This window comes from Sparus aurata, chromosome 20 (genome assembly GCF_900880675.1).
Source record: "Sparus aurata chromosome 20, fSpaAur1.1, whole genome shotgun sequence".
NCBI classification, from domain to species: Eukaryota; Metazoa; Chordata; class Actinopteri; order Spariformes; family Sparidae; genus Sparus; species Sparus aurata.
Genome location: NC_044206.1, coordinates 7,846,375 through 7,967,892, shown reverse-complemented (window position 1 = coordinate 7,967,892; position 121,518 = coordinate 7,846,375). Strand labels below are relative to the sequence as shown.

Sequence of the window (121,518 nt, the reverse complement as noted above, 5' to 3'; positions counted from 1 at the left end):
ATACAATCAGATGCATTTAGTTTTTTATGGCTCTATTTGCAGTTTTTTTCAGAGGAAATTCAAATGGAAACATTTTTCTACAGGCAAACACAAAAGCTAAAAAAATAATTTCCCTCAAAGAAAAATCAAACATCTTGTAGTAGCAAGACAAAACAAAAAAAAATGAAATTGCAATAAAAAATTTAAATTAGGTAAAGCTCAGTTTGCTGTTCTGCGATGCTTTCTGGTCTGAGCCAGAAACTTGGTGTCTCATCTTGGATACAAGTTCATCAATGTTTGGGTTCAGGTTCTGAGCTGAGGAAATCCTCAGGATTGAGTGAAGGTGTTCTATGGAAGGTGTTCTATTGTGATTCATTATTAAAGGTTTATTCCACCCAAATGCCACAACAATTCTGATTCATGATATCATGCCAATATCATCAAACTATCTAACTATAATATTGAAGGTTTATTCCACCCAAATGCCAAAATAATTGTGTTTTATTATTAAAGGTTAATTACCACCAAATGCCAAAACTATTCTGATTGATATTATCCCATAATCATGAAAATATGCAGATTCAGACCCACAGTTCTGGGACTGCAGTTCTAGGCCCCTTATGTTTAAGTCTTTAAAAGTCATTAGATATTATCATGCGGGCCAATGATAATTCATTAACAGGCCGGTTGTGGCCGCGAGCATTGAGTTTGACACATGTGAACCAAATACTTGATTGCAGCTGATCATGTGGACGCCAGGACATCATAGCTGCACCCTGAGTAGGGTTCAGTGGCCCTAGCTGTAAGAGTTTCTCTTCTGAAGGTGGGATATTCACCCTTTGATGAGGTCTTTACCTTTTGATGAACCATGCCGGTTTGTGATGTCCCCAGTCTGGATGCTCTCTGTCTCTAATGTAAAAGTTGACCAGAATCTGGCCCCAGAATTTAGCCTTCTTAAGTTCCCGCATGAACGGGAGCCTTTTCTGTGCTTTTTAAACCAAGGTGGTGATTACAGATAATACTGCCACACAGAATAATTATGCCATGGTATTGTTACAGAGACACAAGTACAAGATTTTACTTTTTTTGACACAGTCTAAGTCGGTTTTTATCTGCGACCTTGAGAACCACGGTTGCATGATATGAAACATCGCCTGATGCCAATCTATAATAGAGATAGAGTTAACCTAATAACCCAATACTATCATATGACATCAAGTGGAATTTTGTCATGATGAGATGATCTGAGGCTTAGTCGGAGAAAGGTTGCCGGCATTGGATTTTTTTTAACGAGTTATGCAATTTTTTATAATTTCAACTTACAAATTTGAAGTTTGAAAAGGTGACGGAGACCCAGCTGTTCTCATTGGAATTACCATCACTTTTGACACTGGATGTTACAGTAGCTGAAGTCATGCTTAGGGTTCCGGCCTTCCGGTAGGAGTGATAGTAACACAAAGGGGCCACTAGATGGCGCTGCTCTCCAGGTAAATTCACGCTGCCTGGGCTGCCTTCAGGTTTACTGTCAGATTCATCACTTCAGCAGCTTTTTCCTTGAACGTTGACCAACTACACCGCAGTGTGCAGTGTTCATGTTTGGTATTGTGGTGATTTTGTATCGACAGTCAGCCCTTCCGTCGGTGAACATCAATATTTGTATAACCTTCCTATTGTGCCATAGGAACCCAAAAACACAGCAACAGATTGATCAGTGTGGAGGTACTCTCAGCTCGCCACAGCTATAAACCATTTATCTCTGCAGTGTTTTTTTGCCAAACAATATGTCTGCAAAATGAATTGTAACACACTTTGAAAGATATATTCATCACGTGTAGAATCAAAGGCAAAACACGGTTATTGATCGATTGCAAAGACTGATTTTTTTACATTTATTCTGTTAAAAAAGAGCTATCAAAGAACACATACGCATTTAGTACGTGCAGTGCATCTGAAACATGAGTTATTCCAGGTTTTGTTGCTCAGTTCCAGTCATGCTCCTGCAAAATCACTATTGCTGGGTCTAAAACGCAGAACTGACCACGTGAGCGTCAGCCCAGTAGACCATCTGTCTTTACTGATATGAAAAATGAACCTGGTGATTTATTTCTGTTTGTGTGACACAATGGATCCGTCTCTCTGAGAAATGAGCTGTCACACTGTCTTGTTAGGGGAAATAAAAGGAGAGGTGAGTGCGCTGTGTGTACCGCGTTTATATGCTGCAGCAGTCTCCTACATGTAGTTGATTCACAAATGATTTAACGTTGATGTCGCTCAAGCAAACATGCTCGATAAAGTACGTTTCAGGTTCTGTACTAGCTTGCCTAAAGGTCATATGTTGTAGAATGTGAGACCTCCGTGTATTTTTTTATCATAATTAAGGTGTAGGTGCTATTTAAATCAAGGTAAAGTTTCAAAAAGTTTTATCCTAAATTCATATAGCCTGTGTTCAGAAACTTTCTTTAAAGTTGCCAGGATCACCCCAATCAGGACTTCTGTAAGGTTGTGATGTCACAGCTACACAGAAATCGCCCTTCAGCAAAAGACCATAATGAAAGGTTGCAAATTGTGTAAATCAAATGACAAACAAAACAAATTGCTATCATTTCACCGCTTCCTAATATCAGCTAATATGTCATCAAAGTCGTTATTTTACCGTGAAACATGGTCTGACGTCCCCCTGGATTCACTATCCAGCATATTTTCAGTTGCCGATCAATTGGGAAGCGGTGAAATGATAGTCTCAGGCAAAGAGTAGACCACGAGAGGGTGTGGGTGTTATGGTTTGCCTCGTCTAGGCATAAAAAGTGCATGCATGTTTGAGGGAGTACCAGCTGGGGATGCTAATGAGGAGAGCATAAAATGAACATAGCAGAAAGAGACAGAAAGTCCACACTGGGAGAAGGCCGAGCGGGGTTTGAGTACCATCAAAGGCGAGTAGTTAATAGTGGCTGTTGTGAGTAAGCAGCTATTTAAGTTAAACCATATCGTTTTCCCCTAAACCTGAGCAGGAAGTTTTGATGGCTTCATTTTGAAAGTGTAAGCAGGCATTTGGAGTCCCTGAATGGGCAAGGACAAAGGTGGCGGTGACGCGGCGGGCCAGCGGGTGTCATACATGGCTTGGCGTGGTGAAGGGTCGAAGAGACAGGCATTAAAACGGAGCGTCCAGACGCAGGGTGAATAGAGGTGCTGCAGCAACGGACGGCAGGAGCACAAAAACGTGCGCACGGAACATTTGAGCATGTAAAACGTTTCTAGTAGGGATCCAAAATAAGAGCGTGAACCTTAAAACGAGTGCAACGTTGGACATCTGATTCGCTGATAATTATCCAAACTGTTTACTCGTCTGACTATTTCTCAGTGTCAAATCACTCAAAGGGTAAATAAACAGCTCAACAGCTCATCCAGTCGGTGTGGCTGTATGTAGAAACTCTATTATAAACATCAGTGCTGGATGAGTGTGTGTGTGTGTTCCTCCTGTGTTTTTTCGCAGCTCATTGGTTTTGACGATGCGCCACTCGCCCAGCATGGGCGTTTTTAATAGACTCCTCATCAAACGTATCTGCATCCTGTTTGTTGTGTTCCCCCGCCTTCGGACCGCTAATAAATTTCCCGTAGGAATCGCTTTCGCAGCTTTTCCTTGCAGTTTTATGCGACTTTGATGGTTAGCTTACAGCTTGCCCGCCGGATCAGCCGGGCGATCCGTCTTTTTTGTGCTCGGCTTGCGTAACAGACAGCAGGGACGTGTGTCTGTCTCATCTTTTCAGCTCCGGTTTGGCATTTTCCCTGTTGTCCTCTGATATAATATGATAGTGGGGGTGGCAGCAATGCTTAAAGACTGGTTGTGACCCAAAGGGGTGTGGGTTGTCCGTTTGATTCCCTGCTGGGAGAGTTTGGGCAGTCGAAGTGAGCGGATCGCCTCACAGGCACGTTGGCTGCTGGTTGCACTGGGCAGCTCGCAGGTGTGAAAGTTAACAAAAAGTTGATTCTTGCAGGAGATGCTCGGCAAATCCTGTCTCAGAGAAAACAGGCTGCTGTCGGGCGAAGAAAGTACACTAGACACCTCAGCATGTGAATCACCGGCACAGTGGACAGATCATCTTTTGTTCGTGGTTATGTAAAATGCTTTATGGAGTATGTATCGTCACAGCATCACACAACCTAGAATTACAGATATCGTCCTGAGCTACAGCTGAGGAGAGACACTTTCTTCAAAACACACAATTGCTTTACAGGCAGTAATAATCGTATGAGTTTAAATCATCTAAAGGAAAAAAATGACTTTTTTGTGAAATAAGAAAATGAAAGAGCATTAAAGGAAGTGACAACGTTTTCATTAATTTCAGACCATGACATTCATACCCCCGGTAGGTCAACACAGAATGATTAGTTTGAACCTGCCTTTACTCAGATGGCTAAAAAGATTCATCAGTCCGCCAAAACATCATACCCTCGTGTTGTCCGGGGGTTAAATTAAATCTTTTGCCGTCAATGTATGTTTTTCATTCATCAAATTGTCTGAAAATAATGTTCCAAATTCCAAAACGAAGGGAAGAATTTGTGGTAATGGGTTGAACTGAAGAAAGCTGCATGGCAATAACTGACAGGTGAAGCAAATAACAAGGACCATCTCATCCCTGCCGGGAAATTTGAGGTCCTGGTACTCATGTGGATGTTCTTTGACACACATCAACACTACTGCTGTACAGTGCACTGATGACACTGACCCGCCAGCACGACAGCGCTCCCCCACGTACCTCAAAAACTGCTCAGGATTGGACCCAGGGACGCAACAAAGAGCTCAATGTGTGGACCTGGCCTCCAAACTCCCCACAGCTCAATCTCACTGGGTGTTCATCAGTGTTGCCAGATATCGCGAGAGAAACAAGCAAGCGGGCCTATGAAAACAAGCCCAAAACAAGCAACTTATCCGTTCGTGGTAAAAAAAAAAAAAAAAAGAGAGATTATTACACTTTGCACACACACAAATATCACCCTGAATCCAGAAATATCATCGTATGTATGATTGTTTTTATATGTTATGACCCTTTTTTGTTTTAGTTCCAGGACTTCAAATCAATATGACATGCAATACAGTAGGAAGAGGAACACTTTAACAACAAGCCCAAAAACCCGCAACCCGCGACTACCAATATTCATAAGCAACTTTACAGAAAAACAAGCCCAAAGTTGCTTATAATAAGCGGACTTGGCAACTGTGTTATTCATGGGCGTGTTGGAACAATACAAATCCATGGAAGCCCCTTCTTGCAACCCAAAGAACCCAAATCAAGCAAAACATTAACAAGTTGTTGTGACTGAATGATGTCAGCAGTCTTTACTTGATCCCATTTGCCAGAAAAAAAAAGTTTGGCAATGTACATTTCTGCAAAATCAGAGATAAGTTGGAACTTTTTATCATTGTGACAAAACTGTACTACAGCTCTGGTTAGATTCAGGCAAGTAAAACATTTTGAAAAAAAAACTTAGTAAGGGATAGGAAAAGATAATGGTCTGACATATTATAAAAAAAAAACATCCTGTGGTTGTGCACTTATAATAGGATGTTCTCCTCAGAAAACAAACCCTATATATTTGGACTGTAAAAGTAACTGAGGCAGCGACCTCTAGTGGCTGCAGTAATTACTACAGTAAAGGAGGAAGTCAGGCACAGTAAGATGAAGCACACTACTTTCACCTAGTAGACTGCTTTTGTGTCCAGTGTGAAGGGAAAGTCAACACTGAGTTAACTTACTAGCATAGTTGAGTTATATTACGTACATTACGTAGCTGAAGTGACGCACGTAATGTAGGTACGTTCATGACTGAAGTGACACAAGAGACCGTAATGTCTTCTTAGACCTAACCAAGTACTGTTTTTGCCTCAACCCAACCAAACCTCAAGTGTTCAGCTGTCTCTGGTACGTTGCGATGGTCGTGTTGTTTTGGTAACTGTGATGTGGTTTTGGCAGACACTGGCAGTCGACCGGTTCGGTGGCTTTGGTGTGAGGATGAGTCGGCTTATGCATTTTGAAATGCTGTCTCGAAAAAATCGCCTCCCTCCAAGCTAGCAAGCGAAGAAATGTACCATATCTGTAGTTTGCAGCGACTTAAAATGCTAACCTTATTTTAGTAATCCTGCTTCACTTCCTCTCACCCTGTTATTGCCGAGTTGTTGGTTTTCTTAAGGTTTATTTTCTACAGAAGCAGATGGAAACCTGCTATACACTTAAAAACTGACATTTTTGCCAACACTTAAACACTTTCCCGCAGTCTTCTTGGAGTACAGCCGTGCTTAAATCCACAATTCATTTCACTACAGACCCACACTGATCACACGTGTGTGCGGATGTTTTCTCCAGGCTTCTGTCACATAGTAGAGCAACTCTGTCGCCCTGAATGCATTATCTAAATCCTGCACCTGCTGGCCACACTGAGAACACACACCAGCAGTCCCACAGTCCGACATCTTCCACACTTAATGGCTGCTGCTTTCGTGCACCTCACCCAGAATATCACTGGGCTCTCCACTGAGGCTACCTTCCCTTTGAAAGTGTCCGTGGAGAAAACGGTATTACAAGCTGCCACAGGGACCCAATCTCTGACTTGGTGCCAACACCAAGCTGCACCTTTAAAAGAAAAATACACCCTAAAACAGGATTTGCATCTCATTTCTGCTACAATGCACAGCTCGGATTTTACATCACAGACAAACAGCAGTGATGTGATCAAAGGGCAGATCTGCTGCTGATTCCAACGTGAAAGCCCTGAACCCCAAAAAACAAAAAAACCATCTGGTTTGGATTGAGCATTCAAACTGTTTTAAAGCTCGATCTGTACCAACTCATCTTTTCAGTCATCATCAGAAAATGTATACCTCAATGACTGCTCTAATTCTAACCTCAGAGAGACTGCACTTGTAGGTATAAACTGATGTCTTAAGATATGCATATGATTTCCGTTTTAGGGTGGATTTTCTCCGAACACGCACAGAAACAACCGTGCCTCCACGCGCTCCCAGCGCCACAACACGAGAGAGGGAGGAGAGAGAGAGAGAGAGCTGTTTACATTGTGAACCAGACCTCAGATTAACAGTCACTCAGCTGCTCCGCCGGGACGACAGCTGTCTCGCTTTACAGTTTTTTTTTCATCCATCGAACCGTTTCCAATTCGCGCTTTACGCACAGTCATGGTTTTGACGCGCAGGTGAACTTCTCTCGCCTCGACCGCAACTCCACGCGGAAAAGTATCGGAAGAAAAAGTCACTCTCGTCAGTGTCACACTCTCCCACACTCGCTCAGTCAGTTTTCTTTTTTTCTTTTTTTTATTCCAACTGCTCCGAGGTGAACAGGTCATCGGAGCCATGTCCAGGAAGAAGGCAGTGAAGGGCAAGGGTGGCTCCAAGAGCCCCAAGGCGTCGCCGAGCAGCGGGAGGACGGGGAAAGGTCTGGCCGCCGCCGCCGCTCCGTCCTCCGGACTCGTCTATCCCAGCAGACCGTCCCTCAGCAACAGCGGGGAGTTTTATGACATCGCCTTCAAGGTGAGCTCAGAGTTCAGACACAGCGAGTTTTTTCTTCAGTCAAGCCATCAATTAGTAGACGAGCGCAGGTGTGAGGTTCGGAGCAGCAAAAAACAAACAAACAAACAAACAAAAAAACATCTTTATATTGTAACCTGAGCGGTATCCCGGTGATGTTGCCTGTGTATTTCATATGTTATTTCTAAGTTGATGTTCTACTTGTCCTGTGTGCGAGATTTGAGGAGAATACCAGTGTGTAAATGTGCGTCGAGCAGGATGACTCGCGCTGGAAAAAAACACCTGTCAAAGAAAACGAAGGTGTCCTGGGTTGGGTTTTTGGAGGCACTTGGCAATTTCTGCCAAGAAAAGAAAAGAAAAATGTCATAAAAGTTACGCATTACGCCTTTATTTAGAATCGTATGTCACGGGTTCAGAGACCTGTCTGATTCGTGAAATTGTGACTGGTCACAGCTTTGACTCAGTAAGTCAGATTTCTATGTCAGGATCTGATAATATTGATTAAGAAAGCTAAAATTGCATTAAGTATGGGTTAGGGTTAAACAAAAAGTCACAGTCCCCAAATACATAATGCAGACTGTTGTGCACGTGTTGGTGAATCTGACCCTCCGCTGTGTAAACGATCATGCTTAATCTTACAACTCGTATCCAATTATCCAATACACTAGGGTCTAACCTCCTGTGTCTCTAATGTGGTCCCTGCAAGTGCGAAGGTTTAGGAACTCCAGTACACTGGCCAGCAGAAACATTAAGTGGTGTGTGCCACGGCTACAGCCCGGCGCAATAATGCGAAAAGAGAGGGCGAGAAGGGGTTTTTCTATTATGTATGAGGTCAATTACCAGCAGCGCAGGAGGAGGCTTTTTTGTTTAGCACCAGCGGACATAATGACAAAATATCCGGCTGCTAACACAAACAGCCTCGAACGCGCCGGCCCAAGAAACAGATGTAAAGTTGATAATAATGATACTAATAAACTTACACTGCCTTTCAAAAAAAGGCTGATACAAAGTTCATTACAAAGCCGAACAAGAGACATCAAGACACATGAGAGGGTAGAGCTTGCGGTAATAAAGCAGATAAAATCACTGAAAGGCGATTTTTTTAAACAAATGGGTTTTCAAAAGTGATTTAAAGGACAACACCAAGCTTTATCTCCCTAATTTCGGCAGCGGAGTTTTTGGATGAGCCGGAGGCGGGAGAGGGAATTACAACAATCTAATCGACTGGTTATGAATGCAACAGTTTTCCGGATGTTTATTAGGAAGCAATGTTCTGATCCTGGCAGTGTCTCTGAACTACTGAATTTGGACGATTGTGAGGGATTAATTCAAAATAACACAGAGATGTCTGCAGTGTGGAGTCACTGGCCGACAAGCACCACATGACATGACTTTTTATTTATCACCCTTCATTTTCAGCATTGTGCTGACTTATGATTAATTTGATTTAAAAAAAAAAATGAAAATAAATTGTCAGATGCATTAAAGACAATCGTCAGAGGCAGCCCCGCTGGCTGTAAAGCAAGTGTAAGAAAGGGTGAAATGGAGATGATAACGACTAATGATGATCTGTGCTGAGCATATGCAAATTTAAATTGTCATCCTGTGGGTGGCAGCTGGTGCTAATTTTTTTTGCGCCCATGTTAACAGCTGTTTCTCCGACCGGCCTGCCAACATCACTGCTCTTTGGCTTTGTGTAGCGAGCGGAGTTGTAACAGTTAAGTGTCAGGACTATCACCTCTGCTCACCGCCAAGCGAATGCAGTGAACGTTCATATGAGAGTATAACGCGGCGAAAAGAACATAAAAGCGTTGCATTAGAACAGCAGTAATAGATAGTCACGCAAACATAAAATGGTGTCAAAGTGAGCCGTTTGTGTTATCTGATGGGGAAGAAGGGAAACAAACACACTCTTGGTCCCACCTCTCTTTGTCCCATTGGTCTGCACAATCTGCTCTCTCCCACTGGAGCGAGTGTTACGCTCTGTTTCCTCTGTAGATGGCAGTTTGGTGAGTGTGTGTGTGTGTGTGTGTGTGTGTTTCATTGCCTATAGACTCCTGTGTATTTGTAGATAAGTTTTCAGCAGTTTTTTCCTTCCCAAACTCGGCCACCTTTCAGAACACAAACACGTAAGGCCTTGACTTGTATCATCCAAGCCAATCCACCTCTCTGTCTGTGCCTCAGGTGATGCTGGTCGGGGATTCAGGTGTTGGGAAGACCTGTCTGCTGGTCCGCTTCAAAGACGGAGCTTTTCTAGCCGGCAGCTTCATCTCCACTGTTGGCATTGACTTCAGGGTAAGCACACACACACGCCCAGATACACTTTTTACAAAAGGCAAAAATGAAGGTTTTCGGATGTTTTCATTGCTGCTGCTCTCGTCAACTTCAAGTTTTTTTTATTGGCCCTCAGCTGACGCTCAAGGTAACTGAGTATTGTAAAATGTGAAATGCGTTTCTTACCCTCACTAAGCTTTTCTGCTCTCACAATGGCGCATATGCAGATCACAGTGATTTTGATGGTGGGTTTACCACTTTGTAGTTATTTTTGAACTTGTACTAAGATCTCTTTTCTAGCCGGTGAGTAGTTGGTGCTTCCACCAGCTGAAACGAGGCTTGTCGCCGGCAGATGTTACTAGCTGAAGCAAGCTAATAAGGCTAAGCTAATGTATGAATTTCTTTGAAAATGGCGTCTTTGGCTGACTTTTCAGATGACCAGTTTTAAAAACACACGTAATTTGTCCTAGGGGCGGCCGTGGGTCAGGGGTAGAGCTAGTGTCGTGTCATTGGAAGGTCGCTGGTTCAATTTCCAAAACGCTACAGGGAATGTGCTATCATAAACGTTTAGTTTTTCTCTTTGCAATGCAACCTATAACCCTACAACATGTAATTAGCTAGTAAAACAGTTCTTTGCCTCAGAGGAAATGCTTTTCACTTTCATTTTCATCTTTTTTTATTTTAGAGAAGAGAAATAAAAAAGGAATGACCCTCCAAACTCTTCAATGCAGAGTGTGGCTGACACGAAAGCCCCGCCACGTACGTAGCCGCGGCGTGCCAGACAGGCTACGACTAGTCGTCCGGTCACGTTTCCCTACACTGCCATGGCAGTTTCAGTTTCTGACATATCAGAGATGCAACTTCTTGCCTCCATACTGAGCATGGAGTGAAAGACCAGGGCGACTGGAAGATGAGAGGATAAGATGCGAGTAGTTTGCAGCTGTGACGACAAGCATTTAAAAAGTTGATGCGCTGCCTCTTTTTGCGTGTCTCAGTGCTAAATGATGATAAGACTTGGTGTTTGAACCTTGTCTAACCCCAGATCTCCTCCGTGAGACACAACACATTTGAGCTGAATTAAGCTAAATTTAAAAGGTAATTTAAAAGCGAGGATATTTATCGACGGGCTAATTCCTCCTTATCATTATTATTATTCTCTTTTTTACTGCTAATGGCTAACCCATTTTCTGCCTATTGTGCCCTGGGGTAGTCTTCAGACGAGAGCTACAATGTCAGTGAAAAACAGCCACGTTTTAAGTGTCACAGCGGCAGACTGAAAGCAGTGACCCTTTCAGTCATCCGCTGTCTTGTCGCTCCCCGAAGCGATATCTCTCTAACTGCAGAATCTGACACAGCTGTTTGGACAAACCTCCCCCGAGGAGGCGTTCTCGACCCCGGGTTTCACAGATGCTGTCGTTGACAGCGACTTACAATAGAACAAGTGTAAAAGTAGAAAAAAGGTTCAACGTGAGTACATTAAACCAGTAGCAGGAAAGAGTATGCAAGTTGAAAGCACACTGTCATCGCAGCCCAGCAGGACGTCCGAGGATGTGTGTTAATTGACATCCAGAGCACAATTAGGAAGCACCACAGCTTGTTTTGTTAACAGGAACACACTGCATAAAAATCATTCAATGTTATTAGAGGTTTGCCCTGGAATCTGAAGAGAGTTCAGACCCGTAAGCACCCTATAGGAAGAAGTAAACGTACATTAAACATGATATACCAAGCAAGCGAGCGACTTCGAAACACATGCTGCCTTCGTGCAGCAGCGAACGGCAAACAGGACAGTGTCGTAGGATACAGCAGCGCAACAGTAATTCAGACTGAAGAAAAACGGTCTCCTCAAAAGAAAATACCACAGGCGATAGAGGTAAAAATAGAAAAACATGTCTTTTATCTGCATTGGTGGGAGAGAAAAGTCTTTGCAGCGGGAAGAATTGGTCATTATCACTTCCACAGACAAGCCGAGTAGAGAACATGAACATCCCAAAAGTTTCACAGCTTCTGGATCAAAAGATTTTGATTGTTTCGCGTGACACAGTCGCGTGAAAAATCTCTGAAATGTCACTTCATTAAATTTTATTGGAAGCTATCGGTGCAATGTGCTTATTGTGTTTCTGCCCTCATTATCACTCCTACACTATGACTGTCTTCCCTCGTGGTAAAGGTTGACGGTTGAGCGCATTAGCATGATGAATAATTTATCGAATCACTGTAATCACACAGTTTCTTTGTCTTTTTCTCTTAAAAGTGATTATGATTCACATTTGCCGACTGGCCCGATGTACACCCACATCGGCACCCACATTTGTTCTCACCTCTTTGATTTAATGCCACGTCTCTAACCATGTCAACCCCAACAACCCTTACCCTAGCCCTAAAGGCTAAGTTAACCAACAATATAAAAATTTGCTCATGAACTACTCACCCTCATGCTGATATAAAGTCAGTTGAGTCTTAGTATCCCACAAAAGATTTCTGGAGCTTCACAGCAAAAAAAAGTGTAGCAGCATTCTCCTGAACAACTGAAGTAGATGGGGACTTGTTTAAATAAAGCATAAAACCGCTCAATGCTGCCTGTCTGGCATATTCTAAGTCTCCAGCAGCACAGAGATACCAAATTGACTTGAACGGTCTGCATTTAGACACCCACTTCTTCACAATAGCTGCTAAGCTGAAGTGTTAGCATTAGCGTGCACCCCCATCTGAAATGGCTGTCAGGGGTGCAAATAAAGTCTTTTCATATCATTTTGGGATCTCAGGGCTTTAAAGTGATATCCACATAAAGGGTAGGTAGATAATGAGGACATTTTATTTTTGGCTGAACTCATCCTTTAAAACATTTTTTTAGTTTGACATTTTGGGAAACACATTTTGGTTTTTCACTTTCTTGCTGAAAGTCAAATGAAAAGATTGATACCACTGTCCTGTGTGTACGCGAAGCATGAAACTAGAGCTACGGCTAACTTAGCTTAGCCTAAAAAGCTAGCCTGGCTTCGACCAAAATATGTTACAAAAGGTTAAATAATCTACCCAGCACCAACTCTGAAGGTGTTATATATTGCTTTTTTTTTTCTTTTTCTTTTTTTCTTTTTTTTTAAACCTGTATAAAATCTGAGGTGAAAAAATGTCCTCTCTGCTGGTAGTTTATCCAGGAAGTTGCTAGACAAAGCTGCACAAGGAGATATGATCTTCATTAAAGACCTTTAGAGGTGCGGGTAGACAGATTTGTTTCAGTCTTTTAGAGAAGCTAAGATAACTAAACGTCAAGCTATAGCTTCCAATTTTGCCGAAATGTATGAGATTGGTATCGGTCTTCACAATCATTTAAGTTTTGGCAAGAATGCAAAAAAGTAATGTTTCCCCAAGAAGCAGAGTGATTCCTTTAAAACCTTTAAACTGACCTTATTATACATCTTTTTTCAGAAAAAGTGAGGACGTGCTGTTCTCAGCTTAGAAAGACACACACACACACACACACACACACACACACACACACACACACACAGTGCTCACTCAGTCTTCTCTTTGATTTCCTGCTTTGTATGTATATTTTTGATGTCTAGAGATCTGTTTGTTCAAAGAGTTTTATTTTTAGCAACTTCATATATTGAGACTAAAAAAAACACTTTTTGCTGTCTTTTGAAATTAGTGTGCTTACCTACTATACAACAAAGACATTATGCGTGTAGATGTGCAAAAACAATCTGCATGCTTAACACTTGAGTGTGCACTTGTAATGATTTTGGAGAATGGTATTATTCCAAAAAATTAGCAAATTGGAGCCAGTGCTCCAACGCTGAAGTCTTGTGTAGTGGTTGTTACATGACGATGCTATTTTTAAATAGCAAAAGCCTCTTCTGTACACTTCCCTACACTTGGTGCACTTTGGTAAGTTACCTACCTTGAGCAAGCCCCTGTGTTACTGAAATGTGAAAAGATGCAACCCTGTTCCTCATGGTTCTCTCCTGCAACATGATTGGATCTTGGGAATTAAATGTTGATTTGCAGGGAACCAATAGTGTTAACATTAAATGAAATAACTGGTTCAGTGTACACTTTTTAAATAACACACATTTTAACCATTGGGCTCTGGGGAAGGTAACATGTATTATCAAGTCAAAAGGCTCAGTGGTGTCAAAGCTCAAGTACTTTATTGATTTTGCATATTCTAAAGCCGTTAAATTGACTCTAGTCAGACTGCAGTCCAAGTCCTGTGATACACGACTTGGACTGCAGTAGTACAGGAGGATTATCAGATTGTGTTGAAATGTTAGCAGTGAGCATTAGAGCTTGTTGTCTACAAGGACACATGGATGATCGCGGTGTCTGCGTTCTCACAACTTTTAATGAGAAAGTTTGTGCTAACAACCCCACCGCTAAATCCTTGTGCAGTGCGGCAGGGTGCAACGTCCTGTGTTTCTTTTGAAAGTACAAAAGTGCATGGTGTGAACAATAAAAGACCTCTTTCTCCTGAAGGATCTGCGTAACCTTATCACTGAATTTTTAAATGTGCAAGCCATTAACTACTTTTCTTTCTTGAATCCTTCTACTTTGAATAACTCTGGTTATTTGATCAGTCAGCGTATCTTATAATGTTAGAAATAACTACTGTAGCCAGATATCTTCTGGCTACACATGGATGATTTTGGTCTCACGGGTTTATGATCAGAGGGCAAATATCCCAAAAGCTCAGTGAATGTCTTTTAATTCACACTGCTTGGTGATATTTGAAGAGATGTAATTAATCTTTGGAAGTGGATTTTCGGCTGACAGAGAGGAAGAGGTCGCCTCGACTCTGTGCTTAATTGAATGGAAGACTTTTCATCCGAGTTGAAAAAAAAAAAAAAAAAAAAAAAAAAAAAAAATATATATATATATATATATATATATATATATATATATATATATATATATATATATATATATATATATATATATATATATAATTTGTGCCACTGTGTTGCTTAAGCTGTTGTGTGGAAAAAAACTGTTGATGAATTAGGATGCAAGTGTAACCTTTGTTTTCTACAGATAAAAGCCACAATATGTAAGAATTGTATTTCAAAACATCCCAAAACTTAGCAAAAATGATCAGAACGTGAAAAAAATCCTACATAAAAGACGTCTACATCTTTGCTCAAGCACCCAATCTTCATCTCTATGTTCACGGCTAACCGAGCTAATGGCAGCAACAGTCGGCAGCAGTTAGTGGCTACTCCGGTGCTGTGCCGCCTTCGGCCAATTCTTACGTGTGGCACCTTCAGTTTGTTCTTCCTTATGCTGTCGCGTTACTTAGTCTTATTTTGTACCTGTTTGTTGGCAGTGTGAAAAGCTAAAGCTGCAAAGTTCTGAAAAGAGAAAATCACATCAGTGGGGAAAAAGAACAAGCTCGTTATCTGTTCACACATAGGCCAAATTACCCAATTTCTCAGCTTTGTAGGAAATAAATGCGCTTTCATCCTGATGTGATATTTTCTTGCAGACTAAAGTGCTGCAGCCTTTGTGTCTGACTATTTTTTTTTTTTTTAAATAGCAGCAAAGGAGCGATACTGGGACAGGAGTGCTGAAAAAGATGTGCTGTAAAAATTGCACCTCTTTAGCCGAAAGTTGATGTATTTCACCCGTCAGCTCGGCGCTAAGCGTTAGAAAACCTGCTTCTTTCGCACCGTCAGGAATGTGCAGCGGTGCGACCTTTTACTCTTGAGATAATGAGGAGTAGGAGTCAGCACCTGTCGGAGGGGGAAAAAAAGTTTTTCAGGGGGGTAAAGCGTAACCTCCACTTCAGCCTGATTCTTTTGTTTTACAGCCTATTTATATTTCTACTGACGAGATGGAATGATGCATCAGAAATCAAACTTCAGACACTGCTCCACGACTCTCCATTCTTCTGTCTGTTCCAGGGAGAAATTTGTCGGCAGTGATGATGAGATTTCCGTTCCCATGTTGGTCGAATAGGAGGGTGTGTTTCTGCTTGTCATTATGACCGTCTGTGATGTGTGTGTGTGTGTGTGTGTGTGTGTGTGTGTGTGTGTGTGTGTGTGTGTGTGTGTGCTGGCGCATTTAATGTGTGCTGCCTCTCATTTCCATAGGACGTCTTTTTCTCCCTCTCTCACCACCTATCTACTCTGCTTGAAATGACGAGACGCAGCGCAGGACTGGTTGATCATTAAACAAAATCGGCTCGCACTGACGCGCACGGTTGTGTGTGTGTGTGTGTGTGTGTTTATGGATGTGTTGCTCAGAAGGAGCAACAGTCTGCCAGAGCATGACAGGAGGATAATGCTGACCACCCTCACTGCCCTTTCACAGCTAATTGCCATGTGACACGGTTCGCGTATTGGATTTATTCTTTATCCTTTACTGCTGTGTGTGTGTGTGTGTGTGTGTGTGTGTGTGTGACCATGAGCACCTAACTCTGTTAGCAAGAACATCTGGGGGAAACAGCTGGCTTGAGTAACATAACCTACATTTTCACACGGCACGTATGAAACATTTTAATAAGCCAGATCTTGAATGCAGCCGGGGTTGTTTTTCTGTTTTTTTCTTTTTGTATTGAAGGTTTTATTGTTTTTAGTTATAACATGGTCAGGACAAAAATTTGAAGTCCGGCACATTGGGATTAGCAGTATTTGAACAAGAGCCTGACCAGTACCAGGAGTAAAAAATGTCTATATCAATACGTCATCCAATAAAAAGCCACCTAGTGTCTGAAATGTCATCAGTGCACTGAAATGGTAAACTAAACTTAGGATTTAATAATTAGAAATCATCCCGAGCATCTTTTTCTGCATTTTAATCTCGTATCAGACAACATATTCTCAATATGTATGTGATAATACGCTAATATGAACATGAGTTAAATGTTCCATTAAACAACAGTAGTGTAACTGGTGAAGCTTAAGTCTGACGCTCTTGACCAAATCCCTCCTGTCGACATCAACAAAATCCACAGAGACCAGTTGGTAAACTTGAAGCATTTACTTTCAAAATGCATGAAAGTGACAAAAATCAAATTGTCACAAAAACGAATACAAATTGCATCCTATTGAGATAATTGAGAGAGCTAGAGTGTAAAAAAGAGAGTTGGAAAGAGGTCAAAAAACTATCTTGCTCCACTCCCCGCTTGTCCTGACTGCCCACCAAACTCACGCTATCCATCCAAAAAACACGCGAGAGTGTACCAAATTAAAGGTGCAGTTTGCACAAACAAAAATACATCCTGCCACTAAAAATACCAGGAATACATGTTAAAGGATTATTTTAGCTCTCAATACTAAAATTACCAAAGCATACTTATTACATATTACATGTATGAATTGTGAACGATGAAAATATTGTTATCCTTATTCCTCTTTATAAACTTAAATTACTCCATCAACATAAAACTGCATTTAGGCTCCTACATTACCGGCCCCTAATTGTTATCAATATCTTTGAAACAATTACTCAAAATGTCAACTCAAAAAAAGGAGCCTACATGCTTAGGTAATTAAACCCCATCATTTATAAAAGTCCTTCCATTCTTCACCCCATAGCAAATGAGGTCTTGGCTTCCACTTCGCTCAGTTTAATTGTCCTCTGTTTCTTGAAGAAGACATAGCTTTGTTATTGGGCGACAAAGCTCGTTGGTCTTTGTCTTCACCTTCACCTGACGTACAAACCCTCTGCTGTCAGGGAAAGTCTCTAAGATTTTTCCTAGCGGCCATGAATTTCTGGGTGACGTCTCGTCCACAATCAGCACCACATCACCGACACAGAAGTTTCTTCCAGGTGCAGACCATCTTTGACGTTCTTGTAGCTGCGTGAGGTACTCCCTGCACCAATGCTTCCAGAAGATGTCCGCAAGGTACTGGACCTGTCTCCATCTGCGGTTAGCATACTGGTCATCCTTATTAAATACCCCTGGTGGTAACTCAGGCTCAACCTTGAGCAGCAGCAAGTGGTTGGGCGTTAAAGCCTCTAAGTCGTTGAAGTCTGATGATGCCTTTGTAATGGGCCTGCTGTTTATGACAGCCTCTGCTTCACACAGTAAGGTATGTAGACCCTCTTCATCCAGAACTTGTTCCTTTACTGTGAAGTTCAGAACCTTTCTCACCGAACGGATTAGTCGCTCCCAACTTCCTCCATGGTGAGAACCTGCTGGGGGGTTGAAGCGCCAATGGATGCCCTTTTGTTGCAGATGTTTAGCGATCCTGCTGGTGTTCCATTCTTTCATTGATTTCTTTAACTCGCTGTCGGCTGAATGAAAATTAGTTCCATTATCAGAATACATCTCTTTGACTTGTCCTCTTCTGGCAAGAAATCTTCTGATTGCGTTGAGGCATGCATCCGTGTCAAGAGAAGATGCAACTTCCAAATGTACGGCTCGTACGGCTAGACATGTAAAAATGACACCATACCTCTTGATTTGTCCTCTTGCTCTTTTTACCAGGAATGGGCCGAAATAGTCAACGCCGACTCTTGTGAATGGAGGATCGTCAGGCAAGACCCTGCATTCCGGCAGATCTGCCATGAGCTGCTTACCAGTAGTTCCATGCAGTCTTTTACAGGCAACACACCTGGATAAGAACCTCCTGATGGCTCCGCTTGCTCCAGGGACCCAAAATCTTTGACGCAGTTGGGCCAACATGTGGTTCCTTCCAGCGTGGGCTGTAATCTCATGAATATTTCTCAGTACAAGCTCTGTGATGTGTGAGTCCTTTGGCAAGATGGCTGGCTGTTTGGCGTCATCCGGCATTGCGGCTCGGCTCAACCTTCCTCCTACTCTTATCACTCCGTCAAGACACACTGGATTCAATTTATAGAGTGAGCTACTTTTCTTCACCTTCTGATGCTCCATTAACATTGCCAGGTCCTCTGTGAATCTTTGTTTCTGACAGTACTTGACGATCTGTGTTTCTGCTTTCTTCAAATCTTCACAAGTCAAATCTGTGCCTCTGAAATCTTTCTTGTACTGGTCTATTCTGCTTTCTTTGTCCTGTGTGTTGGTTTCCTTTCTCTTTGCTCTCAGTTCCTTCAACAAATCTTTAAATCTCAGAAACCAGGCAACAGCACGCTTCAACTTTGTCCAAGATGAATAGTGAGTCATCAACTGGTTCACTGAATCTTTGGTTTCTTCCACCTGAATGGAGTGCACTTGAACCTCTGGGTCATCAACATCCAACATTCCAGGATCTGGATTCTTAGGCCACTGGTCCTGTGTACAGAGCAAGAACTCTGGTCCTGAGAGCCAACTTTCACATTTCAAGAAAGCCTCAACAGTTTGTCCTCTTGAGACTTGATCAGCAGGATTCACAGTGGTATTGACGTACCTCCACTGAGAGGTCTGAGAGTGCTCTAGAATAGCTGAGGTCCTATTAGCAACGAAAGTCTTGAATCTGGTGCCTTCACTGTTCAAATACTTAAGCACAGCCGTGCTATCTGTCCAGAAGATCGACTCCTGAAGTTCCAATTCAAGCTCTTTCTTGAGGAGCTTGTCCATCTTGACTGCAACTGTAGCGGCAGTCAGCTCCATTCTTGGTATGGTTGGAGATTTCAAGGGTGTAACCCTTGCCTTTGCCATCATCAGTGTGGATTGCGCTTCGCCAGTTTCACTGCGTAACAGCAAGTAGCTTGTTGTTCCATAAGCGTCTTCACTCGCGTCAGCAAAGTGATGCAACTGTGCGAAGGCTGGTGCACCAAACTGCTTGGTCTTGATGCATCTGTCAACTCCAAAATTCTCAAGCTGTAGAAGACCTGAGACCCACTTTTTCCAGCTCTTAATGACATCAACTGGCAGATCTTCATCCCAGCCGTACTTCCGCCGACATAAGTCTTGAAGAATTCTTTTGGCAGGCAATACTACTGGAGCGAGAAAGCCCAAGGGATCGAAGATTGAACTGACGAGGGAAAGCAGGCCTCTCCTGGTGTGTGGTCGCTCTTTGAGATTGATCTTGAACTTGAACTGATCCGATTCAGCACACCACTGGATTCCTAATGCTCTCTCCATCGGCAAGTTATCTTCGTCCAAATCCAGATCTTGAAAACCTTGCGCTCGTTCCTCTTCAGGGATTGAGTTGAGCAATTTCTGGCTATTGCTTGACCACTTTGTTAGTCGAAATCCACCTCTTGCCAACATGCTCCTCAAGTCAGCACAAAGGGTGATCGCTTTGTCTTCATCCACAGTAGACGCAAGACAATCGTCTACATAAAAGTTTTTCTTGACCATTTTGGCAATTTCTTGACCAAACTCATCCTCAAAGTCTGTTGCACATTTCTGCAGTGCAAAGGTCGCCACACTTGGCGATGATGTTGCACCAAAAATGTGGACCAACATTTTATGTTCGACAAGCTCATGCTCATGGTTCCCATCAGGCCACCAGAGGAATCTGAAGAGGTCTGTGTCCTCATCGCTGACTCTGACCTGGTGAAACATGGCCTCCACGTCAGCCATAACTGCCACCGTCTCTTGTCGAAACCTCATAAGGACCCCCACCAGCAAGCTTGTTAAGTCAGGTCCCTGTAGTAGCTGCTGGTTCAGCGATGTTCCTTGAAAACTTGCCCCGCAGTCAAAGACCACGCGCAGTTTTTGTTTGACTGGATGTCTGACTCCATGGTGAGGCAAATACCATGTTCGTCCTTCTGTAGGCTCACATTCCGTACTGTTGAGCTTCACAGCATAACCTTTCTTGAAAAGATTCTCCATAAATGTGACATACTCTGAGCAAAACTTAAGATCTCTAGAGAATCTTCTTCTCAAATTCAGTGCACGTTGTTCTGCGACTGACCTGTTGTTTGGCATGCGCAGTGACTTGTTCCTCACTGGAAGGCATACACTATAATGTCCATCCACAAGCCTTGAAGATTGAGACACCATGCTCATGAACTGATGATCTTCCTTGGACATTTCAATATCCTCGTCTTGTCCAGCATCGGGAAAATCCTGCTTGAACTGCAATTGCCAAAGCTCTTCTAGCTTTGCAACTGAGATTCGATTTGCAGTAACTTCTACCACTTTGCCTGATCTTGTAACTTCGCTTCCACCCCTGAGTGGTCCATTTACTGTCCAGCCTAGTAAGGTTTTCACAGCGTATGGTCCACCATTCACACTGTTGATTACTTGAAGTGGTTCCATAGCCTTGGGAACGTTTGCTCCGATAAGTAATCCAACCTCTGCTTGGATGGTGGGAAGCTTCACGTCCTTTAGGTGAGGCCAACGTTTAATATCCTCTTGACAGGGAATATTATCCTTGGTTACTGGAATGGTGTTCTGTGAATACACCTCTGAAAGATCAATAAACTGGTTGCCGTCCAGGCTACTGATTTCCAGTCCTTTTACAACACAAGTGTTGACAACAGCTTCGTTGCCCATAGTTCGCAACATGATGCTTGTGTTGTGTCCGTTCACAGTGAGTTGGTTTATTAGTGACTCTGTAGCAAAGGTAGCTGAGCTTCCTGGGTCCAGAAAGGCGTATGTTGTCACTGCCTTGGTTCCCTTTTTTGCCTTGACACGCACTGGGACAATTGAAAGCACACAATCTTCCTTACCGGCCCCAGTGACACCAACAGTTTTCATCATTTGTACTAAGGCACTTGATATGGATTGTTGCTCACAACTTTCCTTCGTTGTTTCATCTTGTGAGACTTTAAAGCTCATGTGCAGCAGTGTAGGATGTAGCCGAGAACATTCTTGACATTGTAGTTTCTCTTTGCAACTGCTACTCATGTGACCATGTTTCAAACAAGCGAAACACAGACCTTTGCTTCTCAAAAAGTCAATCTTTTCCTTGTGTAGCTTGCTCTTGAGTTTCCTGCAAACGCTGAGACAGTGTTGCTCTCCTTTACAAAAAACACAAGGCTTGCTGTGTGCGTCCACTGTTTGTGTGTTCAATGCTGCGTGTTTGTCATTTCCTGTTTTGATTATGTTGTCGGTTCTAGGTGAGACTGCTGTAGTGAAGACCTTCTTTGACTTGAGCGTCTCAACGTATTGTGGTTTTGCATTTTGTCTGAATGGCTCTCTTGTGACAGTTTCGTTGATGTTTCCATAGAGTGGGTGTAAAATATACTTCACTTGATGATTGACGAAGTTAACAAAATCCTTAAACTTGACTCTTTTCTTTGTTCTTTCTTGTAGGTCACAAGCAGATTTTCTCCAGATTTCTTTGAGCTTGTATGGAAGCTTGTTAGCTAGCGCCTTTATGTTAGCTGTGTTGTCTAAGTCTTCCATGTAGCTAATATCCGTCATGGCGTTAGAGCAGCCTGTGAGGAATAATGCGAAGGACTGAAGTGCAGCACCGTCTTCTGACTTGATTGTCTGCCAATCCAAGGCTTCCTTTATGTAGGCTTCTGCTATCTTGTAGTCGTCACCAAAAAACTCCTGTAGCATTTGTTTTGCCTTAGCATAACCTGCTGAAGGTTCCATGTGAATGCAGCTCTTAATCAAATCATGTGGTTGTCCATTTGTGTACTGCAGCAAAAACTGTAGACGATCACGATCGTCGTCAGTGCGGCTTTCAATTCCATGTTCCACAGACCTGATGAAAGTTTTATATTCCAGTGGCTCTCCTTTGAATGTTGGGATAGAGAGATCAGGAAGTAGAGATGCCTTATGATTCCTCACGAGGTACTCTGTGACGTTGGCTTGCTGAGAGATAGCTTTGCATAGACTATCCAACACTGGTCCATCGTTCATGTCCACATTTGATGCAGGTAGGATTCTTTGTGGCATCGCTGGCTGAAAACTGGGAATCATTTTGGATGCAGGTGAGGTGTGCTGTGGTGGCTGAAAGATAGTTTTCACCTCTGTGTCACCAACCTGTTCATTCACTTCAGTAATGTCCACGTTCATTTGTTCATATTCGTATTTGTGCAAAACTTCCAATTTTGCGTTCGACGCCGCAAGAGCGGTTTGCATTGCATGCATTTCCTTTCTCGCCTCAAATTCAACCTCTCTGCGTCTTTTTTCTGCATGCCACTCAACTTCTTCCCGTTCTAAGGCCAACTTCTCCTTTAAAGCAGCAGCTTTTGCCATTAAAGATGCCCGCTCCATCTCTGCCTTGACTCTGACTGAGGATGACGATGATGACATGCTTCCACTTTGTGATCCAGGTCTACTTAGACATTTAGTGGTTGATTTGGATGATGTAGACCTACTTTCTGCATGCATTCCACTTGTGTCATGCTGTTTAGCCTGCTCAGTTCTTTTCATGACCCCTTTCATCCATTCTTCACATTTCCAGAAGAAATCAGTCATTGCTTGATTTTTAGGATCAAACCAGCTTCTTTGATCCACTTCAAATTCTTCCTCTGTAGTAAGACGTCGCAAACCGGAATTTAAGTCTGAAAATTCTTGTTGCAAATGGCCGAAATCCACACGCAGTTTGTCTTTAACAATGTTCACATTTGCATCATCTTCCATTAATTGCTCAATTTGCTTTGTCATTGTAGTTAACTGAGATAGCTTGTACCTGCGTGCCTGCACTTGTCTGGCTTTGTGTTCTTCCACACCTTTCTCTGTCATCTTTATTGCTCGTTTTCCACTATCTTGTGTTTCCATAGTGAGCGAAATGTCCACTCTTTATCAGCGCTTTAATGTCCGAGGGCACATGAATGCATCGTAAACTGCGTTCACACACAGTGTTTTCTTCTTCGTCGTTCGGCCAAATGACGTCCCCGTAACGTACTGTAGACAAGAACACACACGTGGCTGTCCTCATCGGCGAGTTTAGCTAGCGATCCGTAACAAAGCACAGCGAAGCACGACTTACGTCCGTACTTTCCTCTCCCGAAGAAAGCGTGAAGTCCGTTAAGTTAACTTCTTTTATAATCCACACAGAGTCAGGCTGTTCCAGAGTCCATTAATCCGTGAGGAGCTAGTTTTTTGACTAATGTAACTGGTGAAGCTTAAGTCTGACGCTCTTGACCAAATCCCTCCTGTCCACATCCACAAAATCCACAGAGACCAGTCGGTAAACTTGAAGCATTTACTTTCAAAATGCATGAAAGTTACAAAAATCAAATTGTCACAAAAACGAATACAAATTGCATCCTATTGAGATAATTGAGAGAGCTAGAGTGTAAAAAAGAGAGTTGGAAAGAGGTCAAAAAACTATCTTGCTCCACTCCCCGCTTGTCCTGACTGCCCACCAAACTCACGCTATCCATCCATAAAACACGCGAGAGTGTACCAAATTAAAGGTGCAGTTTGCACAAACAAAAATACATCCTGCCACTAAAAATACCAGGAATACATGTTAAAGGATTATTTTAGCTCTCAATACTAAAATTACCAAAGCATACTTATTACATATTACATGTATGAATTGTGAACGATGAAAATATTGTTATCCTTATTCCTCTTTATAAACTTAAATTACTCCATCAACATAAAACTGCATTTAGGCTCCTACAAGTAGATTTGTATGAAATAAACATTTATACATTGCAAAAAATCTTGTCATACTATATACTTTTCCTTTACACTGGGTTGTATATGGGGCATTGCTGGATTGATTTATGGCACAAAACAGGAAGAAGTGTTTACTGTGTTGATGGCACAGGAGAAACATCTGCTATTGTATTTATTGTCACCATCGTCACGACCGACAGAATCAAAAACCGACTTTTGCGACGAGAAGGCAAAATACGCCCTGGGTTTACATCTGCTCGTCAAACCATCACGCATGGCGGCTGATCTAGAAACGTCACATTCCATCTAATCTGCTCGCCCAAATTGTTTGATTAGAAATTTGAGAGGGGAAGTAAGACTTTATTTTATGTTTTCCCCTGTGAGCCACAGTGAGTTCAACTCTGGAGAAAAACCTTCAATGTTTTGTTGCGCAAACCTTGAAGAAGTTGCTGTTCTTCCAGAGCAAACAGAGCTGTTTTCTGAGTGTGTGGCGAAGGCAGATGGTGGAAGGAGTGAAATGATAATAAATAGATCAGTTTCCACATGCTTATCCTCTTTGTCAAAGACCACATTTTGGAACAGGCTGCTCGGGGAATGATCAGAAACTGTCACACTTCTTCTGAACTTAATCTCACCAAAATCGATTGCTAAAAATATTGAGACAAGAAAGAGGCCCCAATTACTTTAGGTTTACAACACTTGGTTTGGTTCAGTCGTTTCTCAACAGGAAATTTCAAAGGCATTAGATACAGTTGCCTGTTGTTGTCATCATCCAAACTGGAACGGCACCATAGCTCCTTGATGAGCCTGGCTGCCGGCCACGGTGGCTTCTCAGTGAATGGTTTCAAGGCTTAAATGTCGCAGCGAATATCAAGCTTATGAGATTTACGCCTGATTTGCAAGACTGGGAAGCAACAGTGTTAAAGGGAAATGCTTTTAGAGCTGGCAACATGACTGGTGTGAGATAAAAGCCACTTAATCTGGCCGTGGTCTCGGTAATTAAATCAGTTAATTAGGTTTTTTTTCTTTTTTCAATTATATTTTTGGCACAGGCATTCTGCTTAAATAACTGTTTCCTCTTGTCCCTTCTTGTCCCATCAAGATGTGGGCAAATCAAGTGTTAACTCAAACTGTGTGCCTTCACCTGAACCTGAATGCGTGTGCATCTGCATTTCTTTGCCTTCTGTACAGGTGCTGTACTGCTCTAAAGTCTGGGGTCACTTGTGTAAAAAATGAAGGCTATTGCATGCATGAAATTGCAAGTACCTAAAGATGGAAAAGATTATGATTGGCTAGCGAACACAGACATTGCATAGAAGAAGACTGAAAAGACATGTCTTAGATGAACATTTGTGAGAAGCAGAACAAATGAAAAGATGCTGGAGGAGTGCTCGATGCCCTCTGCCCAGCATGGTGGAGGGAATGTGATGGTGTGGGTGTTAAAGTGGCAGATTTGTAGAAAGGCTATGAGTCCATTTTGCAACACCATACCCTGCGGACGGCGCATGATGTGGAGCCAACTCCTTCCCACAACAGGACGACGACCCAAAGCACAGCTCCAAATGAGTGAAGAAGCAGTCCGCTCGTATTCTGTCTATAAACCAGGTCTCAACCCTAGTGAGATGTTGTGGGAGCAGCTTGACTGTGTGGTACATAGCAAGTGCCCGTCAAACCAATTCGACCTGTTGTCGTGCACAGCTCTATGCCTGTTAGGACGCACAGCCTCACTCTTCTGATCGACAGACTATAATCAGTCAGCGGAGGACTGATGATGATTATGGTCCCTCGGTGACACTTCAGGCTCCCAGACGTCGTCCATCGATCCCGGAACGCCTTTTTTTTTTCTTGCTCTGAATATCAATCTCTCGCCGGCACAGGCAGAAGCTATCAACGGATTTCTTTATAAATTAAGTTATGCTCGACTGTCTGCTTTGTAATTTACCACCGACCACACTGTACAACATTGGTTGCCATAGCAATGACGCACAGGTACGCCAAGGGGAATTCTTTTTCTGTCCATAACATGGAAAGGCTGAAAGGTAGTTTACATTATGCATGCACACACACACACACACACACAAACAGGCTCAGACTCAGGCTCTTATTCAAACACACACAGACATTATCTCATGCACTCATCAGGACTCGGAGGAAATGCTCCTCCGTCATCGGCTCTATATTGTCGAGCTGGTTTGTTTGTTAGCGGAGGATGAATCATCGACATCTTCAGGGCCTCACCGTACCTTCATGTTGTATGTAAGCGTATGTTTGGCACTCTGCACAGTTGTTTATGACCTGATTATACCTGAATGTGCTCAACACAGCAGTCTTGACATACGGAAATGTATGAGTGTCGTCAGTTTATGTAGCGCTGTGTAGTCTGTCATCAGCGCATGGCTGGGGCTTGGACGGCACAACAATGTGGAGAATAGGCACTCTGAGATGAAGATGAGGAAGAACGCAGACTTGTCGTTATACTTACATGTAGTAGACGGAAGCCAACACTCACAACACACATTTTATATTCAATTTTGTGTACCAAGAACACATTTGGTGGAAGGATCACATTAATGGAGATTTTCAGTGGTACTGGCCTAACCATTAGGAGCAACTTTGGGTTCGGGGTCCTGCTCAAGGCATGCGTCGACTGGAAAATGTACACTGTGGAGAAATGTTAGGGTTGAACAATGTGAGGGGAGTGCCTGTCTGTGATTTTTGTTTTATTTAAGTGATTACAAATTAAACTACAGGTATTTGTGTTCAACACACACAATTGCTCATAAGTGTGGGGTTACTTAGAAATAGCCTTTTTTTTCACATAAAGATTGGTCAGGTATACAGTCCAGACACACTTCATGTGGTAAATAACTACTTCAGCTGACGATGGCTGATTTTTGTTCTTGAATATCTACGTGGGTGTATGTTTACATGTTAACTAATTCAAGTGTGTTTGACCTAAAAGACTTACACAATCATTAGAAAATCTTTGTGCAATCATTTCAGAACAGATTAAAGAAGCAAAGAAACTGACCTTTCATAGGCTTGTTGAGTGTCTTTGACGAAAACAAATTTCGAAGGACAAATTCATTATTTCAAATAAAAACCATTATTTCTAACCTTGGCAATGACTATTTTTTTCTGTTCATTCGGAAACTCATGAGATGAATGAAGTGTGACTTTTCACTGAAAACAAGATTTTTCTTTGGGTGACCACAAACTTTTGGGCAGTAGTGTAGTATTAAACAAGATATTGTAAAGGTCATTTTACAACACCTGAGTGTAGAAGTAAATTTAGTTTGATGGTGCACTAAGTACTTTTTGGGGAAGAAAATTGAAAGACGTATTGATTGAAATTGAAGCAGAGAAAGATCTTAATTGAGTGATTTATTTTTTAATGCCTGGGGAACCTAATCAAACAAGCTTTGTTCATTTCATGTCTAAATAAACTGAATAATCAAACACTAACGCGCGTAAGAAGACACACTTACACTTACACTGTGTTTATATTTGGCAGACCCTGCCACCTTTCTAGCTTCAAACAGTGTTCTGGGGACCTTGTTTTCCTCTGAGAACAGCTCGTTTATTCAGCTATGGAAACAATTAATATTTCAGAGTTTTTATCATTACCTAATTAATATTGTAAACATTGTATTTCTGAGTTTTCCTCTCCAAAAACTATGTAGCGCTCCCTTAAGTGCCTTGATGCTAGATAAGAAAAACACAAAAACTATTTTATTTAGTGGCATGTGGAGGATGAATTGAGGAGTCTCAGCCTGAGGAAAGATGCAGCGGATACTTCTGTATCTATTGCCACATGACAGCAGGATGAACAGACTGTGGCTAGGGTGGGTGTTGTCTTATTAGCATCCTTGGGGTTCTGTGCAGACATATCACCTCACCGATATCACTGATGCTCAGTAGATGGGTACCAATGATAACCCGCTTTAGAGCCTTCCCGTCCCGGGCCGTGCACAAACCATGCCAGTTTGTGACGTTTCCAGTCAGGATGCTTTCTACTGCTTCTCTGTTAAAGTTGACAAAAAATTGGCTCCAGAATTAATTTTTACCACTTCCACCGACGACCACCAGCAAAAAAACTATTAGTTTTTACGAAGGGTGTTTGTTTAGTGAAGGGTGTTCCTATGTTGGAACGGTGTTCCTTAAGGGGTTAAAGCCTTCAGGGTTGATCTTTGCTTTTCTTTCAATGAAATACACTCTCTAGTTCTTATATCACTGGTGCTATAGCAGCATTTATGCTAACGTCTTTAGAAGCGGCCATTGTTGTTTTCAAATAATGGCTGCTTCTCTCACTAGTTGTTACGGCTAAACGCCTGTAGCTGCCAGTGGTACCCTTAAAGGCGATGAACTGTTATCCTCCTAGGGTCTGTTTTCTGTATTTTTATCAATAGTAGTAAACTATTACTCAGTAATCTTGAATCTCATGTGAAAGTGGTGTTTAATTGATTTATTATAGATATAGTGGTACAGAATTACATCTGATAATGTACTGATATGTGACTGACATACCCTAAATCTGATATAGTTCTGCACCGCATCTGACATTAGCGGCTTCATAGGGTCTGAAGTTCTTTATCTATTAGATTAGCATTTTCTTTCAGATTAATCTTGCTCTTTCCCAGAACTTCACAGCCAAACGTAACTCGAAAACCATTAAGCAAACAAATGAACGTTCACAATGGATCATCAGCATCATTATCATCTGTGTCAAAAGCTTTCCGTCGGTCTGCAGCACACCGCTGCTCTCCTCCTGCGGTGTGGGCTGAAAATAAGCCATGTGCAAAAGCACTTCAGTATTCATGAATAAGCAAAATGATGAAACGCGCTCATGCTAATAAGCTGCCACGGGACAACAACACCAGGAACAGTACAAAGTCAAAGCCACATGTTCTTCACTTTTACATAAGTGATCATTCTGACTCCTTTTCCTTTCATCCCTAATCCCTCCTGCTTTAGGTTTTATTTACATTTACTTTGTCCCCTGTTTTGGAGCTTAGTAAATTATTCTTGTTATGTGATGGGACCCGGATGTTTAGGTTGTGAGGGGATCCAGTTGACCTGAAGACCTGGAGACGGATGTGCAGTTGGCAAAGGTACCCACAGAGGCGTATTGGTCAGCTTGGTTTTTACCATTTTTCCGTTACGTCACTTGACTCCTCAAGTGCTCGTTGGGTTCCCAGGAGACTGTTGTTATGGCCCGGTAACTGTGACAACCGTGCAAAGCTATGAATGTGTGGAAACCGCTTCGACCGGATTCTGCTCGTTTGGCTGGCAGATGGCTTTTCTGGCTTTTTTTGAGCTTCAGGGCTGATTGTCATCCTCAGCTGGGGGATGAGGAAGGTTCAGATGTTCCACAGCTCCGAGCCGTAACCAAAATCTGCATGTGGTGACAAATTTAAAGATGGGTTTTTAGTTGGTTTTCATTCAGGGCAGGTTGGCCCCGCATTGCTTTGCTTCACATCCTCACAGTTCAGTGCACCCAGAATTGTAAGCTTTCCAGTTCAATCGCAGTCCTCAGTTGAAGGCCATAGAACAGCTCCACTGGAGCAAGTCACGGGTGAAGTGTTTATCTGTTCGACACAAAGGATTTCACATGGAGAGCGGATTTCTTTTTATCAGAAGCAAATTACTGGCAGCACACAACATGAGGGGTTAGTTGGTGATGTCAGAGCCAGAGCAACCTTTGACAACAGAGTATTGTGTCTTGAAAAAGAGGATGTAACAACCTAAATGTATTTTATATATGTATATGTAAACGTTTCTTTTCCTTTTCTTCTTTTTTTTTAAATCACTAAATGTCAGTATGATTCAATATGACTATTTTACACCCACCATAAAAGTAAATATTCATATTTTAATTAAAATATCTGTTTATGTAAGTGACATTTCCAATTGAAATAAATGTGCTTTCTACTTTGGTTCCTAGTGAAAATTTAGATTTAGATAGAAGTGTGATTGTGATGCAATGTAAATGTATGTTTTGTGAACATTTGCTGATGTTTAAATGAACCTTTAACCCATGCTCACATTAGGATCCAACCAGTATAACATATAATACAACATACATTATAAAAAAACAATAAATAATGTTTATTCTCAACTCAAATTCTGACTGTAAAATAAGTCATTTAGCGGGGGTCGTGAGGCTTTTATTACCTTTTTACAGACGCGTCTTTAACAATGTTAGCTATTAGGAATATGTCCCCAGTGCACCACTTGTCGATGTAATTACACGGCTTGGCCACGACAAAAACTGGCTTCAAGGCCTGGCGCTCTTAGTGGGGGCTTGATCTCGACGATGAGGCCAGATGTCTTCATTGCAGCTTTAAATAGTCCTCTGCCTTCTTCTCTGTTGGTTTGGACTAAAAACCACTCCACCATCCACTGTATCGGAGTATACAACATCATGCTATTCACTGACGGGTGTCTTGAGTGAGTGAGCGCACAGCTCCAAAAATAGAAAATCAATATGTGGCGGCCAATGTTGATATTGTGGCAGACCGCCACAAATAAATGAATGTGTGGGAAACACTGCATTGTTACATATCTGTGACTCAAGTGTTTGAAGGATCACTGGAAAAAAACGTGTATTGGGTGTACATTTGCCGAGATATTGACATCGGAAGTGTTATCATTGGTCCAGCTCTAATTTTGACTCAAAGACTTATAGACGATCAGACTGAAACAAAATCATTAAAGCCAGGAAACCAAAGCAATGACTTAAACTGAGTTTGTTACTATCAGGGACCCCTTCGACATTCCATGTAGTCATTTCATTCATCGTTAATATAATAGTATTGAGTGCAGCTTTAAACTAAACTCAGGATTCATCAGTGGAGCTTTAAACTAGTGTGATGAATGTATGGTAGCTTAGAAACATTCTAAAAAAGATCAATGCCTGTATGACATGGGATGTGATTGTACTCCGCAAGTGTTCGAGACAAAACGACGCTCCAGATCAGCGCTCACATTGTTTTTCTACTCTCAGAAAAACTACAGTTCCCTGCACTGGCACTGAAATTGCCCCTCTGATGAATAAACATATGTGCCTTTATGAGAATGAATCTGTGTCCTCTTCATAGAGTTAGAAGGAGAAAAAAAAGCGCATCTGGTAGCTGCCCAATTCAATTACACACATTCACAGTCTTCTGCCGAGGAGCTGAGGCACACTGTTAAGCCGGTGAAGCAGAGGAGCACACTGCTCATTCACTCTCCCAGACCACCTCTTCTCTGCCAGTCCAGGGATCCAAACTGGCAGACTTTCATGCACCTCCCGGGTTTATATTGGTATTTGCTTTGTACAGACTTTGATCCAGTTGTTCAAATGCGTCTTTATAAATAGATTCTGAGACTGACTTTGAGAAGTGTACTGCTGCCTCTCAGGTTACTGTCGTCACCGGAAAAGAGGAGACTTAAAATTAGACATTTTTATGGAGAGGAGGTGGTGTTGGAAAAGAAAATCAAAAGATTAAAGACAACAGTGACAGTGTGCAGTGTTATCTGGCACTTGGTCCCCTCAGAGCTGACAGACCAAGTTTCTGTTTAAGGAAATAGTTTGTGTGTGCGTGTGCGTGCATGTGTGTGTGCATGTGTGTAAGAGAGAAATAGAGTGAGGGTGTGTGAATAAGTAAAATATAGATGGACAGAAAAAAGGCTGTTAGCAACTGAACTCAGCGTGATATCACCGAATGGTGTGTGAATAACACGCCATTGTCGTAAAGGTTCCATAATATGCTTATTTACATGTACAGCTTCATACTCTTATTTTGGGTGTCAAAAAACACACATCATACTTTTCACTGCTGAAGCACCTCTGTTCACCCTCTGTCTGAATGCTCCGTTTCCGTGCCTGTCTCTTTAAAAAGCCCCCTCCGAAAAAATGCACAGTCTGCTCTGATTGGGCAGCTGTCACAGGCCTGAGCAGGCATGAGCCTCCACGTTTCCGCACCAGTTCCAAATCAGCTCTGTCCATTTTGAGAGGAGCCCTGGGTGGATGGATGGGTCAAACACAGGCCTTTTAACCGGGAGACTGTTGGTGGTAACATATTTTGACATGTTTCCTCAAGTTGCGTTACACGCCTAACTTACATGCGTAAAGCAGCTGTTTGTACTTGTTTGAACCCAAACCATGCTCTTTCCAAAACCTAACCTAGTTTTCTTGCCTAAATGCAACCAAACTGCAACCGTCTCACAATGTTAACCACATTTTTTTGTTACTTTGACGACAAAGGTCACCTGACTTCATCCATAATACAGATTGCATTAATTGACATGTAAAGTAGCCACTTAAATGGCATTCTGTTTAAACGCCATCCCATGACATCAGGTTGACTCGATCGCCTCTTGAGCAGAGAGAATTTGTCTCGGTCTCTAATTCGTCTCAGTTTTGTGAAAAAGCAGAATTCTCTTCTGTTCTCTCCATCTGGCTCTGATCTTGTCCGCATTACGCAATGCGTCTCACCAGCGCACGGCTTTACGCTACAGTACTTTCAATTTGTCTCCACAAATTACATACACATACTTTACTCTTCAAGCTGTCCAGGAAAATTTAGGAAAGCGGTTGCTGAGGTTTCGAGGGACAAGTGCGGGAAATTGCATGACATTTTACTTCCATTCATAACAAGGAAAGCCAGATACTGTTTATATTAAATGATAAGGCAGGCACCTATCCTCTGAAGGCAAGCTCTGTATCGGGTGGAATTTAGGCTTATGAAATGCTACTGGAGAGTAAACAGTAACAGCGGCAACAGGTTTGTAAATGATCGAACTGTGCAGCGCCAGCTCACTGAAAATGTCACTTGAAATGGGCTGCATTTTTAAAAAACGGGTGGGGTGTATATTCTGTGGCGGGTTGAGTACTCGTGAGTCGTCCACCTCAACCAGCTCATATATTTCATCCCCCCGTAAACAAATACAAACAAGTTATTTTTGACTGTAACATCTCATTCGAACGCCACACAAATCTCATCTCTAAATGCCAACTTAAAAATCACATGCCTCTCCTTCCCTGCTGCTCAAACTCTGAACCATCCCTTCATCACATCGGGACTCAGCCACTGCAGTAGTATTCTACATGCAACTTCCAAAGCCATCAATTGACTTTACTCTGCTATGACAACATAATACTTTTGACTGGGTGCTGCAGTGCTAAAATAATAAGACAAATGCTACTTTAATATCTGGTTTGTGCAACAGAAGCTTCAGAATTGATCTGGTTGGTTTATTAAATTGAATGAGTTAACTGTGTAATTTAAAGATTTGAAGTTGAATATTCCTCACAATTACACTGAATGCGTTGAATGACATGTTTTGAAATGCAGTTGAATATGACATACTTTTTGTACAGATTTCAAGATTTTATGAAACACTGTAATACACAGAATTGCTGGCGATAGTTGTAGGTGTCGTGACCTCTGTTCCTTTTTCAATTAATTAATCAATTAGTTAATTACTCAGAACACAGCCATAGCCCACAGAAATGCATGGAGATTCATAGTAATGCAGTTACATTTCTTATTATTTCTCCTTGGAGCACATCGAGGAATCTTTTTTATAGTTATTTTTTATTTGAGTCTTTATCTGGTAACTATGTGCAAATTTTTTTGGGAACATGTGATAGTTGGAACTTGTTTTCTGTACTATGATGACACGAGTAACCCCTTTTGCATAATGACTAAATATAGTATGATACGGAATATAAAAAAATACAAGAAGTTACACCTTATGTTTGATGCCATTGGAATCAAATTCACTTAAATTCCAATAAAATGCATTCTGATCCCATTCAGATCAGGTATTTTCAGGTAAGTTTCACTTTTTTCTGTGATTTTTTGCATTTTAACACAAGATACATATGTGGAATCATAGATTTAGATTTCAGTCATGTGTGGTCACATATGTTGACAGTCTCCACAGCACAATTTGTGCTTCCAGCTCCAACAGAAAAATGTTTTGTGCGTCTCTTCTGAGCATAATATAGTTGTTGGTTAATAATGGGTAAAAAAGGAAGTTGAACCGTGCAGATTCCCAGAAGTCGTGATTTGACACGGTTTCGTATAGTTAAGTATCCAGGTTTCTATACTCGGGGATAAAAAATCTACTCTACATTTCGTCTTTGTTGAGTATCCTGCAACATGGTGGCGTATCCCCTGCGACCGTCTCTAACCACTCATTTTAATAAAAGCCTGTGTTGCATAAAAAACCCTTTTGCTTGTTAAAAGGCAAATGAAGGTGATGCAACTGGCGCTCCATTTAGAGGCACAAGTCAGATCAGCACTTTGCAACACTTGTTAGGCAACTTTCTCAGTTACTCTGCACTGTTTATTGCTGCTCTAGGCAAGAATTTTTTATTTTTTAACACAGTTACAAATCAGGCAGCGCAGAAAATCCCATTCTCCCAAAAGGTGAGCCCATCTCAAATTATAGTGTCAGCTATGCACAATGGTAGGAAGTCTTATCAGTTAACACAACGTTAAATTGGGACAGAGAAAACGAATACAGGTCATGGAGAAAAAGTTCATCATGGTACATGACACAAATAATTTAGACTCACAGTATGACTCATTTTCATGGTGGGATAGTGGATCAGGGTCCCAAAGGTCTTTCAGTGCTCCATGTGATTACTATTCACAGGAACCCCTAGCATTTCTTGGGAGAACTCTTCAAATGATGAATATTTAGATTTTACAGTGAAGTTCTTGAGGATCCACCTTGACTAACCCCAACAGCGCATTCAGCATGTTAAAATCAAGCAAGCATCTGCATGTTACAATCATGCATATTCATAGAGTCAAAGAAACAGATGTCAAGGCCTTAAAATAAAGAGAGGCAGGTATGCAGTATCATCAATCAAAAAAAAAAATCTCCTGCTCGGAAGGTTTTCTGTCAACATCCTGGGATTTTACAGCGTTTGGAGTATACACTGATTTATTAGATGCAAAATACAGCAGGGTTACAACCATAAAGTACTGTATACTGAAAAAGGGAGGAGGGAGTAGATGAAATAAAACACAAGTTTGTATTAATATTTAGATACAGCGTTAGAAGCAGTGTGTTGTGCCCTCCCCTTTTCGGAGCATAGATCAAACCCCCCTCATATTTATTCTTCATTATTAAAGTGGTGGAAAGGCAAGGTGATAGCAACTGTAGGTGAACAATTAATCCTCCTGCGAGGCATCTTCTGTTGAAAAAAACTGTCACCACCGCTCTTCCTGCTCATCCCAGCATAATGAATCAAACCTAATCCCACAAAAATGATAATCACAAATCATGGCCTTGGACAAGCTCCGCTGAAGACCTCGGCGGGGTTGTATATTTTATTGCGAGGGTGATACTGAAGTTGGCACTGATTGAATTTTCAATTTCACTCCACTATTTACACACAAATACGCACATAAACAAAAACAATATTGATGTTCAGTGAACAGTGTGTGGGTTGCACTATGAACTTGATGTGCATGTATGCAATGTTAATTAGTTTTCATCTTTTGAAGACAGCGTATATTTATTATGGTCACATCCTAAAAGTTTTTTGAGTCAACAAAAATGTATGCGAGATAAGTTTTTGTCCTATGCAGTTTGAACTTTTAGGTCTTTTAAGCATGTATTAGCATATAGCTGTAGCCATTGGAGGACATTTGCATACTATTCTTTGTTAGGATAACAACAATGTTCCTTTTAATTTATTAATAACAGTTAATAACTTGATTGAAAGTTAGCTTTACCTCCTACCTTTTTATGAAAGTTGTTGTGCTGGCCCCTGAGCATTTTGTTTTTTGAGCAGTTAATATTAGCTTACAATATGTAATAAAATGTATAAACATTAGCTTACAATACAGAATATTTACTACAGTTTAGCTTGATGTAAGTAGGGTATCTAAAACATAGGTTAACATTTCCTTTAGGGAGTATTTAGGGAAAGATTAAAAGCCTTCATAAATCCTGTATATATTCCTAACCATAGAATAGTATAAACCCAACAGAATGTTAACTTCTAGTTAGCTTTGCCTCCACATCCAAGACTGTGTCATCGTTAGCTTACAATACAGACTATTTGCCACAGTTGAGCTTGCTGTAAGTAGTGTATCAAAACATAGAATAACAATTCCGTGTTGTGTATATATATTCCATATATTCCTTATATATTCCTAACCATAGAATAGTATAAATGCAACAGAGCTTTACCTCCACATCCACAGCTAAGTCAATGTTAACTTACATTTTGAGCTATCAACATTAGATAGAACAATAATATTGTGTTATCAATCAGATAGTCAACTAGAAGTTAACTTTACCTCCACATTCAAGACTTTGTCAATGTTTGCTTACATTACATAAGCCTGATATTCAGAAGGCTATCTAATATATCTAATATGATATATAATATAAACATTTATTTAGTGATCATCAATAGAAATGTTAAAAGCCTACATTAACCTCTTAATGAACGCCCCCATTTTAAGGTTCTTTTTCCAAAATGACATACCGAAATTAAAAGCATGACAGCTCCCACATAGTTTGAGACTCAGGGATGTGCTTGGTACCATTGGAAAGGTAACACCCTCAAGTCTAGAAGTGTAAGTGTGATTCTATGACATACTGACACAGAGTTACAGAGGTTGGAACACAGGTTTTGGTTTCCGTCCAAAAACAAGGGTGTTCCTATGTTGGAACGGTGTTCCTTAAGGGGTTAATCCAGTACACAAATTTAATAGTATAAATGCAACTAAGAAATAAAGTGTTAAGCATAAGTGTTACCTTATCCTGTCATAAATGTTGCTGCTTTGGCCTGAATTTTTTTTTATATTTTGAGAAGTAAAAAATTGGATAACACAATATAATTGTTATCAAATATGTTACTGCTAACTGAGGGAACATCCATGACCATTTACTTTTCGTGATGTTAATCCTGACCAGATCTCTGTAAATTAAAAAGACTGAAATCTGAAAGAAAGGTTAGCCACACTTCCACAGCCAGGCCTATGTTATTGTTAAGTTGCCTCTTCAGAAATGTAAGTATACACTGTGTTCTTTTCGGGATCCGTCCCTGATCATGTCACAATTTTAGTTGCACTGTATCAAAATTGCTGATGTTCATTCTTTTGATTTTCACTTTTAAGCGCTTATGAATATCATACCATATGTCATAGTTTTTGTTTTCACAGGTTATTTTTATTAAGTTTCAGACACATTTCTGTCAGGAAAAGGGTTGCAGAGAAATATTTTTCCTCATAGTTTTCACTGACTAAATATCACTGCATGTATGTGTGCTCCAGCTGCACTTATTGTTCTGCTTGTCTCGTCTTGTCTTCTTGTTGATGTTATCATTAAGATTTATGAGAATAAAGACTCACCATGTGTTCCCTGCAGCTTATGTCTCAGTTTTTTTGTAAACTAAGTAAACAGCACGCTGAGTCACTGTTGTTGAAGTGTTCTGTGAAAACTGACTTTATATATAAGGCTTTACTGCAATTTCATCTTTTAATTGAATAAAAAGCTGTTGCTTAGCAGGCTAATTCATTTATTATTACCTCGTGGACCTCCATGTCAGGATATGGCATCCAGCGTTAAGATAATAAAATAAGATTTAGCAGGAAATAGCCTTTTGCAGAATGTTTGAAGAGTAGTTTACATTGATTGATTAGGATGAGAACTGTGTTGTAATGATAAGGACATGAAACCTTTTTTATGTTGCAGTCTATGTAACGCTGAGTTTGTTGTTCTACAACATTATCCTCTATCCTATGTTATGATCAAACCAGTCTCCCGCAGCAAATCATCTATTGTTTTGTCACGATGATGAAGTGACAACAGTTGTAACTTAAATGTTATGAGAACAATACTAGTGCGCCTCTCATGTGGCAAAAACAGCAAATACATTTCCACAGCTGCTGTGAATCAATGGGACTCAAGGGCTCATGAAGAAGAGGTACAGGTACAGTATTTGCTCTGAACAATGATAAATGGCGCTCAAAGCTCTGACGAGCACGATCAGCACGCTGCTTGAGAGAGTTTGCTCTGTGTTGCATTGAAATACAACACAGAGCAAACTATCTCAAGACGTCTCAGTTCTCTCCAAAGCATTGTGCCTGTGCTCTGTGGCAACATCCTATATACCCTTATGTTTGAAGACTTGAACTGTATTTTAGTGTTCAAGTAGTACAGCGCCTCAGCAAAGGTTACCTGTGTACTGTCCTCACAAAATCAAGGCACGAATATACTCACAGTCATCATCGGTGCAAAATAATTAACATGCACACATTAAAGCGTGTTTAAGGTCTTGGGGAGTACTACTGCGTATGTGAAAAAGGTTGCATTGTGGGTAATGTAGGGACCAGGTTTTGAAAAGAAGGAAGAATGTGTTGAACAAAAAGGTGCTATTTCTGGTTTTGCTGTATCGTTATTCATCATTTGTTGAGGCCAAAGGTGTTATGCTATAGCGCAATGCTAGACCTGTTGACTGCTTTTCAAAACCTAGTGCCAACATGACCCACAATGCAACTTCGCCACTGGGTTCCTCACTGGAGGCAATTTGTCAGATTTCATGCAGCTGTCACGTAGGTTTTAAAATGGGAAATGTATAACCGACAAATCAAAGTTTTTCGGGGAGTTATGTGTTAGACTATGGTAAGGTCCATTAACTTCCTAGAGTCTTGGCTGAGTGGCGAGCAACTGACACATAGCCATTCATTCCATTAAACTGTGATTTTTCGAGTTTATCTTTTAATGACAAATGGCAAACTTTTCCTTTAAATGATTCACCCTCTCTCGATCTATATGAACACAAGTTGAATGAAACCACATTAGTACACACAGACAGTAACGTCATCCTGGATCAGTATCCAAGGTCAAAATTAAAGCTTCTAAGACTCGTTTGAGTTTTTCTAAGACGATCTCAGGAGGTTCCTCGGTGAAGACTTCAAAAACCCCGATGCCTTTTCAAGACACATTTAAGTGCTATTTAAGAAAATGAATAAAATAAATCTGTTGAACTCATGGTGGATCCTGACTAATTTGAAAAGCACAGAAGTGCACTTAATTTAGGGAAAACGTGCACAAACCACAAAGTGTGAATGTTCGTGTGTGTGTTGACTTTTTAATGCTCCTCCTTTATCACAGCGTAACACAGCCTCTCACTTCAGACCCTGGAGAGGGAGGGATGAACAGCAGAGCGGTGGGGGGTTACCGCCTTGCATAGACACACACACGCAGACACACACACACACACACACACACACACACACACACACTGTAGATGCTCTCAAGTAAGCAAGACAGCAATGAACTGCATGACTGCACGAACAGAATAAAGATTTTCTGTTGCCCGAGACACCATTTCTATCTTCTGTCCTTTCATATCTTCACATCCTTCATCTCATTTTCCCTTTGTATAGCCCTCTGTGTACACACACACACACATGCAGATCTGCTCTATCTATCTTTCCCTCTCCCTTTCTTACGCTCCATCCCTTTCTTGTTTCTCTCTGAAAGTGTGAGGACAAATGCCAGCACCGCTCAGTAATCACAATAATCAAACTCTGGTTTCCAAGAAAATAAAGGCGGGGACGACGGAGTCAGGCAACAACTACCAGGACGTGAAACCAATTTACTCTCCGGCGTTTGATTATCAGGCGACACTTTCCCTCCTACACACACGAGCCGAGCAGGACTACATCTCGAAGATGCCAGCCTTTAGAAAGCTCCCTCATCTTCGTCAAACCGCGCAGCTACACAGCGACTATTCATCAAGCTGTCAGCCGCTACTTTCTTTACTTAACAATATCAAAGCCTCAACAAAATGCTTCAATATCACACAGTGCTCCTAGAAAAATTTAACCGAAAGAGCTTGCTCACTGTGTCCTTCAGCGAGATAACACTCGGGCTTAAGCAGAAGTTTTAAAGCCCAGTAGGACTTATTGGAAGAATACGACATGCCCTAATAGGATTTGCAGCCTATTGTTTGGATAATACTGTCAGGTCTGGTAGGGATTGAATGGTTTATAGGGGCATTACATGCTGCACACATAAAATAAGAAGGGCTGTTGAGTCTTATTATGCCCAAACAGAACCAGAAAGCACCCCACGGTACCTTCTAGAAAGCATCCAAATATTTTTTGGGAATGAGCCTGGCAACAACTCCCTAAGCCAAATATATGATCAAGGTTCAAGAATCATTCAATTTTTCAGTTTGTCCTTTTACAACACTAGTATAGGTTGTGCAACGAAATGTGAGTTGTTGTCCCTTTTGTGCTACACGATGGTGGAGTGTTGATGAATTGAGGAGTCTCAGCAAAGACACAGCTCCGTAGTCCGGTGGTATGGAAATGGATACTTCTGTATCTTTTGGCGAATGGCAGCATGATGAGCAAACTGTGGCTGGGGTGGGGGTCTTTAAGGATCCTTTGAGCTCTGTGTTGACATCTTACTATTCTAGTATCGCTGATGGGAGGGTTAGGGTTATATCTATCTATCTATCTATCTCTATCTCTATCTCTATATATCTCTATCTCTCTCTCTCTATATATATATATATATATATATATATAGAGAGAGAGTGTAACTTTAAAGCTGCTCAATTCTTTATATTAACAATGGAAAAATGATGTGTGACCTGTGACCTAACAATGGGACGGAGAACCCTTAAGCATATTGGTTCCAGTCTGAGCTGCAGGAATAATATCACTACGGTCAATTGTAGAGTTGAGTTGGTGACAGCAGCAGGTTGTGGCTCATGCCTTTAACATTAGTAGTAAACTATGACCAAGCCTTTTTATCTATGCTTTAAGCTGTGCATGTTGTGTTGTCACCTTAACTAGCTCTGCGCTATGTCACGTGTTTCGTTGCTCTCATTGGTTGCAGATCTATTCAACTGCGTCCAGAGGCAACACAAGTGTGCTTTATTAAAATTGGCATGGAAGGGATATCATAATATACTCTTAAGTCCTCACTCAGATTCTTTCACAGCAGCAGTGGTTGATTTTTTTTCCACTGGGAACCTGTCTAAAAGCAGAGGCTAGGGGAATGTTAATGTGTCCCCCTGCGATGTAAAAAGAAGAAAAACGGAACAGACCAAGCTCTAAGTGGACAAGTCAGACTCACTGTGGTTGGCTGCCCCCGATTCTAAATCTTTACTGAGATTTGTGACAGTGAGGAAAAGAAGAGGGAAAGAGAAGGGGGGAGAGAGAGAGAGCCTCGGCGGGTCTTTGGCTATCAAAACCTTAAGCCAGGCTTCTCAGAGATAGACAGACATATTTCATTTTAGGCATAGCTACGCTGGACTACAGAGGGAATAGTCGGCGTCTGAACGGGGTATCACATGGATTGGGATGTGAGGAGAAAGGGATAAAGAAAAGAGAAGGATCTTGGCTCAGGAGCTTGACATGTGAAAGGGAACAAAAGGTTAAAGATTTCGAGACTTGATCGATGGATGGAGCCGCACAGAAATCACAGAGGTCAGGCCAGAGCACAGCACAAGGGAACACAAATCTGAGGAGGGTGGGAGTGGCTGAGCGGGGAGGATGAAGGTTTGAAAGGGAGAGCTTGGGGTGTTGTTAGGGGGTGCTATTATGAAACGACAAATAAAAAATGTGACATACTTTACAGGAAAGAATTGGATGGAGAAAGAGGAGAGGGAGTGGGACAGAAAGGGAGTCACAGAGGGTGACAAATCTGGGATTAGCTGGTCTTCTTGCCAGACGCAGGGTGCGAGCCATTCTGTACTATACCACAGCAACGTGAGTGGAGAGGAGGGCAGAGGAGAGGAGCTCTTGTGTAGCCAGTGGAAAAATTGAGCTCCACTTACTTTAATCTACTGAGGCTCGATGTGAATTAGCCCAGATTAGTTGTGTTGTTGAAATCGGCTCATAACATATTGGGTCAGCCTTGAGCTAGTTTTCATACATCGCTAGTGCAACCTGGACAACACACAGCCGGTAGAAGTTCTCTTTAGCTAAGGCAAAAACATGCACCTAGAGCAGTTCTATGAATCCACCGCTCACTTGGCCGCCTTAGTTTCCGTTTGCAAACTATCCACCTAAAATGGTCTAGTTAGGTTCATAGTTCCTTTGCTTTTGTAGCGCCCCCCATCGTCAGTTGATAGAAGTGACTGCAGCATTTAATTCGGAGGCTACTGAAATGATTCTCTCTATGTATGTACACCAATAAACGACCGTTATTCCGGTGCCGCATGTCAGATGATGAAATCGGTTATCTTAGTGTGGTAAAGTGCTTTTGTATCTTTCAAGTAGAGTTATGTTTAGGCAATTATTGGACAGCTTTGTTGTCTTGGAACATGTTTACTTGGAAAAAAAATACCAAGGTCCGGACCTCAGTGACCTCATCGCTGGGTCCAGCCATGTCTACAGCCATGCTAGCTGCTTTGTAGGGCTATAGTAACAGTCTGCTGTAAATATTTGGTAAGCACTTTAATCCAAGCTGACTTTTAAGTGTATTCAAACTCCATAGGAACAAGAAGTAGGGCGAAAACTTTGGCAAGATACTGGTAACATGCTACATAATAAGGAGGCATAGCGTTTACCAGGGATTTGTATTGTATGCTAGGGAATCCTCGATAACAACATGGCTTAAACTTCTTACAACAGCATGTTACCACATTAAACTACAAGGTGCTAAAAGAATGAGGAACTCCTTTTACACTTGATTTGGGTTGCACTGCTATACATAATCTTCGAGTTAATGATAAACCAGACATTAAATATGCATGCGTCTGCCGTCCGAGTGTGCTATCTTATTGGCTGTGTTGGCTTTTTATCAAGAACAAATGTCCATTTCCTCTAGACTGCTAAGCTAACAAGGCGGGCTGCTCCTTCTGTTTGACGAGGTCACCCGAGGTGTGTGTGAGAGCTGATTGTTGAAGGCAAAGACACACACCCCTGTCTACATCAGTGGAGGTGAGGTGGAGCAGGTGAACATTTACAGGCTCCTTGGAATTACCATCACTGAGGACCTATCTTGGTCATCACACATCACCACACTATTTAAAAAAAAAAACAGAGAAAAGAATGTACTTCCTGTGGAAAAGAAGGTTAAATTCAGAAACATGATACTGGTCAACATTAACAAAGAAGCAGTAGAAAGCATCCTAACTGGAAACATTACAAACTGGCATGGTTAGTGCACGACCTAGGACAGGAGGCTTTACAGTGAATGATTGAAACCATTAGAACATCATTGTTACTGATTTAAAGAGCATCAGTGAGATCTGTGAAGTGAGATGTCTGCACAGAACCCCAACGATACTAAAAGACATCACCTACCCCAGCCACAGTCTGTCCACCCTGCTGCTACCTGGACAAAAGATACAGAAGTATCCGCTGCCATACCATCAGACGACAGAGCAGCTTCATTCCCTACGCTGTGAGACTGCTGACCTCATCTCTGACAACACTCGACATCCTGTTAAATAGATGTAGCAGGACTCAAGGACTCTACCATTATTTTGTTTGTTTAACAAACTACAATAAATTGACCTTGTACTTGGACCCTAGCGAACCTACACCAAGAACAGCAGGAAGATACTTTCTGGGAAAAAAAATAAAAAATCACCCACTGTACCCCCTCTGCCCAGCACAAACAGTTTCCAGATGGTTCTGTCTAGCAAAACATTAGCATTGTATTTTTTTTCCGAAATTTGGTGCGACAGTGAGGTGCAACAAAGTACCCTCATGTCACATCTATTCCCAATGAAAATCAGCATGGTATATTATGCTGTGTGGTCGGCTGAGGATTGAATTATTTTGTGTCCTTCTCATCGGTGAAGTAGCTCTTTCACTAACAATAACTGTGCAGACTTTGGCAGGACCACCTCTTTGACAAAGGGACGAAGTGGGTGTTCATGCCACACTGCTTTTTTGAACCTATGGCCAGCGCGAGGAAATTACTTTCTTTTATTTCCTTTTAGTTCTGAACCTTTGATTTCGGTAACCTCTGCAGAGCACATCTGTCATTGTCAGATGAGTGCCTGTGGTGGTTTCTGTATTCACGTCTCCTAGAAGCACTCTGGGCTTTTCTCTTAATTTGTCTTTACCTGAGCCCTCATTTCTTCTTGAAAAGCTGAAGAGCCAGCAAACTTAAATAATTAACTCTCATTAAGTCAGCACTAATTAGCACAGCCAGGTTTTGACGTGTGTGTGTATGTGTGTGTGTGTGTGTGGGTGTTTGTTGTGAAAGCTTTTTTGATAGTTAGCTGGCTGTTTACCTCCTGATAGTGGAGCAGAAGCCAGGGAGAGAAAATTAACAGCTGCTGAAAGCCAAACGCTGACAGTTTTGTTCGTGTCTATGAATTTTTGTCTGATCTGCTATGTTGCCAGAGAAGCAAGCACCTGGCTGTTTTTCTACACATAATATCCGTCTGACTGGTCAATGCTGAGGTGCTTAACTGGACGAAACCCCTCATGCTGCCGTATTGTCTTGGTTTTGCGCATTTCGCAGGTCTCATTTTTATGCTTCGGATGTGGATAATACAAGTTAATTGCTGAGCTCCTGGCAGGTCAAGAAAAATGAAAAAGGGCAGATGGTCAGACAGGTTTAACACAAAGCCCCAGGTCAACAAAACTAATTAGGGAGAGAAATGGAAAGCAAACTGCTCAGAATGTCTGCCCGGCTCAGTTTTGACCGACTTTCCTTGCTGCATCCGTCTCAGTCATGGTTTTATGAACACATAAAGTCACCGGATGAGATTTAGCTATTCATCCATCTCATGCGTATCTAACTGGATAGATACACTTTAGTTTTAATCAATAGGCGAGTGCTTCACCTATGATTTAATTATGAGCGGTAATGGTTTTGATACTTTAAGTCTATATGCATTGCAGTAAGACATTTATCAACTTAGTTTTTTTATGACTCTAAACTGACTATTGACATATTGTTTTCCAGTAATGACAATAATTGTTTTGCTGTCATAGGAATTTATTTCAGCGTTTCCCACAGAATCAGACTTTAATTGTGGAGGTGGTAGTCCAGCTGGGGTGCCAAAGAGCAAGACTTCCGGCAATCGAGTCAATTAACTTCTGGCTTATTGCAAAGTAAAACAAGTAATTTTGCTCGGGCTGTGAGGCTTTTATTACTGTTTTACAGACACATCTTTCACAATGTTGACTTCATCACATGACGATGTAATTACACGGCTTGGCCACGACAAAAACTGCCTTCAAGGCCTGGCGCTCTTTGTGGGGGCTTGAGCTCGCCAGTGAGGCCAGCTGTCTTCTTTGCAGAGGAAGTTACGGTCAAGCCAACTGAGTTAGTCGTCGTCCTCTCCTTTGTTGGTTTTACCGGCAGACTAAAAACCACACCGCCATCCACTGTATCGGAGTATATAACATCATGCTACCCACTGCCGGGTGCTGTCTTGAGTGAGTGAGAACGGACGCGCAGCTCCAAAAATAGAGAATCAATATGTGGCGGCCAATGTTGATATTGTGGCAGACCGCCACAAATAAGTGAATGTGTGGGAAACACTGGATTTTGTAGTGGTCTGTAAGATGGTTGTGAAATGATGGATCCAGTGTAGATGTTGATGGAGGGTTTAATAGAAAAGTTTGACATCTGCTTATTTGCGAATTAGATGAGAAAATGTGTATTACTCTCATGTGTGTACACTAACTAGAAAACTAGAGCCAGCAGACCTTAAGTTTGCACAAAGACTGGAAGCTGGAAATCGACCTGCCTCTGCCCAAAGGCAACACAATTCAATCATAGCAAGCTTGCAAATTAACTCTCTCTCTCTATCTTGTTTGTTCAATCCGTACAAAGTGTTTAAACGACACCTTGTGTTTTTTTTATGTCGGGCTCTGTTTCACTATTTCTTGTCCAGGCACGGTCACTTTCTGGAGTCTGAACCAGTTGCGTAGGAACCTCACGTTAACAACAAATCTCAAGGTGCTCACGTATTAACATATTCTGCCAAACAGTCCCTGACCTCAACATGTTTATCTTTGCATGTTTTTTGAAGTGGAACCCTTCAGTGCCCTTGGTTGTGACACATGAAAAACACAATGCCTATTGGGAAGGAGCCACAGCACTAATGCAGGTTTTGAAATGGATTGATGAATACTAGTGAGTCAAGTGTTAGTAGTAAGTTGGCTGTTGATGCTGGTTTTCAAAGGAACTCAGGCAAAATACATTGTTTTGATATGGTTTTACACCATGGCCAATAGAAACTGCACGTCCAAAGCACTTTGTTCTTTACTGTTGCCCAGAGCATGTTACAGATTGAAAACCATGGTGTTCTAATCGATCAGTTCTCCTCCTTTTTTGACTTGGGTGGACTGCTTGTGGCACCTGATTACTCATATATATTCAAAGTAAGGGCTAGCCGGGCTGGCAGGTTGATTGACAGATAGCTTAGAAGTGTCTAATGCTAAAGGCTGCTGTTGAATATTAATGGACATTTTCCAATTGCTCAGCATTGTGTGTAGGTGTTTGTGGGTTTATTCTTAGCTTGAGACGTGCTTGTGTGTGTATGTGTGTTGTCTTTGTAACAGCCACGCGTTTTTTGTGCTATATAATTGTTCAGTACATGTAAGTGCCGCCTAATGTGTGTGTGTGTGTGTGTGTGTGTGTGTGTGTGTGTGCTGGTGTTCCTAGCTTTTTGCCCGTTTGTGTGTCTGTGTGTCAGTGCGCGACAGTGTGTGGGCGTCCACACTGCTCAGCGCACTAGAAAAAATGTCAGTCTGTCAAAGCCCATTCCATAATGTGCCACTTTTCCTGCTGCCATGCTTATCAGCTAACACAGACACACACACGCGCACACGTCATACACACACACACACACACACACACACACACACACACCTTAGAAAATGTGACTTAAGATCTCTTTAGTGTCAACTTTTTAACATTTGCTTTCTACAGCTATTTATTGAACCTTCTCAGTTTATTTTTGGGACAAGGAGCCAAAGGGAAATGGGCGCACCATTTAGACGAGCTGATGTTTTATTAAATCAAACACTGCGTGATAGAGTGGTGGCCATGAGGCTCTAAATGAGCACACATTTTTGGGTAAATTAATTATGACTTTCTGTATTGTTTGATTTATGTGTGTTTCTGTTAGTGTTTTTTAGAGGATAGGGCTTAGCTGGAAAATGGTCATGCAGTGCCTGTATATATATATCAATGCACCAATCAGAGTTTATCAATCCAAATGTGACAACAGTTGCGATGTTGTGTATGTTGCCAGTTGTCTGCCAATCAAATCTGAGCAGACAGCACCCACACAGTCCTGATTAAGTAAAATTCTTGTAATGTCAAAGTTTCTTTTCCAGACTTGAACATTGATTGTTGTGAATCTACTAATGACTATTGAATTGCATGGATAAATACTTCATGCTGTTCAATATTCAACCCAGTATCACATCAAATAGTTCAACAGGTGACATTTCAGGTGATGTAGCAGTTTGGTTTGGTTGAGGGAAACAAACATTCCTATGCTAGTTACGTACATAAGCTAAGTTACATTGTATTTGTGACATTTTTCACTTACAGTATTTTCATTTGCATACATTTTAGGATATATAGCAGACACTTTTGTCCAAAGTGACTTACAGTTATTCATACACCTATGGTGGTGGCTGCCATGCAAGGTGCCGACCAGCATATCAAGGAGCAGTTTGGAGTTCAGTTTCTTGCCCAAGGACATTTCGGTCAGGGGAACTGAACCAGCGACCTTTCGATAACAAGACACTGGCTCTATCCCTGAGCCACAGCCACATACGTGAGTAAACTTACTTACAAGTGACAGGAAGTCAGTGTTGACTTTTGGGCCCGATCCAATACACCCAATTGCCCATGCCACTTAGCCCTACCCCTCCATTATGCATGTTCACACCTATTTGTAGCTCATCCTGATTCGTGTTAACCTAGCCTTCATGGGCCTGCCAAACAGAGGTTTTTTTAGAGGCAGTCTTCAAACTGAGGGTTATGAGAACCTCTCTCTTGTTTAAATGTATTTATATATATTTTTATAACCCTGCATAAAACAAACACATCTCAGTAGCTAACTAGCTAGCTTGCGCTACATGGTTATTGCTGAATTCTGCGTGACAGTCGTGCATTTAGAGGTGACACGCTGAAAGGGCACAGCCTCTTTATGGGAAGCCTCTTTACATGGGTTGCTTGGTTGGTTGAATTGGACATGACACACTTGACTTCCCATTTTGAAAAGAAATTCATGTACAAACAAATGATCAAAGGATACATTTAGTCAACAAAATAACGAGATACAACTCTCCATGAATCCTAATATCACAGTTCTTTTTTTTTACTTTAATAGTTTTCCTTGACACACATCATTGGGGGCTAATTTGGATTTTGGTTCAAGGTGCCTGCTGGCTGGACTGTCGTCATCCTTGAGCTCACACTTAGCTCGTTGTTGTTGTGTATGTCCGACCAGAGGGCTTGTTTTGTTATGATGCTGTTCTTAGAAAAACGGCCCTCTGAGACTGTAGTTTTCTGCTGCAACAGATGGCTGTTTAGAAGATATTTTTCACGGAGACAAAAAGAAACACTAGCTCTTATTCGCACATAATTAACTTTATTGTTTAATTACTGTTTTGACTTCTTTCTCAGACGTCCTTCCCTCCTCTGCTCTCCACGTCGATCACTTATTGTATTGTCATGATTGAGCATGTCTGGGAGAACTGATCATAATGTAAGAGGACTGAAACGAGGGAGGGAAAGGAAGGAGCATGAGAAACAGAGACTATATGAGGAGAGAAGACGAAGGGAGATGAGATTGGAGCCTCATGCTGCATAATCATGAACAGTGGCCATGCAGATTGTTGCTTACTGTTATAAAGGAGAGGACGAGAGAGTGTACTTCTGCACAACTATTCATTTATATGTATTCAGTTACAAGTAGAAGGGTAAACATGGGTAATAATCTGACTTGCTGCTGCAAAATGTGCATGGACAGTGGTGTGGTCAAGACTCCTAGGATCTGACAAACTTTTCTGATGTTTTTGGTAAGAATGATAAACAATTATCATAATTACGAGATCAGGTACCACTTCCCCTGCTCAGTGCTTGACTGCTCCAGAAGGTTGACTAAACTCACTCATACTTCAGATTTGGATTTGAGTTAATTGTAAAGCCTCCTATTTTGACTATATGACTTCAGGGAGAGTGTGACATTACCATTTAATCGCCCTGGAAGCAGTAAAGTAGAAACCGAGATGACTTTGACAGCTGTGTTTGAAATATTGAAAAAGTAATGAAATGCAGAAAATCATATCCGTTTTTTGGGTATATACTAGAAATTTTTTACATGCTTTAATGCTCAAAATACACATTATTTCTCTCATACGGTCCATTACTGCAACACCCATATTCACCCTCTGTGTGAGTGCTTTGTTGTGGCTCCTGTCTCTTTAAGGCACCCCTCCCTAAAAGTCCAGTCTTCTCTGATTGGTCAGCTCTCACAGGCCTGAGCAGGCTTACGTATTCTATACTTACGTATACAGAATTTGAGACTTTCACATTATTTTTATAGCACTGCTATAGTCCCGCGTATAATCAAATAGACAGGACATCTCACTGTCGACAATATGGGACCTTTAATTTGTGCAGGCTATATGTGTGTAGGCAAATAATATATAGGTCACTGAGTTGATTATATAGGTAGCCTCATGATTATATGTTGTTTGGATTGAAGACCTGGTAAGCAATTAATGTGGCTTGAAAACACGAGTTTGACTCAACCAAGATAATCCTGGTATCCCTCACAAGAATGCTGCATCTTGCATTTTGACTTTATGATGTGTCTATAGGAAAAGTCAGGGGATCACTTAAGTCTATCTGAGTCATCCTCAGAGGACAACGAATGTCTGGTAAAAAAAAGATAAAACCAATCATTTGATATTTGTCGAGAAATTTCAGTCTGGACCCATGTCACCCAACACTCCCATGCCTAGAGGCATGTCACTACATTTATACAACTCTAATTTTTGCTCTGCAATTTTAAATACATGGATCAATATTCAACTGCTGATTTGTAATGAATGAATTAATTTGCAAATGAATGCATCTGTGATTATATGAGGTGCGTCTGGAGCGTTCCAAGATTGAATTACTGGTGAAATTGTCTGTAATGACATTCAGTCATCAGCGTTGTAAAGCTGCTATTTCACTGTAGCTGTGGGCTTGAGCGGACCTCAGGTGTGTTTTCTTTGCATTCCACAAAAAGTGGAAAAATACAAAAAGGCTTTTTTTTCATTCTTACATAACAGGCTTTTACTCTGAAATGTTCTGGCCTTGAGGACTGATTTTTATACTGAGATGCATGACAAACACCGGCCCAACTATGTTTTTTGTGTGTGGGTTCGTGTCTACATGTCTACAGGTGTACTGTTCACATGTATGTCCTTGTATATCATACAGCGAGACAACAGCTGCCTTGGCTTCTGTTTGCTTTTCCAGTTCAGCAACACAATAGATAGGCGAGTGCAGATTTAGTGTGTGTGCAATGGCGATTTTTGGGGGCAGGGGGCTGAACGCTAAATTCTAAAGGCTAACAGCTGACAATATTAACTATGGTCATTTTATGTTGAATTCCAATCTGACTGTGTCTAGCACATAGCAGCAGCTACCTTAAAAAGTAAACTACAGCAGCAGCTAGCTGTTAGCTGTTAGTGTTTAACATTTCATTATTATATTGTGAGGACATTGCTATGAAATATGAAGCACTGTGTTTTTTAAATGATATACTGAGTTCATATATTTTATTTGATATTTGAATATGCAGAGGCAGAGCACACTGCAATCACATGCCACACTTGTTTGAACTTCAATATATTTTTTATTGTGTAATTTCTAGAAGTGGTTTAGGCTTCAGAACATGTGCATAACGTTTTGTTTTTGATTAAAAGGGTCCCAGAAACCCAAGAACCCCTGTACTTCATACATTGATTCAAACCCAATTCAACAATGATCCTGATAGACATTGCAGTCATAGTGCTTGAGTGATTGGTTGATTGGATTACTTTTCTCCCACAAATAAGACAATAGCTATGAAAAGAAGCAGGGATATAAAAAAAAAAAAAACAGTTCATCAGTGACCCTGCTGGAAAATGATGACCAACGATGACATTCACTCACAAGTGTCACTGAGCTCAAAACAAGTTGCACAAGACATAGACAGGTAAACTCAACTTCATTTATAGGTTGCCTATCATAAACATAACTGAACAAAAATGGTTGGAAGACAACAAAAGACAGCACTCTGTCTAAAACAGGAAACTATAATCTGCCTAGTTTCATTGAATAGAAAAACAGCGGTCCATGGTCAGAACCACGCGTTTCTGTAAGTCATGAATTTATTCATAAAACCTCCTTCACATATCTACCTCTGTTCATCAGACATCTGACTGACTTCACATCAGAGCTGAAACGCTCTGCAGGATGGTGCTGTGCATGGACTCACAGTTATGTAAACACCCAGCCTACACGCAGCGCTGCTAACATCTTTACTCTGGTGTGAAGTAAAACATTAGTAACACAGTGTCACCTAGACACTCCAACTTCAATATCAGACAGTAACACAGGTGTTTCAGCTCCACCAGATAAAACTGCACATTCGAGCAAACCTTCAGTGACTCCATTAGCCATTACTGGTAACTTATAATTGTTGAAAGCCCTAAAACATCTGTGCCTGGACATTTTGAATAGAGTGCTAACACTTCCCCTTGGTGGTGGAGCCAAAGTGCAGCAGCAAATGGATTTGGAACAGCTACACCTGTACAATCCACCCAGTGTGAATTTTTATTCAACTCCAGGATCCTGTATTTCTGTTATCCATAGTAACAGACATTTTGCTCATTGCTCCCTGTAGAATATGACATATCTAAATCTATCATTTCTAGTTTATTACAGTTAAATATTTTGAAATGAAATTTTTATCCCTGGAGTTATGCAGAGTGTAACGCAGATCTTCAAGTTCTGTTTTTTCTATTCACCGGTGGATCTGACCATGAGGTGTCAGGGTTGCTGCTGTTTTTTGTTTTTTTTTTTCCACACAGGCCGTCTTCTGTCTGAACATGGACTAAAACTTTTAGGAAAATTAAACATGGCTCGTGCTTTGTAACTTTAACATTTACTTCAAGTGGCTGAGTTTTGATGCTGGTTTTTGGGTACGGCTGCTATTTAAACAGCTGGTACCAGGAGGCATTGAAGGGTCCTTCCTTTCCTTTTCAGTGAATGTTGTGCCCTGCAGGGATGTTCTTTCCATTGCTAATGAATGTTATTATCTGTAACCCTCCAAAAAACAGCACAAGCCATCATCTCAGTCTCCCAAGCAATGGTGGGCATAAACCTCGTTGTTTGCTCCCGCCCTTTGGCAGTTGCTTTTTTCTGTCTACTGCAGTAGAAATGCAGCAAATGAGGCTTAAAAGATGTTAAGCGTTTCCCATTTCCAAGGTAAACTTAACAATAACTCGCACCATCCCATGCAATATGCATGACATGCGTTAAAAATGAAAGAAAGTATGTTGTTGGAGAATGAGCCAATGCTCAAGGCTTCACACTCAACAACCCAGCCTTTGAATCTACAGTTTAACTCCAAGGCAAAAAAAAAAAAAAAGTATGTAGACTTAAAGAAACTTGAGGCAGGCAATGCAGCATTAAGCAGAGTGACGAAATACACTGATCAGAAATACATTAAAGCCACTGATTAGTGAAGTGAATAGTATTGATCATGTTCTTAAAAGGCAGTGTTCTGCTTGGTAACCCTGAGTTCTGGCATTGATATGGATGCCACTTGATACACACCACCAACGCAAAAACTGTTGGAGACCAAGTACAATCGCCCATGGCAATAGAACTCAGATGGCAGTTTCCCCCCAGTAGGACAATGCAACCTGCCATACTGTAAAAACTGCTCAGGAATGGCCTGAGGAGTGTGACAAAGAGCACAAGTCATCGACTTGGCTTCCAAACTCCCCAGATCCCAATCCAATTAAGCATCCATGTGATGTGATGTGGATGTGCCAGGGCAAGTCAAGTCTATGGATGCCCGCCCCGAAGGTGTCTTGTGGTGTTAACAGCGGATGCTCTGTGTCCTGTGGGAGGACCTCCGTGGATCGGACTTGTTCCAGCACTAATTCGGATTGGGAGGCCAGGTCAACGCCTTGAGCCCTTTGTCATGTTTCTCAGATTATCACTAAGCACTGTTGTGGCTCTGTCATTTTTCAGCAGATATCAGTCAGTACTTTTTTTTGTGGCATGGAGGGGCGTAATGTTCTGCTAGTGGGACGACTGCCATCAGTCGACATCTTTGCCATTATAGGGTCAGCTTGGTTTGCAACAGTATGCGGGCGGGTGGTGTGTGTCAAGTGGCATACATCACGAATGCCAGGACTCAAGGTTTTCCAGCAGAACACTGCATTGTAACAAGATGATCGATGTTATTCACCTCCCTTGGTGGTTTAAAGGTTTAGACTGATGGGAAAGGTAAGGCTTTATTTGCACTTGTATGAGCCACTTGTGGAACTGGCTGCCTGCAGTGTTGCTCCAGCCTGTAATTTGTCTCTCGCTCCATTCCACTTCACCGAAAAAAAATCATTTCGGTTTAATGAACCAGCTATGTGTTATGTGTGTATACATTGACATGGCTTTTCACCCCTCACAGTAAATTCTGGAGCTTTCTTTCATTACTGGGGAGGTCTCCTTGCTGTTTGACCGACCAACTTGTGGTAAGCTGCGTTTGAGAGACTGGATATGCTGCCTCAATGAAAATGTTTTTTTTTTTTTTTTTTGTATCTGTGAGTGAAAAGCAATCATAACTTCAATTTCTCTGCTGTTGAGACTGGGGCAACAGATCTGATGTTTTCGGTTGCTGGCTCCTTTCCTGCTTTAATGAAACCCAAATGATCTGTAGGTCTGCTATTTTCTTCCCATCATAGTCCTTCTTACTGTACTGGTATCTTTTCATCTTCACTGAAGGAGAAGGACTTGGTCGCCCTTTTCATCCCTCGCTCTGGTGTTGCTTGGCCTTTAAAATGTACACAAACATCCAATAGTAGCTGGACTATTGATCAGCATGTTGACACTCTAGTCTTTGGCTCTACTGGACCTTAAGAGAAAATGCAAAACCATGTAACCACAGTAGTTCCAAGCTATTCTCTGCTCATTACAGATGTTGTGTGGAAACAAAAGTAATTGTTCTCACGTTGACAGGCCTCGGGAAAGACATACATGCAGAAATGTTCAACACATCAGTATATTTAACCATATAGTTTGAAATTCTTGACTCACAGTGTGGCAACATGTACTTCATGTTAAAGCTAGCAATAAGGGGAAGTACCTAGATGGCTGTTCTTATCATGGATTCTCAATTTTGAAGTGAAATTGACTGTTCACTAATCCCCCCTCGCCTTACTGTTTCCCTTCCTGCTAAGCTTTCCATTCTCACATGGCACATATGCAGTTTACAGTAATAATGGTGGCGGGGTTCCCACTCCCAGCCTACGTTCAAACTGCTTATTTTCAGAAAGTGTGTTTTACTTTTACATTACACGAGATAAGACTTACAGAGGTGTTTGGAAAATGAAAAACTATCTCGGTTAGCACTGGCTGCAGCTGTTCCAATAAAGAGCACGGCACGGAGACTAACGTTAGCCTTAACTTTGATAACATCCAGGACTCCCACACAGTAGGGAGATACTTTCCAGTGGATGGACTAGTCGCGAACATAGATTTGTTTGAAGCATATTCCTTAACCTTATTTTAAAGTAATGGCATTCCAGACTCCTATAAGTTTGGGACACTTTATAAGACGTCAATAAAGACTGTTAGAATGTTATCATTTGCAAATGAACTGTGTTTACCAACAACTGTTTTATGAATTGTTCCAGATGGCATTTAAGTGTTTCACAAGGTAAGCCTCACCTCGTCTTTGCTTGTGAAACACTGAACGTTTCAGGGCTGGCCTTTTCATACCCAATCATAATACTATCACCTGTTACCAATTAACCCATTTACCTGTTGTCTCAAACAGGTGTTTTCCGAGCGTTCCCTTCTCTGTCTTCTGTTGCCCCTGTCCCAGCTCGTTTGAAACAAATTGCTGACATCATAAATTTAGAATAAGCTCTCCAACAGGTTTGGAATTGGAGTTGTAGGTGGGGAAATAAAGATGATTCACCACTTAGGCACATCTGAATAATTATGAGTGTTGGCTTACTAGAGCCCAATGCACACTACTTCAGCATACTGAATGGAGATATCCAAATCCACTACAGTTATGCTAGGATTGGATAATCGCTGCTTGTGGAAGCAGTTAGCGAATGGTCAATTTCAGGTTTAATTGTCAAATTTCAGAATTTTCCTCTCTTGAAGCAATCAGCTAAGATAAAATATCTCAGTGACTCATTGTATGAACTGACTTTTTCCTGTGCAACAGAAAAACCCCACAGCTGATTCTGCTCGTGCAGCTGGAGAGCTCTCTCTGTCTTCGTATTTTGCTCCACAGAGACAGAAAGCAGGCTATTGAATAGCAAATTGCTGGTCTAATCAACTGGGGAACATTAGAGTGCATGCAACCAAAGCATTTGCATGCAGATATTCTACCATCCGGTTATACTTTGTCCCAAGAGGGAAGATACTGGATGATTGTCAGGATGGAGCAAATGTATGAAGCGCCTAGGGATGATCATCAAACACAGCAGTGGCATCCCAGCAAGCCTCTGATGGGCAGTGATGTATGCTGAGTAGTTCGCATCTCACAATAGGGTAACAAAACATGTTCAGAATGCAGAGAAAGAACAATTTTGCGCCCGCAACAGTTGGAAACCTGCCTCCTTGATGCATCTCTGCCTTTATCTCGGCGAAACACATTAGACAGGGTCTCCTGATATTCCCACTGGGTCCTGACCGAGGCGGTGTACTCATCCATCTTGTTTGCCAATTTTATCTCAACCCCTGTAATGATAGATGGCAAAATTAGATTTTCTCTACATCTACTAGAATAGTTGGAAAGAAAATATAATGCATGAGCTACTGCTACTGGTGACCATTGCCTTGGTGTCATTCTGAAGATCCCTACAACCAAGTATTTTCTTCATGAAAAGATATCGCAGAGGTATTGAAAAGCTGTTCCTCCTTACTGTGTTTGTGTGTGTGCTTTATGTTAAACTGCTTGGCAGCCATGGTGTTGGTTTATGATGCAACTCCCTGAAACAAAAGTTTTCATCATGACAAAAGGTGTGTGTGTGTGCGTACATCGGCGCAGGAGGTAGTACAGTGTGCTGACAACATCTCAGTGCTAAAAGATCGAGTCTCGCGGCGGAGGCCAAGCCCTCATTACATCAGCTGTGGTCACAAAAAGCCGGCCATAACACATCACTACGCCACTGGAAATCACTCTGCCAGACGTATTCCTCTGAGAAAAGAGCTTCCCATTTCCCTGGCAGCCCTCGAAAGCATCATTTAGTCAGGTTCTTATGCCTCTGCAATGTTTTATATAGCTGTCTTTACTCACTTGTGTGAAGTGTCTATCGAGTTCTTTAACTTCTCACCGTGATGTTTTTCTTTTGTCTTTCAGAATAAAGTAATGAGCATCGACGCTGTGAAGGTGAAGCTCCAGGTAAGAATTACAACACAGATCCAGCTATAGTCTTTTAGTCTATTTAAACAGAGCATCTGCTCTCATTTTCGTCAGGGCAAATTTACGTCCGTGTTCTGTACAAATCACCAGCATGGTGAAAATACCTCCCATACATCTTCATCGCCTGCAGTGGGAGGGCGAGGGGAGCCCAAACGATGACTTAATGAGGCCTTCGTTAATCTCTATCAGTCAATTAGCCTGCTGCTCTGCCTGACTGAAGACACTAAAGGGAATAGCCGACTTTCCATCAGATTATCGGGCCTGGAAGTTATCGGCGAGGGGACAGACAGAGGCGCTGATGAATCCGCGGCGTTCAAGAGCAGCATTAGATACTGTCTGATGAGTTTTCCACCTCAATTACACAACACTCACGTTCTCTCCCGTCATAGTTCTCATCTTTAATGGATCTGTGTTCATCCATCAGTCTATCTGTCAAACGTGATATTTCCAGTGATTTCCCTGGAAGGAGTTTAATGAAACTTGCAGAAACAGGCGCACTTTTTAACTACTTAAGAACTCTAACACAAAACGGTTGAATTAGAACATTATGTCATGATGGCTTAGAAGCGCTGCTCCCATTTCGACAAACGTTAGACTGATGTACACCTGATGACTTGAAAAAAATGTCTGATTTAATGATTTTTGTTTATGGCAGTAACAGAGGGGTGTATGCAATGAGCCAAACAAGAGAGAGAATGATACCACAGTGTTTCATACCTACAGCGAAACATGACGGTGGCAATTTTCAGGCCTGAGAGTGTTTTGCCTCCTCTGGAGTTGGACAGCTACACTTAATGGTCTCCACCTCAGGGCCAAAGAAGACCAAGCAGTCATGACTATCATATACTTCCCTCCACAGCCCCATTGAACATTTATAGAGGGCACTCGAATAATGAGAAAGCCAATCATTCTGTGTCAGGAGAAGAGACTTTGTGGAACACTGTCAAATCATGCTGGGATAATATAAGTCTTGCAGAGTCCTTGCCAGGTCGAGTGCATGCTGTCATTGAAGCAGAGGTGGAAATACCAAATAATAAATTCTGAAATTCATGGACTTTTTTTCAGAGTCATCAGATATTATTAATTATAATAAAAGAATATCATGACATGTGAAACGGTTGCCTCAGCGAAGTCCATTAATTCCTGATTAAGGACACCTCGTCGGGCATTATCCCTTACTTAACCAAAACAACAGTCTTCTCCTGAACCTAACCTTGTAGTTAAATGCCTAAACCAAAACAAACTGTGACTACGTCTTTATTAATGTCACAGTGGTGTTGAAAATCACGTGACAGTGTTGTCAGATGACAAGCAAACCGCTTAAAATGCATGATATGACACATGCATTGCTCTTAAAAGTGGCCTGCTATTCATATGCCGTCCCATGAGAACATGTTGGCTAAATAATATGCTGCCTGATGGTGATGATGTTCAAGATATCCCGTTGTTCATTCTTTTTTGTAGATCTGGGACACTGCTGGACAGGAGCGTTTCCGGAGTGTCACACATGCCTACTACCGCGACGCCAACGGTAGGACTCCTCTGTGTTTGTCAGCGTGAGCCTGTTTGATTGTGACTGACATTATTCCCTCTACCTTTTTGTCTCCTCCTGACACAAACCAAATTTTCTGACTGACATTTCGTTGCCCTTGTTTTTCTACAAATGTGTGACTGACAGCAGCAGTCTCCCTGCTGCGCCCTCTTTCCTGTTGGGAAAGAAAGAAAAAAAAACATTCAAGTTGCAGCTGATTTGATAGACTGGTACGTTTGTGTGTGTGTGTGTGTGTGTGTGTGTGTGTGTGTGTGTGTGTGTGTGTGTGTGTGTGTGTGTGTGTGTGTGAAAGCATTCGCCGGAGGCTCTGTGATGTGCATGTTCCCTTAAGCGAGAGGCTAACCACTGGGTGGGAAAATGAGCCTGCCTCTCACACAGCGGGTGGCGGGACAGCCATGAGCTATTCCCCCTGTGTGTGTTCCCCAGTGTGTGCAGCAGTTATACCTTGAAAACCCCCACTGAGTACAGACAGCAGTGTGCCTCAGGCCAAGCTGAAGGAGCAGGTGTTTTGGAACACACACACAGACGTACAGCAGTGTTCTGTTCAGCGGCAGCATCGTAATGTGTGTTTGTTGTGTATGCGGTCCTGTCGTATATCTTTATGTATGAATGTGTGCTTGCGTGTGATTGCATGCAGGTACACATTTGTGTGTGAATGTTTTTTTAAATTTGTGTGCACATGTACAAATCACATTTTCTGAGACTTAAAATGTGCTTTTTTTCTTTCTGAGTCTGTGAAAGTGTGTGTGGACAAGCTGTCTGTGTGTGTGTGTGTGTGTAAGTGTGGATGGCCAGTTGCCCGCCGTTATTCTGATCTGTCAGTGCAACAGTTTACCCTCGCTGATCTTTAACAAGGCACCCGGAGAGCTTCAGACCAGCTCCTCCGAGTTGTCCATCTGTTACTTTACTGTTTTACTGTACTTTTAAATAAAGCTCGTTCAGTCTGACGGGCAGGACCAGGGGAGAGGAAGCAACCCGAATGCAGCTGTCATGAAAGCTGTCAATTCTTTGCGAACTAATGGACTTTTTTTTTTTTCGGTGAGTCAGACTTTGAGATGTAACAAGCCAATGGTTAGAGCGCCCTGCCTCGTGTCTGAGCATCGACAGGTAGAAGTGAGCAAGTCGGGTGTCTATGAAAAGACTAAATCATTATAGTGCAGATCTATATTCTGAAGCATGGCAGATCCATTTTGGAGAAAAGCTTTATCATTTCAAAATTTGTATTGAGGGTAAAGTCGGTAGCTATGAATAAATAGTTCAAAGGTATGAGATAATGACTGAAAAGGTGTCCATTATCAGAATTAATGGACAATAAATGGAGGCCAGGCCTATGCTGTGCGTAGCATTATGGAAACCTCAAAGGGCTTCAACAATCCAGCTTTCGTCACTGTCACCTGCCAAAGAAAGAAAAAATTATGGAGACCATGAGTTTATATTTTCATGCATTTTATGATCAAAATCAAAAAGGTTTTAACTCAACACCTGAGGGTTTGACTAATACCTGGAACAATCATTACAATCCCATAAGGTTATTATGCAATGGAAATGTTGTTCACTGCTCCAGTAAATAGGACAAACCTAAGATACGACCTTGCAAAAGGAGATAAACTAGTCCGCTCAACCTAATGAAGCATGCAGCTCAGCTATTGGCCAGTTAACGTTATGCTAGCAAGGTTAAAAGCCAATAACTTGACTGAGGTAAATATAATTTTATGTTATGTTTAAAAACAACGCTAGCTTGGGGTTAAAATAATATAAACATTTTATGGAAGTACCTGAATTACCTGAACAGTTAAACCCTCTTGAATCTTAAATCTTGAATTACAATTATGACCTGCAGATGGTGCTAGATGACAAATTAGGATATCGACAATGTCAGTGACATTTATCCTCAGGAGACCATGGACATTCTGTACCAAATGTTATGGTAATCTATCAAATAGCCCTTTAGATATTTCAGTCTGGACCAAAGTAGCGATTTATATCCACATACTAGTCCACTCTGCTCACTGAGGCCTTCATCTTAGATTTTAGCCGGTAAGCTAATGTTATGCTATCAAGATACTCTTGTCTATGGTTAACCAAAGTGAATATGATTTTATTTTATTTATTTTATTATTACAACACTAGCTAACTAGTCATGTCATCTCATGGTCCTCCAATTAGTATCTCAATATAAGATTTTCATTAAGAAATTATAGGTCATGTGCTCTGTCGGTCGCAGCCTGAGATGGCAAGTTCAGTTGCTAATTAACAAAAGTGAACACACAGTTTGAGTTAAGTTCCATAAGTGTCCATATATTAGAAATGAATTTACACCCTGCAGCCAATCAGAATACAGCATTCACCCAAACCATGGTATACAGTATATCCATACAGTCGCCTGAGAATTACTAATTATGTAGACTAACATTTTCCTTGCTTGTGTCTGTTATGCTTTTCATCCCTACATGAAACATTAGCAAAGCACATATGCTCAGCTCTCGTTTACAGATATTTCTTTGGATCTCGTCGCTACAGCCAAAGTTTGCTGCCACCACACAGCTCAACTGCCATCTGCTATGAGTTAGGAAAAAGATTTCGGCACATAAGGTGCTGAATTGAACGGTGTCCAGAAGTTTTGATGAAAATGTCAAGTGAACGGCCGGCCATCAATTTGTCAGAGAAACAGGAACATCTCCTGACTGCCGGTTATGTCACTCCTTAAGCTAAAATAGATGATACAACAAATGAGTCATCATCGATTGTTGCTTCTTGTGAATAAAAATTCTGTCTTGTGGGCTGGTGCTCTCTGTTGGGGGCTGATGTATACTCAGCATCACTCAGTGCTCACTGATTCAGAGAGTGTGTAAGAAAAGACATGACAGCGCTGAAAGCTTGGCAGCTGAGATGGAGACGAAATAAAAATCATCGAGGTTTTGGCCGTCATTCCTATGAGTGATATTGCCATTGGGCTCAACCTGTAAGTTGTCAAGGCGTGGGGATGCAGAGAACTAGCGGGAAGAAGTCAAATGGTTGTGTGCACAAATAGTTTTCCTCTTCATTTTGTACATTTCCAGTTTGCTGACATTCTTCCAAAAAGTACTCAAGATAAATTGGTCTTGTTTAAACAATTTGTCAGATTGTCTGTCTGCTGATATGCTTTTTGGCCTGCTGGATTTTAATGTAGCGATGCCACTGTGTGTCCAGAGCTATGCAGTTATTGTGTGTGGATATCATAACTGACAGAAATTATGGGCAAAACGATTAAAATAAGACCAAAGTTGTAAACCAAGCTTTGCTTCATTAAGCTTAACTGCACGTTCAATATTAACTTTAGCATGCTAACATTCTCACAGTTAGATTGCTAACATGTTCAGCAGGTACAATATTTACCTGCTAATTTTAATATGATTACATCTCATGTGTTGCTAACAATTTCTAGTACCCATCTAAGACAAAAAACAGCTGACACTGCTGGGAGTGCCATGTTAGTTTTGCGGGTATTTGGCCTTTTAACGCCACAAATGTCACCCTCTTGATGGCAACAGATTAAAAATTCAGGTGATCGTGAGTCATCAGGGTACATCATGTGGGGGAACATGAATGTCTGGACAAAATTTGGATGTCAGTGAGGTCAGTCAGATTTAATCTCTAGAGCCCAGGAACATTCTACACCATATCTGACAGCCTTGTCGAAAGTCAAGTTATGAAGTTAAAATGTGACTGTGGTATGGTACATTTCTTGACAAATATCAATATGGTATGTGACCTACGGCACGTACAAAGTTGGATGCATCTGTGGTTTACAGTGATACTTTGCTCCTGGACAGCTATTGATGTATCCTTCATTCAGCTTTGACCCCAATCTTGGCTGCCATTAAGCTTTTAATGAGAAAGCAAGAAGATCCAGACAGTCGGTGCAAATGAGCTGGTGGTTGAGGCGAGCCCAGTGCAATCTGCCAGGCCCATCTGGTGTACAGGGCGCTGTGCAAGGTCCAGCTGAGTCCAGACAAGCCACAGACTCCCCCCCCCATCCTCCTCCTCTCCCCCAGTGGAGCTGACAGTTTGTCATTTCCACCACATGGAGCGAAACCACGGGACGTTCGTAAAAGTGGAAAGCAGGCTTTGTGGAGGAGACGAGGAGCACGAGGGGGGTGGACAGGAAAGAGAGGGACAGAGATGTAAAATAAGAGAAGGGATAGTGAGAGATATAAACCTGATGCAGGCATGAGCAGAAGAGGGGGAAAGATGGAGAGATATTATGTCACATAAACTCAATCTATTGAATCAAAACGGGAAACACAAGGTCCAGAGCAACAAAGCAGACAGACGGGTTCGAATATGCAACCAGCCTTCAACTCTCCAAGTTGGTTAAGGCACCAAGGCACGATTCAACTTATGTAGGGAAAGAGAGCAGGATGAATAGAAGGGTAGAGCGAAACCACATTAGTGCTTTCAATAGAGGCTCGCACTATATTAAAGTGGCATCGTGCCTCAAACGAAGGCAGTGCACTGTAACGAGAACAGAGGAATTAAAGAAAAGCGGAGTTCAAGGTTTTCAAGAGTGCTCAGGTGGTGGAGGAGAGACGCCGCATGGACTTGTTACCGAGCAGAGGTGCGAAATTCCTGTATTCCAAAAGGAATCGCTTTCCCTGAGAAAACACTCCATCACTCCCATTAACTCGGTGTGATCAGTCACTGTGTAACGCAGATATCACATTTGCAAATGACAGACGCTCCGGCTCGATGTGAAATACCTCCGATGTCTTTTCCTATTACCTTATCGCGGAAAGCGAGCCAATGTGATGAATTTTAAAGAAACTGAGCTGCAGAGTTAATAGATTTCATGGCGCAGGTAATGGCTGCATTACAGATGACTGCTCCAAATGGCGGTTTGTGATTAAAAGGGGTTGTTCGGGCTCTATTGTTCAGAATGAGGTGCTTTGGCGGCTTCATTTCTCCGTAATGGCCTTCATCGCCTTCTCTTTGTTACCTGTGGGGGTTGAGGAGGAGCGTTATGGCTGAGAAACGACCCACTACAGTTATTATGTTAATGCTTTGTTTGGAAATGTATGTTTATTACTAGTTATATTAGACAGCAACTAATGTGTGTAGTGGAAGTGGAAAACAAACAATCTAAGAATCTATGGTCATGCCAGAGGCTACAAAGACAACCCACCCATAGGTCAGATAAAAGTCGAGGTCCAAAATATTGTTAGCAGTTATGGTGAAGTGAACAATCAGTCAGTGTTGTGCTTGCCAATCCCTGGGAATTAGACATAGCCGTAAATTCTTTGGCCAAACAGCAACTTTTCTGGAAATATGACCAATAATTAATGATGTGGTGTTTGGACACATTTGCAAGCCATTTGTTATTCATTTTTTGGGGGGTTAAAGAGAGCGGCATGACATGCAACGAAGATCACCAGCTGAAATCTAATTGGTGACAGTTATGGCCATTAGAGCAAGGCCAAACACTTTAGAAACAAACCAAAAAAATACAGCGTTCAATCACCAATATTCGTAAGCTACTTCATAGAAAAAACAGTAGCTAATAATACATGGACTTGGAAACTGTGCGCTGTAACCATTTGGCTACCAAGGCGCTCCAGTTTGGCAGGCACTTCATCGTAAACAAAAGTATCAGTGCAAACTTTTATGTCGAACAAATGTCTGGTTCAGATTTTTATGGTTATTCGCCCAACAGTTGTCAAGAGCCCAGCACTCGTAAAACCACAAAATGTCAAATTCACGATGGTGCTGGTCAGGGGATCGTGTCATTGTGATTCACTTTCTGTGCGGCATGGATAACTGTGCAAAGTTTAATGCCAATCCATCCAAAAGATATTATAGTCTTCACCAAAGTGTCGGACCGTCCAACCAACACAGATGTAAAGTACATGATTTCTCTGTTTCTTTGTTTCTTTTGTGCCTTTCGCCTTATTTTGGATAGTGACAGGCTGACAGGCTATGATAGACAGGAGAGAGGAAAGGCTTAGACTGAAATCGAACCAGGGCCGCCGTGGTAAGGACCTTTTGGTATATGGTGTGTGAGCTGTACCAGGTGACCTACTGCTGCATCCCACATCTATAATTTCTTGATATTTCTGTTAGATATTCCTATAATGGCCTTAGCGTGTTGTAATGATTGTCCAATGAATTTCTGATTTCCTTGACATTTCCTTAGGTTATAGTGCGATTATTATATTGACCTGTCGCCATAACTTCCAGGTCAGGGTCAGAGAGTGGGGAAGGAAGTAGGCGAACATTACGAAACATGACCTCGCAATGGTGGCTGTTTTCACAAAGGGTTGGGGACAAGACAACAACTCCCATGATTCCACGCTACTTCCCTCTTTTGTTTTGTTTTGTAATGGGTAGCGCTCTATAGAACATAGCTACTCACCAGCCAGTCACTGTTTTGTAAGATCCATATTATCGATGTGTAACCTTCAATAATAACTAAGGTCCTTATAGAATAACATTTAGTTTTCTGTTGTTATTGATCGACGTGTCCTTGACTCTCAGTGTCAAAATGCCACCAACGTGGCTACGACAAAAAGATCGGAGGAACGCAGAAAACGAGTGTTGGACCCGCAGACACAACATTTATTGCATATAAAATCAATGTCATCACCGCGTTATGTTCCCGCTCATCCCACCCTGCCTTCATCATTTTTTATTCCCTCTATTCTGTCTTCCCGTGTCTCCGCTTTCATCACTAATGAGCAACTGTAAGCCTCCATCACGGGCAGCTTGCGAGGGTGAAACAGGCCGGACAGCTGCAGAGGGAGCGATGATCAATAGCTGGGGGGAGAAAGTTTGAAGGGGTGAGAGAAATGATAGAAAAGACAGAGGGGAAGAGAAAGGGAAGGAAGGAGGGAGATGAATGGAGAAGAGAGGAAACGGCAATTGGAAACAAAATGTTGATGGTGTCGCTCTGCTACTCGGAGAGCCTTGAGCTGTGCGATCCATCATCAAAACTCCCGGTCATTTTCTCAAACACACACACACACACACACACACACACACACACACACGTGCACGCAAAAACATACAGACGCACATGTATTACTGCCTTTCTTCCTGCACATTAAACGGATGTGCAAGGTCGGTCAAAGACATGTTTGAGGTTTTATTCTTAGACATCTCTGTGAAGTGAGCAGAGAGGAGGGGTGTGTGAACATGCAGATGTATCTGCCTGCCTATACTCTCTAACAAACTTGTTATCCATACCTCAGCTCACCTTCTCTTCTTCAAATATCGATCCAGCTATCACATTACACAAGCTTTACCTGCTCATTTTTTCTTCAACGTTTAGCTGAAATGACTGGCGCGACGCAGTATATTAATGGGTTCTCTCGCCACGGCGCCTGGGGAATTTAGTAATCGCTTGTCGTCGTGATTGATCCACCACTTTGGGGAATGGAGACCGTAGCATGGAGCGCGGCCGTGCTTAGCCAGGAGAAGGGGTAGAAATGACAACTGCTGCTTGAACTGTCACAGGAATAACGGAGGTGATGTAAGGAGGGGGACGCTGGTAGCAATTTCACACGCTCACTCTCATTCGGTCGTGCGGTAACATTAAGGCCCGGGGCAGCAACACGCCTGAAGGAATAAAGTGAAACTCATCAGTCAGATATCACACACACACACACACACACACACACACACACACACACACACACACACACACACACACACACAAGCACGCACACTGGCTTTTCATTAGTGTAGTGTGGACTAATCTTAGGGGTGCTTTTAATTTTCAAGGAAGTAATGGAGCAGGAGGGCGGCTGCTGATGCTTACATGTAATTTGCAATTTGATGGGAATGTTCTGTTTGGACTTGTAGTGTGCATGCATGTAAATCAGTCTTTAAAAGTGTCTTCTGAAACCACTCGGAGCAATCAGAGGCTCAATTTAAGTGGAAATACCACCATTTAGATGTGCCACATGAAAGGTTCTGCATGTATTATATTTTTGTCAGCTGAATGTGCTCAATGATGCCTGTTTTTTTTTTTTCCTGGCTTAAACACCTGATTCAAATGAATGGGTTGTTATCGGTCCTCAGCAGAGCTTGGTGACAAGCTGATTATTTGAAACAGGTGTGTTGGGACAGGGAAACGTCTAAAACGTGGTTCCATTGAGCACATCTAGCTGACATGTAGCTAAAACAAGCCAAGCAGAGGGCCGTCAGGTACAGGATTGAAAAACTCCATACCACTGTATGCTAAATATAAACCCAGAGCCAGCAGGGGACCATCTTAAAGAGTTCATATAATAATCATTTTCAGGTTCATACTTTTATTTTGCGGTCCAGGTCGATTAGATGTACATACTTTAATTTTCAAAAAACACATTATTTTTCTTATATGGTGCATTGCTGATCCCTTCTCACACTGTGTCTCACCTCTGTTTTAGCTATAGAGTGAGACATCTTGCCTTTTTTAAATTTGAGAGTTGCACATGTGCATTTCTTAAAGGGGAGAATTTAGCCAATCAGAGGCATAGTAGAGTGGGTCATGCCGAGCAAGGTAGTGTGATCTAAAATAACATAGCTTCAGGCAGTGCAGGAGGATTCTCTTTGACGTGGACTTATTTTTTTTATAGCTTGGTGTCCTGGACTCTCCATTGGTTAAGATTCCAAGTGGTCACTGCACCCAACCAAGAAATAGTGCAGAAAATAGCATTAAATCAGAACGTCCTTTATACACTTTGTTTGTAGTGAAAACTAAAGAGACAGCATGCAACTGTCAACAAAAGGGAGACGTGGTAGTCGACAGATTATTATGTTTTTATCTTTGTGCAGAGGCAGGCTAGCTCTTTCCCCCTGTTTCCTGTCCTAATTCTTAAATAAGATAACTATCTCCAGGCTTCAGTTTAAAATAGTTTAAAGGTAAAAGTCATAGTCATGACTATGGTCATAGTCGTTATATCACTAGGCAAATTGGTTTTGAAATCTTAGTTCTTCTTTGCTTCCTGTGTTCCTTTTTATAAGAGACCAGGGCACCCTGGTGGTAAAACCTTGACATTCCAGGTGTAATTTCTTTCAGGATCCTCCTATGCCTACCATCACTCCCTCTCTCCTTCCTTATTTCCTGTCTCTCTTTGTTGTCACCCCATCAAATAAATGTTGATATGATTTCAGCATCATTATTTTGCAAAACCTAAAAGTCAACAATCAAACAATACCCCATGGCCACTTACAGGTCAATGGCTGTTTAAACTGTTATGCATGCATGACTTGTTTATGTGACTCAAGGGAAGGAGAGCAGCCAAGGTCGACCAGTGATTATTGACGCAGATTATCATCTGAGGGATGATGGATGGCAGTGCTCTTTATGGATCACTTCACTCCATCAAACTGCATCTCTTTCTGCTCTGGACTTCCTGTATGAACTTTGATAGACAAGGTTGAAGTGGCACAGAAAGTCATTTAGTTTAATATCCTGTGCATAATATGGTGTGTTGGTGAGTTGCATTTGGATCAGACATGGAGCATTTTATTGTTCTTTTTTTTTTTAATATGGAACAGGGAGTCATTTTAAAAATATAGCTAATATCTGCATTAAAATGTCTAAAAAACGACTCGACTCGACAAGTTTGCTCACAAAGACGTCAATTTCTGGATTAGCAGGTTTAATGCTAATCCTGTTCACCATCATTAGTTAATCGTGGTAGCATGCTTACATTTTATAATTAGCTCTAAACACATTAAATAAGGCTCATGTTGTTGGGGCCTTTCACTGAAAACCACAGATGTTAACATGTTGGTGAGGCTAGTAATCCAGAGTATCACCAGAGAGACGTGAATACAATGACTGGGATCCATTCATGTTGTACGAAATATCATGGCAACCCATCCAGTAGTGACCGACCCACATTGCCAGTAGAGCCATGCCGACACCCTTGGCCAGATGTAGGTAAGGTTCTCAGCATGGTTGATAAAGCAACTAGTATTGGTTAGGTTAAGGTTTACCTGGTCATAAGCTGAGGTACAGTTTGTGGCCATTGAAAAAGTCACAACTTGCTTTAAAGTTTAAGGAAAGCTTGTGGTAAGTATGGGAGGCCAGGAGGTTTTTAAATGATGTACTGTTGGATCACTCAACAATGTCAGGGTAATGTGGCAGGGTAATTTATCAGGCTGCATGCAACAATTTCCTGTAGCATTCCCATTCTGACAATCTGACGGTTGGGAAGCTTCAGACTTCAACAGACCTGCTAAATAGGCAGGAGATGAAGCTTTGTTTGTCCATTATTAACTAGATGACTTCTGCCAGTACAAAACCATGAATGCCTTCAAGGAGGGGCCTGTGCACTGTTATCCTCATTTTAATGAATATTTGATCAAACCACTCTGCTTGATGGCAGATGATAGCTTTATGGTGGCCATTCAGAACCACCTTTGTCTTTGAATGTGTTCAGACCATACTTTGTATGAACCAAACCCCCAAGACCATCGTCGAGCTATTTGATCTAGTGGCTAAATCGTGTAATACAGCGTCACGTGATGTACACCAGTCCAAAAGACTTTCCAGTGAGCTTACATTGTGAAATAGGTGTCTGTAAAACACTGGATAAACATTTTTTGAGCCTCCAAATTTCCAAAAATGACTTGTATGCTGTGACTTAAGCTGCGCCATTAAATTGTTTTATTCCAATTCAAGTTAGCGGAGGGCTAAACAAGATGTTAGTCACTCGACTGGTGGAAGTCTAGTGAGGCCACGCGACACGTAAACACAACAACAATTTGGGTTTCAGTGTTTTGCTCAAGGTTACTTCGACATGCAGCAAGGGGAGCTGGGGAATCAAACCAGGGACCGTCCAATTACAGAACGACCCAGTCTACCTCCTGAGCCACGGCTGTCCTTTGCGAGTCCCACAGTGTTTTAGTAGGGCTGCTAAGTCCGTCTCAAAGTTGTTACTCTTGTCTGTTTATTCAGTCTGGCAACTACAATGTAACTGCCCGCGCTAATAAAACTCTGCTGCTGTGAGAAAAGTTCCCCGGCTTCGTCTGTCTTGTGCTCTCGGCACGATGTAATTGGATTAGGGGAGGGTGAAGGAAAGAAACTCCTTGTGGTTTACTCCTCTCTTCTGGCAGCTGATAAACACAGGAGCCATACAAAAGGAAATTAACTCACGGGGCAGGTGATATCTCTCCCTCCTCCTGTCTCTTTTTTCTTTACACCTCCATCCTCTCTCTCTCTCTCTCCAACCTCTCTGTGTTTTTTTTCTTTGTGTGACGGAGTCAGACCACGCTCACGGTGATTACAACTCATTAAACACCCTTCACGGACTTGTCAGGCTGGAATAAACAACCAGGGGACTTAATCCGAAGTAGATTCGTGAAAATGAAGCCGCAGCTGAGGGGTGGGAGGGATGTGTAGGGGCTGGGGGGAAAAGAAAAGTGTAGAAATGAGGATGGATTGAAATGTAAGTAAAAGAAGAGATAGCTGGAGGGATTACATGCAGTAGGAGGAGGAGAGGTGCTGCGCCGGTAATTAGCTGCGGCTAATTCTTCCAAGTGAAGGTTGATCCAGCTGAGAAAATGAGCTGCAATTGCCCTCGTAGGTGTAATGAGTTTTTCTGTCTGACAAGGCTTATAATGCACACCCTCCTGTTTGTGCAAGAAAACACCTGAGGAGATATTATCCTGTGTAGAAGAATGGCGCGTTTGGAGGTAATTAGAATTCACATGCGTGGTAATGTAGTCAGGTGCATTACGAATGCTGCACCTCAGCACTTTGCCTAACAGTGGAAGACTTTTCAGAAGTTTTGTCGACATAATTTTCTCCTCTTTAAGCTCCAAAAGCTCTCGTTCTTCAGGCATTGGCAAGAAATCATGACACAAATCACCACCTGACAAGCATTTGAGTGATTTTCACAAACTGACATCCAGCCATTGATGCCAAAAAAACGAGAGGCCAGGTTTTGGGATAGAACGGTTTGTTATTTAAGATGTGACAATATCCCTGATTCCCAAAAACCTTGGGAAGCTGTGGCTGTGACTTTGCGTCTTGCAGGTATCAAAAACATTATGTGTGTGTATTTAAAAAAACAGTCAGAGTTGTGCGATGTTAAGAAATCAGCCATTCTCAGGTCTTCCTATACTTTGGAGCTTTACGGCTCCAAAGACACACATGAAGTTTCAGATCTGCCACCTCTGTGTTTTAGGTTTAGTTGAGTAATAGATTGATGGTTGGGGTGAACCATGACTCAACATTCTTTTTTTTTGTCTCTTTATAATATTAATCAGGGTTTTACCCCAGAATCAGACTTTAATTGTGGCGGTGGCTGTCTAGCTGGGGTGCCATAGAGCATGCACACTCGAGACTTCCGCCTACCGAGTTAGCTAACTTCCGGTTTAGCGCAGAGCTAACTTGGGTGGGGATAAAATGTAATCGGCTGCTGATACTGTGTTTCACATAGGATTTGTGAGACTATGGTGGGTGGGCCTTGGACCCTCTAGGTGGGACCAGAGGCATGCTCTCATGTAAGAAAACTTCGCACATTTTAAAGGTGCACTATGTAGTTGTGTGGAAGAACTTTTAATCAGAAGAGAAAGATCTTCATGATTTTTTCATACTAAACAAACTAAACACACTCTCTTCATTAGCATCACTGAATAAACAAACTAAACACAATTTCATACTGTTTTACTTTGTTTTTGGCGGACCCTGCCAAAAAAAATATATATTTCTGAGTTACATAGTGCCCTTTTAAAGTTAAATGCATCAACCTGGTGCACTTCAGAGGCTATACCTTAAATAGCTTGGGCATGTAAAAGAAACTGTAAAAAATTATATGTTTTAATGGTGAATGTTTGGCTCTGCTGACCGGTAATTTGTCCAGACCTCACAATACTACATAGCTTTAGTGTTCACAATGTTGACCAAGTCTATAGTCTATATCAAGCCATGGCATTCCATCTTGCATTAGTCCAGAGTTGTAACTAAACTTTGTCTGATAGATTGATAAAAAAAATGGTTGGTATCATTATGAAGCTGTGGCAGGATAACAGACTTTGGAATGAATGGGAAACACTATGTTATATGTATTTTAACACATTTTATGTACCTTCCTCTGTGTGCCTAAGTCTCTGTGTTCCAAGCTCCACACGGTTGTGGTTCTGGAGCGTTTCTATCAGATCACACGTAGCTCCTCACCAGCTGAAGGTTGTCCAGATGTCATTGGATCCGAGCACATTAAGCACTTCTTATCCATGTTTGCTTGGAAATTAAGATTGAAGTGTCATTCTTGACCTCGGAAACAGCAGTTGTCAAAACAAGCTCGCCACAGGGTCCATTCAAAAGCTGATTTAGATCTTTAGCTGTTTAAGGTTAGGAAAAATTCATGATAATAGTTCACAGAAACCGACGCCGACCGTTGCCAGGAGACAGGGTGCAATTAGGGTGGAGTTATTTACTCTAACCTCGTCCCAATGATATGTTGCAGCAGTAAAACAAACAGCTTGAGGCCACATTAGCTACTTTTAGTCTAAAACATCAGAATCTCCAGCAGACATTAGAGTTGCATATTGGGTATGTAGGCTGCAGGTTTTGAGAAGGACGAAGATGACATCTCCTGTGAAAGCAACTAAACTAAAACTTAGACAATGGCAACGTTGTAGAAGTAAAATGCTAAAGCTGTGTTTGAATCTTTAATACTTTTGAAACTTAGACGGTTTCCTGCTCATACAGAAACAGGAGAATTCATAGACAAAACACATGTTTTTAATCAACCCATTTTCATAGTTCCGTGTTCACATGATATTTTTCCTTTTATGTGCCTGCTGTGCTTTGTGGAGCATCATGGCTTAATGGAGAGGCATCGACATCACAGTCCCAATGCCTCAAAACCAACCATATGTAACAAACCTGATTATTTGTGTAATAGCTGTATAAAAGCATCTTCATACATTCATTATTGTTGTTTCGCAGCTGTATGTACTATTTAGACTACCTTGATGTTCACCTTAAAATAATTATCATAAATAACTCTGTCACTAGATCAAAAGCTATTGACTGAGAGGAAATGGATGCACAGGTTGGCTGTTTGTGAAAAACAAGGGCAGTGATGAAAGACTGAATTATAGAGCATTAAAATGCATATGATGCCAGCATAGAAGTAAAAATATAAGGAGAGTTATACACCCTTATGAAACAACAGACCGACCTTCTGGGCATTTGGATCTTCAATAGAAAGACTTATTCTCATTCAGGGGTTTAATGGCAGCGCGGCACTTAGACTGGTCATCGCCAGCGTTGACTTAGTTTGTTGCTGCCTTCACTGACACGACCACCACAGAGGTTTTCTGACAGCAGAAACATTTCCACCACCACTTTATTGAAGTTAGTAATGTCTGGTCAAATAAACTGCAGATAAATAATCACCAGCACATCTCCCATGAACATTTTATCATTGGTTAATGAACCGTTTCTTCAGTGAGAAATGACTTTGTGATTGCGGTTTGTTTGAACAAGTTTTTTTAAATGTGTCTGTTTTCTTCTCTCTCCTCAGCTCTCCTCCTTCTCTATGACGTCACCAACAAGGCCTCCTTCGACAATATCCGGGTAAGAACGACCCCGGTTGGACTTCTCCGCCCGTCTTCCTTCTCTTTACGTCTTTCGTCACTTCTCTGGTAGACCTCACTGCTGTGAGCTCTTGTCTTGTAGCAGCTTTTGAATGTTTGATCAATTAATAGTTGCTGCCCTGAATGAGTTTTTTTGCAGTCTTCTTCACAACTGAGAAAAAATAGGAACATAAGGTCGACATGGGAACTGGACCATTGTGAAGGAAGGGAGTGCTAAACCTGAAGGTTAATCTTCTTTCTAAAATGTACCCATTGATGTACTTTCCGAACCTCACCGATGGTCTGTGGGTTCGGTGAAAGGGAAATCATGGATACAAGATGCCAAAAATGATTTTCATCTGTAAAGTGGCTGGCATCACCTTTAGAGACAGGGTAGAGAGGACAGACATGTGGGGGGAGCTCAAAGTAGAGATGCTGTTTTTAGCATTGAAAGGCCTGTGTAGAGGATTCATCATCAGCGCCTCTCTTTGAGTGTTTTCGTCACGACCAACTGATACAGCAGGAGACCTGGTGGTAGACATTTCATCTGTACTTCATTTTGGGAACGACCCCAAAGAAAGACGTTCGGGAGAGGGACATTTGGTATATCATAGATATTTTTATAATTCTGAGCGCCACTGTCCTGTTTAAGTTGAGGATAGCGCTTGTGTGGTGCCCTGAGAAAAAGCATAGCAACCAGTGTCTTTTTTCAGAGCTCTCCTACTTGAAAGGTGCTGGATTTGTCACTGTCCCTTCTTTTAAGGCAGCGAATCATATATTAAATGGGGCGGGGACTTGTCGTCCATCGACCTGGTAACCAAGAAACGAGAGGGGAAAGTTGTCCTGGCTTTGTTTGTCTATCCTGAGCTTTATCGGACGGTCCATGAATTGTGTTGCAGAGGTATCTACTAAAGCTAGCCCTGGTCCGTCTCAAGTCCACAGCCCCTGTGCAGTCCCCGAGCTCTCAGTCTAAATCGGTAGCTGCACGGCAAACTGAGCTAACTAGCTAACAGCAGCTACAGTGAGCAGCAGTTAGAATTTTCTCTGTTAATACGCTGTGCCCAGTTTGTTTCGATAATGAACTCGACAGGTGGCCAATTCATACATATTGCAGCTTTAGGTAAACAACAATTTCCAATTGTCTGATACTGAGTTGACATAAAGCGCAAGGATTATTGTTTTTATTGACAAATATATTCCATGAAAGGACCAAAAAGCAATGATGTAAACGTTCGTTCTCTCACTACAGGAGACATGAAAGCCCAGTTTTGGGAGCAGACTGAATGTTGTTGGCACTGTTATTACACTACACATCTTAGGCTTGTTAGCTGTGTAGACAAACCCTCTGTGAACAACAAATGGTGTTATGTTAGCTACTTAGCTAATGTCAATCAAAGCCCATGTGCAATGTTTTTCTTTTCATCATACATGCGCTGCATGCCAGCTTTCACAAGTGCCCTGCCAGAAAAAAAAATTCTATTATACACGGGGGCTTACCTCTGCCACCATGACGTTGCCCCGGATAAGAGGCGGAAAATTAAACGGAATGGCTCTGTTGCATGTTAACAAGATTCAGGAGCTCTTAGATTACACCCTAATTTCACTCAATGGAATACATTGGCAGGCTGCCTGAAGGGTGTAATGATCCCTGGATGCTTGAAATCACCGTTGATCCCTCATGAGGAACAGATTCGATGCCGTTTGATGCTCCTTGGTGGAATAACCATACTCTTACCCTTTAACATTTCTCTCTAGAGAGCTCTGCGGATTGATACCACAGTTGGCTGACACAATTTGTGGGTTAGCATATTTCTTTGGATATCTAGATTCGGGTTTTTGCTCGGGTGTTTACATCAGAGATGAGTGTAACATCATGTCGAACGCTTTCCGGGCCATGTAAATAAAGCAGAAATGTGGATTGTACAAGTTAGGACGGTCCTCGTGGAAAGTCTGTGCAGCAGAATACAAGAGCTCTCAATGAAAACAAAACTGCCCGTCTGCTCGCCCTCACAGCAGGAATCGGGCGATGAGCGATGAGGACAGTGAACGAGGGGGGGACCACGGTGGCTACAAATGAAGGGCGGTGACAGGTCTGAGGAGCTCGAGGGTGCAGATTAATGCTCATTCCTTCCCCAAATCGCCCCTTCTCTTTGTAATCGCGGCCTGTCTCTCCTGTGCCCACAGCTCGCACTGTGATTTTCCAGCCATCTCCTGCCCCATTTGGTGCCACTTCCCTCATTTTCCTTTTATTAATGAGGAGCAGAGTTAAGAGCAGAATATGGCCATTATAAAAATGTGAGTGTCTCGCACATCAAGAATAAGAATGGCTCTATAGCCATCTGGCAGGCCCGACACATTCACATCTGTTTTGTGTGTGTGTGTGTGTGTGTGTGTGTGCGTGTGTGCGTGTGTGCGTGTGTGCGTGCGTGGCGCTTGGTTTGTTCCTGTGTCTTCATAGGTATCCTGTGTGGAGTGCCTGTGTGACCTGAATGTGCATGTGCGCTCAGGTGTGTGTGTGTGTGTGTGTGTGTGTGTGCACGCGCAAATGCCTTCATTAGCAGAGGATGGAGAACAGTCCCTAAAGAGACACAGACACAGCTCAGCTTCCCTCCAAACAGCTGGTTACCCTCATTATGCTTTTAATAGTTTGCATGAAATCACTCTATCAGGTATTTGAAGCTGAGGGTCCAATGGGGATGGAAAACAGAGGACGGACGAGGGAGACGGGAAGATCACGTCAAAGGAGAAATGGGTGGTTGTTTAAGGTGCTGTGTGAATTTCTGTTGAAAACATTATCTAAAATGATCCAAAGAATGTGAAGAATGAACAGTTTTGTCATGATGACGTATATGTACTGTTATGCAGGGAAATCTACTGAAGTTAGCATGCTAACCAGCTAGCCCCTGCCGTCCAAAGCTCCTGTGCTAGCGGTGTAAAACCAAGGGTGGCATATTAAAGCTGGACACATCGTTGGAGGCAGAATCCCATTAATTTCTATGAAAAGCTGCTCAGTGGGATTTTGAACCCAGACACGCTCGACTTCCTGGGTATGAAAATACCCTTATGTATTTGTAATTACTCTACACAGTTTTTCACATCGAAGGCTTCAAAGCCTGGCACTCTTACTGGGAGCTTGGTGTAAACACACACAATTTCCTAGTCTGTACTGCTAGCTGGTTCCGTTGACATGCTGCCCTTCTATCTGTTTTGAGTATGAACTCTACAGGTGGCCAGTTCTTGCATATCGCACCTTAACATAAACAACAAAAAATTTCCAAAATGTCTGATACGAAATTGATATTAAGTACAAGGGTTTAATTGTTTTTTATTGAAAATAAACTCCACAAAGTAAAATCTGTCATTTAAGCGGCAAAAAGGTTGAACTTTCATTTCTCACTACAAACGAATCCTGTATTCTCTCAGCCTAATGTCTAACTGCACAGGACATGCAAATCTCCTCCATCCTTCAACACTGATGAATACTAAAACACTGCGTGTATTCCTGCTAGTGTCGAAATGAATAGAAGGATGGCATTATAACAGGACAAGTATCCCATGGTTTATTTGAAGCACTGGCTATCTGATAGAAAAACCTGATGACTTCAGAATGACTAACCGACCTTGACATGTGCCTCTTTAATCAAAACAGTGAGTCTATTTTCAGCTGAAAAGTCAGTGTCTATTTTGTACAAGTGTGTTTAATCCATACATTTCAGAAGATTAAGTTTGTTTGAGATGTGACCCGATGGAACATGAACTTGTACTGTGACCTCTTCTTTAGATGTTTAAAGTGGGGTCTTGGCCTGGGTGCACTTTGCAGTCCCGCTGCTTATCCAGTGTTGTGACCCTGCCGCCTCGCTGCGTGAAAAGACTCCTAAAAAGGGTGAAATACTTTGTCCCTCAGCCACAAAAGGCTGAAATTGGTCTTCAAAGTATTCTTGGAACAATCAGAGAACAAGAAAGAGTGTAGCTGATTTGAAATCAGAAAGCTTTTGTCAAAGCTGGAACTGACGATTAAACCATGATGTGGTGGATGTATAGATGGAGCGTGTACCTGGTTTACAAAGATGTGTGCAGACATGTTTGCACTTTCTCTTGGCAAGTATCTTCTCCTTTTCTTTAAGTAGATATCTTCATGTATGAGGATGTTAGCCTGTTAGCATATTAGCAGCTCCAACGCTGCCAGAGAAGATGCAAACTCAGAATATGGGCTGTAATCCCTTTGGAGGAGTGCTGAACTACAACCTGCGAGACAAACACACACACGCAGAGCCAAACGTACAGAGACAATTTGGGCTTGTTATTGTTAATCAATACTAATTGCATTTGAAGTGCGGATTGTACAGGCCTCGTGCCCAAAGACCCTTATATGGATGACCTGTGTAAGGTTTTTGTGAGATGCAATGATGTCGTGCTTTCTGTTTCCTCCATGTCGAAATATTTTGGTGACCTGTCTTGTGTCACAGTGGCAGGAGGAGCACAGATTTACTGACAGCAGCCCGCTGACGCACTGCCTGTTACACCCGTCCCACCTGCACACCCGTGTTTTTTTCTTCACTGTTGTCACTTTAGTGCCTCCGTGTGTTTTACTTGATTATTTCTATTAAGGCTACTCTTGTGCTTTCAACTTCAGTGCCTGACAAAGTGAAATATTCCCCACAAGGGTCGGTCGATGTTTTCCAAAACTTCCAAATTCCCATCACGATGGCTCGCGAAATTGTTGTTTAGCTGTTCCGGGTGTGTGGCACTTATCGACCTGGAGCTACATTCACTCTGAGAAGGTAATGAGTCAGAAAGCCTTTAATTTACCAACAGTAACAACATCCCTGTAGCTATTAAGGCCTGCATCAGGGCACCAAGTGTAGAATGGCCACCTTTGGGCTCTTATATTTATACGTTAGTAGATAGTCACAGTATAATCGGTATGGGCAGGTAGGTAGTAACATGATTGGACTAGAGGCAATGTTCAATATGCAGGTAGGTAAATTGCCAGACTCTCAGTACAAACAGGTTATCATAATTGGCCGTAATTAGGCAGTTGAAACCACATGACAAACCACGTTAAGCAGATACAATCACAAACAAGAGGGAAATTAAATTAGTACACAATATGTTAGAATGTGTTGATATTTCAATACCATCAGAATAGCATCAAAAAGTCATTTCTCAAATGCTGAAAATGAACTTTTTTCGTGGATAAAAGGCCTCTGATGCTTTGGTAGAAAAATCAGGGAGAGAAGTATTTTCCACTCTGCTCGGGTTTGGAAAATGGTGTCCCTCTGGCGGATATGTTTTTAGACTATTTTCTTTCAACATGAATTTCTTCAGAGAAGTTTCCCTGTTAGCTGTGTTCTCTTTTTCTCAGAAATGCCCTGAATCACATTCACTCAGATATCGTTCACACCTGAAAGCTGCTCCATACAACCGCAGTCTGATCTGCAGGCTACTGAACAGCTCCACCGGAGTGATTAAGGTTGAGGGCCTTGCTCATAGGCACCTCAGTTCTGGTAATTAGAGAGAGGCATGCCTTTACCCAAACAGAATTATACTGCCGGTCTTGAGAAAAATTACCTGGCGACCGGCCAACCCCCTTCCATATTCAATCGTCCAGTGGCCCAACCCTGCACTACTATTTGTTTTTTCACAGCAACAGCTAACTAGTTAAGTTGTTTAGGTGAAGAAGTTGTATGTAAAACACTGTGATTTTATACATTATGATAGATGTATTTAGATTAGTTTGACATTGTATATGTACAAAGACCAAATTGTAAACTCAACAATTATTCCAGTCTTTTTTTTGGCTGAGTTAAGCTAACTGAGCTGGAAGTAGTTTTGATTTTTACCATAAAGACATGAGACTGTTATTGATCTTCTCATTTAACTCTCAGTATAGTAGAGTATCTATGTGTATCAGAAGTAACTTTACTAGTTAGGCTATACTAATACCTTACTTTATACTTTTAATTCAATGATGATACAGCCTGCAAGGAGTATTTTTATACTGGTATTGTTACTTTAACTCAACTAAAAGATCAAAATACCTCTTTAACTGCCACTTATGTGTGACTTATATGTGTTCCTGAACCAGCCAACATGTCTGAATACTCTAAGATCAAACATTAAAGCTGCTATAGCGATCGCATAAAGTTACATGTAGTGGTTTGAAATAGGTTACAGATTAGAGGGAGTTGAGCTTTAACCCAGATAAATGTAAACATGTGTCATGTATGCAAGTTCTCACCATACATGTGCACTCAAGGCCTCTGCAGCACACTGTATCAGCACACACTAGTGTCTCCCATAGAGTGAATCCATTAGCAGCAGAGCCTCGGGGTGAAGGCTGGAGAGCATTTGGATGATAAAAAGCTGGAGACACTGTGCCCAGTGCTTTCCATCACTCACTCTCGCTCATTCGGCCTCCCGTGTTTTTCTTTGGCTCCCTCTCTCTCTTCTCTTTTCACTCTCCATACCATCTGTAACCATGGCCACAGCCGCTGCCGCTTTCTATCTGCCAATCGTTCCCGCCTATATTTACCTTCATCTATATCTCCTGGTGTCGCTCTCCGCCTTCCTGTGTCGGTATTTGGGGGTTGGTTGCATAACTATTTTGGGAGACCGGGACATTTGCAGAAATTCTGATAAAAGTGGACTATCATTGTTAAAGTAGTTAAACACAAATGGCTGATGACGATCTTGCCTATGGCTCTTTAAGCCCCTTTCAGACACGCACCTTGATGCTTATAATGTGAGTGCAATACAATGTAGGTCATTTGTATGAATAAGCCCAGAGTCACTTTCACATAAGAGCAGCAGCAGTTTCATTAGGTTGGACATGACATTCATCTGACATGGCATACAATTAATGGCACAGGGAGAGAATAAATGCAAGTGATCTTCGGCCTTTTTAAGAGCATAAGAAATGAGAATGAGACTCAGTAGAGTGCATACCTCCACCAAGGCCCAGCAGTGCTCTTTAATACATCCATCCATCCATCCATCCATTGTCTGTAACTGCTTTATCCCTTTTATGGGGTTGCGTGGGTTTGTGCTGGAGCCAATCCCAGCTGTCTCTGGGCGAGGGCAGGGTACATCCTGGACAAGTTGCCAGCTCATTGCAGGGTGCTCACTGATGGCAGAGGCTGCCATGCAAGGTGCCAACCGCACATCAGGAGCAATTTGGGGTTCACTATCTTGCTCAAGGACACTTAAACATGCAGCCCAGAGCTGATTTGAACCAGCGACCTTCCGATCACTAGCCGACCTGCTCTGCCCGCTGAGCTACAGCCGCTATATGGATCCACATCAAATTCTACCAGCCACCTAAATACAATTCTTTTCATCAGATCCATGCTTTATGTCCTGAGAAATGTATGCAGGTGTCGAAAAATGCCTCGTAAAATCCTGCAAAGTTAAAGAAAGTGAGAAAGAATTCCTTTGTCCGGATCGGCACTAAAAGCTAATTGGGTCTATTCATCATCCGTTCAAGTTATGTGGAACAGACACTTTCTTGTAGCAATGTTTTGTTCTCCACCATCTCCTATTTGGCTGTTAAAATGCTTCCCTGTGTCCACCAGCTTGTCACTAACTTTGGACCAAAACAGTCAAGTTTGCTGGCCAACAATGATCCATTGTTGATGTAAAAATACAGATTACAGCTACTTAGTCTTTTGTTATTCTCTGATTGTGCGCTGAAGACTTTTATAAGCGGATTTCTATTAAATGATTTAATAGAGGGGAAAATGTGTTGTACGCTGTGAGGAGGCGGTGGGTGTCCCTTGCAATCACGATGGTCATTGAATGAGCTTCAGTGACAGAATACCTTTAATTATCCATCAGTGATGTTCAGTCGAGCTGACTGTGAACCTGCTACCTGCAACACATGAAGGTCCCAATGTGACACCGTCTCTGTCTCTGCTCCTTTTCAATGTGACAATAATAATGTCAATGTCAAGAGGACTGGAAACCTTCACATGTGTATGGTGAATCAATAGAGGGTCACGCTGTAAAAATGTCGACGCTGATTTCGCACACGCTGTAAACACCCAGATACACACAGTGTGTATTCACATATACTCAAACTGTGCACACACACGCACAGCTCATAAACTTGTATCATTACTGTTGTGATTGCGAGCAACGAGATATAATGCCTTACATGATTATACAATCTGTGATTTCATTCTGGGACCTAGTTTGTCAAGGGCATGCCAATGATAATTATGTGCTTTACTGGTTGTCATGCCAACAGAGTTTATGATTGCCTTTGTCGTGCTGTTTTTTTTTTTTTTTCTCCGAGCTTTTACCGTCAAAGCACCAATCATTTTTCGCCGTTGCCATCCGCAGTTTTAATTCGACCGTGGTTGTCTCCGATTGTGGCATTCAAAATGGTCGCTCTCTAATTAAGGTGCAGGGAAAACTGACAGAATAAAGAGAGCAGGTCATCAGGGGCAGAAACACACACATCCAGGTGTGTCCAGTGTATTCCAGTATGATTATGCTGCACACGTCGCAATATATATTTGATTGTTAGAAATGTTGAAAACACTCCATAACAAACAAGAGGCCTTTTCAGGATATTTCCCATGTTGCATTCTTCTTTCTGTATGTATTATCAGCATGCATGTAAATATAGCTGTAATGTTTCAGGAGCCTGATGCCTTCAAACCCCTTGAATCCTTTACAGCCTCATATCAGGGCTTTCCAGCTGCTCCTTTGGCACCCTATGCTATGTTGGCTAAAGACAGTGCTCAGTTGCACATTTGTACTCACTAATATGCCACACACACACACACACATGAACACACATAAGACAAGCATAGCAGCACCCACACACACACGGACAGATTTTATTGGTATTGACCAGCACGCTCGGGCACGGAGGGCCACAGAGAAGTATCATTAAATCATTAAATCACTGAAAGGCTTCACACAGCAGGGAGGCTTTGTTGTTGCAAAGATTCCAACAACAGTAAAGTAAAAATCAATTTGACGTATGCCCGGTGTCAGCTGGCACATGGCCAGCTAAGTGCTTGGGGAGATGGAAGAAATAGAGCAGACTACAGGGACGTGTTCGCACAGATACGATCAGGGGAGGCCTTTTTAAAAATGCTTTTATTTAAAGTGTTGCATTTATATAAAGAAATATAGATAGATTTTTTTCAATACCCACACGTGTGCGTACAGTATGATAGAGATTGATACTCTACTTGAGTTTGCATTAAGTTATTACAGAGTGCCAACAGCAATAAACTTTATGAGCAGCAGTGAGCGCCTTAAGGACTGTCTTTGCCCTGGGTTTCATCTCATGGGCTACATACAGTACAGAGTTTTGCTCTTATATGTGGAGCTTTCACTGTGGCTTCAGCCAGAACAGAAAATTCATAACTTGAACACTGAAGACTTGAACACACTTGAGAATATTCTCCTGGAACAAATAAACATCAGTCGAAGACGAGGCAGTCAAGGACAGAGTTCTCTGCGGTGAAGATGCTTACAAGATAAAGATTTATGATGTCTCTGTGTTTTTAATTAAAGCCATTGTGTTAAAGACACGGTCATTTACACTTGATTCTATTTCGTGTATACCTCAAACCATATACATCCTTGAAGAAGGATCTCAAATTCCAATCAGAGAAACACCTGAGGCTGTAGTGAGTCCGAAGTGTCACCCAAACACACTAAAACACTGCATGTCGGTAGCTAACTAGATTTAGCTGCACTGGCCTTTTCCGACAAATAAAAACAGACTGCTAAAACACTCCAGTGATAAGATTTCCGAGATAGTTAACTTTGCTTGAGTAAGACCATCTGTGCAAGAAGCTTTGTACGACCCAATATTGAGGTTTATTGTTAGGCAGCTGGCCCGAGGGGGAGCAAAGGAGGGCGGAGGTGAAGAAGTATAAGAGCGACAAAGTCCACAAAGAGGAAGAGTGGGTGGTTACCAAAAACAAGTACAGAACCCTACAAAACCAAAGGGCACTGATGAGTTATTTTATCTTGTGTACCGTACATAGACTTACAGAAAATATCTTTAGCACTACAAATGCAACTCAATTATTTAACCAAATCTGTAATTTTTTACCTTAACCTAACCAAGTAGTTTAGTAAGATGAACCTAACCAAGTAGTTTGTTTTAGCTAAATCCCACTATGTAGTTTCTGTTAGCTGAACCTAACCGAGTAGTTCCTGTTAGCTGAACCTAACGGAGTAGTTCCTGTTGGCTGAACCTAACTGAGTAGTTCCTGTTAGCTGAACCTAACCGAGTAGTTCCTGTTGGCTGAACCTAACCGAGTAGTTCCTGTTGGCTGAACCTGACTGAGTAGTTCCTGTTAGCTGAACCTAACCGAGAAGTTCCTGTTGGCTGAACCTAACCGAGTAGTTCCTGTTAGCTGAACCTAACCGAGTAGTTTCTGTTAGCTGAACCTAACCGAGTAGGTCCTGTTGGCTGAACCTAACCGAGTAGTTCCTGTTAGCTGAACCTAACCGAGTAGTTCCTGTTGGCTGAACCTAACCGAGTAGTTCCTGTTAGCTGAACCTAACCGAGTAGTTCCTGTTGGCTGAACCTAACCGAGTAGTTCCTGTTAGCTAAACCTAACCGAGTAGTTTCTGTTAGCTAAACCTAACCGAGTAGTTTCTGTTAGCTGAACCTAACCGAGTAGTTTCTGTTAGCTGAACCTAACTGAGTAGTTTCTGTTAGCTGAACCTTACAAAGTAGTTTCTGTAATTCTAATGTAAGAAAGCAAATCTAGATACATTGATTATCTGTGCTCATATGTACCACAGTAATTTAGACTCCTTGAACAAGGGTGCAACTCTCTTCTGAAAAGACATGTTCTCCAATCACTTTCCAGCACAGCCTAGTCTCTAATACCAAACAGAAGTTGATGAATCCCAGTGCCAGCTTGCGTAATTGAGATGCAGGGAAACCAAAAAGCTTTTGGGTGAACGAAAAAAATCCCACTGTTGATTGGCGGACGAGAGTGGTTATGTTTTCTTCCTCGAGGTCCGTTCCCTGTACCAAGGCAAAAACACTCTCTGCCTGTTTATTTCATCGGAACAAGAAATGCTTGTCCTTCTCTCTCCCTGCTTTCCTGTCCGTCTCTCTTTTCCACTCACATAAAACTGACAAGCATGTTTGTTGATTTTCCGTCCTCACCCCTTCACACCCGCCAGCCCTCATGCTTTCTGTTACTCTCTGCTTTCTCCCTTCGGTCTAGGCTGCACTTTTCTAAAACCAAGATAGCTTTTTTCACCCTCTCCTCCAATGCAACGGTCGCATGTCTTTGTCATTTTTTTGGCAGTAACGTTCCCCCGTGTCGCCACAGCTTATTGGGCAGGACAAACAGCTTGGGAAGACCAAAGTGTCCCATGAATATGTAAAAGACAAGGAGCAGGAGATTAGGATGTGGAAGACTAATTGCTTATTCAGCCTTTGAGCGGTTTTGACGTAAACCTGAATGGCTCCATCTGTAATCATCTTATTGCAGTGTGTGAAGGACCTAGAAAGAATCCACACACATTCATGATAATGTGGCGTTGCCCTAAATGCTCATTTACACTCACACAGGGACATTCACATACAGACAGGTGCTAATTAACACACAGAATCAGATGTTAAAACGTACCACGGCTAGTATTTGCAGTAGATCACCATACATTTTGAGACCACTTATTTATTGGGATTTGATTAGGATTTAATGTCATATTGCTAATACACTGTAGGTGAAAGTTGAATTCTTTATTGAAGATAAAAAATTATTTGAGGCAGAACCCAGATACAACACAGAATATCCAGGTATTTTCATGCCATTTGGGGGCTTGGCCTCCGTGGCTGTGTCCAGATTTGATATAAAGTCCGTGATGTAGACAGACTGTCTTTGTGTTATAGCAAGTCAGCCGTACCCAAACCTAGTGGCTAATGGTACGAACTTGAACAAGCTAGTGGCTGTTACCTTTTGCTGGGATTTAGCCATTTTAATGCCAGGGCTTGCCTCGCCAATGTGCAAAAACATGATCACCATGACACTATTGTTTAAAGGAGTCATATTATACCCTATTTCTACAAGTTAATCTAGTTCCCTGGTGTCCTAATGAAATGCCTGTGACATGCTTTGGGCAAGACCATTATTATTGGTTTTAAGATGACATTTTAAGGAAATGGACAGAATTGGAATATAGCTCCCAAATTACAGGGGGCAGCATAACTGCTGACTACTTTTGTACTGGACTTTCTCTTTGGCTGTAGCATCTAGCTTTAGATGCCATTAGCAAGTAGCTCTGTAGTTCATGCAGCCATTAGCTCATTTGAAGAGAGGAGATACAGGCGATTATAGTGGTTCTTAACAGGGATTAGCAAACATGTTGAGCTTGAATATTTTCACATCTTACTGTGAATTTATTTTGTCCTAACTAGCGGTGACTTCGGAAAAACAAACCAGGGCTGTTTTGATAAGTTTTATTTTGTTAATGTCGAGTTTGAATTAAACACATTGATCCTTATTTGGCAGCTAGTTACTTTGACTTGAGTTGAGCCGATGTCTTCATTGTCGCTGTGGCATCATGGCACTTGTAACACACACACACACTTGCAAATTCACACATGCGCACACATTCCACTTATAGGACATACTGACATGTACGCTCATACACAGAGCCTGATTAACATAAACCCTACTCACACAACCTGACACTGTCCCAAACACACACACACACCTGCACGCACACACACACACACACACACACACACACACACACACAAAGTGCAGCAGGCTAATAAGCGTCGGTCTGTTCTGCCTCTGCTGTCCGCGCTCTGAAGGATGAAAAGATCTCTTCCCTTTCAGCCTTTCATCTTCTCTCCTTGTTCCTCCTCAGAGGCAAAGTGCATCTAGCCATCTCATTTAGACTCCTGAGACTTTGGTTCCTTTTTTACCCTTCAAGTTTCACTTATTAATACGTTTGAGTGAAAACTTATATGTGGTGCATTCACACCAAATGTCTTTGCTGCGTCTTTTCAAACCCCGGAGTGTTTAATTTTCTTTACCTCAGTTTGTTTGGCAGGGTGTTGATGTCTTTTGAGCCGAGATGGCACCAAATAAAACCAACAAAGATGCTATAGAAAGACAGTGCTTTTGTTTGTAATCGGGGTTTATTCAATCCAGAATATCCCATCATGGGAATGCTTTATAATAATTCTTCTTCTAATAAGTCTTAAAATATCCCTTTTAACATTGCTTAGGGTCAATAATAGCATAATAAACACTATTCACTACATTATGAGGCATTATCTCATCTAATCTCACTTTCGATTACTACGTAGTTTTTCATACAGTCAACTACACACTTATCAACACGTAACTGTGCTTTTTTTTTTCGCCTTTGGTCTAATGTGTGTGTATAGCCACGCACAGGCGACGTCTGGATGTGTCGCTCCATCAGCAGACGCAACTGTCCTACTTACCCAGATCTGACATGCTACCTGATGCAGCCAGTCGTTCTTACATTGATCAAGGAATAAGAATAGTTCACGGTGGTTCATCAGAAAACATCAAAATTAAAAAAATTTAATTGATGAAATTCATAAAGCGTTCACCTGTTTCTGTTTAATTTCACTTCAGGGTAGACGATCCTACCATCTGTCGGGGCAGGATCGCCAAATTGCAAAAAAAATATACCAATTTCTGCATAATGTTGCTTTAAAGACCAAAAACCCAACAATGAATCTTTCCCTTTTTTTTGCATTACAGCCAATGTAAAGAGTGAAATAATGGCGAAGCATAAGACACAGCAGCTTCAGATTTTTATGGAGATTTCCACTATGTGTGTATGGGCATGGGGTCTGCGTGTGTGTGTGTGTGTGTGTGATGATCTGTAGTCCCTGCGCTCACCTGCCTGCAGCGTTGCCTCCAGCCTCGCTGCAGATATCTCTCCGCTCTGCTCGGCGCCCAGCAGCTCATCTCAGCGGACCAAACCCAGATTCACACAGCTGACTCCATCCAGACTTCTCTCTGTCTGCATCCTATCCTGTTTTTCTGGCACAAATCGTTGCACATCCGGCTGAAAAATAACCAAGTACATCACTGTGAAAGATAGAAAAGTTGATAAAAAAAAAAAAACAGCAAGCAAGGTCTGATTTGCTTTAACAAATTAGACCTTGAACAAGGAAACTTTCCAAAGTTGAAGCTTGGCCTTGAGAGAAATGATGAATGTAGGTATTTGTAGACCGTGGGTATTGTTTTATTAAATAGGCTTCAGTCCTTCAACATTCAGTTCACAGTTTATAAATAGACTTAAATCAGGCTGGAATCATCCGCCAGAAAAAAAACAAAAGGAGTCATATAATCCAACAATAGGCCTAAATAAGATGATGACGTTATTCAGTTCAGTTATTAGATTTTCAAGGTCTTTCACCAGCCAGTCATCAGTTGTATTTCGGGAGCACAGTAATACTTTCCCAGGATTTTTATTTTTATTTTTTTTCCTGGATAGGATGATGTAATTTTGCCCTAATTAAAGGAAATGAGACGGTGATCAGAGACAGCACACGCAGTAAGACAGTACACCCACTTCATGTATTTGTGAGAAAGATCAAGAGAGGATATAATAGATGCCTGCAAAACGTAATCTGGCCTCGGTAAAACCACTTACAAGCATTAGTGATCTCTCTGCTTTGTGTCAGAGTCATCATCAGCGACTGGACTTCGCATAAGTGAGTGTGGCCTGTTGGTTATGTCAGCGCTTAAATAGCAAGCTCATAAAGCCCCGTCTTATCTGAAGATGCTGTTGAAAGCTCTGGAAAAAGCTAGTGAGGTGACTTGGGGCGTCTGCTATGTAGTCTGGTGGAGAAGTGCTCAAACAGAGTTAACTATGTTTCACCATGGTCATATTTCAGTCACTAATTTCACAAAGCCAAAAATAGATACATTACCTCATCACTCTGCATCCCACCAGCAAGCCAGATCACGATCATTTGACACAGGGCGGTGGTCGTGCAGCTCTTGTCCACAGGGGGGCGCCAGAATCAACAAAGAAGGAAAGTTCCATTTAGCAGTTTTGAGAATTTCTAACCTTAGTACTGAGTTGCATTATTTACATTTACATTTTAGGGCATTTAGCAGACGCTTCTGCCCGAAACGACTTACTGTAATTCATACATACATTGATACAATGATGGCGGTGGCTGCCAAGCTAGGTGCCGACCAGCACATCAGGAGCAGTTTGGGGTTCAGTTTCTTGCCCAAGGACACTTTAAAATGCAGACCAGAGGATTCGAACCAGTGACCTTCCGATAAATCTAATCAGTTTTATTTGTATAGTCCAAAATCGCAATCACATTGCCTCCATGGGCTTTACAATCTGTACAGTGAACAACATCCTCTGTCTTAAGACGCTCTTGCCACTCGAATCGAGGGTCAGACCGAGGATAACAAGATGCTGGCTCTGCCCCTGAGCCACAGCCGCCCATTAAGTGAAACAAAGGATCTAGTGGCTTCGGTTTCGACCAGTCTTATTTAATCTGTCTCTTGTAGCTCCTTAACATTATGAAAAAAACAATGATCACCATTGATGAACAATGATTGAAACACCTTGGAGCCACTTAAACCAAATGTATGTATTTCCACATTTAATTGAATTATGGATATTGTGTACTGTGTACTAAAAGGCTCTTTGAGTTACATCAGCAATCAATTCACATTACATAATTGGAAGTGTCTCCATTTCCCTTTGGTAGCACCAGATTACAGGAGCCATCCCAATTACCCATTCAGATCCTTTCCTAAAAAACCCTTGGGACCAGTAGAAATAAAGTCTTACCCATTGGTTCAGCTTCCTTTAACACTAAATTCTGACTCAATCGTGTGTCACAATTAGCCAATATGAATATACGCTGAGTCTGCAATATGGGCCCAGCATCATCAGAAGGTAAGCACTAGTTTGGCTGCTAACTTTACGCAGACCGGCTTTGGTCCGTTGTTTTGTCATCTTAGCACCTTTCATTTTGGATCCTCTCCCTCTTCGCTGCAAATTTGTCCCTTCTGTTGTTGCTGTAAAAACACACTATGTGCACACTCTGATGAGTATTACTTGGCTTTAGTAAGGCTTTATTTGTTTGGAGCTGCCTTCAGTAAATACACTGTGATAACAGAGTTGTGTTTTTTTTCCCATTTTTCCTGTGATTTCCTCGTATACAGCTGTTCCTTTGTGATTAGATGGTTGGTAAACTCGAAACCTCTGCCGTCTTGAGCCCATTGCTCGGCTTATTTGATTGAGGTAGGCAGCGAGGTCCCGAGCTCTTTTTACACCTGTGTGAAATCCGCATACTTTTCCAATCACACTGCAGCCATGACTTAGATTTTGCTGCCTCACACTCTGTGTGTGGTAGAGCATCTGTCAGGCAAACGCAGCACGTTTTACCCAAGTATTGTATTGTGCAGTAAGAGCCTGCCAAGCCTGAACCGGAGCATAGCAGGAGCAATTCATCTGGAGGAAGAGCGTCGGAGATAACAGAAGAAGACCCATAAATGTCTCTTTCAAATATAATATAAACTTAGACCTAACTCCTACACTCACATGCCTCCAACCATTTTAGAGATGTGATCATCCATTAACAGGTCAAATGATCTATACAGTATCCATAATAATGACAGAGGTAGGTCAAAGTAATGTATTTGAATAGTTTTCTTTGCTTGATCGTCAGTGAAAAATCTCTTATTAACATTACAACATCAACTCACATTGTTGGAATCAGTAAACGTGTGCAAACTTGAAAGTTTTTAGCCAGTATTTTTGCTTTCATTTGTGACAGGAGGGAAGGGGTTTTTGTTCGACAAGGTCAGCAGCTTCAAAGAAAGGAACAGAAAAAACAGAGCTAACTGAGACGATACAGGATTTATTGCCATCACTTCCAAGTTCAAACATATTCATTTATGAGCAAGAATATCATATTTAATATCATGCGTAACCTACAGCGAGCAGAACACATCATGCGGATTCTGTACACTGCACGGGCAAATACTGTATACAGCAGTGACTCAAAGGAATATTGAATGATTTATTATCTCTATTAGCAAACCAGCTGGAATTGCAGCATCTGTAGGGTCTGTTTCAAAAGTAGCTCCCAAAACCTCATGAGAACTGAAACTAAATATTCACAGCAGAGGGGAAATCATCACCATGCAAATGATTTTTCATGTGTGTAATCGATCAGCTAGAATAAGTGTGTTTCAAAGGTAAGATGTTATGCAGATTTTCAGTTTCATACCTTTATTTGAGGTGATAACAAAACATTTTTTACATGCTTGAATGTAAGAAAAAAAACAATATTATTTTACTACTGTCCATTGTTAAATCACTTCTGTACATCCTCCGTCTGTACACTCCATTTTAGTGCCTCTCTCTTTCAGGCCTCTCTGATTGGTCAGCTTTCACAGGCCTGAGCAGGCACCACCCAATGCATTTACACAACCTTACAGAAGTCTTGACAGCGCGTTTAAAGGCACAATTTCTGAATATTGGCTGTGTGCATTTCTCCATGGACTGAGTGTGTTGATACATTCACAGTATTTACATTGCAGACACACCTGCTTTACTCACCAAAATCTCACTTTCTACAATATGGGGCCTTTAAACTCTGGAAATGTCACAGTTTTGAGTGCAGAAAACTCAGAGGAGGCTAAAAGACCACGGCGTCCCGTACACAGCAGATCCACGTAATCTGTAAAACTGTCCGTGGTGGTAAATGGTTAATGGTGTTGGACGTGTCCTCAGCCAGGGAAGCGTGGAGTGGACCTCTCCCTGTCGCAGCTGGCGTCCACACGCAGCCCTGCTGGAACACAGACAATGCTGTTACTATTGACTGACACTGTGAAGCCTCTCCTCTCCTCTCAGCACACGCTGATGGAAATCAATCAAAAGCTAATCAGGGAGAAAGGCACTCAGGCATCTGCCATTACATTCTTCTGCAAACTTTCAAGACAATGTTGTGCTTCATCTTAATATTCAACCAATTCATTCTTTTACACACGTCATCATGAGGAGTACCATAATGTCAGCCCAGGCCTTAGGGGCGCTTTAGATAGTGCTGGGCAAAAAATCGATATTATATTGTTATCATGATATAAGCCTCTACATGTATATTGTCTTAGATTTGGGATATTATTATGATCATGACATGGCATAGATGTTAGCTTTCCCTGGTTTTAAAGGCTATACTTAATTAAAGTGATGTAATTTCCCAAACTTACCAGAATGTTCTACTTGTTCTAATGCGCTACATTATCCAAAATCTATAATCTATAATCATCTATAAATTAAGGTTTAGCTCACGATGCCATAATGTTTTCTTGGCACATTTTTCAAAGAAAGCATGTGTTTCAGAGAGAGCCAGCTGTTTGAAGGATGTGAGCGTCATGTCGCATTATGGAGACCGTGGAGTCTAGCATTTTTTGGAACAAAGAGTTCGGCCATCATTGTCCCTGCTGCATCACTTGTCGGTTTTTAATTCCCTCCCCAACTCCACCCACATCATCAGAGGAACTTCTATTTTCCTCCTCCACTACTCTAATCCCACCACTAAACCTAAAACTTTGAAATAGTTAAAATGTAATTCTTTTTAATTTCATGCGTTTATCGCCACCCCAAGCTTAAGTCTTATACTCATCCTTAGTTTGTGCAATTCATCACTGCACAATGTTTTAAAGTGGGTCTAAATAATTACATTTTTAAGTGATTGACATTTCTTTCCATTTGCGCTTTTTTAATCATATGTATATACAGTTTAAATGCCAAATTCACCTGTTATACTACATTCTCTTAGCTGTAATTTGGTCTAGGACCGTACCACTAGAGGGCAGCACCAAGATATGTGAGTCTGCCTGTCGGAGGATGTTCAAAACCCTGTATATGTTTTTTACATGTTAACATTCTCCTACTTTATAAAAGTATTGAGTTAGCAAATCAGTTAGAGGTGCAGTGTTCAGGTGTTAGTCCGACATTGTTCTTTCTTCTCTCTGTGAGATTTCCAGTGCTTACCAGTTTTCCTCTCGTGCAGGCTGCTGTGGGCCTCAGTCTGGTGTGACCTGTTGGGTTTTGGCTTTGTAACGCTGGTGTAAATGTTTTCTTCATTACCTTTACAGCGTCGGCGCGCAAGAGCAATCAGCTGCGCCACTTGTCTTGCCATGGCAGTTTTTTCCGCTACAGGCGGCGGTATTTTGCGCAGCCGGTCGGTCGCCTTCGCCTCCTCCTCTTCTTCGCTGAACACGTCGTCCGACTCGTCCGCAAGAGGGACCGAGCGGAGGTGCACGCCGCGGAGCTCCTCGAGCGTCACGGCAGGCAGAGGGTTCGCCAGAGATCTGAGGAAGGCTGAGGAGTCTGAGTGGCGACGGGGTGGTTTGGGTTTGAGAGGAGGTTTGGTTCTGGGGGAGGGGTCTGGATTGGGAGCGACGTCTGACTGAGAGGGAGGCGCGGAACTAGATTTGGGTTGAGGAGCGACGACAGGGAGGGGAATCTGCAGGGACAGCCTGTTAGCGCGAGCCCGGGGGGAGGTGGAGCTCGACGGGGGACGCAGCTTCCAACCCAGAGGGTCGGGACCGGTGATGACAGACGTCTGGACGGGAGGAGGAGAGGAGCAAGAAGAGGTGGAGGAAGCTGAAGAAGAGGCTGATGAACGACTTGGTGAGCTGCAGACCCCGAGGGGGGGGCAGGAGTAGCGTTTGGTCGAAGGATGGGATGCTGTGTTGGGCTGAGACAGGGATACGCCTCGCTGAGGGGGCTGTGGTTCCTTCTTGTTCTTCCTCACAGTAATACCGGGGGAGGCTCCGCACCTGCAAAAGTCGGCCGACCACCGCCGCTGATGAGAATGCTGGGTCCCATTCGAGGTGCAGACTGTTGAGAGAGGGCGCTCTCTGGGCCCCTGGCTGGACGTGGCGACACATCCTGATCCTTGTCTGTTCTTGCCGTCTCTGCTTTGACCTCTGAGACTCACATGATTAGCAGGAGACACCTTTTTACTCATCTGGCCACACACAGCAGAGCCACCACTGGTACGAGCTGGGCTAGCAGTGAAAAATACATCCATCTTGCTCGAAGGGGAGGGGAATTCGGTGTCTGTCAGGTTGAGATGAACTGGTCGAACTGGTCCCCTGTGGAGAGGAAACATGTAGGGGTGAGAGGAGGAAGGTCAGGATGATTGCATTGCAAAGGAGCAACTGAAGACGCCCATCTCGACTTCTCAAATAAAGTTTCACAGGTTTCACAAACGTGTTTTCACAACAGAGAAATTAGCTCACCAGTCGTGGGAAACGATTTCTGAAGCACTTTGTCGAGTAACTGAAAAACTAAGTTTAGTTTTGAGAACATATTGAGCATGCAGCGGCGCAGAGTAAACAGAGGTCAAAATCCCTTAATATTTGTGTGTGGATGGGACCAAAAGTATGCAACATTTTGATTAATCATAATGTTGAACACATTTGTTGCAAATCTTAATTTTTTTGTTTGTAAGTTGTTACTTTTTTCATACACATTTCTCTCCATGGCAAAGCCCCTGACTGTATTGAATTGTATTACTTATGAATTCAGCTTTTCATTTGTAAAAGGGAGATTTACATCTTTCTCAAAAGTCACAGTCTCATTTTTAAACATATGAACAAAGTAGCCAGTTTGATTACATTTTCTTCTGTTTTCAACACGTCAGTGAACGCGCTAAGCACATCCCTAAACATAGAAACTCTGTCTGAAAACAGCTCAGTACTAGATACTAATTATTAAAAGATTGAAAATCCCAAACACTTGAAAAAAAAACCAGTGTTAATACTTTTGTGCCAAAGAAGTGAATGCAAAATATGAAACACTGTTTACCCGTTGAGCTGTGTTCTCTTCAGTTTCTCGTCCAATCTGGACTAATCTCGTTCCCTCATCTCTTAGTTAGTATCACTATCTGTGTGTGTGTTTGTGTTCCCCCGCCCAGAGTCCCACCCCGAATCTGACCACAGCTTCCTCAAACTAACGCCCCGAAACATTTCACATCCTCACACATGTGCACACACACACACACACACACACACACACACACACACACACCCCATATTGGGTTTGATTAACAGCTGTTTTCACAATAGCATGAAGTAACACCACTATTGGAAAGTTTGCACTTGTTTATGAGAAACACGTTTCACAAGGACATTTAAAGGGATCACAAATGTACGACCCGCCATGACCTCGCTGTTAACTCGTGTTTCAATGCTGTAAGTAACAGTGGCGCCCCCAGAACATTTTCATAGGGGGGGCCAGATGGGGCCAATGAAAATCTTAGGGTGGCACACCAAAATGGTCCTTCTTGTGGCAACTCAGATTCAGCTCCAGTCTGTGGCTGTGTATTGCATTCCCCTTGACTCTTTTTCATCAAAAAGACAATATGCATCCGACACATTTACCTCTAGTTTGAGAAACACACAAACATTTCAGAAAAACACAAAAATGTTGTTGTTTCTTCTTCTGCTTTTTGCGCTGACTTCCCGTCAGACTGCACACCTTTCAGCACATTAGCACCCCCACAGGTGGAGATTTAAATTACAGTTCCCTATTGAGCCAGCGCCTCAGTCAGTCAGGGGAATTGGTGGGAGCACTGGGGGGGCCAGTGGGGTGGCCAGCAATTTTTCAGGGGTGGGTTGGCGCCACTGCTAAGTAATGATCCACACCTTCTTCAATGTAAACCATTATGAGGTTTTTATTGTCTGTCAATAGGAACAGTTGAAATGCAACTTTTAGCCAGATCATTAGAGTTAGTTCATCCAAATCCTAAAAACACAACACATTCTTCCACGTTGCATAGCTGCAGACCAAAGAAAGGTTTACATTTCAGTGAAATGTTAATAATAAGTCAAAATGATGCACAGTCTCATGGTTTCGGGTGCTTCATCAGGGGCAACATTGGTGCTTTGCATTCAGACTGCCTTCTCTGCATGGAGCCTCACAACAAGTGATTCCCACTCACAGATAAACACTGTTTACAATCATTTGTTTTCAAGCATCTCATAATTAACTGCTGTCAGCTTTACAAACTCAGCTGCAGCCGCGGGGAAAAAGCATTTTTAGTGATTGCATGGTCCGCCTGTCGGTCAGTTTTCCACTTCCAGACTGAAATAGCTCGAAAACTACCGAATTGATTGCCATGACACTTTGAACAAGATGCACGGGATGTAATCTCCTTGGCCGATTTCGAACCTAACTTTTTTCTGTGTTAAAAAAAAAAATCACAGACCTGGATATAGCTGACACTGTCACCAAAAATAACTCATCCTCTGGCAACCACGAATATCTGTAGAAACTAGAGATCTATTGGCCAGAGAGGCTGTTGATGAAAATTTTAATTGAAACTATCCAATACTTTGTGTTTAGTATCCCCCAGCAACTGCAACTGCAAACAAAAACTTAAACCATAAGAAAACACAAGACAATTGGTGCGTTAACATTGACAAAATGGTTGATGATCTCAGTTTACTTTTCTTTATCCTATTAAATTCTTCTTCCTCTCTTCGAAAGACTGAATTTTTGCAGCCCACCCTCGTTGAAACCATGCTGCGGTAGCAAAATTCTGACTTTGGCTTGATTGACTGACATTGCTCATTTACACTTTTCACGCACCTATTTTCAAGAAACCTGCAGTGTTCAGAAAGCCGTAGCAAATGCAAATGAGGTGCTGTGTTTTCCCCTACGAGTTATTGTGATCTTCTCTGACGGCTAAAAATAAGCGCCCACCAAACCGATCATGCGATTTTATGGGGTGGCCCCTCTTATGAGTCTCCCTCGTCGGCCTCTGACCTTCCTGTGCAACCACCGAGTGTCAACCCAAAGCTGTACCAACACTGTGAATCTGACTGCTATCACATGTAGGCCTGACATATACACGTGCCCCCCCCCCCTCCATGATCTCAAACGCTCGGTGTCTGCAGCGGGTCCTTTGAAGTTTTTTGATCACTTTCAGCTCAGAAGCCGCGTTCCTTCGCTCACTTCCTCGTAATCCACCCACAGGCCGCCGGGACCTTTCAAGGCTGCGTGAGTAATTGGCAGGTTCGCGTGTTGTCGAGAGTCGGGGGCTGCGAGGTGAGGTCTCGGCGCATTAATCTCGGTGTAATGAAGTGATGTAAACCCCAGGGGAGGGAGCGCCGAATACTGTAAAGACCTGCAGACGAGGGGAAGGGATTACAGCTGATCTGAGTGGTATTCGACGGATAATGCGCAGAGACAGACGGACGGAGGCGGGGAGGGAATGCTTGTCTACTGTACAGTGTGTGTGTGTGTGTGTGTGTGTGTGTGTGTGAGAGACCTGACCTTTCTCACGCTGTTTTATTCAATGGCAATGAAGTATGATGATTTCACTCTGCCCACCCCCCTCCACCAGTCAGAACGATCGATATGTGCACATTGATGCTTGAAATGTTCTTTGCTCAGCTGGCCGTCCCCACTGATGTGTTGGGTTTTATTTCTTTGTCACAGTTAAAACCTAATCCGGGAAATTTTTCAGTTGGGCTTGCAATATTGGAAAATAGCCTTTAGAATCTTGCGCCAAAGTATTTGACATGATCTTAAAGTCTAATGAAGGGAATTAAAGCTGTCTATAATGGCAGAATATGAGGTGTGAAGTAATGCGACATTTCAAAAACCACGCGGGGATAATGGCTAAAGAGCAGGAGGAGGATTTCGTAATGTTTTTTCTTTTCAGAAGTTATCGGAGAGAGTTGCCCTCGATTGCTCTACCGCTGTAGGTAAGAGCAGAAAGTGACTCAGTAGAGATATACTGTACAGTTCTGTGGAAGACTGGCGGATCTGAAGCCTGATCCCCTCAGGTTTGCTGGCAAAGCGATTGAAGACACTCTACAGATTTCTTTCGAGGGAAGATTCAGAGATCCAAGTATAAACAGCTCGTCACACACTTAGGGGGTTTGGGAGGATTCCTGGAAGGATGAATTCACGCATTTTGCTTAATTCCACATTGAAAAACACAAGTAGCAAAAGCCATACATTATGTGTAAGAGGGCTATAAAAGTGCCTGAACACAAGGCCAAAATAAAAATAGTAACATTTTCCCATCAGTGCTACCTGCATCGCTTTGTGAAATCAGACGTTTGAAGGTCCCTTAAGATAGCAGAGCCTTTACGTATGAAACTCCTGTTAATTAACTGTGAGGATGCTCTAAAGACCCAAATTAGTAAGTAAGAAAGTTACAATACCTATCTGAGCTTCTCTTTTTCTGTACATTGTTTCGCTTGATCTCCATTATGAAGATCATTTAGTTGATTTAAAAACTCCCGTCTCATAACTGTCTGCAAACCATTCCTCTGTCGTGGAACAGTTTATACTCAGACGATGGTTAGATCAAAATTGGATGGCTCTTCACTCCATCGAAGGTCAAAGGTGTACAGACAGGTAGCCATTGGTCAGCAGCACAAATCATCCTGTTGAGGTTCACTGATTGTGGTGATTCCACTAGAATGGAATGATTTTTCCGGAACTATTTGCCGTTGGATGCCTGTTTGAATGGGCCTTAAGAGGAACCAAAAGCAGCTCTGAAGTGATCACATGATCAATCTGTGATTTTGCTAAGACAATTTCCCGCATTGGCATTTAATATTTTTTCAATGTGCCAATATTTCCAGTGTGGATCAAGCGCTCGCTGTTCCTGTACACCTTTCAGTTGTGGTCATTGATTGGGACACCCATAGATTTGATCATTTGGCAATGACTCCCAAAACAACATATATGACCGCTTAACAGAACCCACAACAAGCTCACCAAACCTTTGTCGTCAAAAGGTCAATTTGTGACACAGTCACAGTTTGGTTAGAGATAGGCACCAGAACAACTTGGTTAGGTTTATATAAAAGATAACGGTTTGGGTCAAAATGAGTATGTTAAACTTACCAAAGTTAAGTATCGTTCCGTGGGTAATGTAAGTTTAGTTAGCCTGGTCACCATTGGCTCCTGCAATAATTTATATGGCCACTAGAAGTCGCACCCAACAAGTGTTGTAAATATTTTAATAAGCTTCTTGCACAAATGAGCTGTACGAGATGTTTTTGGGGAGGGACTGTCAGATTTCCGCATCACCAGCCCAGTTCTACGCTGTGATTGAAGTGAGTTTATCAGCTCCTATAATCTGATGTAGCTTGAATTTTGGCAAAATGTGGTGAAGAAGGTTACGTGAAGACAGCATGATGAACTTCCTTCCAGAAATTGTATAACTTGACATTTTCACTGAGGACATCTCTCTTTTTCAGCTACCTGTATGTTAAGACCAGACTGACGAAATGTCTATTCTCCTCTAATGTCACAACTGAGTAACCTTCCTGTTCTCATCGCTGTGCCAGCTGAGGTGTTTTGACACAACCTTGAACCGCTCTTGAAGGCTGACTTCACCGTTGCATAAGCTCTCCATTTCATTATACCTTTCCCCATCTTCCTCTCACTCTTATCCAGGCTTAATAGCACAATCTCTGAATAGCCAACTGTCCTTCATGACACCCTGTGAACCAAATCTTGGTTTGGATAGAAAAGCCGGCTAGAAAGTTAAATAGAAATCTCCCGTGGCTCATTATTTATTATCTTCACTGTCTAACAATTAAATTTACTGCCAAAAAGTTCAAGATTTTTAATGTATTAAAAGATGTATTGAAGGTAAGATTGGATTTAGATTTAATCACATGCACAAAGGCACCTACATACACTATCTACACAGGGAATGTTAGGGTACAGTAATAACCATAACTGAAATCATTTCCATAATCTCCAGGGCTAATTAGAAACACGAAAGCAGGACAGCTGCTCAGATTTGATGTAAATAACTGTAGCCTGCATTAATAATCCTGTTTTTTCTATTACGACATGGTCATCATCACAAGACACATTGTGAAGCTACATGCACACATTGTCGGGGATTAGAGGTAAATAAAAAAAATGATGAGTAAATCCTCTTTCTGGGTTTTTTAATGTGTACCCACTTTCTTATTATCTTTAACTGTATTAAGCAGATGTCAATTTAATAGATTACAGTGGTGAGCATTAGCGTTCCATGTTGAAGTATTTTACACTTAAAGTTGTAGTCTAAAATAATTAGGCTACATTTTGTACTTTGGCAGGATAAGGGTCAAATCTAAATACACATGGATTTAAAGGCACAGTTTACCCCCAGACTCCCGTGCTTTTTATCCATTCAGACTATTACTAATTACTATTGTTAGCTCAGGTAGCTCGCCTCTCGTTCATGAGTAGTTGCGTGCCGTGGTGTAGTGAAGTTTATTATAGTGGGTATACTGGGATGATTCCCTACCAGCCTCGTACACACCTGTCCCGGACCTACACCCCCTAAGCACCACCACACTCGCTAATGCATACATACAATACCTAATAATGTAATAAAAAAGAGATGCTGCTGGGTGCCAAAGACCTTACACTGGGCATAAGTTAATGATAAATGCTTCTATCCTGTTTGTGGGTGCTACTGCGTGCGCTACCATTGTTTTTTTTTTTTTTTATTTATTTATGTAAGGTAACAGGTTCTCTCTCACGAACAAGGAGATGCTGCTATCTGCTGATAAATGCTGATGTTAAGCTTGCTAGAACTTTAATTATTTTTCATTCATACGTTTATGTTTATTTTTTTGATTACCTGTGGACATCAATTTAGTTTAGTACATTTTTTTATTTAAAATAAGTGCACTGCAGATAGTGCAGATCTACACAAGCATCTAAGCAGAGACAATGCAGACAATAACATTAGTGTTGAATAAAATCAATATTCGTTTAAGTTTTAGCAATTCTGTAAACTATACTGTCATTTGCATATAGTAATTGACTTTATGATTTTTAATTGTTTATATCACAGCTTTGCATGTTGGCTGATATTTACCTAACTTTCTGTCCCTCCACTCTAACCAAGGATGCCTGTTTTTAAATTTCCTAGCTTGACTCTCAGTCCACAAGGCTGACCAGTTCTCACCTAAAAGAAACAAGGACATACACAGAGGGATAAAAACATTGTATGCTGTTGACTACTGGACCCACACACACACACAAATGCACCGTTGTCTCTGCTTATTGATACTGCTGCTGTGCCTTGGTTGCTCGATAAAGAAAGGTGCTAGCAAGCTAACGTTATCTACCTAGCTTGCGAACAGAGATGCTCATTAGGGAAATGTGCCACGAACAAAGACAAACAATGAGCGTTTAATCTAGCTATAATGTTACCTTGCTAGCTTAGCTAGTTCGCTAGCTAGCTAGTAAGGTTAGCTCGTGAGTTAGCTAGATTTCACAGTAAAACTATTAAACACTGACCGACGTTGAGAACATTGCTCACAGCTAGCTTACTTCAGTTACACTAGATATCACAGCAGTAAATATAATTCAATACGCACACCAACAATCCCTTGCTGTTACAATAATATCTGCTAACTTGTATGTGACTTTCACGTACCAGGTGTAACGTTAGTATCAGGCTCCTTTTCTGTAACGTGAAGTGATTCTATATTATATTAGCTAATTTTAAACTTGCAACGCTAACAGCTACTGTTTAGCTCAAGCATCTGTGTTCGTTGGTAGGTGACGTCAGGTATAGGTCACGGACAAAATTTTATGAATGGAAGTGAAAAGAGGAGACGCATTTCCCCGTAAAATTGATTTTACTGCAGTTATTTGCGAAACAAAATCACAGAAGTTAAAGTTCTGTCACAAAACTATATTGTCATGGAATTTTGCAAATTTTTAAGTGGGTATGCGGAAATCCTGGAGCTTTCTTAGTGGGTATACGGTGTATGCTTGCGTATCAAGTAGACTACACCACTGGTTGCGCTCTTCCTTCTGCCTAAATAACAAGCTCAGTTAATTATCTTGAGAGATCGGACTGGATTTCTGGGAAAAGATATTCCTGGTGAGTTTTCTTTTTAATCCATGTATTTTTAAATACATGTCACCTCAACAGACACACACAAAAAAAAAACCATGAATTTTTTATTTTGTACTGAACTGTCCCTTTAAATGGCTGGTGTTGGGGGGAGGACAAAAATTAAAACTCAAAAACTGAACAAATTTTGTTTTAATAGTGTAAAGACATTAGTCCTGAGCAGGGATTCTTACAGATGAAACGTGAGCCTGTCTGTGCTGCCTGGTGAACAGACGATGTTATGGCGAAAGATCTCTGTTCATCATTGTCGGATGTAAACAGTTTTAAACGCAGATATTGATACATCTGTGGCAAGCCAACCAATCAACAATGCGAGATGTGAGGGAGGGAGGGGGGGGCCGTCCAGTAATCGGAAGGCCGCTGGTCCGATCCCCCGGGCTGCATGTTGAAGGATCCTTTAGCAAGATGCTGAACCTCAAACTGCTCCTGATGAGCAGGATGGCACCTTGAGTGTATGAATATTTGAAGATTGGAAAAGCGCTACAGAAATGGAGGTCCATTTAGCTAATGTATCAACCAGGCTCTAGACAAATAATGTCCCTTCTGATTGCTTTGACCTGTACAACAAGTGTCCAAATGTGAAATAAACCTCTCTTAAATCTCGCGTCTGCTGTTGTTGCCGCATACTCGCTGAACTCATCCAGATTTTATTGAATTCAATCGGAGTGGTGGAATACTGCCAAGTACATTTATTTGTTTCGGATGAAAATATGAAATACTGTCCGATAGTGAAGAATGACAGGTCCAGTACTAATCAGATCTGGAAAGACTGCAAACAATTCTCTCCCTCCCTCTCTCCTTTTTGTTTTAGCTTCATTCATCATCTTGTCTTGTCCTGTAGCCGTTCGGTGACATCGCTGGGCACTGGGCATTTCTTAAAGTTTGAATAAAGTTGTCTGAAAGATTGGTTGAACGCACACTTTGTCTCAGCTTCTGTTCTCATGTGTGCTGCACGTAATACCGTAGCGAAGGAACAACGAGATCTCCGAGGACGGTGTACGTGAGGAGCTAACAGAGTATCAAAGACCCCCCGAGACATTAAGTGCTTTATAACCAAGCCAGGTAAGAGAGAGCCAAGAGACTGCTGACCAGTAATTGGATGAAGATAGATGGAGAGAGATGCAGGAGGAGAGAGGAGGGGTGAAAAGGGAATCTGGGGGGGGAGGAGAGGGTGACGAGATGAACTGCAGCCAGTGAACAACGAATGCATCTTTTGTCTTTCTACCTCTTTCTTTCACTGTGGGTCCATCCATCTCCTTTGTCACCACCATCTATCGGCAATCATTCCCCTCTACCATCCCTTTTCTCCTCCGTACTCCCTCCTTTTCTTTCCCCTTTTTTTTGTAGGTTTCCTGACCAGTATGCGCTCTCTTTCCTTCTCCAGGCATGGCTGACAGAGATCCATGAGTACGCCCAGCAGGATGTGGTCGTCATGCTGCTGGGCAACAAGGTGAGACCTTGTTGCCAACACTGGGAGATGGATGGACAGATGGACTCATAGAGGGAGGGATCATGGAGGGAGGTATGGGGGGAGTGTACGGATTGGATTTATGAATGTGTCTGGAAGCAGGGAAAGAGATTTCCCTTCATATTTGCTCTTTATATTGGTGGATTTTCGAAATGTCACAAAACGTCTTGGGAGGATTCACTAGTCCTATCCATCGATTGACCATCGTGTTGATACGTGAAAATAATCTCGTGCTTAAGATTAACTAATCAATATTTGACATTTCATGTTAACAAACTTTCAGCTGATTATGTGTTATGTGAACATAGTTGCATGTAGTGACAAACCCGCAGAGAATTATCTCACAACTCTGCAGGCCCACTCTAATGAGCTCAGCATCTTTAGCTTTTAGCTTTCAGCTGTACCGTTTAGATTTAGTCTCACTGCTGTCATCATTTTGGTTCTAGCCTCAGTAGCCGACCAAATCAGCAGAATTAATATTGGCAGTGTATTTTTACGCAGGTCATCAAGGCATGTTGCACATGTTTAGGCACAAAAAACACTTGGTTAGGACTTGGGCACAAACACAACTGGAAATTGTCCTGACAGCGTTATAAAAATATCCAGTGGTTCCACGCTTACAAATATTAAAACACTGAAGGTTATAGCAACTAGCTGCTGAGCACAGTGGAATGTTAAGCTAAGCTAACGAGTATTTCCGTCAGTTGGTGGTGAGCAAAACAGCACCAAAAGAAGATCTTTTACACTATGTAGCCTCGCATGAACATGGCTAAAATGTTGCTATGTTAGCCCTTTTAGCTAATTTTGGGTTTGTTGCTCTCCTCAACCTTCGGTTTAGCAACAGCACAATGAAAAAAAGCTAGTCAGGGAAGTTGAATGTCTACCATTGTCAGGCTAAAAAGCATATTTTTCCCAGGAGTTGGTGGACACTTGCGTGAAAAGAAAAATGAATATCGCTCTCACATTCATAAGGCCCCGAAATAATGCTCATTTTGTTCCGTTAGCAGAAGCACCTTTTATATAGCCATAAAATGTCAGTGATGTATATTTTTTTTTGCTTGTAATGGAGCTCCTCTGTGTCCAAATGAAAGCATTGATCAGAAGCACTGGTCATAAAAATGGAAACCAAAAGTAGCCAGGGAAAAAAAAACAACACAAAAAATAACAGTCAGGTATTAGAACGTATGCCGTAAAGCAAGGAAAATGTGACAGTCGACATATATGTCGAGCATGGACAACGCACCGCTGTGAATTCCCTCATTAGCGCGAGCCTCTCTGCGGACACTGTGTGGCAGGAAATGGGACGTGTGCCACTAACAGGATATTGTCTTTTCTAATGTATTCCAGGCTGACTCAACACATAACAGGGTGGTGAAACGCGAGGAGGGAGAGAAACTGGCAAAGGTGAGCTTCATGAAAAAAAAAAAAAAAGAACACACGTCATGCAATTTGATGAATGTTAACAAGCACAAAGGACGCGCTGCACTTAAAGCTGCCCACACTGTCACGTTGACCCTCGCACTCCCCCCACCCCCCCAGTGTGACTGCTGTGCCTTGATTAGTGCGTGTAATTACGTATTCATGGCGGCACATACTGTTGTTATTGTTCTGAACAAATGATTGGGGGGGGGGGGGGACTCGCTAACGTAATTTTCCAGGCCGTTTCGCTCAGCTAAGCCGTGAGTTGTGAGTGAGAAAGAACAGAAACGGTAGTGAGAAGCGTGGCAGAGGCGTCACAGCAGTCAGGGAGAGACACATGCAGCGGGACTATTGACACGGACGCACGCACAATGAGATTACTACCTGGGGGCAGCTTTCATCGACTGCATACTGGGCTTTTTTTTCTGTCTTATAAATTAGAACAAAGTGGGGAGAAAAGTAGTTTGCCAACGCCTGAATTCTCAACGCCCATCTAAATAATTGTTGAATTATTGGTATTGATCAGCAGCCCCGCCCCCCCCCTTCTTCTCCAGGTACTCTAGACCCTAGAGCTCCGAACTCTTGTAATAAAATTCATTATAAAACTCATCTTTCTGTCAGCATGAGGACATTTTGTCCTAATTAGGAAAGTTGTACAAGAGCGCCAAATGTCCACACACACACACACAACTAGTAACAGATGTTTCTCTGTGCAGGAGTTTGGAGTGCCCTTCATGGAGACGAGCGCTAAATCTGGACTGAACGTGGAGCTGGCCTTCACTGCAGTGGCCAAGTGAGTCACACCACAGTACAAAGAGCACTGCGACAATCCTCTGCCGGAATTGTGTGTTTTCTTTCAAGGAGCACGCTGAAGGCCTTTCGAGGGTTTGTGTGCTCTGCCATTTAGCGCTGAGAGGTGGAACGTGAAAATACTCAGTGTGTCACCTGTAGATCAATAGCTCCGGTGCTCCATGAACTGGAGCATGATCAGACGGTGAGTGTGTTACTTTTGAGAGAAGCAGTCACAGTTTTCCTCTCTCAAAATGTTTAAGCATTAAGACGCACCCCTGCTCAGTTCAATACACTCGGGGGTTAGGCAGCTGCAATCTAGCGTGATCAGTAGCTTATGGTGGGGAACGTATGCCAATATAATCAGACTTTAGTTCTCTAACTTTGCTATTGTCGTCACACCACAGCTTACTGATCTGTTTCTGCTGCTTTTAGCGTTATCACACTGTGGTTAGCTGCAGTTGACATAAATGTGCTAGCGACAGCTTTGTGTTTTAGAACACGAAGGCCACGGTCATCATCAACTCCTTAGAGGAATTTAGAGAAAAAATCTGCCACCATTGTTGTTGAAAACTGCATGTGCCGTGCCACCACATTTGACATAGTGTGTGCGGTGATGCACACTGGCTCTAAAATACTTTTTCCCATAGATTTCCATGAGGAAAAATTCAGCTGTAAAACCAACATGTCCTTGAACCTGAACATCGGCATCTCCCATGAAGATGTGTTACTGTTCCCATAACAACATGACTACTACAGCTTACCAGTGATGATCAGGTTTAGGCAAGAGGAATACTTTGTTAGGCTTAGAACTAACTTAGAATAAAAAATAAACTTCAAGAAACAGAATTTAATCTGTTTGGTTCAGTAACACTTGAAAATTCTAGAATTGCCGCCCAATAAAATAATTTTACCCCATTCAAGTCACTGGAGGGCCGTCAGAAGTCTCTGGTCTGTGCGCTTTATGGGCCCCACAATGTGGAAGCTGTCCAGAAGAGTTGGGTAATTTTAGATCCTGGAAGTTGAACTATTTTGGCCTCTGAGCAAATTCATTGTCGAAAAGGTGCCCTGCCTCAAACGCTGTATTTAATTTCCCCTTTACGCAGTTGTGTATCACTTATGAGCAAGCTTTAAAAGTTGAGCCCAAAGGCCATCAGCCAATGGTAGGGGGAAAGAGAGTTATTAAGTGTTGTTTTTTTTTTGAACTGATGTACATTTGCATTTGTTCCCCACAGTCACGGTATGTTAATTAAAATACCAAGCTTATGCTTTCAAATGCAGAGAGGGCACAAATTACACATTCAGCTGTTAACGTGAGCTCAGCATCTGAACCAAAAGTTTATCTCGAAAGAGCGCTGTTCACACTATTTTTAGTGAGCGTGTCACCGGGATGTGTAGAGTCGGACGCTTTGTGTGGGAGTCGTACATTTATAGCCTCGTTATGGTAACAGGCTGGCATGGTGAGATGCTGCCAAAAATAGCGTGGCAGTCTGGCACACAGCACCCCTGCAGATAATGAATATAAGACCAGCTCTCTTCTCGTTGTTGTTCTCGCTTGTCTTGACACGTTTTCAGTTGAAGTTTTTTTGTTTTTTTTACATCTCTTTCATTCTTTTTCTCTTTTGTCAGCTCTCTTTAAGCTGTCAACCGTCATTCTCCCACCTTCTCATCTTCCACACCCCAGCATATTTCAGTTCATATCACTTTGACACTGTAGTGCCGTGTTTGCAGAAAAAGCAACAACATGTGCTCAAACTATAAGCAACAAAAGACAGGTAAAAACAGGACTCACATGGAGACGGATGCAATAACAATGATTCTCACTCTGTTCAGTAATTGATGACAGTGATATTGACAAAGTGCTGGCATCGTGCATATCTTTATGTGCTTTAATTGCCCTACACCATGTAATGTGTTGCTTGTTTTTCTTTTTGATGAACCAAAGATAGTTTCTCTATTAATATGTCGCCATGCTGTCATGCTGCTCATAAAGACCTTATCATAAAGTTTTACTATTTATTCCCAGCACGGCTTTAAATAGAACGGTGCCACATTTTGGGAAATGTGGTTAATTGCTTACTGGATTTCGTTACCTTCGGATAGAGCCAGGCAAGCTGTTTCCCCATGTGTTTCTGGTCATTGAGCTAAGCTAAGCTAACCATCTCCTGGCCGTAGCTTCATATTTATTAAGGGCTGCGCGATTAGTTGAAAATATGGTTGAAATTGCAATATCCAAATTGCCAGAAGTTGCGGTTTTTCATAAACTTAGGATTACACAGAGTGCAGCTCACCTTAAGGTCGACGGGTGTGTAGGAGAAGACCGACAAAATCAGGAAAAAGGCTCCCGCACACTGTCCACTTCATTTGCAATCAAGTTTAATGACATCAACGTTTCGGTACTAAAAAAGAAACAACTATAACTTCTGTCAAGACCCTAGGGAAGGTAACATGCTCATCAATGTAATATTTTTTTATTGAAGATGAAAATAGAAAAAGATAATCATGCAGCCCTATATTTGATAAACAAATCGGTACCAACCTCCTGATCTTAGTTTTGGACAAGCAAGCCAAGACATGTATTTCTCAAAATGTCAATGGAGAGTGGAACGTTTTGTTTAAGGGACAATTTGTAAGATTTGGCCAAGATTTCAGTTTAAAACATTTTGAAGATGTACAAACATTATCAACAAACTGTGAGTGTTGTACAGTTCCATCAACTCATCTTCACCCACTGTTTCTAATGCTCCCTTGCAGCTTCATGCCTCTCATGTCCCCGACTGTCGTGTCCTCTCATCCCAGAAGTCATAGTTCTGATTATAGCTGCTGTAAATCACCTCCATACAGCATCCCCTGGCTTCAAACTGGCATCCATTTAGCTATTTTCTGCTCCGTGCCGAGTGGTAGTACAACTCTAGGATTAGTCCCCCCTCTAATCCATCTGCTAATAAAACCACTTAACTTCACAGCAAACTCAGCTACTTGCTAACGTCAGCTAGACGCTATAGCCAACAAGGTTGCTCCAGCAATGAGTTTATTGCCCCTTATGATTTGCTGTTGGAGCTACCTTCAAATTCTTACAATTTCTTACAAATTACCTTAAAGCGTGATAGGTATATAAACCTATACATGAATAACAACATATCGTGTATACTTTTTTTCACCCAAATTTTCGAATGTGTGCCTTTGGGAACTTTGAGATCTTTGGCCCAGCAGCCCGTCTGTAAGGTTTCATGACTTGTCTCATCCAGGGTAGTGCTGTACGCCATAATTGGAGCTACTTCCATTTTTCATGTAACAATTATGGTAACTGTTATAACCCAAGTAACTGAATAGAAAGAAAGATGATACAACTAATGTAAAAAAGAGAAACAACAGGGATGCAATTAACAGTTACTGATGAAAGTCCAAAACACAATTAACACATGCTTGATGAGGAATAACCAGTTTTGAGTTTCATTCAGCGCTCAGCATCCAGCTCTATAAAAACAGGTGCTCTTTCGCCACCTACTGGTTACAGTGTTAGACATGCATCACATTTCTGCTGTCTGTCTGTGTCTCTCTCAGAGAACTGAAGCACAGGACCATGAAGGAGCCCGATGAGCCAAAGTTTCAGCTGAAGGAGTACGTCGACAAGGAAATGAGGACCGTCGGCTGCTGCCGCTCGTAGACCACATCCCATGTGTGTGTATGCAAGTGTGTGTGTGTCTGAGAGAGGGAGAGAGCGAACTGCTATTAGAATAGTTATACATCTGAAGTCGATGTGTCTGAGAATTTCCCGAAATTCTCAGCGATTTTTAGTATTTGAAGTGTCGATATGGCCATTAATGCTCTCTCTCTCCCAACCCACCTTTCCTCTGCAACTGTGAATGTAATATAACTCCTGTCTACATGCTCACGCATACACATGCATGTACACACACACACACACACACACACACACTTCAGGCTCTGTTTGTACGTGTACTTCACAGCCTGTTCGATCCATTTTGCCATGAGTGTGATGTACATATTTTAAATGTAATTTTAATTACGTGCTTTGTAGTTCTGTAAATGCCCGTCTTGTTGTAACAAAAAGACCATAGACACAAATGTGTTGAATATTAAATCAGTCAGTCTTGTTAAGGTAATAGAAATGAACAGATCTTATGAACACATTTGTACAGATTCACAATTGCACCTAATGTAAGCTGTCGAATGGCACTGTGTGCTGTTTATGGACAGGATATCGTATGATAACTGTTTTTAATACTTGTGATCATGACTATCATTATACAGATGTAATTTGAGTTCCTTAGCTTTTATACACAGATTGTTCAGTGTGAGTTAAAAGCTGCTACATGAAGCATTTTAATGTTAAGAAATGCCCCTCACTCAACCAAATTACCAACAAAAATGTTGCCAGTGTACGTTTCTGCAAAACCCTGCATTGTTGCAACTTAACGTTTCTTTAGGTTCAGTTTATTTATGTTGTGACAACACAGTGCTTACCCCCTGCATCAGTAATTGCGAGACATTATTCGGTTTAAAAAGAAACAAGATCAGCTGCAAAAGGACCAACGGTGGCCATTGGTGTCTGCAGATTTCGCCGCTTTGGGAATCAGTCTGTTGTTTTGCTTTACGGCACCAATCAGATTAATAGTACTAATTCTTCCATCACTTCAAGCACTAAATACTTCTGGAATAAGGGAAAGAAAAGAAAAGAAAAACTGATGGTATTTAGAGCTGTATTGATCAGTTGTCAAGTATAACATAAATCACCAACTAGTTTGACAATCGATCGGTTTGAGTTATTTTAATATGAAAAAAGTCACAATTATCTGATTCCAGTGTCTCAAATGTGAATATGTTCTGTTTTTCTTCATTTTTTACTCTTCTCTGACAGTTCTGAATAAAAAAAGACATTTGAGGATGTCATCTTGGGCTTTGGGAAACACTGAACGCCATTTATTTTACCATTTTCTGACAGTGACAGACCAAATTACCAATCAATGAATCCAGAAAGTGGTCAACAGATTCATTGATAATGAAAATAATTGCTACTTGCAGCCCTATTTGAGTTAAACTTTTTTTTTATTAAGTCTAATATTTTAGGTATACAACAACACCAACCCGCAACAGAGCCAGTGTTTGACTTTTCAATCAAGATCACATCTCAAAGAGACGTTGAGAATTCATAAAACCCAGACAAAGCTATGACTGAATCTTTCACTTGTTTTCCCGTCGTGAGGTTTGGTAGCTCCTGTCTTTCTGTAGTAGGAGGAGCTGTTGTTATTGGACCTTTTGCTGAACTTAATGCTGCGGTATGGTTTCAACCCCCGAGAGGAGGTGATGGGAACAGTAATTGGAAGTTGGTCGTGGGTGGAGAGACGCTGCTGTCAAGGAGGAGGTTGCAGGAGAGATGCAGCATTCATGTGTAAATTAAGCTTTATCTTATTTATCTTGTTTGTTTTTTTTTTTTTAGAAGATTTCATACTGCTGTCCGTTTATGTTAAAAAATACTATAAATTCCAATAATACTATAAAAACACTTTACATTAAATGGTTGAACTGAATCTTGATATACAGATTTTACAATAGATCACAGACTTTGAGAAAAAGTCATTAAATTCTTGTTAACTTGTTATCTGTATACTGTATCTTATCTGAAATGATTTGTATTGTATCGATCCCTAGTGTTCACAATAAAGAATCAACAGTGAATGACTTGTTCTTACCTGTGTAGCAATGCAGCTCACACACGGATCTACTCTGCCACCAGCTGGCAGAGTTGTGCCATTACAACTCTTTCGACTGTCTGGAATTGGGCAACACAGCACAATAGTATTATTTAATACATGTTAAGCGCCGTCTTTATTTGCAGTGCCTCTTTCACGCAAGTTTGAAAAATGCGGAAGCAGAACTACTTTTGGTGGTTTTGCTTAAGTATAACAAGTCAGATTCAACAATGACCTGCCTTTCTGTGCTCCTCTTTATTACCCCAGCTATAGTACTCCCACTTGGCTCCAGGTCCTGAATTGTCTGAACCCAGAACTCTTGGAAAGCTCTGTATTGAACACGGACGCACTGATTCAGGATCAGTAGAGAATGGAAGAGTTGCTTCAACTGGTCATCAGATCTCTCACCATCAGCACAGCAGGAAAAACACCCTCGGGGCTTAAATAAAGGTGGGTATTATTTTACACTAACAGGAGGCAACTGGGTCGGTCCTTTGCCAATGACTTCCCAAACGATTCATATGATCATTCTTAAAACGACAAAAAAAAAACTACATCCTGTGACTGTTGAAAAACACCAGCAACAGGCAAACCAAACCTTCGTCTTCATGTGGTTAACGTCAGGGAATGGTCATTGTTTGCTTAGCTTTAGATACAAAAACTAGATGGTAAGGTTTAGTTAGTGAACTACGTGGTTTAAGAAAAGATCCTGATTTGGTTTAAAATCAAAAAGTTGCAGAGGTAAGGTCAAAGATATATTAGGTACAGGACATTTTTATGTCACCTCACAAGTTAGAAGAACTCATCGATGATTTTTGATTTTGCACACAAACTCATAGTTACAAGAATGGCACCTAACAATGAATGTAAATATGGGTCGTTCTACGCTGCTTGCTTGGACAACCTTTACAGCCGGTTTCGGGGTTGAGGCGGGCTGGAATCAGGCTCTGTTCTATGAGGGGCTGTACAGGCCAAAATGTATAATCTTTTTTAAGGAAATCACACTAGGTACATCGGCAATGAGGGGTAATGGGTAAAAGCAGGGGAAAGAAGTAGATGATCCTGTGTGTGCAGATATGATTATTTTTTATTATACTTATAGTTTCCCAATACAGTTTCTATACTATACTCTATAAAAATATTATTAGTTATTAAATCTTGTATTTCATGTAATTTAATTGCAGTGTGGGTTTTTTTTTCTGTTATTCTCAATTTGTTTGTTATGCTATAAGGTTTTGTACATCATGGTGCATTTAAATGCTTGTAGAGCATTTCTTTGCTCATTCAAGTAGTAGCTCTGATAAGTTTTCTGGATGGATGTGATGGTTTTCATTTCCTGGAATAAAACACAGAATATATTGCACAATGTTTCAGAGACTGATGCGAAATGTTGTTTATTTTCTGTGGTTGGACATTTTGTTAAAAAAAAAACGGACACCAATCAGAACAACATAAAATCAAAGCGGGACACAACCCCCCTCAAAAACCTAGGGAAAGGTCACGTAAATGCGCTAGATGAAATGTCATAATTTATGGGCCCTGTGTTACTTCCTGTAAAAGCAGTCAGCAAAAATCAATTCTGCCTCCACACATGGTTCATACCCGAAACTGTGAGGAGCTTTGAGAGGGAGGTAAGACTGTGAGGAGTGATCACCTGGCTGGATTAACCTGGATGTCTGATGCGTCTCTGTGTGGGCATGGAACACTGGAAAAAACCTTGTGTTTTTGAAGGAAGAACACAGCACGTGGACATTTTAACCTGAGTGCCTCCCTGTATCAGTCAATCCATAGCTTTTCTTTCATTGGCTTAAGGGGGTTTGACGCAATGACATTCTGTAGCAGGGTAGAACGAAGTTAAAGGGAATGAAAGAATGAGGAGGAGGAGAAGGAGGAGGAGGAGAGGGGGCAAAGTGACCAGAAGAAGAGAACAAGGTCATCATCACTCAGTATAAGATGATCGAATGTCATAAAACACAGAGAACGTTATGAACCATAGAGGCAGGGAAGATGGAAATTAAAAATTTGTTTCAGTCTGTATTAAAACTCTGTCATTTTGAGTCCTTTGGAGATGTAAGGTTTTTTCAAATCAAGCTCTATGAAATGTTTGGCCACCAGGGGAAAGTTTTCTCTCAGATGGTCACATAAAAACTTTAACAAGTTTTCTTTTTTTTAAATATCCACTGTAGGATGTAGAGCATTCAAATAGATATAATCCTACGTTGAAATGAGTGATCATCAGAGATGGTGTGGCTCATTCTGCATCTGGGCATTTGACCAGTACGTGGTGCTGAAATTCATTCTAATAAATAATATAATCCTCACTTCAATGAAATTCACATGAATTCCATTTATGATGTTGAACCAAATCTGATATTTGATAAGTTTGTTTTAAACAATACATGCATAAAACCATAGACGGAGCAGGCCAAAGCAGAGCATACAACTATGTATGAGTCTTTATTGGGGTAAAATGAGTAGTAACAGAAAATATAAAAAAAAGAAAAATAATGTTTTATACGTTTTGTTTTCATCAATGAGATGAAAGCAGTGGTGGAATCTACATTCACTCAAGTAAAGTGTTGCCAGACATGGTGCGAGAAAAAAGCCCAAAATAAGTGACATAGACGTTTTTTCTTAAAAAGCCCAAAACAGACGTTTTAATCTAATGTGAGAAAAAGAGAGGCTACTTGATCGGTGCATACTTTATATACCATACTTGTACAAATTTATCTTGCATTTCGTAAGAAAATGTCTCAAAAATGACCTTGTATTTTTACACTTTTATGTTTTAAATCTAAGGAAGTTGAACAAAACCAAATAACCCCCAACAAATTAAGAATAGATTGCATATAATGAATGGACCAGGTACCAGTGAACATTGTTGAGGTTTACAGTAATATATTGCTTTTAACAGAAACAAAGAAATACAACCCAACACTCTGGATTTTAACTAATCATTCAACTTTGCTGCTTACTGTAGCACGTAGGCCACTGTTTTTGCACCTTTGAAAACTGGCTTAATGGAAATCTGCGTGATGTGCACATATTTCACACTAAACAAACACTGTCTGCAGAGTGCTTTTAATCGTCCTCCACATGAAGTCAAATCCAGTCCATCAGTACAGTCTCTTTCTCCCACTCTTTTTGTGTGGGAGCAGGTACTGAACTTTATTAAATTAGAGGGGAAATTAGGGCATCGTAGCAGCAGGTACATTCAAGTACAAATGCAATCAAAATATAAGGCCAAATATAGAATCCATAAAGTACTATATAGAATACACCATGTGCAAAAATCAATAATAATGGTAAGTGTTTCATTCTGAAGCTGCTGCAAGACACCACAAGGACTTGGACCAAACTTTCCCTCCTCCACCTACAAGTAGCAGCTCGTTTTAATGAATAAGTAATTGGATTGCATTTTTAATGTCTTCAGGCTCTGAGTTCAGACCCGTCTGCCTCTACCTGTTGCTGACGGGGATGATGGCGACAGAATGAATCTACATTGTGTTCCGTCCTCTTCCGCTAAACCAAGTTTCCTCCCTCCCTGTTGTTGTGTCCTTCATCGGGAGTGGAAAATAGGTTTCCATGCATAGCAAGATCGACAGCGTGTGCTCAGACAGGCTGTGACTCATTCGCTGACGAACAGTTATTCCAGTTTCCTTGAAAATATCCCAGTCTAGAACAGTGTGACGACCAAACCCAGAAACATTTCCCCTCATCCTCTTGTTTATTAGATTCAGCGGCACTGATTAGAAGACGGGTGATTTGAAGCGCATGTTGTTCTGATTACATGACCTAAGAATAAAAGCTTTGTCGTATACTGTATCGTAAATAATTAGATGGAATTGACGGGCATACTTGATGAAGTGCTTTTCTATGCAGCTGCACGACCGCTAAACCTTTACTGTGCTCCAGCTCACCATGCACCATTCCCTCATCAATGATTAACTTTCCTCACCCACATTTTCCCCCGGGCTGTTTTTAAACCTCCCAGAAACCTGCTAATCAACCGTGGTATTGGTGTTTGCTTTATATTTTCTGCAGCAGAACTATCTCATAAATTAGCGAAAGTGAGTGCAAAGTTTGAAATATATCCCTGATTTCTATTCAAAGACAGAAACACAGGACACTCAGCACATTAAAGAAAAAAGAAGCACACATTTGGTTAATTAATCACAAGCTCATCAGTTCTCATAAAAACATAAATCAGACTTCCAGAATGCAAAAAAACAAAAAAGAAATTTCAGACTTAAGTTGTCTCATGATTGAGCCAACATCAGCCTCTGTGATCAAGTGTGTGTGGGCTGTAATGCCTTTTCTGCTCAGCAGGGGTCGTAGTTGTATCACAGATTCGCTAATGTAAGCGGCACCTGTTGCTATCTGCTCTCACAAGGACTTCAGAAGTGTGGAGACAAAAAATAAAAAACATGAACAAAGACAAGGGGCGCCTTATTTTGAGCCAATGTTTATATTTCTGCAAGCACTTGAATGCATCACACTGGTGAACCCTGCCATCGAATCAGGTTCAAAAAGTGCCACATGTATTATTTTTGTTCTGCCAGGGCTATTAAATAACACGTTGAATTGGGCCAGATTTTAAAGGCAGCAAATGCAGATGCGTCAGACATTTTCAGTTACATGGTTGAAATGGTTGTCGTGGTCAACTACGTAACAGGGTTGACGGGGACATATTTTCAGTAGGGCACATGCCCCGTTGCGACCACCAACAGCCACAAGTTTTTGACAAATGTGCTCGGAACTGTGTCACAAAACCACGAAAAAAAGAGCTGATTTGTGAAAGATACCAAATTTGTACATTTTGCCCGATCAGTGCGTGTGCAACTCTCAGCAGTAATGGGATTTCCATCATCACCTCTGGAAAAAATTCTGGTTATTGTTTATTCAAACTTTAAATAAAATGTTGTTTTAATGTCCTCTGGAAGGAGTCTGACGAGTTATATGGGCATGTGGTGACATCAGATCTAGAAAGCATGTGTGTGTGAGACGTACATGGACGTCGCCACTATATTTGATGTTGACATGTTTTGTCATTTATCAGACTTTTGTATGCTGGGCCTATCCGTGGTTGCTTCTGGGCTGGGATGTGACCCGTGGGCTACTAACTGAGCTGAAAAATGTTCTTCCTATTGGCAGCAGTGTTTGCATGTGTCCCTCCAGTCACACCACTGCATGTCCTCTCTGGATGTTTTCATTTAGAGCAGTCGTGTCTGAATTAGTTTTGGGTTCAACTTCCGGCAATTTCAGGTATCACGAATCGGTTTAGTTTTGCGGATAGCATCAGCATTCGAGAGGAATTGGACGAATGAGGAAACAAGCATGAAATCTGTTTTGTTTTGTTCTCAAGAGGTCATCTGGAGTTTGGATGTTTGTGTGTAATTGGTTGATTTGATTGATCTCAGTTTTGATTTCCTGTGTTTTCACGCCTGCTGGAGTGGATTCTACTGATATTATATGGCCCTTAATTTACACTTCTTTAATTTTTCCCTACCTTGAATGTCAGGCTGGCTATGGACGCAAGCTCTATTGGTAAATCAAGGAACACAGAATGGATGAAGTGTTGCCAAACGAGGAGATGAGCGGCGTGTGAGCAAAGAATATGAAGGCTCCTGTTCAGCAACACAAAGAAATTTTCTGATCTGATGCCCCTCGCTTGAAGCTGGTATGTGCAGCCTGCTGTGTGCACTATACTTAATGGAATCATGGAGGTGACAGGGTACACCCACAATGTTCATTGAGTGGAAGGTAAGGCAGGGATCGATTGGGGCCCACCATGCGTGAAGCACATCAGTAAACTTCTCTCTCTTCCTGCTAACTGCCTCGGTTTACCCTCAAATTCTTATCTTCTAAAAGTTCCCTTCCTACGGACTCATTCATGTACCACACATGCATTATATCACTTGCTCCAGAATTTGTACGGTATGTGTGTTTGTCAGAGGTGAGAACAAGGCAAAGAAACAGCTCCAGGAGTGGTCATGCCGCCCGAAATGTGTGTAAATGTGTGCAATGGTGTGAATAAGTAAATAATAGAGTCATAGTCATGCCGCCTGCTAACAGAGGCCCTCATATGACTTAGCGAGGGGCCATCTGTTGCACCAGTTGCTCTCGGTGTCATTAGCCCGGGCCGAGGGCACCATAACCCCGATGGCTCTTCTATTACCACTGGATAGTATGTCTGCAGATTATGTGTGTGTGTGCTCATCCGTCACCAGTTGCCAAGCAGTCCACTCCGCTTCTAATAAAGTGACCAGGAACCCCAAACAAAGCCATGTGGTGTGTGTGTGTGTGTGTGTATGCTTGTGTGTGTGTGTGTGTGTGTGTGTGTGTGTGTGTGTGTGTGTGTGTGTGTGTGTGTGTGTGTGTAAATCCTGGTTTCTTCGGCTTACGTTTTGTGGGGAAGACATCGTCACTTGTTGTTTTCTGGAAAACTGTGCGCACTCGGCATGCGCACACGCACACACACAGCAGCCTACCTGTACTGCTTTTAGATGAGCCTTTGTTCACAGGGAGTAACAAAGCCTGGAGCAGCAACAGTAGATGTTACACCACCAGATACAGCTCCGGGTTATTTATAGGATGAGACAGCACTGATAGAACGAGTGCAAAGAGAGGAGGATGGTGGTCTCCTTTGTCCTCGTTGTCTGGGTTTTATCGAACAAGGCTGGGTTGAGATGACAAACAGAGAATTCAGCAGCGTAATTACCGTCTCACACATGTTCCGATTATAAAAGACACTGCGGCCCCTGAGGGAAACGCTAAAGACCAGGTTCATTTCCAACTTTGTTCTCCTCCCCGTTGTTGTTTTTCAGATAAGATAAGATAAGATGTTCCTTTCTTGATGATAAATTTGCAGGTCACACAGCAGCACAGAGGGAAATAAGAAGCAGCGCAAGAGCAAGTCTCAAAAAACAGAGACAATAACAAAGAGATATTAGAAGAATAGAATAACAATTTGAATAAAAAGTATAATAAAAAACAGTCAGAACAAAGATAAACATACTATATACAGTAACTGTCCTTGTATGTACATAACATGTGCAATATACAATAAATGTGCCTGCATGTTTCTTTCAATTGTGTTTAGGATCACACTCGTCATGTCACATTGGGACATAGATTAGATTGCACTGGATTGGACTGACTGGATTGAATTGGAGGACTGACCTGGACAGCACTGAACTAAATTCTATTGAATTTGACCGGACTAGATTTTAATGGAATTAGCCGGACTGGACTGGCAGATTAGATTAGACCCAATTGGACTTTTTAGATTGGATTGGACTGGATGGAACTGGGTAAGGCCGCATCCAAATGTCTGGCACTGTTGCAGACTCATGGACTGTCTAGGCGCATCTGTGGAAAGGTCTGCAAGTGTTAAAGGCTATCCAAACCCACAATTCATCCAGTCCACTTCAGCCCTCAACTGTGCTTTCTGCAGACATCCGCTCCTGCAGAAGTCCGCTTGGGCTGCAGACTTCACTGGACTTCACTAATTGAATTACCCACAATTCATTGCAATAAGGCGTTTAAGTTTTACCAACTGCTGACAGACAAAACAAAAAAGAACATCTTACAAAATAATTGTTATAAAAAATTATAACAATTATAAGACACCACTTGACTCTGGCAAGTCAGAAATAATGTTATCCCACATCATGATAAGGCCAGTCTACCACGAGTTTATTTGAGGCCTTGCTGTGTGTCGCCCTCGCAAACTTGATGTGATGACGTGAAAAAAACGAGAGGGTGCAGTCTGCTTGTTCAGAGCATGGACATTTGGTTTCAGCCAAAGACTTAACAAGATTGTATCCGATTTCTGTCCAGGACTACTGGAGAGTCCGCAGGAGGACACCAGATGGGGTTTTGACTGCACTTAACTAAGAATACAGAGAGTTTGATTTCACTAGACTCACCTGGATTGCAATTAGATAAAAGGTTAAAACTGGAGTATAAGAGGCCCGGATTGGACTAGACAAGAGAAATTTCAAGTGATTTAGCTTGGATTACATTGGAACATGATTGAACTGAAATATAGTGTCTAGAGATGACAAGACTCAAGTAGACTGGATTAGTTTGAATGGATTTAAACACACTGGACTATAATCGTTTGGGTTTCACTGAAATAGATTGGTCGAAACTGCATTGAACTAGCCTTGACTGATTTTAGTGGATTTAGCTTGACTGGAGTGGTAGATTGGATAAGATTTCTGTACTGGGCTGTTGGATTGGATCGGGATAGATTGGACTAGACTAAGAATGTATTGAGTTTGACTTCAATGGATTCCGTTTGGACTTGACTGGAAAAAATAGACTTTAAAAAATTGATTTAGATTAGATTGGATTTATTTGGATGGGACTAGACTGTCTGGAAACTGGAATAGATTAGAATGGGCTGAAATGGATTGTGGATTATGGATGTATTTGGACTTCATTGAATTGGATAAATATGGAATGGATTGAACCGGACTTGTTTGGACTTCATCTTAGAATAAATTGGACTGGATCAAGTCTGAAGTGAATTTGAGTGGGCTATTGTTTTATTGGATCATATGACACTTACTAAAATTAAACTTTAAAGGGATTAGCTTGGATTGGACAACACTGGATTGAAATGGTATAGGTTAAGATGATTGGAATGGATTGGACTACACTGCACAGAACGACATTGGAATGGATTGCTGCATTAGGTCCTAATTGATTCATCTGGATTGAATTGGACTGGACTTATTTAAACTTGAGTGAATTGGATAAGGGTTGGTATGAACTGCATTGGACTGCACCCGACTGGTCTAGACTAGATAGTATTGGAATGAATTGGACAGGATCAGACTACTCAACTGGATTTGACCAAGCGATGATTTGATCGGATAATATAAAACTCACTGGACTGAACAGGACTCAAACAGATCAGGCTGGATCGGACAGGCGTTGGATTATAGCGGACTGGGCTGGAATTGAATGTGCTTGACTGATTTGGACAAAAAGAACAGACTGTCCAATACAAAATGGACGCAGGGGTAACAACTACAGAGGCATACAAACATATAAATAGTTTGAAGACATTTAATGGACAGTCCAAAATAAATGCATCGTCTCTTAGATTTACAGTACATGACTCTTCTGGGATCACAGCAATGTCTCGGCCAAGTACATCATAGCCCCTCCTCTGTGTATTTATAGTGTTGGTAATGTGGGAAATATGTTACAGTATTTGTTTATGAAGCCTAATGGCCTCCTTAAAATGTACTGTCGATCTATACCGGGAATAAATGGTTCCTTAATCTTTACTTTTATGTGAATGGGCTGACGGGAATATCTGTGTCCCAGTTGTCATTAGTACGTGTGAATGGAGAAACATGAGTTTCCATATTTGTGTTTTTGTGTGCACGTGGGCCTACGTGCACGGCTTCTGTTATGGAGACGAAGGGCCTTCCAGTTATGCATTCCCATTAAGATAAGCCTCCTCTCCACTCGGGCGGAGAACGTCAACAAAGAGTGAGGAACACCTACCGCTGCGACACGCACACACACACACACACACACCCACACACACACAGGCCATGCTCGGTTTGTTTACTTTACTGGAGAAGTCGGGACAGGCCACGTGTAGCTGCCACACTGTATGTTTTCATCAACAGATTCCACCCTCGCTGACATTTACCTGATAAGATGAGACAACACATGAGGAGGAGGAGGAGGAGGAGAAAGCGGCAGGGGATGAGACACAACTCCAAATGAAACGATGCTGCAGAGGAGGTTGTCTTATTGTCTTGAAAATGCATTCATTATAGGCGTGTTGTGTTTTTTTAATAATAAATTCACAAGGCTGGTAGGAGGCAAAGTGAGAGGTAAGCACGCACAAGAAGGAAAACATGTTATGACCAACAAGATTGCACCCCCCCCCCCCCCAACCTCCCAACCTCTGCCTCCGTCCAGGTGACTCTGAATCACTGATAAGACAAAACACACAAATGATGTAAGATAGAGTTGTTATATTGTTATAATGTATGCACACTACCTTAAAACAACACCGGAATAAAACAACTCCAATACTAATTAGAAACGTGGCTGAAGAGGCATCATGCAATGGTGAGTTCAAAATTGGGAGTACTGGCGGCAAAACAGGACAGCTGTATCAGTCAGATATATAGGCGCAATCGTGTGTACACTCAAATTTGGAGGCTTTTAAAAAACAAAATTCACTCACCCCGATGCTGATGGAAAAGTCAGGGGAAGACGTTTCATAGTCCACCAAACATTTATGGAGCTTCACAGCAAAACAGCGTTCTGCTTAACACCCAAACTTGTTTAAAAATGTAAGAAAACCACAGAAAAAGAAAGACATACATTGGCGCCATGCTGTTTGTCAGGCGCAACCCAAGTCTCTGTAAGCCTCAAGATCTCAAATCTTCACTGTAGCTGCAAGGCTAAAAGTGTTAGCATGCATCCCATCTGACGTGGGTGCACAAATTAGACCATGTAAATAAGGTCTTTTCAAATCAATTAGAGATCGTGGGTCCATTGGGTCCAGAGACTTGGATTACGTTTTTTTCTTTTTTTGGTTGTATTTTTCGGACTTTCCATCATGGAGCGAGTTGATAATGACTGAATTCACATGTGATCTATTTCAAGATGTTTCCTCTTGATGCAGGCAGACTTGCTGACTCAGCTGCTCAACTGCAGGGCTCATCAGCACACTAGCCTCAGCCGACCCTTGTACAGCCAGGGTCAGCTGAGGCAAGCTTGACACACAGAAAACCCCAAAAACACAGCACACTCTCCTCAGTTGTCTTTGAAATGCACACTAGTCCACCCAGGCAGATAAAATATCCGACTAAGCCTACTGAGACCACAGGAGGAGAAAGCAAGGGATGGTAACAGCCACACAAAATGCATCGAGGTCAGTACAGTTTTAAAAAATCAACGGTATTATCAAAAATATATTCAAACTCACTGTGATAGAAATTTTGTACTTCAAAGAGAGATGTAAACTGAAGTCCTACATAGGAATGTTCAATGTAACTGTTCAACATGACCTGTAACCTTTGATCTTGTTTTAGGCCATTTTATTACCTATGTCTGGTATTGAGTGACCACTGAAGCTTAACTCTTTCTTATCACTTCCTTCTCTGTGAAGTATTCCTTTAAGTGCAAGTCATAAATTAGGAACTATTGTAGTGGAAAAACACACCCACAGAGAGGGATAAATACCATGCTTTTCTCTTCAGATAGGGAGTCTTCACTTTGT

The 121,518-nt window shown here is 41.7% G+C and overlaps 2 protein-coding genes and 1 long non-coding RNA gene across 4 annotated transcripts; 1 reads left to right on the top strand and 2 right to left on the bottom strand.

The window, feature by feature from the left end:
* Positions 1–6,983: 6,983 nt before the first annotated feature.
* rab26 (RAB26, member RAS oncogene family) lies at positions 6,984–110,238 on the top strand. The gene is made up of 9 exons (XM_030400675.1): positions 6,984–7,516; positions 9,698–9,808; positions 56,746–56,787; positions 58,273–58,339; positions 72,865–72,917; positions 102,247–102,312; positions 103,678–103,734; positions 104,466–104,542; positions 108,103–110,238. Exons 1-9 carry the CDS (start codon positions 7,340–7,342, stop codon positions 108,203–108,205), a joined length of 753 nt encoding a protein of 250 aa, XP_030256535.1. The 5' UTR covers positions 6,984–7,339; the 3' UTR covers positions 108,206–110,238.
* On the bottom strand, positions 76,285–79,515 carry LOC115571325 (uncharacterized). Its single transcript, XR_003981906.1, has 3 exons — positions 79,158–79,515; positions 76,971–77,161; positions 76,285–76,790 (listed from the first exon to the last, which is right to left on the bottom strand). It is a non-coding gene; the product is annotated as an uncharacterized LOC115571325 (long non-coding RNA).
* On the bottom strand, positions 89,782–93,831 carry LOC115571322 (polycystic kidney disease protein 1-like 3). 2 transcript variants are annotated; one of them, XM_030400673.1, is made up of 3 exons: positions 93,767–93,831; positions 91,943–93,051; positions 89,782–90,737 (listed from the first exon to the last, which is right to left on the bottom strand). In XM_030400673.1, the coding sequence occupies exons 2-3, from the start codon at positions 92,985–92,987 to the stop codon at positions 90,676–90,678; spliced, it is 1,107 nt and encodes a 368-aa protein (XP_030256533.1). In that variant the 5' UTR covers positions 92,988–93,051; positions 93,767–93,831; the 3' UTR covers positions 89,782–90,675. The 2 variants fall into 2 exon arrangements, with proteins under 2 accessions (XP_030256533.1, XP_030256534.1); XM_030400674.1 differs by having other exon boundaries at positions 89,782–90,734.
* Positions 110,239–121,518: the final 11,280 nt, after the last annotated feature.

Bases quoted from the DNA above. Each gene is read 5' to 3' on its own strand.
- rab26 (XM_030400675.1), top strand. From the start codon at position 7,340: ATGTCCAGGAAGAAGGCAGTGAAGGGCAAGGGTGGCTCCAAGAGCCCC. The intron at 9,809-56,745 runs GTAAGCACACAC...TTTGTCTTTCAG, and splicing joins CTGTTGGCATTGACTTCAGG to AATAAAGTAATGAGCATCGA. The intron at 102,313-103,677 runs GTGAGACCTTGT...AATGTATTCCAG, and splicing joins TCATGCTGCTGGGCAACAAG to GCTGACTCAACACATAACAG.
- LOC115571322 (XM_030400673.1), bottom strand. From the start codon at position 92,987: ATGGATGTATTTTTCACTGCTAGCCCAGCTCGTACCAGTGGTGGCTCT. The intron at 90,738-91,942 runs GTAAGCACTGGA...TCTGTGTTCCAG, and splicing joins CCTGCACGAGAGGAAAACTG to CAGGGCTGCGTGTGGACGCC.